The sequence below is a fragment of the Equus caballus genome, chromosome 27 (genome assembly GCF_041296265.1).
Source record: "Equus caballus isolate H_3958 breed thoroughbred chromosome 27, TB-T2T, whole genome shotgun sequence".
NCBI lineage: Eukaryota > Metazoa > Chordata > Mammalia > Perissodactyla > Equidae > Equus > Equus caballus.
In genome coordinates, this window is record NC_091710.1 from 41,610,536 (window position 1) to 41,732,431 (window position 121,896).

The window sequence follows — 121,896 nt, forward strand, 5'->3', positions numbered from 1 at the left end:
GGAGATTTCAACTCCCTTCTCATAACAATTGATAGAACAACTAGACAGAAAATCAGCAGGAATATGGAGGAACTCAACAATACCATCAACTAACAGGATCTAATTGACATTTATAGAGCATCCTACCCAACAATGACAGAATACACATTCTTTTCAAGTGATCATTTACCATATGCCAAGATAGATTGTATCATAGATCATAGGACAAACTAACACATTTAAAATAATTCAAATCATACAGAGAATGTTTTCTGACCATAATGCAATCAAACTAGAAATTAATAACAGAAAGATAACAGGAATTCTCCAAACACTTGAAAATTAAATGACACACTTCTAAATAATCCACAGGTTAAAAAGAAAGTCTCAAATGAAATAAAAAAAAAAAACAAATGGAACTGACTGAACTGTAATCTTTTAGGAAAAGAGAAACACAAAAGGAAATCTTCAGAATTTAGGACTAAGCAAAAAGTTCTTAGACTTCACACCGAAAGCACAACCCGTAAAAGAAAAAATTGACAAACTAGACTTCATCCAAATTAGACACTTTTGCTTTGCAAAAGACACTGTTAAGAGGATAAAATAATTAGTTACAGGATGGGAGAAAATGTTTGCAAATCAATATGTAACAAAGGAATGGCATCTAGAACAAATTAAGAACTCTCAAAACTTAGAAGTGAAAAACCAAAAATCCAATTTGAAAATGGGCAAAAAACGTGAAGAGATATTTTACTGAAGAGAATATTCAGATGGCAAATAGGCTTATGAAAAGAGGCTCCAAAAATTAGGCTTTAGGGAAATGCAAATTAAAATCACAACGAGATATCAATATAAACATATGGAATGAAAGAAAAAAAAAGATTACCACCAAATGCTAGCAAGGAAATAGAGAAACTGGACCACTCATACATTGCTGTTGGGAATGTAAAGTGATATAGTCACTCTGGAAAACAGTCTGGTAATTTCATTACACACACACACACATCCCCCTATCCTACAACTAAGCAGCTGTATCCTTAGGTATTCATCCTAGAGAGATGAAGACTCATGTTCACACATTAACCTGTACATGAATGTTTATAGAAACTTTATGTATAACAACCCCAAAATGGAAACTACCCAGATGTCCTTCAATAGGTGAATAGTTAAACAAACTGTGGGACATCTATATCATAGAATACTACTCAGCAATAAAAAGGAATGCACTATCGAAACACACAACAACCTGGATGAATCTCGAGAGAATTACCATGGATGAAAAAAGCCATCCCAAAAGGTCACATAGAGTATGATTTCATTATATAACATTGAAATGACAAAATGATAGAAATGGAGAATAGATTGCTGGTTGCGAGTGGTTAATTAGTAGGTGGGGGCAGGTGGGCAGTGGGTTGGGCTCTAAAAGGGCAACATGAGGGATCCTTGGGATGATGGAATGTTCTGTATCTTAACTGTACAATGTCAATATCCAGGTTGTAATATTGTATTACAATTTTGCAAGATGTTACCATTGGAAGAAACTGGGTAAAGAGTACATAGGATCTCTTTGCATCATTTCTTAAAACTGTATGTGAATCTATCACTATCTCAAAGCAAAAAGTTGCATCGAAACAAAACAAAACAAAAAGTAAATTTATGCTGAACATTTTTTCTCTTCACCATTTTCAAACTCTTCAGTTTATTCAGAGATCTTTTTAGAGTCACATCAAATAGCAATAGTAAATAAACAATGAGAGGTCTCTGAACACTTTGGACTTCATTGGAAAATATTAAAAAAAAAAAACTATTGACCTACTCTTCATTTCTTGATCATGATTTATCATGACTTATTTACCTTCGCAAGTTAATGTTACCACTTTTTGACTGATTTTTATAAGCCAATTTGCTGTGCTAAGCACTTTTTAATTTATATCAATCAAACTTAGAACAGCCCTCTGAGATAGATAATTACGCTTAATTTGCAAAGAAGAAATGATTCTTTCAGAGGAAAGTAATTGTCAACCCAAACCCAAGAAGTGATGGGCCAGAATGTGAACTCATGCTTTTCTCATTGCAATACGCTTTCCTCATAGCCACTACATCATGATGTTCCCTTTACCTGAAATGCTCCAGTTGTGCTCCTCTTGGAAAACTCCTATGCATTTTTTTGCCATCTAACACAATATAATTTCTTCTGGGTCTTTCTTGACTGTCAGGCAGAATTCATTACTCTCAGTTACTGTCCTGGATATTTTGTATATACATCTTTCAAAATACTTTTTGCACTCCTACAATTGCCTATCTGTCTCCTCTTGGAGACTCTGAGATTCTGTAGGACAGGTACCTGGTCTCTTTCATTTTATTGTATTCCTAATATCCAGAATAAATCAGATAGTGATTTTATAATATATAATATATAATATTTATAATTCAAATAAATCCAGAATACACTCAATAAAATCACGGTAAATATTTGTTATTTAAAAAAGTAGGGGTCAGCCTCATGGCTGAGTGGTTAAGTTCGCAAGCTCCACTTCGGAGGCCCAGGGTTTCGCTGGTTCGGATCCTGGGTGCAGACAAGGTACTGCTCATCAAGCCATGCTGAGGCGGCATCCCACATGCCGCAACTAGAAGGACCCACAACTAAAAATATACAACTATGTACCCGGGGCTTTGGGGAGAAAAAGGAAAAATAAAAATCTTTAAATAAATAAATAAATAAAAATTAAAAAATAAAAATAAAAAGTAAATGGTGAAAACTATTTTACAAATTAGATAGGACTGTATATGCATGAGGTATAAAATCAGAAGCATATGCATAAAGTATAAAATCAGAGAGAACACAGAATGAGTGTTAATTGGGCTGCATTGTTCAAGCAGAGTTCACCTCTCTAATGAAGCTGAAGAGTAATTTCCAGCTATGTTTCCAGCATTTAGAATGAAATGCAATTAAATATCTACTTGCCAACTCTATGTATTCTTGTGGGTGATGTTCCCAAAAATATTTGTTGGACACTCAACTTGGGTGTATTTAGTATGATGGTTTTGAGTGTATATATATATATATACATATATTAACATAAACCAAATTACCGATTAGTAGATAGAATCATATTATATCTGTATTCAAACATCATTTATAACCAAGACCATGAAGAAAGGGGACAAGTTGTACTCTTTAGTCTCACCTCCTTTGATGAGTCTAATGCAGCAAAAGTTTACCAGCCTAGGTGGCTGACATAGTAATGACTAGGGCACAGCTCTTCATTTCAAGGGTAGTGGGTGATAGAAACTCTTAGGAAAAAAGTTTGAGAGCAATGCTGAAGTGCTCACGTCCACATAAACAAAGGAGAACAGATGACTTGGAAAGGCTGCAGTATGATCACAAATAATATCATAGCTGGTCATTCCAAGGTCATGCCTGTCACATGCAGACCTCTCTGGAATTCAACAACCATTTACAAGGTTATTCTTTCAGCAAAAGTAAGCATATAAATAAATAAATAAGAAAATACAAGCATCACATGACTTTATATGGTGCTCGCATGTGGTAAGCACTCCCAAAAGGGTTGCTGTTGAATTAAAATATCCTCATTTCACCACTCTCTGACTGGTAGATGTGTGGAAAACTAGAAGGGTAGTGGCAGCATCAAGAGATGGCTTAATCACTGCTACCTCAAAGAAACATACTCTCTTGATAAAAAAGAATGCTTCCCAGCCACCTTCCATCAGGATCAGCATCCCTAATTTTATTTTATTTTATTTTTGGTAGAAATTTGGAGCCATGAATAACGCTAAGTGGCTTCTTAAGAGTGAACCTTGAAACATTTATTTTTGGCAGAATGTCAGACTGGATATTCTGAGGGACCCTTTCACTAGTAAACAAACACCTACATCCTGCATAAAACATCTTTCAGAGCCATAAATTTTACTCATATAAAACCAAAATTTCTCTTAGGACCAGATGCCAGTACAGCAGTCCAGAGCCAGCAGAGCTCACAGAAAGGTGAGTGGGACCCCCAGGACTACAATTCACCACAAAAGAGCTGAAGTGGTTTTAGGCCAGAAGTGCTCCCTGGCTCCAAGCAGAACAAAATGCATTTCCACTCTAAAGAAAAACATTTGAACCACTCAGGCTCTTCAACTGTTAAATTAAACCAGATACTTTTCCCATTAAAATGGTTGAATCTATAATCAAAGTTCTTTGCACACAGAGATGCTCAGAAATGCATCTAGTGAGAGATATCTAAAAATAATATGGAGAAAACTAAAAAACTGTATTGAAAGACAAGAAACAACACAACGGAAATGAAGGCATACTATGTTCATGGATAGGAAAACTCAATATCTTAAGCTCCAAGCAGTACACTCAACAGTATTCACTCTCCAAACTAATCTGGATTCAATCCAATCCAACCCAAATCCTACAGGTTCTATTTTTTCTTTTTTTGAGACACTTGACAATATGATTCTAAAATTAACATGGAGAAGCAAAATGAAAATAGACAAGACACTGATGAAGGAGAATTAGAGAATCGTTACCAGAGATGAAGATGTATTGTAAAGCAATGGTTAATTAAGACAGTGTGGTACTGGCACTAGAATCAACAAACTGAGAAGAGGAACTGACTAAAGAGCCAGAAATAGACTAAGACATATACCAAAAATTGAAATAAGAAAGTGATGATGCCATTGCAGATCACTGAGAAAAGAATCAAGTTTTCAAAAGATAATGCTGGGACAATTCACTATCCATGTAGGGAAAAATTTTAACGCTTTTATCTACCTTAAGCCAAAATAACAGCCTGATGGATGAAAGACTTAAATGTGAAACAAACAACAGGTTTTTTTGGAAGAAAAATTAGGAAAATCATTTTATAAACAATAGAGAAGGAGGGTTTTTAATATGACCTAAAAATACTAATCATAAAAGAAGAGATTGCTAACTATAATTATATCAAATTATTTACTTAAGTACATCAAAAGAACATTATAAAGAACATGAAAAGACAACACGTTAGCTGAGAGAAGATCCATACAATACATATAACCAACAGAAGACTGATATTCAAAACGGCTACCTATCAAAAAAGAAGAAAGAAAGATAAGGAAGAAAAAACCCAATCAAATAGAATAGTGGGCAAAAGACATGCAGTTATTTCAAAGAGAAGGAAGCCAAATTACAAATAACCACAAAAGATTTACCCTTATTTGATTTCAAGGAAATACGTCCTGAGATCTCAATGAAGTACCATTTTATAAACATTAGGTTGGAAAAAATAAAGGTCTGATCATTCAAATTATTATAATAACTTTGGAAACCAACATGGCAATATCTCATGAATTTGAATACTTGCCTAGGAGACAAGCCTAAGAATGCCATGGCATCATCGTTCACAACAGAAAAAAAGTTGTCTACAACAAGAATATCACCGATAGAAAAATCATAAATACATTGAGGTATTTTGCATAGTAGAATATGTTTTAGCAGAAAACGAATTAACTCCTGTTACATGAAATAATTTGAAAGAATCTTGGAAATATAATATTGAATGAAAAGAGCAATTTTCTGAAGACAGCATACAGCCTAGAAAAAAATTTTATGTAACTTAAAACAAAACCAAATGTAATGTTAGAGAAACTCATAATTTTGTGACAAATTTTTTTTTAAGTTTCTATAAGAGATAATGGTAAGCATTAAAAAAGAGAAAGTAACGGGGCTGGCCCTGTGGCTGAGTGGTTAAGTTCGCGCGCTCTGCTGCAGGCGGCCCAGTGCTTCGTTGGTTCGAATCCTGGGCGCGGACATGGCACTGCTCATCAAACCACGCTGAGGCAGCATCCCACATGCCACAACTAGAAGGACCCACAACGAAGAATACACAACTGTGTACCGGGGGGCTTTGGGGAGAAAAAGGAAAAATAAAATCTTTAAAAAAAAAAAAAGAGAAAGTAACACAATGAAAAAGACTCACACAGGTGGATTCAAAGTATTTGGGGGATATAGTTGACAGGTGTTCATTTTATTATTATACTTCATAATAGGTAACATATAGCTTCTATGTTCTTTTGTCTGTATCAAATATTACACATCTTTAAAGAGGGAGTATTAAGACATTATTTCTTTAGATAAACAAATACTTTGAAGCAAGTGTTTTTAATAAGCATTTACTGTAACACATTGTTCCCGATACCGAACCTGAAGTGAGTTTGCTCACCCGTTGCGCAGCAAGCCAATCTCTGATACCGGGAGTGGTGGAAGAAAGTAGGAATTTTATTTTTGCACAGTGCTAAGCAAGGAGAGAGGGCAGCTAACACTGAAATCCAAACTCCCCAAAAAGCTAAAAGGAAGGATTTTTATTTGGCGTTTTAGGTAGGGGAGGGGGAGCATATGGCCTTGCTGGTCGGGGCTTTTGCACCAGCCTGTCTTTGGCCTTGCAGAGAGGAGAGAGCCCATGACCTTGCTGATCAGCAGCTTCCCCACCAGCCTGTATCTCTTTGTGGGGAGGAGATAATCCAGGTGCTTGTCCTTGGCGGTGTCTGTCTTCATGGAGGATAGTGGATTCTGGAACCAGGAAGCCAGAGAGTAAGCAGGGAATGAGTGTTTTGGTTTTAACCTCATATATGCTGGGTTTAATGTGGGGAAACTGATATCAGGGTCAGTATCATTCCCAAGTAATAACAGCAGGTAGAAAAATGCCGAGATTAGGAGTCAGGAGGTATGTGTTAAAATCCATTTCATCCACAGACTAGCTCTGTGAATTTGAATGAGTCATAAAATTTCTCTGGGTCCCTGTTTCCTATCTATCTAAAGATTAAAATCCTGTCCTGCCAATTTCATAAACCTATTAAGAAAAGGTAATATAATAGTGACTTGAAAATTGTTTAGTGTGAGGGAGCTATTATGATGTTAGTAAGTAAATGTCATTGCCCACATATTAGAGTAAAATTTTGATTTACAGTATTGTAAACATAGAGGGAACAGCAAATGGGAGCGACTCCTGCACAGAGGAGCAGCTGGAAATGCTCACCCATAAAAAGATGAGGATTATGGATCTTTGAGGAGACACTTCAAAAAGAAACAAATAATGTGTATAATTTCACGATTCATCAATGACCTCTGTTGATTTCATTAGAGTCAACCTATAATTTCATTTTTATTAAAATGGATCTGAAATAGATATACATATATAGGCATCTATTTTACTAGAATATTTATGAGGTAGTAAAATTTTACCTCTATCACTATGACAATAGTTGTTGAATGACAGCCCACTCAAACTCAGCACAGGAATTCAACAGATAACATTAAACTTCTATCCTTACCAATAAATCCCTTAATAAGACATAATTGGTATTATAGCTCAAAACCCCGCTGCCTCAAAATGAGGTTAAAAAAATAAGCTAAATATCACCAGTTTTGTTGCAGTGAATAAGCTCAAATAACACTTTCCTCTTTCCCATTTTCAGTATTGAAGAAAAGTAAGTAAGAATTACTTCTAAAGTGCCCAGAAACACTTGAGCTTCAGCCCAAGTGCTCAATAACCAGAGGTGACAGAATCCATTTCCAGACTCTTCACTGTGGTAGGCGCAGCATGAAAACCTGACTCCTTCACATTAGATGAAATGAGAAGTGAAAAGAACACCTTGAAAAATGATAGTGGTGCTTACTTTTCAACTTCTAGACTGAAAGCAATGACACCAGCCTTTCCAAATAAATCTGAAGTATTTTTAAAAACAATCTAAGATAAATTGTCATCGTGGGTGATAAGAGAGAACATGCAATTAGTAGTGTGGTTTGTCACTTAAAGGCCATCAGCCAGGATAGGCTAGGTGACGCCACATTAACAATCAACCCTCACATCTCCATGGCTTACAACTAAGAGTGAGTACAACATCCCCAGTGAGTCTGGGCAACACTGCAGCCCACTGTCTCCCATGTAATTTCCAGTGTGATTACCAACCCAAGCTTCCATATTTAAACTATCCCAAGTACCCCTCAATGTCCTTTATGACTCATTTTAATCTTCATAGGAACTGAAGCAATTATTATCATCACCATTTCCATTTCACGGAAACTGAGTCACAAAGTGGTTTGGTACCTTGACCAAAATAATGCGGTTAGTAAGTGGTAGAGCTGGGATCTGAATTCAGCCAGGCTCTCGAACCCTCACACTTTATATCCTCTCACACTGATTCTCCAGCAAAATGACTGGCAGTAAGGATTCGAGGAGTGCTTCATGCACTGTGTTTCTTTATTCCAACATAATAATGCCACCTGTGCTTTCCTTCCTTGGCAAATGTCTTCCCAACACTCACCACCTACCCCAGGTTCTCAGAGGGTGCTCCCTCACCCAGCAGCACCAGCAGCACCTGGGAAGCTGTCAGAAATGCAAATTCTTCAACCCCACCCCGGACCTGCCCAGTCAGAAACTCCAGGCACAGGCCCAGTAATCTGGGTTTAACAAACCTTCCAGGAGAGTCTGACCACCGCTGGCATATCCAAGGACAACTCACTTGATCTGTCTGAGACTTGGTGTCTGTGTTAGCAGCGCATGTTAAATTAGATATCTCTAAATTCTTTCCACTGCTAACCATTGATTCTATGGCTGGAGTCTATTATTATACGTCTGACAAACAACAGGAATGTATGATGTTGACTATGGTAGATACTGTGTTGCAGGGCCCACACCCTCCTTCAAAACTGAGGCAGTAATGTCCCCCAGCCACTGTGATGACTGATGATGGCTCAGAGCTCAGTTTCTCTTTGGGAATTGTCCTCAGCAGAGGGATCAGGCCAAGTTGATGCCTCCTTCTTTGGACAGGAGTGGGCAATAGTCTAGATCTGTTGTTTTAATCTGGGACAACTCCGCTGTCCCCAGAGCGCATGACGGGACTGGCTGAGTCTCTGTTGCAAATGCATTCATTGCAGCCTGACTTCTCATTCACGAGTGTTGATCCCCAAATCTCCCACATGCCAATCTCTATATTAGAATGTTGTACCTCGGGAAACTAGCCCCGTGTCTAAAATTAAATATTATTTTTGTGTAGAACTGATACACTGGGAACTGGGGTGAGATGGGGAACTGGAGCCCATGAAACATAAGCTTTGTCAAGTCAATCTTCTTCTATAACTATGATAAATAGGATTTGTTTATGAATGGTTTCAATATTTTAGCTTCAGATAGATGCACAGTTTCGGATAGTTGCACAGAACATAGCTGAATTATGTACCAAAGTTTTTCTTCCTAGTCTCATCTCTCCTCTTTGTCTGTCCCCCGCTCCCAGCCCCGACAGGCTCACACTGTTGAAGCATGATGCTCTGATCCCTGACTCACTTTACCCAGACTTGAAGCTGTGGTTTACGTTGGACAGTGGCCCCGCAGAAAACTTTTCTTTCCTTCCTCCCAACATCCTAAACTGACTTCTCTGGGGTGCGTTCCTCAGGGTCCTGCTGGGGACTCTCCAGGTTGATCTCAGGGCTGGACCACTGCAATGCTAGAGCCTTGGGTACAGTGGGACGACCGCCACTAGCTGACTCTGAGACCTTCCTAGGTTTGTGTTATTATAAGTATCGAACATTCTTGGTTTGAAACGTATTTCCTAAGTGCCCCAGGGGGTACTCAGAGGGCCTCTGTTCCAAAGAACATGCACGGGCTGGAGCTTCCCTCCCTGCCTAACGGTTCCATCTTCATCTCATTTTGATGGCGGGCTTCCATGTGGAATTTTTCTAAAAGAGAGTTTTTGCTGACAAAAAAAATAAATTTGAGAGACTAGCTATGGTTCCAAGAGTTCTGTGATTCTGAGAGATGATAAATGGACGTCTATGCTATCCTCTCTAGAAATAACTTACATCTTAATCAGAAGTTTTGCATCCTCTAACTCCACCTCACCCCACGGAGGTTTTAGATGGGAGTCTTTCCCTATTTCTCCAATCTCACCCCTCAGCTCTTTCAGTGTCAGCTTAGCTAGCAGGCCCAAGATCTTTGAGCACTAGCAAAGCAGGGACATTTTTCTTTTTAAAGAATTTTGTATTTGATGATTTTAAAATGCATTGAAATAGTGACCGTGGGAAAAAACTAGAAAATTATAGGACTTTGTTACACTCATAGGATGCTGTTAAACTTATTTTATGTTTGTCAGTGTATTACTATGGAATGAATTGTGTCCCCCTAAAATTCATATGCTGAAGCCCTAATGAGGTGGCATTTGGTGATGGGGCCTTTGGGAGATAATTAGGTTTAGATGAGGTCATGAGAGCGGGGTCCCCGTGATGGGACTAGCATCCTTATAAGGAGAGAAAGAGAGACCAGAGCTTGCTCTCTCTCTGCCACGTGAGGATGCAGCAAGAATGTGGCTGCCTGCAAACCTGGAAGGGAGCGCTCGTCAGAAACCAACCATATTGGCACCTTGATCTTGGCATTCCCAACCTCCAGAACTCCAAGAAATAAATTTCTGTTGTTTTAGCCACTCAGTCTATGGTATTTGGTTATGGTGGCCTGAGCTGACATACACACATATGCGTGTGTGTGTGTGCATCTCAAAATTACATACCTATAATTTAATTATATACATTTAATATATAATTATATACATATAACATATATTATAGCCCTGGCTACCATGAATGCACTTAATCACATGCTTTCTCTAGGTCAAAAATAGCTTTACTTTGCAAGGCCCAGTTCATTACATTGCAAACATCTGCAGTCAAGGAAGACTAGTGCACATAGATAGGATGGCATAACATTCATTAAGTCTCTAGAGCTGTGCTGTTCAGTACGGTACCCACTGGACACATGGGGTTTTTTCAACTTAAATTTTAGTTAAACTTTATTAAACTTCAGTTCCTCACTTGCATTAGTCACATTTCATGTGCTCAATAGCCACATGAGGCCAACAACTGCTGCATCAGACAGCACAGCTAAACACTGTGCTAGAAATATGTCCATCACTGCTGAAAGTTCTATTGACAATGCCACTCTATGATAATTAAAGTGATATTGTCTGAGATAAGAATGGGAGGATAGTCCTGAGAAAGCTTTGGAGGGCATCATGGAGGAGGGGTTAGGTGAGCCAGGCATAAAATATAAGCAGGTGGATATGGCTGTAAGAAGGATTAGAGGCGGGAGGAATGGCAAATGCTGTCACAGAGATTGAAGCAGTGTGACACTTAAGGAACAAAAGGTTTGACTTCACTGGGGCATAAGAAACAACTGGATAAGAGTGGTGAGAGTGGGCACCCTTGTCTGATTCCTGTTCTCAGAGGGATGGCTTTCAGTTTTTCCCTGTTGAGTATGATGTTGGCTGTGGGTTGTCATATGTGGTCTTTATTATGTTGAGGTACTGTATTTCTTTACCCATTGTATTGAGAGTTTTTTTTAATCATAAATAGATGTTGTAGATGTTGGAGTTTATCAAATGCTTTCTCTACATCTATTGAGATAATCATGTGATTTTTATTCCTCATTTCGTGAATGTGGTGTATCATGTCAATTGACCTGTGGATATTGAACCATCCCTGCATCCTTGGAATAAACCCCACTCAATCATGGTGTATGATCTTTTTAATGTACTGTTGTATTTAATTTGCTAATATTTTGTTGAGGATTTTTGCATCTAAGATCATCAGCAATATTGGCCTGTGGTTTTCCTTTTTTGTGTTGTCCTTGTCTAGTTTTGGTATCAGGATAATGTTGGCCTCATAGAATGAGTTAGGAAGCGTCCCATCTTCTTCCATATTTTGGAATAGTTTAAGAAGGATAAGTGCTACATCTTCTTTTAATGTTTGGTAGAATTCACCAGAGAAGCCTCTGGTCATGGACTTTTATTTTTTTGGAGGTTTTTGATTACAGTTTCAATGTCTTATTTGAGTCTTCTCTCTTTTTTCCTAGTGAGTCTGACTAAGGGCTTGTCAATTTTGTTTATATTGCCAAAGAATCAGCTCTTAGTTTCATCGAACCTTTCTACTGTTTTTTTAGTCTCTATTTCATTTATTCCTCCTCTGATTTTTATGATTTCCCTCCCTCTACTAACTTCAAGCTTTGTTTGTTCTTACTTTTCTAGTTCTTTTAGGTGTAGTTTAAGATTACTTATTTGAGATTTTTCTTGTTTGTTGAGGTGGGTCTGTATTGCTATAAATTTCCTTCTTAGTACCACTTTTGCTGCATCCCCTAAGAGTTGGTATGTTGTGTTTTCATTTTCATTTGTCTCCAGGTATTTTTTTATTTCTCCCTAGATTTCTTCATTGATCCAATGGTTGTTCAGTAGCGTGTGATTTAGCTCCACATATTTGTGACTTTCACAGTTTTTTTTCTTGTAGTTGATTTCTAGTTTCATAGCATTGTGGTCAGAAAAGTTGCTTGATATGATTTCAATCTTCTTAAATTTATTGAGACTTGCCTTGTTTCCCAACATATGGTGTATCTTTGAGAATATTCCATGTGCACTTGAGAAGAATGTGTATTCTGCTGTTTTAGGATGGAATGTTCTATTTATATCTATTAAGTTCATCACGAGACTGGAGGTTTTGACCAGAACAATTAGGCAAGAAAAAGAAATAAAAGGTATCCAAACTGGAAAGGAAGAGGTAAAACTCTCACTGTTTGTGGATGACATGATTCTATATATGGAAAACCTTAGAGAATCCACCAGAAAACTATTAGAAATAATCAACAACTACAGCAAAATTTCAGGGTACAAAAATCAACATACAAAAGTCAGTTGCATTTCTATACTCTAATATGGAACTGGCAGACAGAGAAGTCAAGAATACAATCCCACTTACAATTGCAACAAAAGGAATAAAATAGGAGTAAATTTAACCAAGGAAGTGAAAGACTTATACACTGAAAACTATAAGATATTATTGAAAGAAATCAAAGAAGACATAAAAAAATGGAAAGATAGCCCATGCTCATGGATTGGAAAAATAAGCATAGTTAAAATGTCCATATTACCTAAAGCAACCTACAGATTCAATGCAAACCCAATCAGAATCCCAATGACATTCTTCACAGAAATAGAACAAGGAATCTTATAATTTATATGGAAAAACAAAAGACTTTGAATAGCCAAAGCAATCTTGACGGAAAAAAAACAAAGCTAGAGATATCACAATCCCCGTTTTCAAAATATACTACAAAGCTATAGTAATCAAAACAGGATGGTACTGGCAAAAAACAGACATACACATCAATGAAACAGAAGTAAAAGCCCAGAAATAAAACCACACATCTATGGGGAGCTAATCTTCAACAAAGGTGCCAAAAACATACAATAGAGAAAGGAAAGCCTCTTCAATAAATGGTGTTGGGAAAACTGGACAGCCGCATGAAAAAGAATGAAAGCAGACCATCATCTTACACCATACACAAAAATTAACTCAAAATAGATTAAAGACTTGAATGTGAGACCCGAAACCACAAAAATTCTAGAAGAAAATAGAGGCAGCACACTCTTTGACATTGATATTAGCAGCATCTTTTCGAATACCATGTCTACTCAGGCCAGGGAAACAAAAGAAAAAATAAACAAATGGCAGTACATCAGACAAAAGAGCTTCTGCAAGGCAAAGGAAACCATGAACAAGATGAAAAGACAACCCACCAACTGGGAAAAAATATTTGCAAATCATATATCTGACACGGGGTTAATTTCCAAAATATATAAAGAATTCATACAACTCAACAACAACAAAAAAACAACCTGATCAAAAAATGAGCAGAAGATACGAACAGACATTTTTCCAAAGATATACAGATGGCCAACAAGTACATTGAAATATCTTCAACATCGCTAATTATTAGGGAAATACAAATGAAAACTACAGTGAAAGGTCACCTTACACCCATTAGAATGGCAAAAATAACCAAAACAAAAAGTAGCAAATGTTGGAGAGGTTGAGGAGAAAAAGGAACACTCATCCACTGCTGGTGGGAATGCCAAGTGGTGCAGCCACTATGGAAAACAGTATGGAGATTTCTCAAAAAATTAAAAATAGAAATACCAGGGGCTGGTCTTGTAGCTGAGTGATTCAAGTTCTGCATGCTCTGCTTCAGTAGCCCAGGTTTGCAGGCTCAGATCACAGGCACAGACATACTCCAATCATCAGCCATACTGTGGAGACATCCCACATACAAAGTGGAGGAAGACCGGCACAGATGTTAGCTCAGGGCTAATCTTCCTCAAGCCAAAAACAAACAAACAAACAAAAAAAGGAGGAGGATTAGCAATCGATGTTAGCCCAGGGCAAATCTTCCTCACCAAAAAAAAAAAGAAAAAAGAAAAGAAATACCATATCATCTAGCTATCCCACTACTGGGTATTTATCTAAAAGACATGAAATCAACAATTCAGAAATTTATGCACCCCTTATGTTCATCACAGCATTATTCATAACAGCCAAGACACGAAAGCAGCCCAAGTACTCATCAACTGATGAGTGGATAAAGAAGATATGGTATATATATGCAATGAAATACTACTCAGGTGTAAAAAAGACAAAATTGTGCCGTTTGTGACAACATGGATGGACATTGAGGGCATTAGCTAAGTGAAATAAGCCAGACAGAGAAAGACAAACATGATATGATTTTACTCATATGTGGAAGATAAACAAACGCATGGATAAAGAGAACAGATTAGCGGTTACCAGAGCGGGGGGACGGTGAGGGCAAAAGGGATAAAGGGGCACATATGTATGGTGATGGATAAAAAACAGGCTATTGGTGGTAAAGACAATACAGTCTATATAGAAACTGATATATAGTAACATACACCTGAAATTTACACAATGTTATAAGCCAATATGACTTCAATAAAATAATTTTTAAAAAAGAAAATTCTAAATCTGTAGTTCAAGATCAATGCATAAAGTTGCTTTTCTGATTTAAGGGGAAAAAAGATGTTACTGGAGGCGATAGTGGGAGCAGGGGCTAAAGAGATGAGCAGGGAAGGAACTGTGAACACCTTATACATCATGCCAAGATACTTGGAAATGATCCTGAAGACCCATGGAGAATTATAATAAGAGGAAAAGTAAATCTGCATTTTGATGACCAAGGCAAAATGTGAAAAATGTGATAGAGACATGGTATTAGAAACCCAGAAACCGGTTGTGAGGCTGTTGCAATTTTCTAGGAGGGAGATAACAGTCCTTGTGTGATGGCTGGAGCAGTATTTAAGAAGATGGGGAAATGATTTGAAGAGATTTAGGGACACAGAAGTAATAAAAATTTACAAAGAATAAGATGTAAGGTTGAGGGAGAGAGAGGAGTTTTACTGACTGAGAACATATTTTCTCATTTCTCATTATGCTAATGGTGCTCAAAAGGCCTGATTATTTTCTGGACGCCATAAACAGACTGTAAAAGATCTTTGCATTTAATACTAAGGAGTTTGGAAATTATCCTGAAAGTCCATGAGGGTTTGCATTTTAAGTGATTTCTTTTTTTTTTTAAGATTTTAATTTTTCTTTTTGAAAGATTGGCCCTGAGCTAACATCTATTGCCAATCTTCCTCCTTTTTTTTTTTCGTCCCCAAAGCCCTGCAGTACCTAGTTGTATATTCTAGTTGTAGGTCCTTCTAGTTGTACTCTGTGGGATGCCGCCTCAGCCTGGTCTGATGAGCAGAGTGTAGCTCCATGCCCAGGACCCAAACTGGGGAAACCCTGGCCCACCGAAGTGGAACGCATGAACTTAACCACTTGGCCATGGGGCTGGCCCCTATTAAATGATTTCCACAGAAAATCTAAAATATCTGTTGACACAGCTTCCTAGTTGATGTTATAAACTCATCTAAAGAAAACAGGCAAGGAACTCATAAAACAGAAACTAGAATGGGGGTCCCCAGGAACTGGGGTGTGGGGGATTTGGGGAGATGTTGGTCAAAGGGTACAAACCTGTAGTTAGAAGATGAATAAGTTCTGGGGATCTAATGCACAGCATTGTGATTATAGTCAGCAATACTGTATTATAAACTTCAAAGTTGCTAAGAAACTAGATCTTAAATGTTCTCAGCACAAACAAGAAGTGATAATTGTGGTACATGATGGAGGTGTTAGCTAGTGCTTTGGTAATAAGCACGTCACAATATATATCAAATCAACTTGTTGTACACCTTAAACTTACACAATGATATATGTCAATTATATCTCGATAAAAAGAAAAAGAAAAAAATAAAGGAGGCAAGTATTTACTGAAAAGTACACCAATGTTTACAACAGTTAGTATAAAATATGCACTGATGTAGTCCAGGTACCTAGAACAGCCACACTAGAGGGGATCAATAAATATTTGTTGAATGAGTGATGAGAGAATGAATGGCGCACCTATATTCTAGTATCATCCTACAACCAAGCTAGATGCCCCTGGAAACACCAGGTAAACTTTCAGTGGATGTGGAGGGAAGCAATGTGATTCCACTTTGTCTTATAATTATCTGTGATTTTTTTTCATTCTCTTAGCCACTTTCTTACTAAATAATAATCTTTCTTAGGAATGGGAGTTGTACTTTCCTTCATTATCGTTTTCCTCCCAGAACTCAGCATTATGCTTTGCACATAATAGGTATCATATACGAGGAAAAATACATTGAAAATGAAAGAACAGACTAACAAATAGGGTAATTAAATATTGAAATACTTTATTTTTACTTCTGCATTGGACCAGTTATGGAGAAGAGGATGTGACTGATGACCCCCAAGGACTCCAGGCCATCTGGAGAGAGACCTGTGTGATTGCAGCCCCTGCCGGACCCACCAGCATCACTGGAGCATGAAAGGCACTGCCCCATACAGGGCAGGGCAGGGTGGGACGGGAGTGGCTAAATGGGAGAGCCTGGAGAATACTCCACAAAGGAAATCAAATGGAAAGGTATTACCCGTGCAAAGAAAGTTCCTCCTGTGCTCCTCCTACAGACCTCATCTGAGCTGGACAACCATTTTTTCCAATAGAAAAGAAGCTGGTTTTATTCCATCATAAACAATATTGATAATGTTCTGTTTTGATGAATCAAAAATGAGGGAGTGGGAAGAGGATCTTTGCCTCCACAGATCAGCTCCTCTGCACCAGCAGGTGAGCTCGGGGGTGGGGGGTGGGGGGAGATCCGCGAGGGCTGGCAGTTTCCTGGGGTGGCCAGGTGGAGGCTGGAAGCAAGGAGAGTATAAGCAGCTGAGATCACCAGGCTCTTGCCAGCCCAGAGTGAATGTCCCACACATTCCCTCCAGCTCTGAATAAAAGTTTGAATTATTTAGCTCAATATCATGTTGTATTTTGCAGCAAAATCTAGTCAACACTGGCTTTAAATTGGATTTTCTCACTCCTTTGTTGGGATGGGAATTCACAGCACAATCTCATCCTGATCGGGTCACTGGCACTGCCAAAAACCAGAGTCCCCATCTCTGGGAATTGGCCTCTCCTTTCATCTCCTCGAGGTGTGGGTCATTATATCATCCTGTGCAAGCAAAGGAATACAGCCTCTTTTCTATGATAAACATCCATTTCTGCTACAGACATTTATCGTAAGTTAGAGTGATGGAAAAGAGGTGAATGGTACTCAAATGAGGCCCAAAATGAGAAAGGAAAGCAGACTAATGGGTATGACCTAATCTCTAAAATCAAAGTAAAGAAATAATTGAGGATACAATTAATTAGTGGTAGACTGCTAAGAAAAAGAACTTATTTTTAGTTTATGATGTCACTCTGCAAAATAATAATACTTGTAACCATTTATTTTAATCATTTAGGTTATTTACTTTTCATGGTAGCCACAAGGTGAGTATTATTAGGAGGAGAGTCAGTATAGTATAGTGTAGGGATCAGCAAACTTTTCCAGTGAAGCTCTAGATCTAAATATTTTAGGCCTTGTGAGCCATAGCGCTCATAGGTCAACTCTGCCATTGTAGTGAAAGCAGCCATAGGCAATATGTAAATGAACGGTATGGTTGTATTCCAATAAAACTTTATTTACAAAACAGGAAGCAGGTGAGAACTGGCCCAGAAGACATCACATGATGACTCCTTGTGTAGTGGGAAAAAAAGCACAGATTCATGGGGCAGAGACTATAGATTTGATTTTTCTAGTCTACCTTTTACTAACTCTTCTCATTCTTAACCTCTATTTGCCTCAGTTTTCTCATTTATAAAATTAATATAATAATAGTACTTACCTCATACAGTAAGTGCCTAGTATATTGTTAGTACCATATCAGTACTTGATATTCTATTTTCAATTAGAAATGGACATACTGAGATTCAGAGAAGTTAATACAAATCTAATGAAATCTCTTTGTAATGTTGCTCCAGAATCTTAATTATCATATAGAACAGAATTTCCCCCAAAGATAATAAGTATATTGAAAGGAAAATAAACACACCATTTTTAAAACACTAGATGGTAACGTGTTGGAAATCCTTCTTCATATGCCATTGGAATTGGTAGCTGGGTAGTCAAAAGGTCTATTAAAATGGAAACCAACTGAAATGTTCCTTGCACATCACAAACATTTTAGAGAACAAACTAAACAAAAGAAGCAACTTTATTATTATTACTAAAAATTATTAAATAAAAACTAGAGCAGAAATAAATGAAAGAGAGAATACAGAAACAAAAATAATCAATGGAAACATACATCATTTCTTTGAAAATATTAATAAAATCAACAAAACTTTAGTGAGACTCAGAAGAAAAAAAAGAAAAAGAGGACTCAAATTACTAAAGTCACATGAAAGAGGGGCCATCACTACTGACTTAAAGACAAAGAAAAGATTGTAATGGAACACTATGAACAATTGTACACCAACAGACCGAGTAACTTAGAAGAAAAGGACGAACTCCTGGAAAGATTTAAAGTACTGAAATTGACTCGAGAAATGGATAATCTAAATAGACCTATCACAAATTAAGAAATTGAATTAGTAGTTTTAAAACTTTGACAAAACCCAAAGCAATCTACATATTTAACGCAATCCTTTTCAAAATCCCAATGGCACTTTTCACAGAAATAGAATAAACAAACAAAATTCATTTGGAACCACAGAAGACCGCGAATAGACAAAGCAACCTTGAGAAAGAAGAACAAAGCTGGAGGCGTCACACTTCCTAATTCAAACTACGTTACAAAGCTATAATCAAAACAGTATGGTATTGGCATAAAAACAGACACATAGATCAGTGGAACAGAATAGAGAGCCCAGAAATAAACTCACATATATGGTTAATTAATTTTTGACAAAGGAGTCAAGAATATACAATGGAGATAGGACACAGTCTTCAATAAATGATGTTGGGAAAACTGGACAACCACATGCAAAAGAATGAAACTGGACACCTATCTTACACCATACAAAAAAAAACTCAACATGGGTTAAAGACTTAAACATGAAACCTAAACCCATAAAACAGGGGCGATAAGCTCTTTGACAACAATCTTGGCAATGATCTTTTGGATTTGACATCAAAAGCAAAGGCAACAAAAGCAAAAATAAACAAATGGAACCATGTCAAACTAAAAATCTCGGCACAGCAAAGGAAACCATCAACAAAATGAAAAGACAATCTACTGAATGGAAGAAAATATTTTCAAATCGTATACCTGATAAAGGGGGGGTTAATATCCAAAACATATAAAGAACTCATACAACTCAATAGAAAAAAAACAAGTAATCCAATTAGAAAATGGACAAAGGATCGGAATAGACATTTTTCCACAGAAAACATACAAATGGCCAACAGGTATAAGAAAAGCTGCTCAATATCACTAATAATCAGGGAAACACAAATGAAAACCATAATGAGATATCACCTCACACCTGTTAGAATGGCTATTATCAAAAAGACAAGAAAGAACAAGTTGGTGAGGATGTGGAGAAAAGGGAACACTTATGCATTGTTGGCAGGAATGTAAATTGGTGCAGCCATTATGGCAAACATTATGGTGGTTCCTCAAGAAATTAAAAATAGGACTACTTTATAATCCAGCAATTCCACTTATGGATATTTATCCACAGGAATGAAGACACTAATTGAAAAAGATACCTGCACCCACATATTAATTGCAGCATTATTTACGGTAGCCAAGACATGGAAACAACCTAAATGTTCATTGATAGATGAATAGATAAAGAAAATGTGGAATTTTATTCAGCCATAAAAAAAGAAGATAATCCTGCCATTTGTGACAACATGGATTGACTTCAAGGGCATTACACTAAATAAAATATCAGACAGAGAAAGATAAATATTATATGATCTCACTTATATGTGGATTCTAGAAAAAGACCAAAAACACCCAAGAAAACCCCACTAAACTCATATAGAGAACAGACTGGTGGTTGCCAGAGGCAGGGGTGGGAGCATGGGTCAAATGGGTGAAGGTGATCAAAAGGTACACACTTCCAGTTATAAAATAAATAGATCGTAGGGGTGTAATGTACAGCATGGAGACCGTAGTTCATAACACTGTATTGTATATTTGAAAGTTGCTAAGAGAATAGATCTTAAAAATTCTCATTACAAGAAAAAACTTGTAACTATAAGTAGTGATGGATGTTAACTAGACCCATTGTGGTGATCATTTCACAATACATACATTTATCGAATCACTATGTTGTACACCTGAAACTAATATAATATTATATGTCAATTTTGTCTCAATTAAAAACTACCAGTTTGACAGTTCCTCAAAATTTCAAACATACTGTTACCATATGACCCATCAATTTCACTACCAGCTATATACCCAAGAGAAAGAAAAACATATGTCCACACAAAAACTTGTACATGAATATTCATAGCAGCATTTTTCATAATAGCCAGAAAGTGGAAATAATCCAAAAGTCCACCTACTGATGAATGGATAAATCAAATGTATATCTATGTATTGAAATACTATTTAGCCATAAAAAAAGAATGAAGTGCTGATACGTACCACAACACGGATAAAACTTGAAAACATTATGCTAAGTGCATGAAGCCAGACACAAAAGATTACATATTGCACGATTCTATTTATATGAAATGTACAGAATAAACAAATCTCTAGGCATTGAAAGCAGGTTAGTGATTTAGCAATAGACGAGGAGGAGGGCAGAGGCGGGATGGTAGATGGTTGCTAATAGGTATGAGCTTTCTTTTTGGGAATGACGAAAATGTTCTAAAATTAGATTGACGGTTGCACTACTCTGTGAATATACAAAAACCACTGAACTGTACATTTTGATTGAGTGTATTTTGGAGCATGTGAATTATATCTCAATAAGTGTGTTCTTTTTTTTAAAGGAGTGCATACTAGCACCGATGATTTATCAACATGTCTGTCCACTGATGTTAACTTGCATCACCTTGCTGGTTCTGACACTGTACAATTACCTTTCCATGAGAGGACGAATATCTCCATAAGTTACCTGGAATTCCTCTGTAAGGGAGATTTTTGTATTCACGCAATAATTTATCAGTCTGAACTCATGGATATTCGTATTTTTTACTTTAGGATGTAATCCAATACTACATTATTCATTTTGTTGCTCAAATTGTTCCAGCTTTAGTCATGAGAATTCTTTCAGATTGAGGCACACATAATTGTGAGTAAATTACTTCTTTATAATAACAGGTGAAACTGACCTGAAGATGGAAAAAAACAGAGCCTATTTCAGAAGCTTCCATTCAACTGAAGAGGACAGAACCTCATGTGTGCACTAGAAAGTGGCCTTTAAGCCATGAGCATTTTGTGGGTGGCGGAATCAGCCAGCGTGTTTTTGTAGTAGCTGTAGATTTCACCAGTCATGGACCTTAACCCACTTCTCTTGTCCTGCCTAAACTCTAACCTTTGTGTTTGACCTAATTCTCTTGTTTTCTCGAAAGGTGCAGGTGTTCCTTTGTCTAACACCTTGGGGCCTTCAGCTTACATGGTTTTCAGCTATGTTCCAGGAATAAGCTCTAAGCAACAACTGCCTTGGACCCAGTAGCTCTGACATGGACCGGACCGGTCCAGATCACAACCACAAGACACGCTTGCACAGGTAGGCAGAGAGCTATACTAAAGTAACCTGCCCTCATAAACATCATAAATCCCCCTTCTCTGGGAGGGGAGAGGCAGCCATTTTTAGGTCATGTGATGTATGTAGAAGCATGATTTCAAACCACACAAGTGCAAGCTTATGCTCACCTCTACATGCAATGATGGAACTTCCCCTTTGAACATTCATCCCCTACCCCAAATAAAGATACCCACCTCCCTGTGCTCGGGGGGCCATAGCTTTGTGAAATTGTTCTCTATGGTCTCCATTTTTCTATGCTGCATGCTGCAAATAAAAATTCTACTTTGTGAAACAACTACTTCTGGTGCAGTTTGATTTAACTCCCAAGAAGGGACCCACATTTGCTCTGGTAACATGGGGAGTGTGGGCAGTGAATCTGAACTTCAGTTAAGAGCTTCAACTCAAATGTTAGCTCATACAGCTAAGTCTACCATGCATATGACAGGTGTGAATGCCCCCAAATGCAATTGTCTGATTTTTCCAGAGTCATTTTGTTAACACCCAGGCACAGAATCTTATGTTTTCAGACACCTACCCGCCTCCCTTTTTTTCTCTCTCTACTCTACAGGAGATGACTCAGCACTAAAATAATCTAAAAAATCTAATGAGGGATCCAAACTGGGTCAAACCTCTTTCTAGAGCTATAGAGACTGTTGCAGATGATGAGCACAGCCTGGGCTGCTCGGAGGGCATTGTTCCATTCTACTTTGTTTCAAAGTACATTTCAGACCCACCCCAAGCTTTACAGCAACTTTTTAAAGAACTAACTAAATGTCAACCTTTGGTTGACCTTTAATAGAATCTCTTTTGGAGACTAGAAGAATCTGTTCAGCTGTTTGTTTACCATATTAACAGCAGTGCTTTCATTTATGACAGATGTCTGTTCCCAGGGAGATGTTTCAGGGCAATTATCTTCTATTGCGGAAAATTACACAGAAACTTGAATTTTCAGTAACAAGCATGGGAAAACAGAAAAACATTGTGAATTAAAACGTTATGTTGCTCTGGTTTTATAAATAGATGTTTATGATAAATCAATAAGAAGCAATGGGCTTTCTGCTGATTCATTTACCCATTCATGTTTGCATTCATTCAACAAATAGATATTGAAAATCAGCTATATTTTAGAAGCACGAGAATATGATAGAGATGGCTGACGGCAGGGTTTAACTTAGTGAGGATGGACGAGAAAGGCCTCTCAATAGACACAGCATTTGAGCTGAGACTTATGAAAACGAGAAAGATCTATTCAGTGAAGAGCTGAGAATGGCACCATCTAGGCAGAGAAAAAAGTGCAAAATGCCTAAGAAACTTGCATTGGTGGAGAATGTTGAATGAGTGTGATTAGTAATGAGGTTAGTGAGAGACACGGGAGCAGATAACTTACGGCGTGAAGAGTCTTAGGGTTAAGAGTCTGAATTTAGATAAAAATCAGAGACCTAGAAGGGTTTAATCTAGAAGTCTATAATCTACTTTCCGTATTGAAAAGTTTGGCTTACTTGCAGAGAATGAATTGTAAGAAAGCAAAAAGAGACAGCAAGGACATCTTCGAGGAGACGCTCACGTTAGTTCAGTCAGGATGGAGGTGATGGCGGCTTGGCATTACTTGGCAGCAGCAAGGACGAGAAGTGGGCATATGTAATGTGTATTGAGTTGGAAGCAAAGACCTTGCTGATCGATTAGATGTGGAAAGAATTTCAGGGCTCCTGATTTCAGGGAATTGCTATGCACCTTGTAAGATTATAATTTATTTACCCAAGAATACAGAAAATGCCAGAAGTGGAGTGGCCACACAGACTGTAGGTGATGTAGGATATCTTAGCCCATACTTCCTAGGTCCCCAGGAGGTAAATCGGCAGTTAGGGCCTCATTTTGCCCCCAAAGTATGTGGCACTTAAGTAACTGCCCAGCAGGCACCTCTTACCAGAAGGGCATCATCTGGCCTCACTTTCTCAAGGCACCTATTTTTTTTATTCCATAGAAGGTGATTCTAGCTTAACGGTGTACTGGCTGAACTGGAAAGGCATTTCAAGCCCATTCCCACAATGTTCAGGCAGAGCAGAGGTCTCTAAGCAGGCTTTATGGGAGCCAGACAAAGACGGATAGTATCTGCAGATTTTCGGGGGCTCTGCACAGCTTGATCTCCCACAACACCTGTATCTCTCTGGTTAGCAGGGTTGAATTATAATTTTGTTGTGGGGTGCTCAAACTAAGACTGGACTCCAGTAACTTCTGAAAACTTGAGGAGTATACCTTGAAAACAGGCTACGGGGAGGCTGAGAAGGGAATGACATTTCAAGACGTCAAGAATTTCTCTTCTCTAGAGTTAGTCTTCAGTTCACAGAATAACTGCGCCCTCTGATGGGCGCATGTGGGAGCCATGACGATTCATACTGAGCCCTTTCAAGAGTGGCACCTAGACCTCTCTTCCCAAGACTTTCTTTCCACCAGTTTTACTTAGTTTTTTTCAAGTCCCTAGCCAGCTGGCCAATTTATTAGACACTATCCACAGGTCAAGGCAGATTTGTACCTCAGGGCTTTCTTCTGTCCACAAGAAGTGGACAAACCAAATACTGATGGAAGTTCTGCCCCTAAGAGGCTTTCTATGTCATAGTCACAAAATAGCATAAGCTTCAGGCCCCCAAAATGTGGTTGCCCCTGTGGTTGGAAAATGCTTCAGCTGGTACCTGCACACTAGGGGCCAGGGAAACACACAGCCAGCAGGGAAATTTCTACGGAGGATCTTGATCCATGGAGTCTCGGAGTGTTTGTATCTATATTCACCTGCCTCTGTGTGTGAGTGTGTGTGTGTGTGTGTGTGTTTTGGGGAAGGTGTATTTTTCTTTTCTTTTTTTTTCCTGTTATCCCCAAGCCTTCAGAATTCAAAGGTTTTTGCTTGTTTGCTTGTTTTAAATATTGCAACATGATCTTAAGAATATTCTGAGTAATCCGAGAAGGGATTCTGTTCACGTGTCCAGCAAAGCAGGTGTGGAGGAGGGGCAGAGAGTGACTGGAAGGTTGGGGGGTGTCAAAAAGTGCAGAAGGGTGGGCAGTGACAGTTTAAAGGAAACAACAAAGACATGGCCAGAAGTAGTCCTGCGCCATGTGACTCAGCAAGATGGCAAGTGACAATAGGGATGCTTTGGGAACGCAGGGAAGCACTCCCTCTGCAGCCCCAGAGGTGTCTGGGAGTGCACCGTGGTACACACTGGCACACTGCGCACACTGTTGGGGGCTCGCAGTGGTTAGTCACTAAAGGCAAGTGAAGATTGCAAAGCTGGGGGACTCTGGAGCATACGGTTTAAAGGAGAAACTACTATCCAGGAACTAGATATTTACAACAATTATATTTGAAAAAGTAAACGAATCTGAATTAAAGCCATTGATCTGGTTGGATGTTTCCAGATATTATATATACATAGAATTTGTTTAAACACATTACAAATTAAGCGCATTCTGTGCAGATGCTATGGTTTAAGATGTAGCAAAAAGAGGTTTCATGGTGCCATCTAGTGGAAAAATGGAGAATTGTTGAAAATATTTACAAGCTGATTCCTTCCTTGTTTTTCCTGTAAAAACAATAACATTATACTGTTAAAATGGGAATAAAACTACCTTATCCTACCTGGTGGTAATGAGGAGTTTGAGGTGTGACAAGGAATAAAGCTAATGGAGCACACAGCACGCACTCCGTAACATGTAGATATGGCCATGGTCTTACTTGTATTCTTTTTCTAATTCTTGTTAATCAAAATGATATTGCTATTATTATGAACAATACTAATCGCTGAGTGTTGGCCTGCTTTAGTTTTACGTCTGTGATATCCACTCAACAAGCTGTTCACTTAACTCCAGAGTGTCCACTTTAAGTCTTTTTGGGTAGAAGTAAATTATAATGACATGAATGGCATCCTTAGGGTCATGCCCTCTGTGGAGTTATTTCAAAGGCTGCTCAAGAAGCCCCTCATTCATTTCGACATCTGCTCTTCCCCAACATTGTACTGGAAGCTGCTGGAGTTGAGAGGAAATAAGGAGGAGAACATATGGATCCTGACTCTAAGAACTGTGGTTTACCTTCAATGTCAATGCCATGCATGTGGACCGACTAACAACTGGATGGGAAATGCCTTTAAGTAATAAGTGTGGTGTCTTGGAAACTTGTTTCTTTCCAATACGGGTCTGGACTTCATTTCTGTGGATATGATCCCTAAAGTCTCTTTCTCCTCTAAGAGTGTGTGGGCCCCCAATAGTGCATGTGCCAAATATCACCTTTCACGGGTCTCATCAAGGTGCAATAGCACTTTGGTCAAGGCCAAAAGTCAAAAGGAGTAGGCTGGCTAGAACCAGAGCAACTTTGAACTTGCCATTCTGATGCTCCAGAGTAACAGAGATTGCTCTCTTTACATGCGTTTTAATGCGCTGAGTAGCAGGAGGGAAAAGCCTGGAACCATAGATATAAATGTATAAGGCCTGCAGTTCAGCTAAATTACAAGGATGAGCGGATTCAGCACCTGAGCCTCTAATTTAGCTGTACGCTACTTTTTTTTTAAAAGATTGGTACCCGAGCTAACTGTTGCCAATCTTTTTTCTTTCCTTCTTTCTGCTTTTTCGCCCCAAATCCCCCCAGTACATAGTTGTGTATTTTAGTTGTGGGCCCTTCTAGTTGTGGGACATGGGAGGCCACCTCAGCATGGCCTGATGAGCGATGCCATGTCCGCGCCCAGGATCCGAACCTGCGAATCCCTGGGCCACTGGAGCGGAGCACGGGAACTTAACCACTCGGCCACAGGCCAGCCCCAGCTACACACTATTTTTTTTTTTTTTTAAAGATTTTATTTCTTTCCTTTTTCTCCCCAAAGCCCCCCTGTACATAGTTGTATATTCTTCGTTGTGGGTCCTTCTAGTTGTGGCATGTGGGATGCTGCCTCAGCGTGGTTTGATGAGCAGTGCCATGTCCGCGCCCAGGATTCGAACCAACGAAACACTGGGCCGCCTGCAGCGGAGCGCGCGAACTTAACCACTCGGCCACGGGGCCAGCCCCCAGCTGCGCACTATTTTCATAGATTCCAGCACAGCCGTCCATATGCTGCTAAACCCATATATTGACTGTCGGGTGGACTGTTAAAGGCCACCCGTCATATCTCAGATTTCTCATTTCATTTCTCCTTTACAAATTAGAATCTGAATAAGGAAAAATTAACTTTCAGGTCTGAAAAATAGTCCCATCTTGAGGGCTGCCGTTTCACAAACACTTTGAAATAGATAGGATGCAGAAAAATCATTGTAAAATATCTTTATTAATCCTTCCCTCGACCCAGTGAAGTAATGATTTGAGGAATACATCCAGATCCACCGCTAGCCAGATATCGATTGTTCAATTATATAGATACTTCTGAGCAAGGAATTTTTGTCTTGATTTCTCTCGCGTGCTTCCCCATTCTCACAATGAGGATAATTGTTTTAAGCGGTGGCAGCAGAGACTTAACTGAAAAACCCTACCCTTCCGGTTGATCCTGTTCTCCATGTAATGACAATGGCTTGGTATTCTGCACACTTTGTTACGGTGTCTCCCAGCCAAGGCCATGAGTGTCGCCCCGAGTGTTCCTTTGACAATGTCCCAGCATTGGTATCATCCATAAATCCTCACAGGACATGGAAATTCCTGCCTCTGCACAGCACAGGGTCCTTTGAAAGCTTCTTGTGCTTACAAAGCATGCACACGTTCCTGGGGGTGTCAGGTGCAGTGGGACAAAAGATAAATGTTGGCCCCTCTTTAGGTAGAGCAAGTAAAACAAACGCAGACACACACGACTGTAATCTTCATCTGGGAATCCCACCGGGTACTGTTACATTTGTAATAAAATTACCTGATGCCGAGGACAAAAAGGAAGGAGCTCACTTATTGAAATTTATTTGGTGCCAGTCACTGTACGAGGCATTTTGAATAAAGTCCCTTCTCTACAATTTTGAATTCAATGGATAATGACAGTAAATGATATACTACATGAAGTATACACTTTACACAGTAGGTTGGCTCTTAACCCAGTATGACTGGCGCCCTTGTAAGAAGAGGGGACGAGACACAGGGGAGGGGGCGTGTGCAGATGGAGGCAGCGGTCAGAGTGAGGCTGCCACAAGCCAGGGACGCCTGAGGCCACCGGAAGCTGGCAGGGGCAGGGAAGGAGCCTCCAGTAGAAGCCTGCGAGAGACTGTGGCCCTTCTGACACCTTGATTTTAGGCTTCTAGCCTTCAGAACGGTGAGGGAATACATTTCTGTTGTTTCAAAACGCTCAGTTTGGGGTAATTTGCTATGGAAGCTCCAGAAAACCAAAACTGAATCTAAAGATGAGGAAGGATTGAAACCAGAGAGGCAGTGAAGTTGAAGAGAGTCATCAGTGTTTCAGCTATCAGAAATATTCATTTTGGGGGCCGGCCGGTGGCGGAGTGATTAAGTTCATGTGCTCCACTTCAATGGCCCAAGGTTTCACTGGTTGGGATCCCTGGCAAGGACCTAAGCACTGCTCATCAAGCCATGCTGTGGCAGGCATCCTACATACAAAATAGAAGAAGATGGGCACAGATGTTAGCTCAGGGCCAATCTTCCTCACGAAAAAAAAAAATATATATATATGTATATTCATTTTCATTCTCTCTTTCTCTCTCTCTCTCACACACACACACCCGTAGACAGAGGCACATTTCTAATTAAAAAATTGCTCTGAAGAGTTATCTTTAGTTTGTGAATGGCCTTGGAAATGGCAGAGATTTTCTCCCAAGAAGGAAGAAGAGAAGCTTGCACCACTCTGATTAATGAGTACTGTACACACAATGCGAGGGAAATGAGTGGGGTGTCGGGATAGAGCCCATGGACCGTGGCCAGGAAGCAGGCCCTGTGGCCCCCACCTCTTCCTGGCACCCAGAGAAACCCTCCCCTAACAGGTGGCTTCATCGACATCTTGTGAAAAGGCAAGCAGATAGAGGAAACTACTGAAACAATATACGACCGCCATTAACTGCTGCTGGAGCATCAGTGCCGTCGGCAAATTCTCTAAAAGTGACCTTTGGGACTTTAACCAGAATGTTGCAAATTTTCTCACACCAGGATAGGGAAAGGCCCATTCAGTCCCACACTGGTGTGGGATGAGGAAAAGTACATACCACAGAATATTAGAAGACAGTGTAGAAGCCAGAGGATGAAGGGAGAAGAGGGTCTGAACAGGACCAGATGGGGACACGCCTCTTCATCAAAATGGATCAGTTTCCCTGACTCTTTAATGGGGTAAGACAATAGCTAAGGCCATAAGTGGATCAAATACAATATAAAATGTATTATTTGTAAAGTCTTTCTTAAATAAATGCCTTAGTCATATATGACTCTCATTCCAAAGTTTGGGTTCACTCTTTAAAGTCTATGTTTATGGCAACCTACTGGTGCCCAAGGTGCCAGCCGTGAAAACCGCATTATGTGTGACCTCATTGTCGGCTGTTCAGAAAGAGACAGCTCTGTGGTGACTCATAAACAACCTTTCCTTGAATATTTAAAATCAAAATTATTCAAGAAAATACAGCTTTTCAAATTAGAATAAAAAAATAAGCTATGTTCCATAGAACAGTACAGTAGTAGGTGCCCAATAAAGGCAGGTTAAATTTAATTGAATCAGGGTATTAACAATACTTTGGGTCACTAAGTCCCAGTGCATCCCGAAGTTTCCATGGCAAGCAATAGAAGACCCAATTCGAACTGGTTTAAACACAAAAGGAGATTTATTGCTGTGAAACAGAGTTTGTTCAGGCCTCAGGTACTCTGTCTCCATGTCTCTGGGGGCCCTGGGCTGGCTTCTCAAGATTGCTGCCACCGCAACCAAGGTCAGTGCTTCCCGCCCCCAGTGGAGGGGAAAGAGAAAGCTATTCTCTTGACAATCAATCCAAAGTCTTAAACATGGTTCAGATTGACAGCTGAGCCAATCGCTGTGGCTGGGGCATGCCATGTGCCAGCTGCCTATACCTGCTCACCCATGATCTCATTCCCAGGGAAAGGAAGATAAGATTATGTCATTGGATGCACACAAATCAGGACCCACCCCTGGAACTGGAGATGAGGTCACTTCCGCCCCAAATTTACGTCTATAACACACAGGGAGAAAGGTAGGCACCCAGTAAGTTCAGCACACTGAGCTGCTATCCAGTTTGCACAATGTAAGTTCTAGAACTTTTTTTCACAAGAATTCTTACTATATTTTTAAGACTGCAAGGATCATACTCTATTTTTGTCTACATGGTAACTGCCAAATTACTATTTAATTAAAAATTAAGCAGTTAATAATTTGGTGACCTTACACATATGACGTTTAATGTCACTTATATTAAGAGAACTGCAAAATAAAACTACATTGAGATACCCTTTTCCACCTATTGGGCTGTCAAAAAATTCCTAAGTTTGATGTCATAATGTTACCCAAAGTGTGACCCTCTCTTACATTGCTAATGGGAGAGAATTGCTACAAATTTTTGAAGAGGAGTTTGACAATATTTATCAAAATTATGAAAGCATTGATCCTTGTTTTGTTTTCAGCAATTCTCCTTCTGGAATATATCCTACAAGTTTACCTGCATACATAAGAAAGAGTGAAAAACTGGAAACAACCTAAGTGTCCATCAGTAGGGGACTGGTTAAATACAACGTGGAATCTCTGTGATGGAATACCATCCTTCTGTAAAAACAGATCAAGGAAGCCCTCTCAATACCAATCAGAAATACTTTCAAGACAGAGCACTAAGTGAAAAAGAGAAAAATGCTGAAGGGTGTGTAGAGTGTGCCATCTTTTGGCATGGAGAATGGAATCTTATTGTATATTTTGTATCTTCTTATGGTGTTTTCATTTTTGAACCATGGGCATATATTAGCTATTCAAAAATTAAACATTATACAAAGCTAAATATTACAAAACTAAAATATGTGTTTTTCTCAAAAATTTCTTGGGAAAGACTTTATAGAAAGATTTTTTTAAAAAGGAATAACAAACGCTTATTCAGAAATAGATTAGTAACACATAGCCTCCTCTATCCCTTAATGCCTCTTCCTCTCCTTTTGAACAAAAGAGACACAGATGAGGAATGTAGAGGAAAGATCTTTTCTTATCAGGAATTACATCCTAATCTTTTTTTACGTGAAGTGTTGCATCCAGACTACTACGGTAATGAACAGACAATAAGACAAGAAAAATTATCATTGTTTGGTAATCTTAGTGGCACTCTACTTTTCAATTCCAGTGTTGTGTGAATCTACAAGCATTTTGGATCTGGCCCTTTTATGCCATTCCAGTCTTTTTTATTTTGGGAGTTTTTTGTTTGCTTTTGTTTTTGTTTTGTCCTCCTCAGAACAAATTCCTTTTGTCCCAATCTTTGAACCTGCCCCAAATGCTATTCTTCCTCTCCCTTTTCATAGAACCCTGTGCATCCCTCTCTTTTCCATTTTAAATGATATACTTTATACTTGTGTAATTATTTGATTTTTGCTGTTCATGCTGACTAGACTGGAAGCTTCATGAAGGAAGGGACATATCTATTTGCTCACATTGAAGCTGCACAGCTCAGTGTGCTCAAAAAATATTTTTCATCTTGGGTAAATTATATAGGTGTTGACACAAATTGAAAACTGGTGGAGACGATGCAAATTCTAAGTTATTACACTACACCAGAAACAACAACCAGGTAAATATTTGCACTGTAGGGAAAAGGAAAACTCCAGGACTTCAGAAACAGGGAGCTGCCTTGAAGATGCTTAAGACTCTCCTATAATCATCCATTTGTTCCCAAATTGTTTTCCTCTGTAGCATGGATGTACTTTATGTTGATTTCTGTCCAATACATTTATCTATAAATGTAGATTTTCAAACCCACACTGGCAGTGGCAGACTGTCCTAGAAAGGCTTTAGCTTGCTCTTTTCATCTCCATCAGCCTCCTCTACCCCAAAACCATGCCAAATAAACATACAATCTTTGCACAAATAGTTTTCTAGGCAAGTACATCTTTGAGATTCTAGTTCCCTGAAGGACCACGTCCAGATGAGTTGCTGCCTTTAATCTTCTCCCGTATAGAAATTCCGGAGTCCACATTCACACTCAGAGCTTGTATCTACTCAAACTAATCTGAAAAAAAATATTCAAAGTCGAAATGACAAGAATTCCTGATTATTCTGAAAACCTGTCATTGAATGCAGTCCCGTTCTTCTTTTCCTAGGAGATGTGTTCATACAGGCAGAGAGCAGATTCTCGCAAATTGGTGGTGACCGTCCTTGTCTCCGTTTTCTCCAGCTCCCATTTTTCATTTAGCAAATCTTTTTACGGTGGTTTCTTTCAGCAGTTCAACCTGATCCTTTGGTGCCACTGCTCGATTCTTCTCTGATGTATTTGGCTATATTTTAATCTTCAGAAGCATCACCTTATAGTGTTTCTTTGGCTCAGTAAAGGTGTGATCAAAAAGCAAGAGACTGGATGCTGAAAAGCAAACTATAAGGATCATGGAACAGCAGTTTTGAAAACAGTGGCTTGTTTTCTTTTGGCGTCTTGTTGCAAATGCCAAGCGCCTTCAACTTGGGTCTGTCTCAGTATTGTAACCTGTAGAGGAAAATGATGGCACAGTTGTCTTCTTCAGTGAAATCAAAACCCTCTCCCAGAGTAATCTGGTTGGTCCTTCAGGGAGACAGCTGACATCCGGGAACTCTTTCACGGTGCTTGGGTTTTCTCCAAAATCCAGTCCACATACTTGACCACGTTGGTGTAGACACCTGGCCGTTCCCTGTGAGCGCAGCCTTCACCCCAACTCGTGATGCCCACCAAGTGCCAGACCTCGTTGTGTTTACAGGACAGGGGGCCCCCTGAATCTCCCTAAGACGAGAGGAGAAAAGAAAAGGCACACAGATCAGTTCAGACGCTTCTCATCTTAAATACATTTTCCTCTGAGTGGTTTCGCTAAAATTCCGTCTTGGCCCTTTCATAAACTTCAGTTTGAAAACTAACACACTGTGTTCCTGCTCTTTGGCAGAAGACTGCTTTTTCAAATGCATTAAACATTCTAATTTAAATATATTCCGTTGGTTGAGAACACTCATACCTTACAAGCATCCTTCCCTCCTTCTTTATAGCCTGCACAGATCATCTTATCAGTAATTTTATGACTTCTGTATCTTCTCTGGCATTCTTCATTTGTCACCAAGGGTATCTCGGCTTTCTGGAGAGTATTTTGTATCTTGTCTGAAAAATTTTTTAGTTTGTTAATGGAATAACCATATATATAATAGAAATAGAAATAGATATTTAAATAGGAATATATGTATTTAAAATTAAAATCACACCTATATAAAAATCCAGGAAGAAAAAGTATTAGGTTTACCTCAGACCTTTTATAATTACAGAGTATAAAGAAGACATTATGCCCATTATTGTGAATACCATTTTGTTAATGTTATTTAAGTTCAAAATTAATTATAGCTCTAACTGGAATGGCTTCCTAGAGAAAATAATTGAATAACAGGCTAGGGCATTGACTGAAAAGTTCTAGGTTTCACATTAAACTTCATTAAAAATAATTAATCTTTAAAGAGATCGTCACATTTAAAATTTCCAATCAAACAGACACAATATTATCCTCATCTGGGTAATTTTTTCTTTCCATCTTTATCAATACACTTTCTGCAATTGAATAATGTTATTATTTTACTTACATTTTAGATGTATGACTTGACATAGCAAAAAAGGTTATGGTTAAACTGTGTTCTTTAGGATGAAGCATATAAAGAAACATCATCTTTTACCTCTTAATTTCCTGTACCCCCATCCAGTCACCCAGCAATCACTATATATTACGTTTGTATCTCCTTTGGAAGGTAGGCATATGGGTCGTTGAGAATCTAAATTGTAAAAACCATAATTTAGTTATCAGAAACGAAACATGTCTTCTTTCCTAGGAGACTCTCTTCTTTCACTTTGCATTATTTACTGTATTCTCTATTTATATTCGGTTTTGCCTCATTGTCAAACATTTTCATCCCTGATGTTCAGCATTATATGTTCAACAGATATACGTTCAACACATTCCCGGATGAGGGCACAAGAGCGAGACCAGCCGCAGCCTTTCCCACTAACTCCATCTCTCTAGCCAGGTCTGGGACCGTGTAAGAGTTGCTTAATTGCTGTGACCTGCAATCCTTTTGTCCCTAAAAGGGAGGTATAAATCCTCTTTAATATTCCAATGTGTTACAAAAATTATGTCATTCTGTTCATCTGATGAAGCCTGGAGAAAACTTGTCATTTCATCCAGAGCCCAAAATAGGGTTCAATAATCAGCAAAGAAAGTCAGTCTTAGATTGAAAGACTAGCTTTGCAAACCCTCCCCTTCCATGATATCAACCATGGAGCAATGGCCAGGGTCAGGCCGTGAATCTGGCAGTGTTAAACATTACGTCTAGGTCATCACTGTAGAAAACTTTCCATTTAAAATTCTACATACCCGTGTAATTCATTGTTGTTCCCAGTTTCAACAAGGCGATATCATACCCACTTTCTGCTATTTCATATTGATCGTGAATTATTATTTCTTGAACCGCAAAGAAAGATGTATCCTCTTTTATTTCTGATTGATTTAAAATGCCACTATAGACACGCAAAATTTTAGGTGACTCTACCCTAAGGAGTAAACAATAGAAGAAAAGAAATTTCCTTTACCAAATAATTCCTAAACATTAGAGCTAGACTGTTATTGAACTGGCTATACTAGCTAATATTTTCTGCCAGTGATGGACTTTTAGGTGGAAGAAGGTGATTTCATGCCAAGATTTTTCAGTCATATATTTCTCCTATATAGAAGAGCCTGGGCTAGCGTTTACCTTATAGTTAAACACAAAAATGAATAAATGCTCTATCCACTCTCCAACACATACACACACACTCACACACACACACACGAAGAGTTCTGGGTTTTAGTCTCAACTCTGCCATTGATTGGCCGTGACCCTGAGAAATTCACCTAGACTTTCTGGTACTCCATTTTCCCATATGTAAAAGGCAAAGGAGACTATTGACTTCAAATGTATCTTCGAGTTATAATGTGAGTATGCTGCATACTGATAAAAAATGTATATACACACAACAAAACTGTATCTGGAAACAACTCAGAGGATACTGAAGTGCAAAGAGGAAGTTTGGCCAACTAAAATTCCCTAGGGTACATATACTCTCCCCATGGAGCTTTGATGTTTGGCCAATATTAAAGTTGACCTAAGTAGGGAATACAATTTGAGGATGCGTAATGAACTCTTCCTTCTGTGTGTGGAAACGGTGAAAGAGAGAGAGAGAAAGGGAGAGACAGAATGGGAAATTAGATTCAGGGAATGAAAAATTCTCTTTGAGTTTAGTTCTGGACCCAATGCCCAGGACAATGCACAGAAGACGGTGTTCTCTCATAGGAAGTAACAAGAACTCCCCTGGGGATCTATATACATTTAAATGAGAAAGTGGAATTGTATGCAGTCAGCCATGTTCCTGCACCCGTTCGGATGCTAGTAGACCACGAGCGGCTCTTCCCTTTTTGTTTTTTTTCATTAAAGATAGAAAATTAATTTAGCCAATAGAATAATGTACATTTAAAAAATGTTACCAAAATACTAGTGATAGATTTAATCTATATGTGAGCATGGTGAACGAGCAAAAACAGTACTAGTACTGACTCGTCGAAACAATGAGCAGCTGTTAATATCCACTGGTTTCCAATGATGGAGCCTCCACACAGGTGTTTCTGGGTGGGTGAGATGATGTGCAAAGTTATCTGCCATGGCCACTCACCAGGAACAGACGCCCTTCCTCCAACAACTCTGGGCTTGATTTTGGTTGTACAAGCTGCAACAAAAGGATTGCAATGAGTAGCTTCCTAAATCTTCTTTTGCAATCAGTAGTTGTGTTCCTTCAGGCACAACGGGAAGAAAACCTTCCCTTGACTCAATCATTTCCCATGACCTTGACTGGAAGAAACTTTATAATCAAGTTGACAAAGCAAAACATGTACATGAAAATTGAATGAGTAAGTCACCTTGAAATCACATGCCCCCAAATAATGCCTCATCTGGTCCTAGGAGGCAGTCTTATCCCCCCTGGAACAATAACCCTGATGGTCCTTTTAAAGCAGGGGTTGTCAAGTGTGGCCCTCAGACCAACAGCAACAAGTGGAAATTGGTTAGAAATACAAACTGTTGAGCCCTTCCTCAGACCCAGTGAATGGGAACCTCTGGCTGTAGAGTCTAGCGATTTCAGTTGTAATCAGCCCTGCTAAAGGTTGAGAACCACTGTTATAAAGAAAAGTTGAGCGTCTTCCACTCAGTTTGTAGCCGTTGTCCAATTCTCCCCTATCCCCTCCCACTCAGACCAACCTTTGGTCCCAGTCCCTCCTGCTCCACCAGCATCCAAACCTGGCCTGCTCTTCTGTTTGTGAACTGCTTTTGCCCTTTGGTCTTGTTGACAGTGTGGGGTTCTTTGGCTCAAAGCTTGATGCTTTCCAAGGACTTTGATGCAGACTTACCCCTTTGTTTCTTTCTGTCTTGGCTGACCTGATGGGATAGTCCATTCTATCTCTACTTCCTGGAATGGCAAACACAAGAACCCACCCTCCTGGTTGGAAGCCTTGGCCAAATTTGCCCAAGTAGCCTAGCTAGAATGGGAGTGAGGTGTTCATAGACAACAGTATTCCAGAGAAGTGCTTCTCATATTTTAATGTGCATATGGATCACCTGGTTATTTTTTAAAATGCAGATTTTGATTCAGTCTGGGGCAGGGCCTGAAATTCTTTCTAGCAAACGCAGTGTAAGTGACCAAAAGTGAGGCCATCTTGTTACACTAAACGGCCGCAGTCCCTCCTCTGTGTGACTACCCGCTGCTCTGCAAGTACTCTAAAAAATTCACATGCTCTCCTGATTTATGGCCTCTGCTTATGTATGTACTCCCTGATAGCTTGATAAATTAAAACTTTGTTCTATGAGTTTCTCTCCAGAAACAGGCTGACCACAGGTGGTAAACACATCTACAAAGTATCCATCACAGCTGACACAAGAACCGAACAATAGAAAACCTTGAAGTCCGTCATGCCTGGAGGAAACGCCCTCCTAACTGTCCATTTTCCCTATATAACTACCTCAAGATTCTGTAATCTTCAGAAGATGGGGGTTTTTTGAGACATTAGTCTGTCATCTTCCCAATTATGCCGGCTAATCGAATTAAAACCTCCTTTCTTGATCTCTAATTTGTTGTGATTAATTGGCTCAGAGCATGGCAAGCAGAGCATTGCTTGGTATCACCAGGTGATGCCAATGTGCTATACCCAGATCACACTTAGGATAGCAATGCTCAGGGGATCAAGGAAGCTTCAGGTCCTTTGCTAGAGGAGGAGTGTGAAGTTACCAGAAGATTCACTGCTCAAAAGCCACGTCCTAGAGTCATTCACTAGTTTTGTAGATGTCAACAACCTCTCTAAGTCTTTCTTTCCTCAACGGGAAATGACTGTGTAACACTGAGGCAGATTCAAATAGAAGGAAAGGACAGGGAAAGGAGATTTGAAGGAAACACCAGCTGGTGGAAAGCTGAGGTAGGAACAAGCATGATGTATTTATGAAAACCTAGATATGCTGAGAAGAGAGCTCTTACTTTAGAGTGGATCAGATGGAGATTAGTTTTAGAGGATCCTTTTGAAGATTTTGACTCTTTTTTGGAATTACTGGGAAGCTCTTGTAATTGCAAGCTTGGAAGTGGCATAATGGCAAAGTTTAGGAAAATTAATAGGGAAGCAATAACTAAAATACGTTATGAACAACTCAATAATGAGTCATTGGTCTGGATGTTCATTTTATTTGGTTTCCCAGTTCAAACAAAATATTGAAAATATGTACGTCTAGCACTACGTTTTGTGTTAAGGCATGTTTCTTTTGACGGCAATTGCTCTGTATCTTAAGAAACTTAAATTATATTGTAGACCAATGACAGTGCAAGACATGATAAACATCTCAGTTAGATGTTTCCTTTCCTAGTGGGGTATTATTTCATCTAATATAGTACAGCCAAACCTAATTATCTAGTTTCATTTAATTCAGAAGCTTCACTAAAAAGGTAGAAGATTTCATTTTCCCTTATATTTTCTGCCTCAACTATCAATCTATACCTGATGTATTCTGCAATCTTTATAGAGTCTATAAATTCAACTGAGAAGAGCATAACGAAGGAAGGAGAGTGGAGAATGGATTCTGCAATTTAAGGCCTAAGTGCTGGTTCTTATTTTTTAAACTATGTCAACATCGTTAACAACAAAACTTGCTGTGTCCCTCTAATGCTTAGTAGAACTAAGACAGCAGAATTAGTGTAAACACTCGTTCTTGCCTAGGTAAATTTATTGTGAGAAAAACATAGAATGTATGAGACACAATTTAATTGATTGACGTTTTAAAGAAGATTGAACCACCCAAAGATTTCCATCAGAGCCCCCTCTAAACTCTAGGAAGGCATAGTTTCCTAGTTAGGATATTAGTATTGAACACAATATAATATTATAAGTTCTACAAAACAAGTTTTCACAAATTAAGGATTTCTTCAACTTCCCAGCAGAGCAAATAATTCTGACACAAAAAATTTTCATACTTCGAAACTATTACAAAGCATAATTACCACTTCTATTTTATTCATCAAATCTCAGTTGCATCTTAATTTATATTGCATTATAATGTCAGACATTAAGCAATAAAAGTCTAAAAACGTGCAGTTTTATGTAAATCAAGAAATACTAAAGTCATAACAGGGCATGATGGTAATTTAGGGAGGAGGGTGTGGAAAGTTCTTTCCTGTTGGGGATGCCATCCCTTAGACGATTCCACTCACCTGCAAACCATTTCTGGCTACTAAGCCCAGAAACTGGCCAGAGGTGAAAATACTACTGATCTGATTTTTATTGTAATTTTTAAGTTATTACAGGTCTTGTTTAATCTGGATAATCTACTTATTTCCACTGCACCACACTCATTGTTACAAAGTAATAAGGTTTTACCGTAATTTTTGTGGTATTCATAAGTATGTAGAACACTTGCAGGGAATCTGAAAGAATGAAGACCCCTGAGAAGTAGCTACTCGAGTATTTCTTGAATAGAGACATAATTGTCAAACACATGATGATTATTTATGTTTCAACTAAAGATCAAGTAATGGCCGATGGAAAGGAAATGAATAATTTGATTAACTAAGATGCTGGTTGATATTTCAGTTATAAAGGATGATAAGAAAGACAGTGGGCCTTGATAGCAAGACATAAAAGTGTTGGCTGAGCCTGAGTCTCACCATGAAATACCAGATGTATGAATGTGTAAAATTAAAATACATCTTCAGTTAATACTAGGCAATGCAGAGTTTAGTCAAGGCCCAATATTTACCTTTAAAACCTGATCATCCTGGGTGATAGGAGTGAAAATAACAGAAAATTGCATCAAAGTTCATTATTTCACTAATTTTGTCCCCTCTGTGGCTATTATTGGCTTTCTTGTCGTGACGTATTCAGCATAGAATAACTCCTTCAGATGTATTTTTTCAAGTAACATTAAACTCACCGTTATCCATTTTACACAACCGTAATGTATATCCAGAGATGCCTCCTCTCCCATAAAGAATTTTAGTTGGAGATCCATTTGAAGAAAGTTTTAAGTAACATTTACCCCTGCAGGTTGGAAACAAAATGGTATAAACATAATGCCCTTCAAAAGAGATGGGACAGGAGCATCTGTATAACCCTTTATGTCTTACTTCCCTCCGTTGCAAGATTCATGAGGCGGAGAATAGGTAAAAAACTGGCAGCGGCTGGTGTCGGTACACATTTTCTGGCAGGCTTCGTGCCCTTTCATATCAACAATGTCCAGTTCTTCTCCCAAGAAATCAGTGTCATGATAAAATGAAGGATGACAGAACACTACACAGCAAATCACATATCGGATATGAGACACAACACCTTAGAACTCATCAATCTCCTTGATCTCTTGATATTAATCAGAAGAAATGCTCTCATTGCTTACCTGGGACGCTGTGCCTGCAGCTCTGTAGGCTGAACCCAGACAGAGCTTTGTTCTTTTTAATGCGTGTACTTGGTAATCCACTCACAGATGTTTTAAGGAGACAAAGATTTCTAACAGTAAAAAAAGGGCAACATAAATAATATCATATAAAACATATCAAAGAAAAACAACATTTTTTACGGCACATACAGAAGTCAGCTCATGTTGGCATTTCATAGTGAAGATTTTCTCATTTTGAAAGTTCTCTTCATAAATCAGAGTCAGACCCAACGATCCATAGGTGGTAGACAAATTTTCAAAACTAAAGCACCTACCTCCATAAAAATTTTCTGAACTTGCTCTGTTGTCAGTGTTCCTAGCATCTTCCTTCTTTATTTCCTTCCTTTCAACACTCTCAGCCTATCTCAAAGATTCTAGAATTTTCATGCTACCTAGAAATCTGCTTTCCAGAATTGCAGCAGGCTTAGACAGGGACAAGTGAAACCCATCGCACGCCCCACAGCCGGGCAGCATCGTCCTGGCAGGAAGTAGTTTTTCCCAATGAGCACCAAATCACAGTCTAGAGTAGTGCTGTCCAACAGAATTTTCTGCAGTGATGGAAACATTCCATTGCCTATGCCTTCCAACACAATAGCCGCTAGCCACCTGCAGCTGTTAAGCACTTGAAATGTGGCCGATACAGCTGAGGAAATGAATATTCAGTTTTATTTAATTTTAATTAATTTAAATTTAAAAAGCCAAGTCTTTGCTTTTAGAATTTATGTTCTTCTCTCACTCTATATTGAGGATAAAATGTGTTACCCCTCCTATAGGTAGGGATTGGGAATCTTATAAAAGGAATAAAAAAGAAAAAGAGCAGTCCTTAACACAAAATAACACATCACAAAGGCATCTTTATAACTTTTCCAATTTATAATGCCTCAAGTCTCAATCTTTGAACTTTCTTTCTTCTCTGACTGCATTCAAACTTGTGATGATCTCACCAATTTCAGTGCCTTTAATGACCAGCTGCATGCTGGTGACACCCAGGCATAGATATGGTATGTAAATCTCTTCTTAATTCGAGACTTTTCTTTTCAATTGCCAATTCAACATTTCTCTCTGGATGTCTACTAGGCATCTCTTCCCTTATGAAATCTTCCACATCTCAGTCACTGGCATTTCCTTCCTTTCAATTCCTTGGGCCAAAAATCTTGGTACTATCCCCGACTCTTTCCTTCACAGCTGGTATCCAGTGGATCCGCAAATCTTATTGGCTCTACACTGACAATATATCCCAATCTGATTGCATCTCTATCACTTCCACTCTGGTCCAAGTAAGGCAGGGTTTTTATCTATTTAGTTCACTAATGATACCCCCAGTGTTTAGAACAGTGCCTCATTAGTAGGCACCAAATAAGTTATATTAAATTTGTTGAGTAAATGAAAGTAACAGATATATTTTCATGCGACAGACCTAGTGCTTCTGAAATTACAGCCTCAGTCGATGGAAAATCAGGCTTGCTGATGGACAAGGAGCTCAGGGCTTCCCTTGGCTGGATTGTTCTGGGGGACATTCTCCCAATAATGGGCAGCCAAGTCAAGCAAATGCCAAGGACCTTGAGAATTCTGATTCAGATAATATATACCATCCAGATTTCGAAGGAGACTGAATCTTAAGATTTTTTTTTTCCTAGTGAACCTTGTCAATGAGGGGCAGCAGCCCCAGCAAATGTCCCTTTTATGATCAGAGAAATTTCCCACACTTTATTAAGGTTTCCTGAGTTAATATCCATCCGTAGGGAAACAGGGTCTCAATTCTCAAACCTCACTCCACTATCACCCACAATTCTATTGATGTGGGTCTTCAGTTCAACTTCTTTCCACTTTGGATTTCATATATCACTGGTATTTCCAGCTCTTTCTGTTCCAGGTTCAATTATCATTTTTTTTGTTCAGGTTGTTTGGTTGGTTATTTTTTTTTGGTAAGGAAGACTGGCCCTGAGCTAACATCTGTTGCCAATCTTCCTCTATTTTTTATGTAGGACGCTGCCACAGCATGGCTGGATGAACCATGTATAAATCTGCACCCGGGATCTGAACCTGCAAACCCCAGGCCACCAAAGTGGAACATGTGAACTTTACCACTAGGCCACTGGGCAAGCCCCTAGGTTCAATTATCTTAAACCAGGCATTACACTAAGTTGCCTCTCAAAGACCATCTCTTCTCTTCCTTTCATTCAGAACCAGGCAACTCTCCCTTTGCTGAAGGGAGAGACCTCCTTAAGCGAAAGAAAACCAAGAGTCCTTGGTAACATTGCATTTGTGGTCTGTAGGTGGGGAATGGAAACAGAGAAGGGGGGAATTCTTCGCAACTTTTATCTATCCTATACAGACATTTAGATTAAACTTGTAGTTGCACGTAAGTTTTAATGATGGATTTTGATCAGTTTTAAAAGATAACACATTACTCTTAATCTTAACTCCTTACCTTTCGGACTCTTTAGGCCACTCTTGAGAAAAGAAGGTAAAAAACAAACAGTTGGGATGGTGAGTACAAATGCGGCGACAGACAAAGACATCTGGAGCCACGACACTGTCAATGTTACTGTCTGCAAACACCGTACTAGGGAAAATGTCCCTAATACAAGCTGGACAACAGAAGAAACAATGTTTAGGAAATCAATTCACAAACAGTAAGATCCCAGTCATGGTATTTGTAAATTCCATACAAAGAAGTTTATTGGGGGGTGAAGGAGGGATGAATAGGCAGGGCAAACAGGACTTTTAAGGCAATGAAAATACTCTGTATGGTATTACAATGACGGACACATGTCATTACACATTTGCCCAAACCCATAGAGCGTGCAACCCAAGAGTGAATCATAACGTAAACTACAGACTTTGGGTGATTATGATGTATCAACGTAAGTTCATCAGTTGTAACAAATGTCCCACTCCGGTGGGGGAGGTTGATAATGGGGGATGCTATGCATGTGTGGGGGCAGGGGGCATATGGGAAATCTCTGTACCTTCCCTTCAGTCTTGCTATGAACCTAAAACTACTCTCAAGAAATAAAGTCCTAATAATAAAAAATAAAAAGTTTGCTTACTCCAAGATCTTAAAAAAAAATTTTTGTAATTTAGAAAAACAGAAGTGATTATTTTAAACTTTTAATTCAAATACAAGCTCTAATTATGCAGGACACAATGGAATTTTTCACGCGAAGACAGTAAAAGACTGTTGGGTTCATTTCATCAGTGAGCATAATTGGTATGCTAAGGTAGGCCCATTGTACATATCATCAGCACCTATTATTTAATGGTTAAACTACCTCCTTAAGAAAATAATAGTTACCTAGATTAGAAAGGGCACAGGATTTCAGTGAAAAGCCAGACACCACTTCGCTGAGCTTCGTTATTCTGGTTGGTGTCCCTGTTTGGGTATACTTCAGTAGACAAATGTTACTGAATAAAAATAAAAATGGAAAAATACATTATTCTTCCAAAGACAAGTAGGAAAAAGCATAAGTTGATGAGAAATACCCATTGAGAGACTGCTTGGGCATGATAGCTAAGGAATTACTCTGACAAGAGTTGATCTGAGAGGCTAGATAGCTGGATTTGACTCTGCCAGGACCTCATGGTCCTGTGAATTTTGTAAGTTTATTTTTCATCAGTAAAATGACAGTTTAAGAGGGATGGTGACATGAGGAGTAGGGGTGCAGGAATTAATGACTTCTCAAGCCCCTCTCAATTTTAGCATTCTAACTTTTTTGTATTGCATAACAACGCCCAATCTCCTGGCTTCTTGTGCACATCGCATTAAGTCTTAGACATAAAATATTTAAAAAGATGTGGTTTGAGCTGAGCTAAAGACTAAAAAGCTTGAAAACTAAGCATAAAATTTTAATTATTGATTTGAGAGTTTGTTTTATCACGGTTGTTTTTGAAATAAATATTTGATGCTTTATTTTCTTTCCACTCATCTCCTTTCTGTGACTGTGGAGAGCAGAACATTAAAATCCAAAGTGAAAATCCAAATACTAGTCGTTTGAACTTATTTCTCTTTTTTCATTCCAGATAACTGTAGTTTACCATACAAATCTAGAATATCTCTAACAATTTCTAAATATAAAAGTTAATGATATTTTTCCCTAAAAAATTTTTTTTAAAGAGAACATGTTAACCATTGTAGATCAGATCATTTTTTAATTCTTATACAATAGATTTACCCCTGGAATATTTCAAAATCTGGTATGGGAGAGACTAAAACACTTCACATAAACTTCCGTTATTTTGTCTTAGGTAAGGAAAAATTTTGGGGAGATATCTGAGCAGGTTTTTCTTTTTGATCTAGAGTCAGATTGTAACATCATTTAGGCTGGGAACGGCACAGTCAGACCAATTGCATGTGTCTCAAAATAGCCAATTTAAAAATTTGGCACTTTTTAAATTAGCTAGGAGATGGGTTAAGCATATACATATTTTTTTATAACTGTCACTAAAAGACAAACTCCTTACCATAAATGATATGCATCCAAATTGGGCTTTAAATGCAATTTCCATCAAGAAAACTGTAAATATTTATTACAGAAATGTCTTGTAGGGGTTAAAAATAAACTTTGGCATCAAGTTGCTGAAAAAGACTTTAATGAACCTCCATTTTGTTCTCCATCAGATAGTCTAACGTCTTTGGGTTCAGTCTACAGCTCACTTACCGATGCTCTACACTTGGAAACCACCTCGTTGCATATGTAAAAAAGTGACAGTGCATGTCATTCGTGCATCTCTCCTGGCATTCCTGAGCATTCTTGGCAATAGAGCTATTATAGTTCAAGCCCTTCATGTCTACATCCACATAAATATTTTTGTTGCAAGCTGGAAATAAAAGTGGAAAATTTGGTTATCTTCCAGACTCCATGAGCAACTGCAAGAGTCCTACCTTAGCAACCATCCCTCCTGACTTACTTTTCCACTCTTTTACACGCTTTCCCTTGGAAGCCTTTTATTTTTATTTTAATCTGCTTAATTCCTACTCTCACGTGTAAGGAGTAAGAGAATGTCAATATCTTTCGTATACTGCAACAATAGTAGACCTGTAAATTCCTGTTTCAATTTCCTGGCCTGGCCTCTCTTGTCTCCTTACCTCCCCCGATTGATCGATTCGTTAATTAACCTACTCAAGTGCCTCTTTCACTATTAAGACAAGCATCATCTCAACTTTTAGAGATGCTTCCTTTGAGTTATCATGTTCAAGGACTTTCATATAAAACTTTAAGCTGAGAAAGAGAAAGGAAATAAATAAATGATGAGAAGTGATGTAGTAAGATATGTCCTTCTATGAGATAAATTTTAATGAACTACATGAAAAATGCTACTTCTGACTGTAAACTGAAAGAACTTCATTGAGACGATTTCCATATAGCAGGATTTTGTTTTATAGCCATAAAACTATATCTGATGTAACTATATGTATACATCACAATAACTAGTATCTATTAACTCTAGCAAGACATCTTACCACTTATTTGGTGCGAACATTGCTTGAAAGAATATCCAGAAATTGCTCCTGTCATATTCACCATTGGCAGTGTTTCTGTAACACTGTCTTTCAGGATACAAGTAAACCTGTTTTTGAAAAAATAACATTACTGGGTGGGAATTTATGTTTTAAAATTACAGGTCTTAAAAGTCAGAACACAGAAAATCAAAAAGAATGAAATGAACTACTATATCTTACGCCAAAACAAATATTTTCTTGGCAAGACTGTGAGTTTATTTTTCATCCCAACATCGCTATGTTTAAAAGATCACATATAATACTCCCTCCTAAAGGGAAATAGGACTGGGCAAACTATGGCTTATTGCTCACATGCAGCCCTCTGCCTGTTTTTGGTTAGCTCATGAGCTAAGAATTGTTTCTATATTTTTAAATGGTTACATAAGTACTCATATAACATCCTTGATTTTGCCTTTGGACCCATAAAGCCTAAAATATTTACTCTCTTCCTTGTTAAGAAAAAGTTTGCCAATCTCTGTTGTAGATTCTAGAGTAGTAAATTTTATAAGTTCAAGATACTACGTAAATATCTATAAATGCAGCAATAATACACAAAGATGTTGATAGCTTAATTGTATAGTAAAGCTTTATTATTAAATTTTCAAGCTTTTTATGGAAACAAAAGTGGTGGGTGGAATGTTCTTGAATTTTTTTAAAAATATGACTATAGAGACAAAACCACCACAGGCAATTTGTGAATCTTCACAAGATTCTGCTTAGTAGCTATAAATTACATTTGGGGACAATTGAGATGATCTAAAGGGATTCTTCAAAAATTTTGAAAGTCTCTTGTGTAGGATAACGTATGTTGAAATATGTAGGGGTGAAGCATTATGATGTTTTCAAATTATTTCAAATGGTTAAACACATACACATACAGTCAGGCGCCACATAACGACGTTTTGGTCAACGACAGACCACATATAGGATGGTGGTCCCATAAGATTAGCATCATGTGGCCTACGTGTTTCGTAGGCTAAACCAGTTAGGTTTGTGTAAGTACACACTATGATGTTCAAACAACAACGAAATCGCCTCACAACACATTTCTTAGAATGTATCCCTGTCATTAGGGGACGTGTGACTGTATATAGATACTCAAGGTACAAATGGCAAAAGTTCTTGGGGTTGACAGGGGATCATTGTATTATTCTTTCAAATTATCTTTAAAAACATTTAAATTTGTCTAATAAAATAGTTGAGGGAAAAACACCAGTGTAAATAATATCAACAATCAACCAAAAAGCAAAGATTAAGAGGCATAAAAGTAGCAAGAAATAAGAGATAAGTATACAATTAATAACAAGACCACAAGAGAGGAAGTCCTCACTGAGAGGCATGTCTGTTTCTCCCTGACCTGCCTACATACCATCTTTTTTCTGTAATATTTAATATTTCAATTGAAGGACAATATATTTTCCAATTGTTAACATTACATTTTATAAAACAGAGATGGAAATTGATTAGTAGGTAATCATCACACAGCATCTATTTCTTTTATGTAGAAATGCGAATATTTACCATTTGGTAGGATCTTCAGGTGATGATTCTGCTATAAAAGTGAAGAGCAAACACCTTGGGTGGTGCGTGCAGACAACTTGGCAGTGCTTGGCGCTTGGCGTGAAAACAGTAGTAATGTCTCCTCCTTGAAAGTAGATATCTTTGAACAGCTTAGTCACACATTCTGTGATGTAATGCACAGCACGCATTATTTTGGATTTTAGCAGGCATGTCTAACTAGGTAATAATCTCACAAAAGCGAGAGAAGTAGGTCTGCTTAACAGAAAATACGCGTGAACTTGCAAATCAGAGCAATCCATACTTCACTATTAGTTTATTGGATAAGCAGCCTCAAAGAGAAAAGAAAATCACAAAATGGCGCATGTACCTCGATGGCACTGCTTATGAGTGATTCTCTTGGAAATCACTGCTCTTGGAAAAACACTGCTTTGTGGGGAATTGAATCATTCCTCAGATCTTTATTGGCAAAAGAGGCTCTTTGGGATCCCATCCAAGTCCAGAACAGACTTCCTGCTTTTCCTTTTCGCCTTTGCTCCTTTGTCCAGACTCTATGTTCACATGAAACAAAGGCTTCACAGTGATCATTTTCCAGTAGCATTCAGTGGCCCTGGATGTGGTAATGTACATCACCTCATTATTTAAAATGGGCGGTTTAGTCACAGAAACTTTAGGATCTCAGAAAAATAACTGAATCTCCTTCACCTGAAACCATATATAAGTTAAAACTAAAAGCATGAAATCTTTTCTGTTTCTAAAAAGAGATATCTAATATTCCAGATTTGGCCATTATTTGGGTCATTATTATTTAGTCATTGAATAAAAGGCTGTAGTTTTTCATCTTGGTATATTCTCATTGAGAAGTACTACTATATAGCCTTTGATCCTCTTAATATTAAATATACATATATACAACAAAAAATACATATGCTTGTATATATATATAAATATGTATACATAACATAAATGAAAATACTTTGGGCAGAATAAAATACAACTCAAATATTTATTGTAGTAACCACCAGCATACCAATAAATGGGTGGGAACATATGTAGGTACAAAGCAGTCAAAACTGTCAGTAGAGGCTTATAGGATTTAGGTAGTCCGTGGAGTGGACGGTGGAAAATTTTACCTTTATTTTCACTAACCTCTAACGGAAATATGGCATTACCTTCTATTGTTAATGTAAGCAACCAACCACATTCACGTTTATAGTATCTGTGACGTGGTCTTTAAAAAATCACAGATTTAAAAAGAAAACTCTACAGGTGCAGATATCTCAAAATATCATTATCCCTCATTACTGGTTTGGTGGCAATTATTACTATTTAGCTTTAGGCCCACCACTAAATCTTGTTGCATAGTATGTTAATAAGAAGTGCACCTATTTTTATATCACTTTTTTTTCACATTTTAACTAACTATATTTCAATATGATTGATTTCCTTGGTAATTCCATGTATTTTTACATTATGCCTTTAAAAATATTCATCAGTTGGAGTCCAGAGTATTCACTAAACTGCCAAAGGGATTCATGGGAGAAGAGAGAGTCAAGGATCTTGCCAAAGACTAGCCTCAAAAATTCACCATATATGCCTACTAAGCTACCCAACTATCACCTCCATATGTCATGGGATTTTCTCCCAAATTGGCAGCTAACCGCCAAGAATGACTGAGAACATAAAAAACTGCCTCATCTCCCCAAGTTCTGTGTTGCTTCCAACAGACCGCATGGCAGCCTCCCATTGATGGAGAGTCTGTTCTCACCTCAAAATATTCCCTTTGCGAGGCAACGAAAGACCCTGAATAGCTAAAGCAATCCTGAGAAAAAAGAACAAAGCTGGAGGCATCACAATCTCTGACTTCAAAACATACTACAAAGCTATAGTAATCAAAACAGCACGATACTTGTACAAAAAAAAAAAAGACACACAGATCAATGGAACAGAAGTGAAAGCCTAGAAATAAAGCCACACAGCTACAGACAGTTAATCTTCAACAAAGGAGCCAAGAACATATACAATGGAGAAGGGAAAGTCTCTTCAATAAATGGTTTTGGGAAAACTGGACAGCCACATGCAAGAAAATGAAATTAGAAAATTATGTTACACCATGCACAAAAATTAACTCAAAGTGGATCAAAGACTTGAAGGTAAGACCTGAAACCATAAAACTCCTAAATGAAAATACAGGCAGTACACTCTTTGACATCAGTCTTAGAAGGATCTTTTCAAATACTATGTCTACTAGGTCAAGGAAAACAAAATAAAAAATAAAAAAGTGGGACTTTATCAGACAAAGAGCTTCTGCAAGGCAAAGGAAACCAGGAACAAAATGAAAAGAGAACACACCAACTGGGAGAAAATATTTGCAAATCATGTATCTGACAAGGGGTTAATCTCCAAAATATATAAAGAACTTACACAACTGAACGACAACAACAAAAAATGGGCAGAGTATATGAACAGATGTTTTTCCAAAGAAGATATACAGATAGCCAATAGGCACATGAAAAGATGTTCAGCATCACTAATCATCAAGAAATGCAAATCAAAACTACAATGAGATATCACCTTATGCTCATTAGAATGGCTATAACCACCAAGACAAAAGATAACACATGTTGGAGAGGGTGTGGAGAAAAGGGAACCCTCATACGCTGCTAGTGGGAATGCAAACTGGTGCAGCTACTATGGAAAACAGCATGGAGATGTCTCAAAAAATTAAAAGTAGAAATACCATACAACCCAGCTATCCCACTACTGAGTATCTATCTAGAGAACTTGAAATCAACAATTCAAGGAGACTTATGCACCCCTATGTTCATTGCAGCATTATTCACAATAGCCAAGACGTGGAAGCAACCCAAGTGCCCATGGACTGATGATTGGATAAAGAAGATGTGGTATATATACACAATGGAATACTACTCAGCCATAAAAAAGACACAATGACCCCATTTGCAACAACATGGATGGACCTTCAGGGTATTATGTTAAGCGAAATAAGCCACGCAGAGAAAGATAAACACTGTATATGTGCAAAATATATGTGCACTATATGTGCAAAATAAACAAACACATGGACAAAGAGAACAGAGGGGAAGGAGATTGAGGAATGGGCATAAGGGGTAAAGGGACACATTTATATGGTGATGGGCAAATAATAATGTACAACTGATGGGGCCACCCCATGGCTGGGTGGTTAAGTTCGCGCACTCCGCTCCAGCAGTCCAGGGTTTCGGCGGTTCGGATCCTGGACACGGACATAGCACCACTCATTAGGCCACGCTGAGGCAGCATCCCACATAGCACAACCAGAAGGACCCACAATTAGAATATACAACTATGTACTAGGGACTTTGGGGAGAAGAAGAAGAAAGAAAGTAAAAAAAGAGAAGATTGGCAGCAGATGTTAGCTCAGATGCCAATCTTTAAAAAAAAGAAAAAAGACCCCTAATTAAAAAAAAAAATCCAAATACAGCTTCTTAGCACCAGTAAAAACTGATTAATCTGTTCTCTGTAAACTAACAAATGCTTGTTTTTGTATTTGACTTTGTATTCCAGACTTCTTGCTAACGTAATTTATTGGCTCAAATAACTTACATGTTGGTTATTTTGGATTTTTCTAGGTACACAATCATATCATCTGTGAACCATAAAAGTTATTCAGGTATTTCCTTCTAGTCTTTTACTTTTTATTTCTTTTTCTTTCTTTACCTCACTGACTAGGACCTCCAATATCATGTTTAATGCAAGCAATGGTGGGAATTCTTGTCTTATTCTCAATATCTAGAGAAAATTTCCAATAATACTTCACTATTGAGTATTAGGTCTCTTGAAGATTTTTGCTTTGGATTTTTGTTTGTCTGTTTATTTTAAGATATTCTTTAACAGATTTTTGAGATATTCTTTAACAGATTCTTTAACAAGATTTTTGCTTTGGATTTTTGTTTGTCTGTTTATTTTAAGATATTCTTTAACAGATGAGGAAAGTTCCCTTCCATTTCCAGTTTGCTAAGAGTTTTTATCATGAATGAAATTTTTATCAAAAATTTTTTCTGCATTATTAATTTTTAAAATTATTTTATTTTTTATTGTAGTACATATACATCTCCAGAACTTTTTCATCTTCCCCAACTAAGTCTCTACCCATTAAACATAACTCCTGGTCTCTCTTGCCCCCAACCAGTGGCAACCACCATCCTACTTTCTATCTATGATATTGACTACTCTACGTACTTATATAAGGGAAATCATACAGTATTTGTTCTTTTGTGACTGGTTTATTTCGCTTAGCTTGATATCTTCAAAGTTAGTCCATGTCATAGTATGTGTCAGCATTTCCTTCCTTTCTAAGGCTAATACTTCACTTTACGTATATTCACATTTTGTTTATCCGTTCATCTGTTGATGGGCACTTGGGTTGCTTCCACCTTTTGGCTATTGCAAATAATGCTCTCATGAATATACCTGTTAGAGTCTTTTCTTTCATTTCTTTTGGGTGCATCTATTGATTTGTGAATGTTAAACTAACTTTTCACTCCTGGAAACCCAGTTTTGTGGCAATGTAATCATCTTTTTTATTTTTATTTTTTCTAACATACTGCTGGATTGTTTGCTAATATTTTATTTATGATGTTTGCATCTATGTTTATGAAGAAAAAAGGCCTGTGGCTTGTCATAATGTCATAATGTCAGGTTTTGGTATCAAGCTTACACTGACCCTATAAAATGGGTTGGAGAGTGTGACTGTGTTGAACTTGTCTAGTATATATTTGTTTTACATTAAATTAACTTCTGTAATTTTCTTTATCTTCCTTCTAGTTTATTTTTCATTTAATTTGCTATTCTCTTTCTGTCTTCTTGATCTGGATTCTTATACCATTAATTTTTACCTTTTCTGTATCCTGATGTATGCCTGTAAGTCTATATATTTTATCTCAGCACTGATTCGGCTACATACAAAAGCTTTGATATGTTGTATTTTCTTTTTTCTTTTTTTTTTTTTTTTGAGGAAGATTAGCCCTGAGCTAACTACTGCCAGTCCCCCTCTTTTTGCTGAGGAAGCCTGGCTCTGGGCTAACATCTGTGCCCATCTTCCTCTACTTTATATGTGGGATGCCTACCATAGCACGGTATGACAAGCAGTGCCATGTCCACACCCAGGATCCGAACCAGCGAACCCCAGGCCACCGAGAAGTGGAACATGCGAACTTAACTGCTGCGCCACCAGGCCAACCCCAATATGCTGTATTTTCATTATCATTCAGTTCAATATATTTTCTGGCTTTCATTGTGATCTCTTTTTGACTTATATTTATTTAAAAGGATGTTACTTAATTTTCAAACACTTGAGCATTTTCCAGTGGTCTTACTGTTATTTTTCAGCTTAATTCCACCGTGACTGGATAACATGCTTTGTATAATTTCAATCTTTTAAAATTTGTTGAGACTTGCTTAGGGCCTTGAATGTGCTCAATTTTTGTAAATGTTCCATATATACATGTAAAGATTATATATTCGGTCCTGGGTACAGTGTTTAAAATATGTCCATTGAGGGGCTGGCCTGGTGGCATAGTGATTAAGTTTGTGCACTCCACTTCAGCAGCCCAGGATCAGAGGTTCAGATCCTGGAAGCAGACCTACACACCACTCATCAAGCCATGCTGTGGCAGTGTCCCACATACAAAATAGAGGAAGATTGGCACAGATGTTAGCTCAGTTACAATCTTCCTCGAGCAAAAAGAGGAAGATTGGCAACAGATAATAGCTCAAGGCTAATCTTCTTCACCAAAAAAAAGAGAGAAAAGTCTGCTGAGTTATCACTGATCTTTTTTATCAAGAAAATAACAATACTATTTCAAAATGATGACAATGGAGGAATGCAATGAGCTGGATAACAGCCTTGTTACAAAGAAAAAAGAAATTATGAACTGTATAGTTTAACACATTAACTGGAATTTATTTTATTTTAAATCTCTTTACCTAGATTTGTCATTCTTCACATTTGCCAGAAAAATTTTACTGTGTATAAAACACTAGCAACAGTAGCAGAAATTAAGTGTAATACATCTAAGTTACTTTTTAAAGGAATGCTTAAGCTCTCATTTTAAATAAAAAACAAGCATAGGGGCTAAAAATACTTGTACTGATGTGTTCTTCTGAATATCGGTTAAGTAAGTTATAAACAAATGTGGTGGATGTGATGTAGAATGAAGAATTAAAATTAAATTATTGAAATGCATAAACTATGTGTGAATATTCACGTAACATTTTTCAGTCCAAAGTTGCTAGTGTCTGTGTGTGTCTGTGTGTGTTGCATTAAACTGACTGCTTTACAGAAAAGGGACTCTGTGAAGGGAGTCAAGACTTCTGCTTTTAAATATCATTTAAATATGTGATGAAGATATAGATACAAACAAATAGGGATATACATATAGACATAGATTCCCATTATTAAGAATAATGCCTTCACCTCAATTTCCTTTTCTGCTCTGAAAACACCTGGAGCCTTAAGCAAAAAATAAAACCATTTTATTTCCCTCCCTGGAGTGGATGGCGTGGGAATCGTTCTCCCACATGGGGGACTGTAACGTGATTTCTCTCTCTGGGCTTATGCTCTCTTTTTTTCTAAAGTACAAGTGAGAGAACCAAGCTATTTCCAGTCCATACTGAAGATAAAGCTCTACTTACCACCAGAAACTGAGGCAAATAAAATGAAATGTACCATTTGATATAATAAAATCATCCTACAAAAAGAAAAATGTGCATGTGTTTAGAACATAAAATGTGAATTTATAATTAGTTTACTGACAGCAGGGTTTACAAGAAATAAGGAGGGAGAGAAGTAGTTAATTCAATAGTGTTCACAGAGCTCCTATCCTAATGCTGGATTTTATCTTCCCCAAATCCTAGAACATTCCTCAGCGCGACTGTGTGTGTGGTGTCCAACACCTTCATAGTTCTGAAGAACCCAGGACTGACAGGAGAGAGTTTTCTTCCTCCCCTTTCTCTCCTCTGGCTCCAGCTTACTATTAATCAGGTATTTCTCATCTGACCCCTCCCACTCCCAGTATTTTTCCATTTTTGTCTTCTCTTGCAATTTATTTCCTTTCTTTCCATTTTTGAAGTCTCTGTATATCTATCAAAGAGCACTAAATGATTTTCTACTCGTGAAGTTTTCACCTTTTAAAATTCTTCTGAAAATATATTACTTGGTTGTCCTGGTTACCTGTAAATATACTTATCTCCATGAAGTATTAAACTGCTCTATGAAAAACCAACTATCAATGAGACAAACCAAGACTTCTGATTTTTTAATATTGCTCTTGAATATCTTTTTAATTTGTAAAATCCTTGTTATTGAGCACAGACTATTACTCTTCTTTCATTCTGCATCTCCTCTCAAATTGGCTACGGATATTAACTAAAAACTGCTAAAATGTTCACTCAGACAAATTTTAAAAACTAATCATTCTCTTTGTAAAACTTTTTAAACCCCCCCCCCCCGCCCCCACCTCCATGATGGAAAAAGGCACTTCGAGGAATAATTGCCTGAGAGAAATCTTAAATAATAATTTTTGAAATCATACCTGAAAACACCTTGTTTGCTGAAATTCTTAGTAAGAGTGTTTTTCTTCTTCCAAAATGGTCTTCATCCTCTAAGCGAGCTTGTGCAGGTAATGTTCCCTTAACTTTAATATTTACTTTTACTGGTTCCCAATGTTGTGTAACCTTGTCTCTTTGTACAGCATGTCTGTGAAAGTCCTTAAAACCTTTGCATGTCAAAAATATACCCTGGTAGAGTAGATTGCTTTGTCAATACATTAAATTTTTTCCTCTTATTTTACTATATATTCAAACAAGTGACTAGAGAACTTGAATCTGCCTGTGCACCTTAGCGCTTGGGCAAAGTCACATTTAGTGTGCTGTGAGTCAGAGCTGCTCTTAACCACACTCTCAAACATCAGCTGTTAACCATTAATTCCAGCCTAACTTCAGTCTCACAGTCTAAAAAGAAAACAAGGGACGTCTGATGAACTTACTTACTGACGCGCGGGATGACGGGAGGATGGAACTTTGGCCATTTGGGGCTGGGGTGGTGAGTGGAAAGTAAAGGGCGGACCGTAGGCGCTCTGCTGTGCTAGATTCACAGCTTCCCTTTGTACCTCTTCAGAGGTTCATGCCGATGTAGCTAGTTCTAAGGAGCCAAGCTCCTTTTTATCCCACTTGAACACTGAAAGTCTAAATTAAATTTTCGAAAAATTATAGGTCTTTCATAGCTTTCTTTAGATTTCGGTGAAACTGAGACACAAATGAGTTAGGAAGTGACACGTCCAGCTGTGGGATGGATGACAAGCAATCATAAAGCAAGACGTTAATTTCCTTTGTCCTGGAGGGCGCCCCCTAGTGTTGCAGTTCATACAGAGGAAAGCTTGTGAAATATTTTTCTGGATCTCACCTAATTAGATTGCTGTTATGAGCCTCCCCGTTGACCTTGAAGGGCTAAAAGTTCTAGGGAACGCATGATGATGGGTGTCCTCCGTTACCAGATCTATTCATTGGTTTACTAGTCCTGTAACTTGAGCAGAAACTAGCCTCCTACACTATAAACGGCTACCTGTGAGTCCTTGGCCAACTTGCTTTATCTCTCTGGGCATCAGGTTCCTCACTGATACCGTTAGACACTAACTAGCCCTAAGGATTTCTTCGTGGTCCCCTGGAAACCTAAAAGAAAGAAAAACTAAAAGAACACGCGGTATGTTTTAATGTGTCTAATTTAAATACATTTTAGAGAAAGATAATTTTATGGTTCAGAGAAGGACCCTAATTTTCCATAGAAAAGAAAAAATAAGATCTTTGTTTAAAAATGGAATCATAAGTTTAAAAAATATTCTGAAGACAAAAGGAGGAATAAAATTGCATTTGTCCCGCCACGAGATGTTGCTGAAGCTAGAGCTCCCAAGGGAAAGATTGTACTTGGTGGAGGGAGAATGTGCTAACATGAGTGTCATCATCCAAACCTAGAAAATGTCCCCAGTTTACTTGAGGATTTCACTATTTGGAGACAGTGGTGATAATCTTAATGTCTATCCTAATAATGTTGCCGTTATCTGAATAGTTTCTGAAGGTGTGGAATACTCAGTCTCTGGTGGCCAGATGCCTATGGAGAAAGATGATGGAAGATTAGGAACGCTGGACAGCCCTTTCAAATCTCACACAGAAAGGGAAATATGGGGAAAAAGAGAGACCTTACTGAAGGAGGCAGTGCATAAAAGTAAATTTGAGGCTTAGCCCGCTATAAACTAATTGAAGAATTTTTGAGAAGAGAGAAGCCAGCTTTTTGTTCCACAGAACAGAAAAGCAAGGGGGCTTTGAACTTAGAAAAGGTCTTTATGCAAAGTGCTAAGGAACTATTGTGACATTCTATCTGGAAGGCAGCTATTCAAATATTTTTATTTAATCTATTGCCAGTATCATAACCTATTTGGCATAAAGAGTCTTTAGTTGCTTTCTTGAGTTTTCCCATTAAAATCAAGCACATTCCAGTACACACAAAGCACATATTTATGATGAACTCCTTTTTATGAAGCTCAAAGGTAGAAGGGCAAATTTATGCCAAGACAGGGTTTCATGGAAAACTGATATGTGAAATTATATAAGGTCTTTACATCCCTGTATTGTTTCTCCATGAAACCCCATCTCTATCCTAAAGCCCCAATAAGAAGACTATAATGACAACTCTCTAACCCTATTGACAGAAACAGAAAGACTCCAACGAGAGAAATACTTTCTTGGGAAACCAAATAATATTTTCCCAAGTTTGGTTTAGCTAGCTAATGAAATCTCTAAAGCCTTTGAAATAATATGAGGATTCCAAAACATTGTTGTCTATTCAAATACAAGTAGAATAAGAGTCTTAACGGCATAGAAACTCTTTGAGATTAAACAGACCTTCCTTTCAAACTGATGGCATTCTAAAAACGCTTTTCAACTAATGCCATCACAGTTTAGAATTCTGATGTCAACTACTTCTGTCTTAAAGGTAAAGTTTTTTTTTTTCCCCAGTGAAATAAAATGCTTTTGAAACCTAATAAAAATGGAAAATTACTAGCCAAAAATCTCAGGAAGAATCCAGAATTTAGTCTACAGAGACCCAAGTGCAAGCCAGTAATTAGGAGCATTGGTGACCCAAAATCTTTCTGGGACAGGGAAAACCACATAGGCGTACTGGTGGTGGAGACCCCTTTCTCAGTCACAGCCACAGTCCACTGTCTCTTGGAAACTTCTCTCTCATCAAGGCTTGCTTTGAAAACGTGCACAGCCTCCCACGTCCTACAACCCCTTTCTTGCTGTTCCTGAAATATCTCCCTTTTCACAGTAAGGTGTTAATGCTGGCTTTAGATGAGAGTCTTTCGACCCTGGCATTATTTAGGCCAGATAATTTTTTGTTGTGGGGGCTGTCCTGTGCACTGTAGGATGTTTAACATCCCTGCTGTCTCCCCACTAGATGGCCGGCAGCACTCCTTCACCAAGGTACAACAACCCAAAATGTCTCTAGATGTTGCAAATGTCCCCTGGATGGGGATCAAGGGTAAAATTGTCTCCAGTTGAGAACCAGTGCCTTAGATGTCATCTTTTCTCCTTCTCATAATATGAGGCAACATGATATAGGCTATAATCTGGGCTATGAGTGCTAAATTTAGTCCCGGCTCTATCCTTGCCAGTGACCTCAAGCTAATCTTTTACCTCTTTGAGCCTCCATTGCCTCCACTTAAGAATAAAGATGTAGTCAGTATCAGGCATTTACTGAATGCCCATTTATAAGCCATATGAATAAAAGAGAGTCTCCTTTGTGGGCTGGCCCCGTGGCCAAGTTGTTAAGTTTGTGCGTTCTGCTTTGGCGGCCTGGGGTTCACCTGTTCAGATCCTGGGCGCAGACCTACATACTGCTCATCAAGCCATGCTGTGGCAGCATCCCACATAGAAGAACTAGGATGACTTTCAACTGGGATGCACAACTATGTACAGGGGGGCGAGGGGAGGAAGAATATTGGCAACAGATGTTAGCTTAGGGCCAATCTTCCTCACCAAAAAATAAAGAGAGAGAGAGAGAGAGAAAGTCTCCTTCAAAGTGGCTCACAGTTTAGTGAGCAGAGATAAATAATAATTAAAGTAAAACGTTTAATTGATATTAGGGGTTTCCCACACCTTGGCAATAAATGAGACAGATGTTGGAGCCCTTGGCTAACTCGAATCAGATGTGTAGACGTGCTGTGCATGCCACAGGAACATGAGCTGTGGTCACAGGGAAGAGCAGTGCCAGCTTCCAAGCTTGGTACTGCCACCAGCCTGTCTTGGATGCCGCTACGGGAGACCCCTGCCTCTTCCTCGTGACGGTGAAGTCATTCCAGCTCTTTCCTTATTAGCCTCTTACATGGTCCTCAGTCCTACGAGGCTCTCCCTGTGTGAAGGGCCCCTCAGTTCATTCCTCTACCCGAAGACATGGAGAGTAATAAAGAGACCATTCCAGTACCACTAGCTCCAGTTGGCGACTTTAAAATGACCATTCCATACCCCAGGGGAATTCCACATTTCAAAACTCTCTTCTCGGTTTTGCCCAAACCAGGTCATTTCCCGATCAACGAAAGCCCGAGGGTTACCCTGCAAACACTCCAAAGTCCTGTTCAAACACCCTTTCAAATTATCAACACTAAAAGCTGGAGATAAAAGATTTTCACTGCAAAACACTTTTTTCCTTTTAAATATAAAACAACACCCACACAGAACAAAGACCAATATCTTTATTGCATGCAAAAGTAAAAGTTGAAATTGTGTTTACTTTTAATCATTTCATGGAATCCAGCCAGATTTTACAAAATCTGGAGAATTTACTTCTGGAATAAACTCTTAACTCTTCAGTTTCCTATTGTGTGGTCTGTGAATAACCCAGGCCTCATGGTCTTCCTTCAGCTCACTCCATCTTTAGCCCCTTCTGCCACTCAGTGTGTCTTTGAATACGGAAGGAAAAACTCAATCTCTTTTAGAAACTTCTCTTTTCTGTTTTTCTACTTAATTTACACAATATTTTGTAAATGGTCACTTCTGTGTAAATGTTAAGTCAGCATGACTGAACCAAATCCAACCACCGGGTATCAGTTGTGAAAATCACCGTCAAGTTTGGAATTTGTGTCGTATAAGGATTTATATCATTCATTTCAGGGCTTCGTCCTACTGCCATGAATTTACAAGACTGGATTTTAGGAACTACTTTACACCTACCAACGCTCCTTGAATTACTACTGCAGAGCCCACCATGCACTGAAGCCCCTTGTCCCCCCAAGAAGCCTGTGGGATGAGCCACAATCAGACGACCTCAGCCCCAGAGGCCTCCGCTGCATGGCCAGCCTGGAGCCCTGCAGCTCCGCCAGGGCAACCGAGGTGGGAGGCCAAAATGAAGAGTCACACTGCTATTCCTCCAGGTTCAGGTAAGCCGTCTCTTTCTTGGAAATGTGAATGTTACATAGGTGTCTTCCCTTCCACTTGGCAGAACAAAACCCAAGCGTATTGGCTCTTCCCCCCAAGTGAGGCAGGCAGTAGGAAGTTTTAATGAGCATGCAAGTAAGGCACAGAGAAGAAATTATTCTCTCTGAGATATACCAAGTTCCAGAGGAAGAAGTAAGATTAGAATGATCCCATGCACAGGATCTGGAGTCACTTATCTTCCATCCTGTTTTACAATCAGAAGAGAACACTTTTTAATCACACTCTTTATTTCACAACAAACAATTGTGAAGATGTGCAGTTGCTATCTCCCATGATTAGCATCGTTACCGAAGGCTGACAGCATGCCTTTGCAAGACGTTGCCCTCAGCAGCTTTGGATGCATGATCTCATTCTACCCTTATGACAAGGATGCGAGGGACATACCACTCTCCACGTTTTTACAGATGAGGATCCCAAGGTTCAGTATTTGAATTGAACCCAGTTTGCAAAACTTAGGCTACCAACTGAGCTCTTCCCCACGTCTATACAGCTTCTTCATGCTCGTGACTTCAAAGACTGTCCATCCTGGCTCTGTGTTTTCTCTAAAATCCAGTCCCTGTATTCAGCAACTTTAGTGTAGACCCCTGGTTGTTCTCTGCGGGCACAGCCTTCACCCCAACTCGTGACGCCCACCAGGTGCCATATGCCGTTGTGTTTACAGACTAAAGGACCACCTGAATCCCCCTGTGTCAGAACGGGTGGAAAAACAAAATGATAGAAAGTTACAACAGATATGCCTTTAAAATTCTATAGTCACGCTACACACGCCATGCACACCACACACATACAATTTCTTATAGTTCTTCAGGTGTCTTGTGTTTAATTAGCTGTTGGATATGGTGAAACCGATTTAATTCAATAGCGTACGGTTGTATTTTTTGTTTATTCCAACAAAAAAATTTTGACATCATCATCCCCATGTCAAATAAATCTAATGCTCTTATATTTTAGTACAATTATTGTATGTACAATTGTCCCCCCTTAAATGTAGCATACCCCTGCACAGATTGTGACATATGTATCTAATATATATTCAATTTGTTAAAGGTTACTTGTAAAATTATCAGATCATTTGGCTTAAATTTTTTTTAAAACTATAATGAAATATACAATGGAAAATATGTTTCGAAATTAATTTTCTCAAGTAGCTAATTGTGTAGGTTTTTTCATAATTGAGTGCGTTACCTTACAGGCATCCTTTCCTCCTTCTTTATAGCCAGCACAGATCATCTGCTTGGTTATTTCATGATCTCTGTACCTTTTTTGACATTCTTCATTTGTTACCAAAGGAAGATTTGCCTTTTGCAGGGTATTTTGAATTTCACCTATGAGGTAACCAATATATAACTTCAGAAATAGGAAATACAATAAATATGGAAATAAGATTAAAGTCTTAAAGTAAATCAGAATGATGAACTTTTCAATAAGGTCAATTATTTGGATAAAAATAATAACAGTGAGAAGATAGAGATATACACACAAACACAGAGAAAGAGAGAGAGAGCCCTGTGTTGGCCCCTGGTGCGCTGTTAGGACAGCCCCAGCACCCCAGGCTAACCCGAGATTTTACTTCCATATTCTCTGCCATCCTCTCATCTCAATAGAAGTCTCTGAAAATCCCTCTTACTACCTGCAATCCAAAAGCCGGGAAGTTCTTACCTTTCAGTTTTTGTTTAATATATTTAAAATGATAATTTAAAAAAATACGAGTTTTTGAGGGAAAAACCCCCAAACCTCTGGCAACAGAGGAGTATTTTGTCCTTTGAGTGCATGCAAGTGGGTATTTTCCATAAAGAACAATTTATTTACAAATAGTTTAACTTCCACCAGTGTCCAGGTTCCCCTTGGATAGAGGTTAGGAGCTTTTTTTTATTTAGTTAAGGTTACTTTTAGTTTCTTCCTGCCTCAAGATACTAGGCCAAAATTCAAAAATTTTGAATTAGTTGAATAAAGGACTGAAACAGGAAAGATGGAGAGAGCTTGCAAGCTATCTCCTTTTGCAAAGAATTATGCAAATATGATTTCCTATAGTGTCAATAAAGAATGTAATTTTGGAAAGAATAGTCTATTTCCTGAAAATCTCAAGGGCACCTGAAATAGCTCAAGTATACATAAACAGGGGCTCTTCACAGAAAGAATTCACATGGTCTATAAACTTGGATAGGAGAAAAATGCATTTTTATTTTCACCAACCTCCAACTCAAGTCCAAGACTTCCTTTAATTGTGAATGTAGGCAAACACAGGACTTTTAGCCATACCTATGACTCTGCCATCAATATAAGTCACAGATATTTTCCAATCACCCTACAGTTGTGGCAGGTCACTGAAAATATCATTTGTGCTCATCACAAGTTCAAATTTATGGTACTTATTAGAACAACTTGCTACTTAATATATTAATAAAGAGCACATGGATTACTATATCATATCTTTTTAAAAGTGTTTTGATAACTGTACTGCAATTTCATTGGTTTCATTTATAATTCTATATGTTTCATTTAAACATTTAAAAGCATCTTTAGAGAAGTGCTTCACAGGCTTTATCAGACTGCAGGAAGGATGCATGAAAAAAAAAAGATTAAAAGCCTGCCATAAAGAGAAATGGTGTGCTGGCTTGTATTCCTGGTCATTAATACCAGGCGAGAACAATGGCATTGAGGGATGGGAACACTATTAATACTGAGGACACGAGGGGCTTGAGTGGGCTTGTTAGCCCTAGATGAGACCAATCCTTTATGTGAAGTCAAACGAATGACCTTTATTATAAAGTAAGATGCTTAAAAATTTACCTTACAAATGTTTCAAAGCCCAAGCAAAAATACATCTTCTCAAGAATCACTGAATAAAATATTTGAAAATGAATAGATTGGAAAGATCGGGAGTTTGGATATAATTTTAGACAGAGGCAAATTCAACTGATCCTCTCCACGTACTTTAACATATAAGACTTGCTTTAGGAATAATATTTAAAATGTCGTCTCTACCTTTTTCCTTTGTGTAGCCCCATCCAGTTACCCAACAGTTGGTATAAATTGTATTTGCATCATCTTTGAAAGGTAGGCAGATTGGTTTTTGGGATTCTGAAAGGTAATTTTTACATTAGAGTTTAGTTAGATAAAGGTGGGGATCTTGACTTTAAAAATCCATACTTTCCTTTTCCCATATTCTCTTTCTATAGAATAGCACCAAGAGGAATAACCCTTTTGCATTCTGCTCAACTTCTGAGGTCAATGATTCAACGAAATTCTTCACCATCAGAGTCATTTTCACTTGACATTTTTGGCGTTAAATTTTCTGGATTAAATTTTAATTTAATAGTAATAGCAGAGTATCTACACTGTTCCAGGCACTATTTTAAATGCTTTAACCTATTGACTTACTTAATTATTATAAGAAACCAATGAGCTGATTACTATACCCATTTTACAGATGAGAAAATTAAAGGTGCAAAGAGGTAAAAACTTTCTCGAGGTCACAGAATTGTTAATGGACACAGCAGGCATTCAGCAACTGTGCAGCATTGTCCTTCCAAAGGCACCACCTCCAACCACAGTTTGCTGTCTTCCCAGATCCTCCTTCTGATCAACGTCTTCTCTACTCAAGTCAGACTTGGAAATTTATATCTGGCCCCACTTGACCTCATGCATTCCTAACACAGTCTTGCATCACTTAATGACGGGGATACGTTCTGATAAATGCATCGTTAGGCAATTTCGTCTTTGTACGAGCATCATAGAGTGTATGGACGCAAACCTAGATGGTAGAACCTCCTACACATCTAGGCTGTATGGTACTAATCTTATGGGACCAGCGTGATACATGCAGTCCATCGTTGACCGAAATGTCATTATGTGGCGCATGACTGTATGCCAATGCCCAAAACAATGGTAATTCTGCTACTCTTGTCAAAAGAAGCCATGCTTTCCCGATGGCAAAGACATTTCCCATGTCTATTATTTCAATAATGTATATGCACTTGTATTCCTACCCAGAGGAACTAATTAACATTTCTTGGCCCTTAAGTAGAAGAGATTTTATGTCGAGTCACAGGTTTTATCTTCCTCGGCAATCCTCGCCTTTAGCCTAACCCCACCAACCAGAAAATAAAGACAATCTGCCCAGATTCTGCCCTCTTATTCAAGTTGATGTGAAAGCTTAAATGAATGCAATTCAGCTGTACAGCTTGTCCTTAAATATACTACGTACCAGTATAATTCAGAGGAACCTCAAGTTTTATTAAGGCAATATCATGACCATTTTCTGAGATTTTATAATTTGGGTGAATAATAATCTCTTTTATTTGTGAGAAAGGCGTTTCTTTTGTTATCTCTGACAGATGTAAAATGCCACCATAAATGCGCCAAACAGCCGACAAGCGGAGCCTAGGAGGGAAAAATAAATATCTATTTGAAACCAGAAAGACTGGCCTTTGATATTGGTCCTTTTTCCTTTCACTTTACCTTTCACAAAAGAACTGGGAAGAAAATACTACATGTGACATATTTTTGCTTACCTAATTTCTCCTGGCAATTTGTCATCACCAGCAGCAGCAGCACTGAATCTCTGAAGATTTAGTTAAAAACATTGAAAAGGTACATTTATGTAATTATTTGATGTTTACTGTAAGTAAAAATACAAGAATGTTACTGTCCCATTCTGAGAGAAACTGCGGGCAGGAAAGACTCTAGTAGTTTATCACGGGAAAATCTTGCTCATTTCACCAAACCTGAAAGCAATTACTTCCATGAAATTCAGAACTGTCGAGAAGTTAGAGTGATTTTACACAAGTCTCTCTAATGGGGCAAATTAGAGGGACTTCAGTGTTATTTAAAATACGTCTATATTTTGGGAAGTATGAAAATTTAAATTAACTCCTTAAAATATGAATATACACAAAGTAAATACAAAATTATAAGCTAAAATAAAGCCTCATTTTGTGTAAAGATCCAGAAATTCTTATCATCATTAAGTGAATGATGAGCAAGACAGACTTGCTCAGAGAAAACTCTAGTGGAAATAATGGAAATATCAGGTACAAAGTGGCTTTCTTTCAATTAGATCACAGTATTTCCAAGTATATTGTCTCTTGTAAACTCATAACACGGAGCCTTCAAGAATTAAAATTCTTGGGGCCAGCCCCGTGGCCGAGTGGTTAACTTTGCGTGCTCAGGGTTTGGTGGCCCAGGGTTTCTCCAGTTCGGATCCTGGGCACAGACCAAGCACTGCTCATCAAGCCACACTGAGGTGGCGTCCCACATAGCACAACCAGAGGCACGCACAACTAGAATATGCAACTATGTACTGGGGGGCTTTGGGGAGAAGAAGAAGGGGGAGGAGGAGGAGAAGATGGAGAAGCAGAAGAAGCAGAAGAAGCAGAAGGAGAAGAAGAAGAAAAAAAGAAGACTGGCAACAGATGTTAGCTCAGGTATGAATCTTTAAAAAAAAAAAAGAATGAAAATTCTTAACACAAATTGGTGCAGCCACTATGGAAAACAGCATGGAGGTTCTTCAAAAAATTAAAAATATAACTACCATATGATACAACAATCCCACTCTGGGTGTATATCTGAAAGAAACGAAATCACTGTCTCAAAGAGATGTCCGCACTTCCATGTTCACAGCAGCATTTTTTATAATAGCCAACACGTGGAAACTTAGGTTGTGTCAAGTGACAGATGACTGGAATAAAGAAGTTGTGGTATATGTGCGCGATGGAATATTATTAAACCATAAAAAAAGAAGGAAATCCTGCCATTTCTGACAACATGGATGGACCTCGAGGGTATTACACTAAGTAAAATAAGTCAGAAAAAAGCAAATACTGTATGATCTCATTTATGTGTGGAATCTAAAAAACCAAACTCAGAGAAACAGAACAGATTGGGGGCCATCCCCCAGGGTGGAGGTGATGGGGTGAGAAATGGATGAAGGTGGTCAAAGGGTACACACTTCTAGTTGTAAGACGAGTAAGTTCTGGGGATTTAATGTACAGCCTGGTGACTACAGTTAATACTGTGTTGTATATTTGAAAGTTGCTAAGAGAGTACATCTTAAAAGTTCTCACCACACTCACACAAAAATATTGCAAATATGTGAGGTGATGGATATATTAACTAAGCTTACTGTGGCAATCATTTCAGAATGTAAACATATATCACATCATTACACTGTGCACTTTAAACCTACACAATGTTGTATGTCAATTACATCTCAATGATGCTGGGAAAAAAAAAAGAAGAAAATTCTTGGTTCCAAATTGGGGTGCATTTAGTAAAAAGGGGATCTACTATTTCCCTTCACAGAGTCTTTCCTTCCAGATCAACAGCCTTCTCTTTAACAACGTCATCTGCAGCACAGCCTCTAACTGGAGCCCAGGCTGCCATGTGGCAACCAGGGAGGAGCCCTGCCCTGTCCAACTGTGCCACTGACTCTGTTATATTTCGAAAGCAGCATCCTCAGTCCTGGAACACAGTAGCCCAGGCTCTGCCCTTTCAGACAGGGGAGGAGGGGAATTTTAGGGAAAAAAGAATATTTTTTGGAAGTGATCAAGAGTCTTTTATGTTAGGGCTCTTAGTATCTCTTTTCCCTATTGACATGCTTTCTGCATTTTTACATTTCTTATTTAATCATAGCTTATATTTTTTGAGTAATTTTTTTTTCCCAAGGAAGATTAGCCCTGAGCTAACATCTGCTGCCAATCCTCCTCTTTTTTCTGAGGAAGCCTGGCCCTGAGCTAACATCTGTGCCCATCTTCCTCTGCCTTATATGTAGGACGCCTACCACAGCATGGCGTGCCAAGCAGTGCCATGTCCGCACCTGGGATCTGAACCAGTGAACCCCAGGCTGCAGAAAGGGAATGTGCGTGCTTAACCTCTGCGCCACTGGGTTGGCCCTTTTTTGAGTAATTTTTATGTTCCAGATATAGTGCTAAGCATTTTAAGCATGTCACTTAATCCTTCCAATAACCTTACAAATTAGATACTATGATTATTCACATTTTCCAGATAGGGAAATAAGGCTAGAAGAGATTTACAAATCGCCCAAGGCCATTCATTCCTTTAATAAGTGGGAGAGCTGTGCCTCAAACCCCTTTCTGCCTAACTACAAATTCTAAGTGTTCTAAAACCCTGCCATATGTACTATTTGCCTGATAAAGTAGAAATATTATATCAGATTATATTTATTGAAATATACATGGTAATTAACTATCACATTTCTGTTTTACTATTAATATTACCAGTGCATGTGTGAATCAAAAAGCTGCAGGTAAAATTTCTATGGGCCTGAAAGAGAAGTCTTTAAAGAATACTTTTGAGGAGTGCTGGATGGAGGTGGCAACAATTGGGAACAATTTTTTAGTTATTCTTTAAAGCAAGAGTGATATCCCCAGAGAGCATCAGTCCTGTCAACACAGCACACTCTGTTCTGACGGATCAGATCATTCAGTGCTCAGACCCTAGTTCAACATTCAGAATACCATCCCTGCTTTAAAATATCTTTTATTAAAAAAAATAACTTTCTATCAATAAACTGACTTGATGATTAAGAAATTGACTATAGATTCTTCAAAACAACAAGGTAAGATAAGACTCTGGCTAAGACATGTCCAAAACTTACCCATCAAAGCAATGGGCAGCAGTTAGGACCCACTGGTGTCCAATGATTGACCCTCCACACAGGTGGTTCTGAGTTGTCAGCATCGTTTGCAGGCTCACCTGCCAGGGCCATTCCCCCCAAGTAGAGTTGGTTCCTCCAACCACACGTAGGTTTGTTTTTGTTCCGCAGGCTAGAAAGAGAGTGTTGAAGGGAACGGTTGGAATTAGAGGTGAATCAGAGGCCTCTTCAGCCGAGAAAAGCAAAATCCGTAATTCCACTATCTGAGACTAAGCAAGCTATCAGAACAACACAGACATCTTTTTACAGTTTTATAGAAAAGCAAAGCGTACTCACCAGAGTTGTCCTCATTTTTACACAACCTCAAGGAGTAACCAGAGCTCGCTTGTCTCCCGTGTGTAATTCTAGTTGGGGAGCCATCCAAGGACAGTCGTGAGGAACACTTACACCTAGACAAAATGACCAGTGTAAAGATGAAAGCTTCACAGAGGAGCAAAGTTCATGAAATTGTCTTGCTAACTGTCTTGGAAAAATAAATTTGCACTAACTTCTCTCCTCTACAGTCTTCTGGGAGTAAAGAATACGTAAAAAACTGACAGCGAACCATCTTTGTACAAGTCTCCTGGCAGGCATTCGCTCCTTTAACGAAGGTCACGTTCAATTCTTCCCCTTGGAAATCAACTCCTGAGTAAATTTTGGAATGGCAAGGCTCTGTGCCAATTATAAACATAAAAAAATATAAAATGAAAACAGCAATACACCACGTTTACATCAGCTTCTGGTACATTGAGGATTATTTCATCACTATGGCTCGTTAGAAGACCATAAAATTTATATTTTAGGTAATATTACTATCAAATCACATTACCAGGCAAAGTTCGTTTGCAGGTTAAAAGACTGTATCCAGATATGGTGTTTTCCCGAGGGGTAGGGGAACTCGGTGTCCCACTTTGGGAAGTCTTAAGGAAACAAACATTTCTATTAAAAAAAGGGGAGAGAGAGAAAGAAAACTGCATTAAAGGCAAATACGAAAATACCACACAAAAAAAGCATCCTGAAAATTTTATTCTCCTGAGAAGTACATCAGAGTAAGAAGTAAATCCCAGACTACAGGACTCTCATAAATTACAGAGATTAAATGTAAATCAAGCCACATCTCCCACTGAAGAAAATTGATAGGCACAGATAACCTGAAAAGAGGAGAATGGTCAAGTTCCCCGTTGTAATTGAAAAAAAAAAAAAAAAAGAGTAAAGAACAAATTCTGGGGATTTATGCAGCTGATGCTATTTTGTAACCATATACCCTTCTCTTAGCTCCAGCTTGTTTATAAAGCAAAGGGTGAGTTATCTGAGGGTGAGGAGGTCCAATCAGAGTCTTGATCAGGAAAAACAGAGCTCCAGTTTCTGAGACAGAGGAATTAGAACCAACGAGCTTAAAGGATGTGCTGCCAGCGAGCGGTTCATACTTCAAGCTAACACAAAACACTAAGATCAGTAAGAAAGGCATCAGACCCTTCCTTTTCTATAGCTGTTGTTTCATGAGTTTGGTGGTAGGTTTAAGTAAGAGAAGGTAGGTAGAAAAATCTGCTAATCTCTTAACTAATCTGTACCTGGCAGAAAAGTACCCACTTAATCTGTGGGTTCAAGTGTTTTGACAGGAATGCACTAAACTTTTAAAAAACTCAAACGAGGAAGATCCAAGATGGCGCTGTGAGTAGTCCTCTTTGTCTCTCCCCCTTCAAGTCTACAATTATTTGGACACTTATCGCTTGACAAAGGATATCCAGACAGCATCTCAGGACGTCTGAGATACCCACGCGACTATACATTGGAAGGTGGATGGACTTTCCTCCGGGAGGATGTGGAAATAGGTGAAAACTCTCTGACCCCGACCGAGCAGCCTAGTACCCGCAAGCGGCTTTCTTCCAACGGACGCCCCCAGAGGATCTACACACATCTAGGGCAGGAGCGAGCACACAACAGAGGAGCGACGGTGGAAACAGGTGACCAGAACCCTACCTAAACCCCCCGCAATTACTCCTAAATGCAGAGGGAAACTTTGGAGTTGCACACCTGAACCCGCGGGGAGAGTCTCTCCCCGCCATTGGCGGGGAGACCCCGCCTGGTGTTCGCGGCGCCCGGAGGGTCCCAGAGAGAGTTGCTGAGGGTACGGAGGTCTCCAGCTGCTGTTGCCCGCCCCGTGGGAGTAGGGATTGCCGGAGATCTCGGAGAGGACCGGGGCTGGGGGAAGTTTCAAAGGCCGGCTCTGCGACCCGGAGGGGAAGCTCCGGAGTTCCGCCCGGGCAGCAGACAAAACTCTCTGTCTGCCATTAGCAGAGGGGCCACACCCAGCATTCACGGCTCCGGGAGAGGCCCAGAGAGAATCCCAGAGGGCGGGGCGACCCCCAGCTGCCATTGCCCGCCACTTGGGACTAGGGATAGCCGGAGATCTCGGAGAGGACTGGGGCTGGGGGGAGTTCCAGAGACCCAGCTCCGTAGTCTAGGGGGAAACCCTACAGGCTCACAGCAGCCTTAGGGAAAGCCTCTGCACAGCACCAGTAGAAGGCACCCAGCCAGCAGCCACAAGGCTGGAAGACCCCAGGGCAAAAGCAGCATAGCTAGGTGAACTAACCACAGACTGTAGAAGATGCCAATAGCTCTCCTGCGACCCATAGAGGACAAGTGAGATTTTGTGGGTGCCGACAGCAACGGAGCGACAAATATAAGTGATCCCACCCCTGGCCGCTGGAAAAGCCCATAACACCATTGCAGACCCCAAGGAGGGAGCACATCTAGGTGGGCTGCAACAGTAGGCACCAGCAGCCTGAAGCCCCCCTGTGACAGCCCCCACGGCAGAGGAGGGAATCCAAAGGACCACTGTGGCTACGAGGAAGGGCCCAGGCCCAGTTAGCAACTGCGGACAGGGTTCCTGGTTGGTGCAGTATAAACAGCTGCTCCCCCACCACAGCAGCTGAAACAAGTGAAAGGAGCAACTAAACTCTATCTCCATGCGGAGGCACAAATCAACAACATCAAGCAATATGAAAAAATACGTTAAATCTCCAGAACAGAAAGAAAGTAACAAATACACGGAAAACAATCCCAAAGAAAATGAGATATATAACCTAAATGATGATGACTTCAAAACAGCCATCATTAAAATACTCAATGAGTTAAGAGAGAATTCTGACCGACAACTCAACGAGTTCAGGAGCTATGTCACAAAAGAGTTTGATATGATAAAGAAGAACCAAACAGAAATATTGGAAATGAAGAACACAATAGAGGAGATTAAGAAAAATCTAGATGCTCTGAACAGTAGGGCCGATAATATGGAGGAAAGAATTAGCAATTTGGAAGATGGCAATATAGAATTGCTGCAGGCAGAGGAGGAGAGAGAAGCAAGACTAAAAAGAAATGAAGAAACTCTCCGAGAATTATCAGACACAATTAGGAGATGCAACGTAAAGATTATAGGTATACCAGAGGGAGAAGAGAAGGAGAAAGGGGCAGAAAGCCTATTCAAAGAAATAATGGCTAAGAACTTCCCAAATCTGGTGAGAGAGATGGATCTTCAGGTGACAGAAGCCAATAGATCTCCAAACTTCATCAATGCAAGAAGACCAACTCCACAGCATATAGTAGTGAAGCTAGCAAAAGTCAACGACAAGGAGAAAATACTAAGGACAGCCAGGCAAAAGAAACTAACCTACAAAGGAACCCCCATCAGGCTATCAGCAGATTTCTCAGCAGAAACTTTACAGGCTAGAAGAGAGTGGAATGATATATTCAAAAATCTGAAGGACAAAAATCTACAGCTGAGAATTCTCTACCCAGCGAAAATATCCTTCAAATACGATGGAGAAATAAAAACTTTCCCAGATAAACAAAAATTAAGGGAGTTCATTGCCACAAAACCTCCTCTTCAGGAAATCCTCAGGAAAACCCTCATTCCTGAAAAATCCAAAAAAGGAAAGGGGCTACAAAACCAAGAGCAGAGGAGATAAGTAGAAGGACAACAACAGAGAGTAGCAGCTCTTCATCAGAACAGATTAAACCATGGGACGAGAAACAAAGGAAATTGAAGAAAACCGGAAAACAAGACACAAAATGGTAGTGGTAGGCCCCCACATCTCAATAATCACTCTAAATGTAAATGGATTGAACTCTCCAATCAAAAGACACAGAGTGGCAGGATGGATCAAAGAACAAGATCCAACAATATGCTGCCTCCAGGAAACACACCTCAGCCCCAAAGACAAACACAGACTCAGAGTGAAGGGATGGAGAACAATACTCCAAGCTAATAATGAACAAAAGAAAGCAGGGTTCACTATACTAATATCAGACAAGGTAGATTTCAAAGCAAAACAGATAAAGAAAGATAAAGAGGGACAGTATATAATGATAAAAGGGACTCTCCACCAAGAAGACATAACACTTATAAATATATACGCACCCAACACAGGAGCACCAAAATTTGTAAAGCAACTCTTAATAGAACTAAAAGAAGACATCAACAACAATACAATAATAGTAGGGGACGTCAACACACCATTAACACCAATGGACAGAACATCCAGACAGAAAATCAACAAGGAAATAATAGAATTAAATGAAAAATTAGACCAGATGGACTTAATAGATATATATAGAACACTTCATCCAAAAACAGCAGGTTACACATTCTTCTCAAGTGCACATGGAACATTCTCAAGGATTGACCATATTTTGGGAACCAAAGCAAACATCAATAAATACAAGAGAGTTGAAATAATATCAAGCATCTTTTCTGATCATAATGCTATGAAGCTAGAAATCAACTACAAGAAAAAAGCAGAGAAAGGTGCAAAAATGTGGAGACTAAACAACACGCTTCTCAACAAACAATGGATCATTGAAGAAATTAAAGAAGAAATCAAATGAGGGAAATTCATCACAATACAGGCTCACCTCACTAAACAAGAAAAAGCTCACATAAGCAACCTCAAACGACACCTATCAGAACTAGAAAAAGAAGAACAAACAAAGCCCAGAGTCAGTAGAAGGAGGGAAATAATAAAAATAAGAGCAGAAATAAACGATATTGAAACAAAAAAGACAATAGAAAGGATCAATGAAACAAAGAGTTGGTTCTTTGAAAGAATTAACAAAATTGACAAACCCCTAGCCAGACTCACCAAGAAAAGAAGAGAGAAATCGCAAATTAATAAAATTAGGGATGACAGAGGAGAAATCACAACAGATACCAAAGAAATACAAGAGATCATAAGAGAATACTATGAAAAACTATATGGCAACAAATTGAACAACCTGGAAGAAATGGACAAATTCCTAGACTTCTACAATCTCCCCAAACTGAATCAGGAAGAAATGGAGAATCTGAATAGGCCAATCACAAGTAAGGAAATAGAAACGGTAATCAAAAACCTCCCCAAAAATAAGAGTCCAGGACCAGACGGCTTCTCTGGAGAATTCTACCAAACATTCAAAGAAGACTTAATACCTATTCTCCTCAAACTGTTCCAGAAAATTGAGAAAGATGGAGAACTCCCTAACACATTCTATGAAGCCAACATCACTCTGATCCCCAAACCTGACAAGGACGACACAAAGAAGGAGAACTACAGGCCGATATCACTGATGAACATAGATGCAAAAATCCTCAACAAAATTTTGGCAAACTGAATACAGCAATACATCAAAAAGATTATACACCATGATCAAGTGGGATTTATACCAGGGACACAGGGATGGTTCAACATCCGCAAGTCAATCAACGTGATACACTACATCAACAAAATGAAAAACAAAAACCACATGATCATCTCAATAGATGCAGAGAAAGCATTCGACAAGATCCAACACCCATTTATGATAAAAACCCTCAGTAAAATGGGTATAGAAGGAAAGTACCTCAACATAATAAAGGCCATATATGATAGACCCACAGCCAACATCATACTCAATGGACAAAAACTGAAAGCCATCCCTCTGAGGACAGGAACAAGACAAGGGTGCCCACTTTCACCAATCCTATTCAACATAGTACTGGAGGTGCTGGCCAGAGCAATTCGGCAGGAAAAAGAAATAAAAGGAATCCAAATAGGTAATGAAGAAGTAAAACTCTCGCTGTTTGCAGACGACATGATCTTATATATAGAAAACCCCAAAGAATCCACAGAAAAACTATTAGAAATAATCAACAACGACAGCAAAGTAGCAGGGTATAAAATTAACGTGCATAAATCAGTAGCATTTCTATACACTAACAATGAACTAACAGAAAAAGAACTCAAGAACTCAATCCCATTCACAATCACAACGAAAAGAATAAAATACCTTGGGATAAACTTAACCAAGGAAGTGAAGGATCTATACAATGAAAACTACAAGACTTTCTTGAAAGAAATTGATGATGACATAAAGAGATGGAAAGACATTCCATGCACATGGATTGGAAGAATAAACATAGTTAAAATGTCCATACTACCTAAAGCAATATGCAGATTCAATGCTATCCCAATCAGAATCCCAAGAACATTCTTCACAGAAATTGAACAAACAATCCTAAAAATCCTATGGGGCAACAAAAGACCGTGAATTGCTAAAGCAATCCTGAGCAAAAACAAAGCCGGTGGAATCACAATCCCCGATTTCAAAACATACTACAAAGCTACAGTGATCAAAACAGCATGGTACTGGTACAAAAACAGGTCCATAGATCAATGGAACAGAATTGAAAGCCCAGAGATAAAACCACACATCTGTGGACAGCTAATCTTCGACAAAGGAGCAGAGGGCCTACAATGGAGAAAAGAAAGTCTCTTCAACAAATGGTGCTGGGAAAACTGGACAGCCACATGCAAAAGATTGAAAATTGACCATTCTTTTTCACCACACACCAAAATAAACTCAAAATGGATCAAAGACCTAAAGATTAGGCCTGAGACAATAAGTCTTTTGGAAGAGAATATAGGCAGTGCACTCTTTGACATCAGTTTCAAAAGAATCTTTTCGGACACTGTAACTCCTCAGTTGAGGGAAACAATAGAAAGAATAAACAAATGGGACTTCATCAGACTAAAGAGCTTCTTCAAAGCAAGGGAAAACAGGATTGAAACAAAAAAACAGCTCACTAATTGGGAAAAAATATTTACAAGCCACTTATCCAACAAAGGGTTAATCTCCATAATATGCAAAGAACTCACACTGGTTAGCAACAAAAAAACAAACAACCCGATCAAAAAATGGGCAGAGGACATGAACAGACATTTCTCAAAAGAAGATATGAATATGGCCAATAGACACATGAAAAGATGTTCATCATCGCTAATCATCAGGGAAATGCAAATCAAAACTACACTAAGATATCACCTTACACCAGTTAGATTGGCAAAAACATCCAAAACCAAGAGTGACAAATGTTGGAGAGGATGTGGAGAAAAAGGAACCCTCATACACTGTTGGTGGGAATGCAAACTGGTACAGCCACTATGGCAAACAGTATGGAGATTTCTCAAAAAGCTAACAATAGAAATACCCTATGACCCAGCCATCCCATTACTGGGTATCTATCCTAAGAACCTGATATCAGAAATCTCAAGAGTCCGTTGCACCACTATGTTCATCGCAGCACTATTTACAATAGCCAAGACGTGGAACCAGCCTACATGTCCAGAAACTGATGATTGGAGAAAGAAGATGTGGTATATATACACAATGGAATACTACTCAGCCATAAAAAAAGACAAAATTGGCCCATTCACAACAACGTGGATGGACCTCGAGGGTATTATGTTAAGCGAAATAAGCCAGTCAGAGAAAGACGAACTCTATATGACTCCACTCATAGGTGGAAGTTAGTATATTGATAAGGAGATCTGATCGGTGGTTACCAGGGAAAAGGGGGGGTTGGGGGAGGGCACAGAGGGGGAAGTGGTGTACCCACAACATGACTAACAAAAATGTACAACTGAAATCTCACAAGGTTGTAATCTATCATAACATTAATTAAAAAAAAAAAAAAAAACCTCAAACGATAAAATTAAAGTCTGGACGATAAAATTTAAGTCTTGACAGGACAGCAGCACACGTTACACATTTGTACTGACCTTTGTGATTCTATATTCCATGCATTTGTGTAGAACGTGAAGAAGAGGCAGTTGGGATTATAGGTGCAAATGGTTTGACACACAAAAGCATCCGGAGTGGTAACTCTGGCCACATCCACGTCTGAGAACGCGAGATGTTGGAACATGTCCATGTGGCAACCTGTGAACTCACAGAGCGAAGTTGTTCCTCAGTAAATGACATGATGTGAAATGTGCCTGTAATTTGTCATCATAACTAATAATAATAAGAAGAAATTATGACTATTTTTCATAACACTCAACATCCTAGGTGAAAAAACTGTCTGTTAAAATATCCCCAAACTTGTTGTTTGCCATTTAGAAGAGGGAAAAATTGATCTAACTTTGATAAAAGACAGGTTTATATGTCAGAGAAATAAAATAGGTCAATCTATGCCCCTACCTCCCCTTGCCAATGAGTGCAAAATGTTTAGGTTCTCCAGCATGTGTTCATATTCTGTTTACATTACCTTGACCCTGAATGCCAGGTCTGAGGAACACGAAGTTTTGTGTTAATGTTTTTCTGAATATTATGAAAAAGATTTTAATGAAAAGAATTTTAAAAAGTATCAAGTAGCTGACAAAAATGCCATGTGCCCACTGAAATTAGAATAGGAGAAAATCCACGTTCATCCTCCTTATATAATCATGTTTCATAATTCCATTTTTATTTGTGTTTATATTGTTTCCTGAGGTTACTCAATTTGATAACACATGAATTCTATTAAAATTATGGAAGCTTAAGGAATAGCGATAGCAATTATGGGAAGGACAAAAAGAATCCTAATTTAAATGAACGTCGCTGGATCAAGAGAGAGGACCCACTATAACATAATATTTCATATGGGCAGTCTAGGAAATTAGGACACAAGTAATTAAACCTTTTTTAAAAAACATAGACTCTTGAAACTGGAAGAGAACTTAGGGGTCATCCATGCCAACCTACAACTACATCCTCTCAAGGACATCCCTGACAAGTTGCTCAACTTCTACTTAGACATTTACAGTGATAAAGAGCTTGCTACCTCATGACAGGGCCTAATTCTTTTCTGGACCATTCTAGGCATTAGGAATTTTTTTCTTATTTTCTTCATAGTAGCCTCTACCTGGATCTGCCTTATGTAACCACACAGATTAGTCAAATCCCTTTCCCAACGACAGACCTTAAAAAACCAAAAAGGAAGAGAGTCCTCCTGACTCTTTTTCAGGTTAAACGTCTTTAACTTGCCCCTTTAACCATTTTTTATTTTACGTTAAGTCTACGTATCTTTCCATCCTGGTTACCATCTTTTGCAATAAATGTTCCAACTCTCCATTGCTCCATTCAAAATGTGGAACGCAACGTTTCAGCCACAGTGTGACCTGTCCAGATGACAAAAGGACAGGAGCCACCTTGTTCTGAGACCATTTTCTTTTTTAAAGCTAGTTTGTTTGTTTTGTTTTGTTTATCAAAAGCACCACAGGATGTTTGTAGGAATGGCAGAAGCCCCGAAAATCCTTTCCTCAGTAAAAGAAATGAGAGCACTGGCAAAATTGCCAAATTCAACGTTTTCAGAACTCTAGAAATTAACCAGAGGTTAATTACAGTCCAGGAAATGTTAATTCAAGAAAAACAACTGAATCTCAGTAAGAATAGTGAGTTTCGTGGCATTTTACCTTGCCCTATTCCCATCCCCCTCTCCCAGCTCCAGGAAAGCTTCGAAAACAGCCCCGCAATCATGGTGACAACCAGCAGTCTTTGAGGAGCAGCCTCTAGAGGGGGCAGAATGGGGTTGAGCTACGCCAAAGCCCCATTCCCAGTTAGTGGTCATTATTTGATCTGTCTGGAAGTTCTCAGGAAAATCCCACTCACAAGGACTGAGTTTACCTGACATGACTCAGAACTTTCTCAATGTTAACGGCCTTTTCCTTGGAAGTGTTTGTCAAAAAAAAAAAAACATTGTGGCAATTGTGTAACATGGCAGCTGCCTAAGGCAGCAATAACAGTGGGGAAAGAGCAAACCAATAAAAATCTTACATGGAAAGCCAAGAGAAAGAGATTTCCATGGTGGGGGCGGGGGGAACGTGTGAATCTCTGAATTCCTGGGAATCTAGAAGGTCATGTGCATGTATGGGTTGTGTATGTGACCAGGGCTGTGTACATGCCCATGAAAGATCTGAGAAAACCTTAAGCTCTCACTGCTGGCTGACACCAAGCTCTGTGAGTTCTGTGTTAGCAGAAAGTAAAGGTCAAGGCGAAGTTGTAAGATGCCTACCGAAACACTGAAAGCATGCCCTAACACTCACAAAAACCCCTTGTCAAAGGCTGGGAGAGTTATTGGTTCCAGGCGTTGAAGGAAATTTCTGTCCAGTCATTGGCTAACTACTAAGAAAACCACACAGAGACATCAGTGGCCACATACAACATAGCCTAAATGCTTTACAGAACGAGCTCAGGAAAGCCACCAAACAAACAGCAACAGTGACAAAAAGCAGTAACAAGAGCAAAGTCTGGGGAAGGAGGGCATCTGATTTCCAGAATTGCCACGTGCTATTATTTCAGAGGTCTAATTTTTTTTACTTAAAATTGTAAGCCATGCAAAGAAACAACAAAGGATGACTCATACACAGAAAAAAGGCAGTCAGTATAAACCACTGCTGAGGAAGCACTAACGTTGGATTTACTAGCCAAAAAAGACTTGAAGTCAGCTATTCTAAATATGTGCAAAGAACTAAAGGAAACCATGTCTACAGAACTGAAGAGAAGTGCGGAAATGACGTCTCGCCAAATGGAGAACGTGAAGAAAGAGAGAGGAAATATGTTTAAAAATCAAGCATGAATATGAAAAATTAAATAATCAGTAAATTTGAACCAATAAATCTGGTACACACCATGGGGAGTGTGCTGGGAGAGAGAGGGAACAAACAGGAAAAGAGATGCATTGTTGCCGACTCTCCAGTCATCCACAGAGGGGTCCTAGCCCAGCTTCTAGAAGCCACCTGCAAGGACCTTTTCTCCATCTCCAAAGCCAGCAGTGTAACATCTTCAAATCTCACTCGCTCTCTGACTAACGCTTCTGTCTTCCTTTTTCTTTTAAGGACGCTTGTGGCTACACTGAGACCATTCACATAATCCAGAATAATCTCCCATCTCGAAATCCTTAACAATCACATCTACAAAGCCCCTTTTGCTGTGTAAGGTAAGGTGTTCACAGGTTCCAGAAATTATGATGTGGAGATCATTGGAGATTCTTATTCTGCCTACTACCCTCACATAGTGAAATAGGAGGCATGTAATTACCAATTTGTGAGAGTGCACAGGGCTTCAGTGAGAATCCAGATGCCACATTAGCCAGCACCTTTATACTGGTGGGTGTTCCTCCTGGACTGTGTTTTAATAGACAGTTGTTCCTGAATGTGAAGAAAAGAGGTTACTTTGCTTCCTAAACTGCAAGGTGCATGCAGCTGTCCCTTTCCCGTTGAAATGATCCATGGTCAGTGGAAAATAAACAAAGCAATCAGAACAATGACTTTCACAATGAGTGGGTTAGGAGTTTGTATTACTAACCAAATAGACATCTTTCCCCTCTGCAGAGGGATGGTTAGGGCAAGAATGAGGTGGGAGACATTATTCTACTAAGCCCTCAATTCACAAGCATAGCCTGCCTGTGGTCCAAATGGAAATTATTCTCTTCAAGAAAAATGACACCAAAATTGAGTAAGTAAGGAGAGGTGTTAGGTTTAAATGCCCTGATTGGTTTTCAGTACGACAAAAAGGAAAAGAGATCATAAAGAACACAATTAAATCCTAAAAGTACCATCAGAATGAACACATAAATTTTACTCACCGGTGCTCCACACTGGCGAATGTTTGCGTGGCATATGTGAAAAATTGGCAGTGAATGCTATCAGTGCACCTTTTTTGGCATTCTTCAACACTATTAACCTTAGATACATTAAAATTGACTCCTCTCATATCAATTCCTTTATAAATGTCTTGGTGGCAAGCTGTACAAATAAAACAGTAGGACAAATTCAGTCAGTTTCCCTTCCAGAAGTACATCATCAATTTGAGCAGGACAGTTTTGAAGGACAATATTTTGATTGGGGCAACTTCCCTGTTTATTAGGGGATATAGAAGTTTTATTACATTACTAAATTATCAAACTCTGCTTGAAATAAATACATTCCAATATGTTTCAGGGCACTAGCATGGAAAAGGGATTATTTTGTTTCCAAAACTGCAAGGCGCCTGGGGCCCGCCCAGTGTCATAGTGGTTAGGTTTGCACACAGTTTTGCCAGCCAAGGTTCATGGGTTTGGATCCCTGGTATGGACCTACGCACTGCTCATCAAGCCATGCTGCGGCGGCATCCCACATACAAGAAATGGAAGATTGGCACAGATGTTAGCTCAGTGACAATCTTCTTCAAGCAAAAAAGAGGAAGATTGGCAACAGATGTAGCTCAGGGACAGTATTCCTCACCAAAAGAAAAAAGAAAAAAAACCCTGCAAGGTGTGTGCAGCAGTACAGGTAATATTTCACACTGAAATTATCAATGAGCCATGGAAGATAAGGCATTAATGAGGACCCTGATGGTGAGCGCCAGGGATTTGCATTATTAAACAAGCTGACGCCCTTTCGACCTCTTGCCTTGACTGAAGGAGCTTCTCATCTCCTTGCTTATTTCTCAGCTGTCAACTACACCTGTCTGATTGCGAATTGCATCTGTAAGACCAGTCATTGACAACTGTGTGTCAAATCATTACCATAAAATGTAGAGTTTTTGTGGAGGAAGCCATTTCCACTCTTGCTTTAAATTTTTATTAAATTCCACTTAAGCACCATTTTAATTGAAATTTATCTTATATTAAAAAAATATAGATAATTCTTCTAACAGACAGTGAACCAAATTTATGAGTTAGGCTCTTTCTTAAAGACTCCAGTTTGTTAGTTAGTCCCTTGGCTAAGGAAACCAGCAGTATAAACCATAATCTATTGTATGTAATTTTCCACTCCTAAGAGGTATAGTTGAAGGAGTTGTAAAACTAAATTTAATGATGAGGATGACAGAAAATATACCAACTAGTAGGAAAACAATATATTGAGATGGGCAGGGCAGTGGATTATTCACTGTGGTTCATGCTCACAGGAGTTTGCAGATCATAGAAATGGAATCTCTTTCCCATTCTGCAACACGTGAGAAAAAGAAACAGACTGAAAATCAGGCTGGGATACTTACAAACTAAAACTTTTCTTTCTGGTTAGTTAAAAGCTATAAACCTACCTCTAAATGTTTTAAACCAAAATTTGTCCTGAGTCAAGAGACTTTACATGCCTCGGAGCAATATTTCACTTTAATGTAAGATATTTGGGGAAAGTTGGAAGAGAACATTAAAGCAAGCTCTGTGAGTAGACCAAGTTTTGGGGGGAAAAATAACTAGGCATATTGAGAAAGGCACAATATTATTTTTTCTTTAAATTTTACTATGATGCCACAATTGAAAATAATGCTTAATTGAGTAATTTACACTAAATTGTATTAAGATATAAATTTGATCTTATAAAATAGGAAATATACTCCTTCCCTAGTAAACTGCATGTCAGCTAAGCCAGGCCCCCATGTTTATAACCAAGGACCAGTTGCTATACAAACTGCAGGCACAAAGTGTGTGTGTATTGTGTGGTGGTGTTAATGGGAAAGGAAAGGATTAAAAATTTTAAAAACACCTGAAATTTGAACCTACAAAATTAACTGTATATAGTAAAGGTGAAATAGCCAAGATGTACAGTCACAACACGGTTATTGAAGGTTCCGACAACCCATCAGTTGAGAGAATCTTTTCAGTACTTTTTGCTTTCCTATCAGTCATGTTAGAGAAATAGTTCATTCGCCTTAAATTTATTAGGATAAGGTTGGAAATTGTTTCCCAAGACATTAATACCAATAAGCATCAGAATTAAGTTTCCTGACCTCCTAGTCCTCACATTTTTTCTAAGTATTATTGTTAGTAAGATTTACAGAGCCCAGTCCTTCGATATGGCAGGTTAACAGGGTTTCTGAACCTCAGACTACTGACATTTGGGACTAGGAAATCTTTGTCGTGGGGACTTCCCTGTGCCTTGTGGAACGTTTAGCAGCATCTCTGACCTCTATCCACTCAATGCCAGTAGCATCCCCCCAAGTTGTGACAATCAAAAATGTCTCCAGACAACGCCAAATGCCCCCTAGTGGAAGGACAAAACCACCCCTGTTTGAGAACCACTGAGAAAGAACCACTCGTGTACAAATTACCTTCATGTGAAACAGAGAGAGAGAGCTCTGTGTGCTCTTTAAGATTCGTGTCTGGAATCAAGGGGACGCTACTGTTTAGATGTGTATTACCCTGCTGAAAATCTTACCTGTAGTGCTAACCTCATAAATCAAAGGCTCGTTAAGCATGTGTTGAACTGAATGTTGCCCCATCTCTGCTATCTTTCTGAACACTCCCTTCCAAAAGTCCACAGCAGTACAGACTTTGAGCAGAAGCTTTTCTAAGGTGGACCCATCATTCATTCAAATTTAGCTAAGAAATCCACACCTTACCGCTTATTTGATGACCACATTGCTTTAAGGAATGTCCAGAAATTGCACTTCTCCGTGACACTCTCGGTAGCGTTCCTGTAACACTGTCTTTCAAAAAGCAACCAAACCTGCATTCGAAAGTAGCTTCACTTAGGAAGTCAAATAATAAACACACATGGAGAAAATGTATAGTGTTTTTTATACACTAATGACTATAGGCAGGAATAAGGAAAATAGTACAGCTTCCCTGACACTTGCTGGAAAGAACGTTCTTAGAGTCTATTCCATAATATCTAACAGTCTTTGTGATACCTAACTTCAGCACTGTTTTCCTTTACATTCACATTTTTAAGTACAGGAGGTCAACCACATTAAAGAGTTAGTGATTTCTCTTGTGTTCCTAAACTTTTGGGGAAACTACGTTCCTACCTGGTGATTGTTTTTATAAATACTTTCATTTACTTGAGAAATTAAATCAGTCATGAGAGTTGGATCTATATATGATGTCCATCTCTTTCACTAACTCTTTCTAGTCCACACCTAATGGAAGACTTCTTTCTGTCTTTCATGTCAACTTTAATCGCAATTTCATTATTCACAAGGATCCTAGAGCCTGACTCAACTCTTTATTTTAAAAGTTGGTGCCTCTCACATACAGTCTGGGTTTTCTGTACAAGTTTATCATGTAGAATCAAGGGGTAATCGTCTAACTCCTAGTTTTTAAATTCAAATAGAGTGAAGATAAGACAAAAGAATTACGGATATAGAAATGGAACAATGAAGAAACATTCATTCTGGATATTGATCAAAATTAAAGAAAATGAATCTATGGCTGTACTTAGGCAACTTTATGAGATAATAAGATTTTTAATTGCCAACTCTTTTTCCAGTGCTCCTACTTTTCCAAATTGCCAGTTACTAACATATATTCACAGACACACAAACACACACACACACACACACCATGCAAATCATAGGTGCTCCAATCGGCTCCCTCTGGGCACCATTCACACCTGCCTTCTTTCAAGGTCATAAGCTCTGGATCTTACTCGATTACATTCTCAACAAAATGCTTGCCTTCTGTTATACTTTCTTAGGACTGTGCTGTCCACAAATGTGATCATGAGTCAGACAGCAAGTATGTTTCCTTGTTCAGGTGAAATAGTCACCCGTTTTTAGACTCTTTCTTGAGACAATCTCTTAACCCAATGATTCTCAAGTGTTTTCCTTGAGGCCTTGGATAGAAAATAACTAGCTTCTACTACTTTAAGTGAATGCAGCAATTGTTTAAAATGCAGATTTCCAGGCCCAAGAGTCATTGGTTCAGTAGGTCTGGGCTTCAGCCTAAGAACCTGCTTATGCTAAGAACCACTCCAGGTGATTCTGATGAAGCTGGTCCTTGAACCCCATTTGCAAAACAAGCCTGTGATATGCTACACTTTTTTGCACACGACTAATTCCAGTTTGAAAAATGATTAATTGCTCCAATAACGAAATGTCAACTTTTACCTTTTGTCTATGTCATTGGCTGAATTTTCAGGAAGAAAACTAAACAGCAAACACCTAGGATGGAACGTACACATCATCTGACAGTGTTGGGCGCTTGGGGTGTACATGGCGGTTACATCCCCACCTCTGAAGAAGATATTTTTATACAGTTGAGTCAGGCATCCTGTGATGTCATCGTTGAAAAAAATAACATTAATTTGGAATGAATGTAAATAATAATTGTAATAGAAATATATGTGTTCTGAACCTTTTTGTTTCCTCCAAGGAATATCCAAAGATCTTTATCACATGACTTTAATTGTAGAGGCAGAATGACACATATTAAGGTGACTATTTGAAGAATATATGATGTTAAAGTCATCTTATGGGTACTTCTATATAAAAAACCTTGGTTGGGCCAGCCCCAGTGGCCTAGTGGTTAAGTTCAGTGCCTTCCACTTGGGCAGCCTGGGTTCTCTTCCTGGGTTGGGACCTACACCACTCGTCTCTTGCAGCCTTGCTGTGGTGGCGGTTCACATATGAAAAAAGAGGAACATTGGCAGTGGATGTTGGCTCAGGGCAAATCTTCCTCAGCAAAACACAAACAAGAAACACTTGGTTGATTTTTATTAAATCACACAATAATTTGTACATAAATTATTCCCCCCCAAATGCAATCCTAGCTTGGTTTCTCCTTGTCACCTAACATGCAATGAAAATATCATGCCTTAAAAATAATGATGTATGGGGACTGGCCTGGTGGCACAGAGGTTAAGTTCACACATACCTCTTCAGCGGCCCAGGGTCCACTGGTTCAGAGCCTGGGTATGGACATGGCACCACTTGGCACACTATGCTGTGGTAGGCATCCCACATTTAAAGTAGAGGAAAATGGGCATGGATGTTAGCTCAGGGCCAGTCTTCCTCAGCAAAAAGAGGAGGATTGGCAGCAGATGTTAGCTCAGGGCTGATCTTCCTCAAAAAAAAAATAATAATAATGATGTATGATCTCTTTTTCATAATGAACACCCCCACTGGATTCTCACAACAGCTCTGTAAGGGAAGCTAGAGACAGTCTTTATCATAAGCATCTGACTTTTTTTTATTTTAGGAAACAAGTTAAGTAACTGAGTCCCAGGGCAATACAGACTTGCCCAAGACCCACATGGCTAATGAATGTCCTGGAACATAAACCCAGCTCTTCTGACTCCCCTTTTTGTTCCCTTTTCTAGCGTGCAACGTTAAATGTTGTTCCTCATCTCAGTTTAATTCAAGCAAACTAACAGTTATTGGCATGTATTACTTTAGGAATGAGTGCAGAGAAGAAAGTATTTGCTCAATTTCTACAAGCTCATCTTTTAGACAGCTTAAGCAAATGCACGCACGTGCCATATTGAAGATACATTTTCAATTATGTATTTGCTGTTTGGAATTGTTCACAGCTCTAAAGTACCCTGCATCCCACACATTATTAGAGTATTACATGTTACCTTTACTCTTATACTGAATTTGAGTTTACCTTGAAAGATCCACTCCAAAGTGTGCTTAATAAGCTTTTCCAACTCAGGTAACATATTCGCTTTAGTCGGTCATCTGTCCATTAACCACAGGATATTCCAGTGACAACCTTGCCCATCCCCTAGGGCAGTAGCCACCCTTCAATTTTAATAACATCTATTTTTGTATTGCCTTTAAGGAGATGGGCTGCGTAGCCGCATGTATTTCATTAAGCACTGAAGATTAAAATTTCCTCTGCACCATCCCACCCCCTGGGGATTCTGGCTCTTAGCCCTATTATGAGGACTCAGTCCAGCAAGTTCAGCTCTTCTCCACTCAGACGTGTGGCTAAGATGACTAGCCCTTGGGTAAGGTTTATATTTGGAAAGAGCAGAGATCTCTTCATGTGGAAGCTTCTGGGAATACAAGTTGCCAAGTGTACAGGTCTACATTTCGTAAACACATGTAACACTGAGTAACTGACCCCATGATGAGGCTAGCTGCAAAATGCCCTGTGTTTTAGACATTTGGTGTTTATGGCTGATTCATAATTATCAAGCAACTATCCTTCCCATCCCAACACACAAACTAGGGCACAAACAATGGCTGGTGCTAGTCTGGGAGTTCCCATTCTGCAGGAGAAACTTTGTGAATTGCTGTGTGACTCAGCCAATGAAAGGGAGCAACTAAAAGTACACCAACTTTGGAGAAGACTGGAAAGAAAGTTCTAACAGGTGTTCTTGCTTATTCTCTTAAGTTGGTGATGATGATGATGATGATGATGATAGGCTTGTTTGTATTGTATTCTAGAGTGCATGGAAAACACTGTAACATGAGTTATTCCATAACATGAAATATTATGTTATATTATGTCACACCGACCCCTGCGTCCATGGACCTTGGGCAAGTTATTCAGGCTTGTTAAAAAAATCATATAATCAATAAGGAGAGGAAAATGACTCTCATTTTTTTAAATTGGCAAAGGATATGAAAAGGTAATTTCCAAAAGAAATATAAGCAACTAATAAATATACAAAAAATGATAAGAATCATAAATATAGGCGAGTTAAAATTTAAAATTATTTAAGTTACCAGTGTTGATGTACTGATTTTGGTTGAAAATGATAAAAAAAAGACCTAGTTCAAAGTGACTTGAGTACAAATGACATGTATTGGTTCACAGCCAAAGAGCCCTTGTTGGATCCAACTTCAGGAATAACTGGACACAGCACTCAGCTGATCCCATCAAGACACAAACGTTTTCTTCAAACATTTGCTCTGTTCCATGGTGTTGCGTTTGCTCTTCAGTTCCACATAGTGGGAAGATAGTGCCAGAAACTCAGGTCTCAGCATTCTGTCATAGTTCAAATCCAAGTGAAAAAAAAAACGAGTCTTATTTCTGGAAGTGTAAGCAAAAGTCTTATTGCAAAGCTTTGGCTTTGATCAGGGCAATGGAGCCAGCAGGATGTGTGCCTCACCTACTGGTTCAGGCCTGACTGGGTCACAACCGCATGGACCAAAACTGGGAGGCAGTGGTTTCCCAGAAATAAATTGAGACATTGTTTCCAGAAAGGTCAATATATGCCAGGCCACAAAACAATACCTGATGGTTAGAGTTGGCCTAAGTCGGGTAAATGATCACTCTCACCCACTGGTAGAAAAAGTCAACTTGAGAATAACCTTTCTGGCAGATAATGGTCATGATGCATTTCATAAAACCTTAAAAAATATTCACATCTTTGTATCTAATATTTTTATTTCCAATATTTATTCCACAGAAATAATTGAATATGTGTGTAAGAATGTGCAAGCAAAAATACCATGAACAGAGGAGAATACTAAGCTCCAAAAAATATGATATATATTTATTTGCATGAAGAGATTGCTTTAAATAGAAAACATGTTAAAAAAGTATCTGTAATTAATAACATCTTTGTTAAATGTGTAAATGTGTGTAGAAAAATATCTGAATTACTAAATGAAAGATTTTTAACAGTGGCCATTTCTGTACTATAGGACTACAGAAAATATGTAGTTTCTCATTTTCCACTTATTTGTACCTCTAATATTTCTAGCATGATCATGAATTTTTTTTTTTTTTTTGGCCAAAAAATAAAATTGAAATGGCTATGGTCCACAGCATCTCTGGCTTGTACTCCTCAGTATTCAGTGGATTTGTAAATGGTAATGATTATGGCTCAGAAGAGCAATTAAGAATGAGGGGCCACATGGAAGGGAGTTGTGGTTTAGGGAAAAAAAAGGCTTCTTCCTGAAGAAATTATATCTGTTTAAAATGTAACCCTTACCCAAGAAGTGTTTCTCCTAGCCATGCATCTGAGAGGTAGGTAAGCAATATTAAGCCAACATGGACTCAGAACCCACTCATAATGACGACACAGAGAAAACTCCACTCTACAAAGATTAATGAAAAAAAGTGTCCAGGATCATCCGTATTCTCTGAAAATTTGATGGAAAAGATAGAGAGAGAAATAAGGTCAAAACTTGGTGTTGAAACAAGAACTGTTCAAAGAGATGGTTTACTAAATTAAATTGAAATCTGGTACTTTCATTTCTGAAATGGTTCCCTGTGGCCTAAAAGAATAAAAATATGTACCCTGTACTTCTTACAATACTTGGGTTAGACCCAGACAATATAAAATGCCTAGCACTCTTTTACATATTCAGATAAAGCTGATTTTTAAAACATGTTTATAGGGGGCCAGCCCAGTGGTGCAGTGGTTGAGTTCGCACATTCCACTTCAGCTGCCCGGGGTTCACCGTTCAGATCCCAGGTGTGGACCTATGCACTGCTTGGCAAGCCATGCTGTGGCAGGCCTCCCACATATAAAGTAGAGGAAGATGCGGACGGATGTTAGCTCAGGGTTCCTCAGCAAAAAGAGGAGGATTGACAGCAGATGTTAGCTCAGGGCTAATCTTCCTCCCCCCCCAAAAAAAAAGTTTATGAAAAAAATGAGTGCTGATTGTTTCAGGATCTGCCTTGTAGATAGTCATTTCCAAACACAAGTTTCTGTTGACACATGCCGGAAGGCATTCTCCCCTCCCCACGATTGTCTTAGAGAGATACATCCGAGAAGTGGTAGTTGCCTCCCAACATTAAAAGGATGTGTAACTTATTAGGGCCTGCCTCCTTCCCAATGCTGTGTGTTCGATAGCCTTCTCCAGGGGTAGCATGTCTTGCTTAATTCTCTCCCACACACCCTTAACTTTATGTTTTGTAGATAAGCCACTCACCGCAGGAAACTGTAGCAAATAAGCAAATGAAATAAGCTGCTTGCCTGAATGAAATCATCCTAAAAGAGAAAGCAATGCATGCAAAACTCTGACGGTTATAGATCATATTTAGCACGAACTTTAATTTAAGGTGATAGAGATTTTCTTATAAAAGTCTGACTTGAAAAATCTAAGCACACAATTAGCAATACAAAGAACAAGGGTTTCCTGTACATTTTGTGCCCAGGGACTTGGCACAAGCTGTAAATTGAGATCTCTAAAGTACTATCACGTTTATTGTTCATTTGCCACCTGTGCTGTTGGTAATTATGGAAACAGAATTGGTCGAGAGGAATTAAACAGTTGGGAAACCTCTAGATTTGAGCAAAAGAAAATTATTGTAAATAATGCCAGTGACATCGGTCCAGAATCCCTAAGTAAAAAAAAAGCTTTGAAAATATTCAAGCCTATTTTTCATTTTTAAATCAGTCAACATTCTCTTTGCTTTGAAAATATCTTACACTTAAATATTTCCACATATAAGAACATCAGTTTTTTCTATACTCTCTCAATATGCAAGCAATTAGAACATAAACTAATAGCTTCTTTGTAAAGTAAAAACTATAATTTTTTAAAAAATACGTTATTTGGAATCAATCGGAATAATAGAAATTGTCTACCTGAGAGCACAATTGTTTCCGTGGTTCTGGACAAGAGGGTCTCTGGCCACTTAAAAATGGACGGTCTTCAAGCTTTCCCAATGCAGCCCCGCAGGCAGTGTTTGTTTGACTCTGATATTGACTTTGGTTTTCTGCCAACAGTTTCAACTTTTTGTCCTGTCAACATATTCTATGAACATCCCATCCCTGTGTTCAGCTATTTAATATATTAACTATTTCATGTTAGGGCCACACAAGTCATGCACAGGTTTCCCTCTTTTTAAAGGTTCATAATATTCCCGGTTATTTAGGGTCATGCAGCTTAAATCTCATCTCACTGGACTTTTTCCATTATAATCACCTAGATGCACAACTGAATAAAGGGTGGGTGTGGATAGCTTGTCTTGGCAGCATCTTCTGGTGAATGGTATCTATGCCCTCCTATACCATAGGCAAAGAATCTTGTAACATTGAAATTTTAAGTATGGAAGGGAGTTGATTGATGTTTAGGTCCTCCTCCCACCCAATTCAGGAAATATGATACAGCAGGGGTTGACAAGCACAGTTCACAGACAAAATCTGGCCCAGCGCCTGTTTTTGTAAAGTTTTACCAGAATACAGCCATGCCCATTCATTCATGTATTATCTATGCTTGTTTTCACCTACAACTACAGACATTAAGTAGTTGTGACAGAGACACTATGGCCTGCAAAGCTGAGAAGATTTACCATCTGGCCCTTTTCAGACACAGTAGGCTGAAATCTGCTATATAGCGCTCCTGGCACAGATAGTTCGAATGGAAAGAAACATGCTGATTTTCCTGGGAGCGTGTTCCAGTTGAGGGTGTTCCATTTTATTTTTAAGAAAAAGCCTTCCTATATGTTGAAATATGCCTCCTTGCAACTTCTATCCTTCAATCCTAGATTAATTTACTAGATCCACACAAAATAATTTATTCTCTTTTGTTTGAGCTCTTTCAAATATTTAGAGACCATAATCACTTGCCCACTAAATCTCCTTTGTTTTCTCACTATTCTTCAAAATGGCGGTACACTGTTCTGGCTAGGGAATTAGATTTTTAGGGAGTTGATTTTTAAATAAAGATTTAATGCATATTATTGCACTGCAGAACCGTGTTTATTAAAAATGTAGGATAACGTCAATAAAATATTTTCTGGCTGTAATGAAGTAACATATTTCAAATACGCATGCTGTACTGCCTTTTAGATTCAGAGCATCAACTGGCACCCCAGCAATCAATAAAAGGCAGTCCTGTGCCCTGTGAGGTACATGAAATATTAAATTTTGGATCTCATCTGCTACCAGCCTCAACAGGAGAAAAGATGGCTGGGATGAAAGGATCCTGCCTCCAAATCATGGCAGAAACCCTCAGAGATTGTTTCCCTAAAAGGTGAGATTACAGATTTTAACCTATTTAAATATACTTCTGTGTTTTGTTTGGATTTTTCTTACAGCGAAACCATAAGTTACGTTTCAGTAAGACAATAAAGCTAAAAATTTCCTTGTGGATTCAGAAGAACTAACTCAGAATGAAACTGAAAAGAGGCAGTAATAGACAGATTTCTAAAGTGTTCCCCAAGATTTCCCACTCTAATCCAGGGGACTGAACAAAATGAGATACCATGTCTTTCTGTGACTAGGTTATGTTACCTGACAAAGCAGTTTTGCAGGTGTAATTAAGGTTACTAAGTCAACTTTGAGCTAATCAAAATGGAGATTATCCCGGTGGATCTGGTTTCATCACACGGGCCCCTTAAAAACAGAGTTTTCTTCTGCTGTTACATAAGAAATCAGAGATATTCAAAGTGTGAGAGGGATTTCACAGGAGGCTCTCCACTGCTGGCTTTAAGATGGATGGGGCCTGGGACAAGAACCTGACAGTGGTCTCTGGGGCAGAGAGAAGTCTCTGGACAGGAGCCAGAAAGAAAATGGAGAATTCAGTCCTACAGCCACAAGGAACCAACAACTTCCAACCAACTGAATGCACTTAGAAGAGGATTCTTCCCCAGAACCTCCACACCTTGATTTTGGGCTTGCGAGATACTAGACAGAGAACCTAGCTCAGCCCACCTACTGACCTACAGAACTGTGAAATAATAAATTAGTGTTGTTTTAAACTGCTAAGATTGTAGTAATTTGTTAGGCAGCAAAAAAACGCTAATATGGAAGGTTATCTTTACCTGAAGTGACAGCGTCCTGGAGAGAGGGGGTTTGGTGCTGGACTGTTTTGAGGTGAGGGAATGAAGAATAGTTCCCTAATGGAGCTTGAGAGCTTGGATGGGAGGAGGTGCCAGAGGCAGAGAGGTGGTCTGCCTTGGGAGCTTTAAGAGAACCTGTGGTTTTCAAAAAAAGAAAAAGGCCCTGATTCTCTGGTGAAGCTGCTGTGTGGCCAGGACATGGGCCCACAGGAAAGAAACAGATGAGCAAAAGCTTTATTGTGCCGCCCATGAAGAAAAGAATGTCATGGCTATTGTCAAGACTTGGAAGCAACCTAGGTGTCTATCAAGGTGATACCGACCCTGATATCAGTTTCCCTACATTAAACCTGGTATATGTGGGGTTAAAACGAAAACACTCATTCCCTGCTTGCTCTCTGGCTTCCTGGCTCCAGAATCCACTATCCTCCATGGAGACAGACACCGCCAAGGACAAGCACCTGTATTTATTATCTCCTCCCTGCAAAGAGATACAGGCTGGTAGGAAAGCCGCTGACCAGCAAGGTCATGGGCTCCCTCCTCTCTGCAAGTGTCTCAAGGCCAAAGACAGGCTGGTGGGAAAGCTCCAACCAGCAAGGCCATATGCTCCCCCTCCCCTACCTAAAACTCCAAGTAAAAAACCCTTCTTTTTAGCTTTTTGGGGAGTTTGGGATTTCAGCGTTAGCTGCCCTCTCTCCTTGCTCAGTGCTGTGTAATAATAAAATTCCTACTTTCTTCCACTACACCTGGTGTCAGAGATTGGCTTGCTGTGCAACGGGTGAGTGAACTCACTTCAGGTTCAATATCAAAGGGACAAATGGCTAAGAAGATGTGGTATATATACACAATGGAATACTACCCAGCCATAAGAAATGATGAAATCCGGCCATTCGTGACAACATGGATGGACCTTGATGGTATTATGCTAAGTGAAATAAGTCAGAGGGAGAAGGTCAAATACCATATGATCTCACTCATAAGTAGAAGATAAAAACAACGACAAGCAAACACATGGCAACAGAGATTGGATTGGTGGTTACCATAGGGGAGGGGGGGGGGAAGGAGGGCAAAAGGGGTGATAAGGCAGATGTGTGTGGAGATGGATTGTAATTAGTTTTTGGGTGGTGAACATGATGAAATCTACACAGAAATTGAAATATACTATGATGTACACCTGAAAGTTACATAATGTTATAAACCAATGTTACTGCAATAAAAAAATTAATTCATTAAAATTAATTTTAAAAAAAGAAAAGAATGTCAGTTCACTGAGAAAGGTCTTTGGTGGTGCCTTTTTGACTCATGAATGATTTCTGTTGTTTGTGTCTCTAGATCATTAAATGTCCCTAAGAAGGGTAACACTTTAGGCTGTGCTCTTCCCAATGCACCTCAGTGAGAATCACAGAATTATATCTATAATCCCACTAAAATTAGGTTATCTATATTTTTTCAAACTGATATGCATTCTTAGAATAAAAGTAGCACCCATATTGAAAATATAATTTATTTTTCTTCAGATACCTCTTTCAAGCAGGTGTAGGACAGGTAATAGACACAAACAGGTACTTGATCATCCTCTTATTTAAAAAAAAAAAAATCAACATTTGCCTTTTGTTACTACAGATCATGATATAATTTCTCAATTCCAACTCTTGACATGGTTGAAGTGAACTTCCAATTAAACCATGAATAACCAATGATTCTGGTGCTAAGTGAAAATCTTAGGCCAAAAGGTAACATTAAGCAACGTTTTGTTTTAAATTTAATTTCAAATTTAGTGTAGGGTCACTTAAAAAAAAACAGGCACAGTTTAAATGTAAGTGCATAAAATTGAGAAATAATACTGATTTCCATGAATAAAACGTTAATTGTCCAAAGTCATCTGAGAACAAGATTTTCTACATATCTCCACTTTCTAGATAACAAGATTATCCACGTGACAGGAATTTTTTCAGTTGTATCATACGCTTCTTTGACTTTTTCTTCTCAACTTAGGGCCTGGGTTGTCTACACTGGGGCTCTTTGGGACAGTAAAGTGGGTTACCTACTGACCCTGCCCTAAATGCCTCAGCCTGTAGTGTTTTCCAAATGGCTTTGGTTTTGTAACCTCTTCCTTTGATAGCCACTGAAGAATATATATTCCATCCTCTTCATTTGTTGCTTCTATCTGTTATTGCCTTGGGAAAATTGAAGGAACAATCTTATTAAAATTATCAAAAGAATTTTTTAACGTCACTGAGTGAGGGAGTAGAGAAATTGTGGATGGAATTAAAATTCAGGACAGTGTGTCAGTTATCAGCTTGGTAGGTATGCTCTAGAGGATTAAATTTACTGGGTTACTGAGTATAAATGAACGACTTCTCTTTTCCTTTAATGATGGAATAATTCTAGAAGAAATACACCAAAGTCAGAGGCAGAGCATCTGTGTTCTAATGACACAGCTAGTGATAGACCCGAGCTCCATAAAGCAATAGCATACTATAACAGAAGTCTATCATATTGGGAGGGGAGACATTAGAGTATAGACCGCTAATTATTTCCAGCCCTGTCACCCCCTAGTGGCACGACTTTGGACAGAAATTTGCCTTCTCATTGATCTCATTCCCTTACTTCTAACAAAAGGGAGTATAACTAGATAAGCTCCAGGGTCGCTCCAGCTCCAAAAGTCTATGAGGCACCGTGAGGGACTGGACATTGCCAAGAGGAGTCTCGCCCCATAATTCATGACATATAAAGGCAACTGTGATGCTGTGAGGAATAAAACGAAGACCACAAGTACACAGTCAAAAGGGAAACAGACAGAACCTGAGTCAACTCATAAGCGACCCACTCTAGGGGATAAAATCTGAAAAGCACCATAATAATTACTCTCATAACTGATGGAACTGATGTAATTTTAAAAACTTAACCTCCTTAAGTCTAAGTCCTTAATTACACTCTTCAAATTAGGTCTATATGGATATATGCATATATATGTTCTTGAGTCAACAAGAATACCTTACAAAAATTCTGGAACCTCAATTAAATCATATCCTTCCGGTTTGTTGATTGACATTGAATTGGCCTGTGGATTCCACTTTTGAGAACTTGTTAGACGTTTATTTGGGTGCTGTCATCAGTTGACTGTACTTTTGGGACCAGGGGTAAGATCTATGGTGGTGATGAAAATATAAAAACTCTCTCCTTGGTAGACTTGATCCCAAGGTAAGTGGTGACAAGAGAAAATTAGGTCTAAGGATTAAGAGTGTTGAACTCATGATCTCTAAATTACAAATTCGAAGTTTCCCTTAAAGAAAGACCTCCTTCATGATAAGGGCACGGTCCAATAATATAGCTAGGATTCCTCTGTGTTTCTCCTCTTCAACTTGATCCAGATGCCATTACTTGGACGAAGAATCAGCTCTCCTGCCAGGCCAAGTTCTTCTCTTTTCTGGTTGGATTCTACCCAAAAATGCCTCAGGATGCAGGAAAGAATGATCTTTTCTTCCATCACAGCAAATTTCTGACCTTCAAATTAATGCAAATACCATCAATTTAATTATAGATGTATCTCAAAAGTGAGAAAGAACAGGTTCTATTAGAGGAAGCAAGCAATTTTGTATTTTTACAGTAGGTCCTGGAAGAATCAGAATCACTTGGGATGCTTGTTAAAAATGAAGATTCTTGGAGCCAGGCCCTGTGGCCTAGTGGTTAAGTTCTGCATGCTCCACTTCGGTGGCCTGGGTTTGGTTCCTGGGACCAGACCTATACCACCTGTTGGTGGCCATGCTGTGGCAGCAACATACAAAATAGAGGGAGATTGGCAAAGATGTTAGTTCAAGGTGAATCTTCCTCAGCAAAAAAAAGAAGAAGAAGAAGATTCTAGAGTGCACTTCCCCACTCCCACACAATGCATCTGAATGGCTGGGGTGGGCCAAGAATCTGTATTTTATCCGTACTCTAGATGAATCCTGGGCTCCTTGAAGCATGAGAATCACTACTCTGGATTGCTTTCTTATTGGGCCTTTAATTTAATGTGCTATAGAGTCACTAAATATGCTTCAGATTCATTCATTTAAATGTGACGTCATTTTACTAATGCCTGCATTTACCTAAATCATAAAATGCTAAAGATTCTAAAGTCAACAGTGTTTATAATGCATGGTGGTGTGCATTCATTTTGTTTGAATACTTCAGCTGGCCACATGGTAAGCATGCTTTGTTTTAGTTTTGCAAAATGCAATATGTAAAAGCAACAAACACAGAAATTAGGTTAAATATAACTAATCATTATAAATAAGTTTTCTACTATATAAAATATATTCTACTTTAATCCAAAATCTGTAACATTTTTAAACTCTACCAGAAACTGATTATGCCTTATGCGATGGGTTCAGCTGTGTGTCCCAAAATTCATATGTCAAATCCTAAACTCCGGTACCTCAAAACGTGACTGTATTTGGAGACAGAGCCTCTAAAGAGGTGATTAAATTAAAATGTGCTCATGCGGATGGGCCCTAATCTAATCTGACTGGTGTCCTCATAAAAAGAAGAGATTAGGACACAGAGACACACGGAGGAAAGACCATGTGAGATACAGGGAGAAGATGACCATCCAGAAGCCAAGGAGAGAGGCCCCAGGAGAAACCAACTCTGCCAACACCTTGATCGCGGACTTCCAGCCTCCAGAACTGTGAGAAAACAAATTTCTGCTGTTTAAGCCACCCCGTCTGTAGTACTTTGTTAACACACTTTGTGACGGTCATATGTGAAACAAAAATGTATAGTGGAGGAAATTATATAATAGAGAGTAGAGGAAAATGGAAACCAGTTTTTCAAATGACGGTTGCGTATGGGACACTACATCTTAAAGAAATTATTGTGAGAAACCCACTCCCATTTGACCCTGAAAGGTCAAACCAATTCTGATGGATACAAACCTATACAGTTTCTGGGTCCAGCAGAGAAGGGCACATAGGCGTATGGATGGCGTCCTTGCGAATTCTCGGGAAAGAACCGTTCTGGCTTGAATTCCTCAGGATTTGGGAAGTATCTTGAATCTCTATGCAGAGCATAGGAAACGATGATGGCTTGGGATCCTTTCACAATTTTGTAACCCGCTGTCAGGAAGGAGTCAAGATGCCATGTGAACGGAGCAAGACAGACACTCAAAAATCCATTCTCTCTATTCTTCTTAATATGGAATTTTATAGAATTCTTACCGACTTCACAATCTTCATTAAGATTACGGGCAAATAAGGGAACAGAAGGAAAAAGGCGAAGGGTCTCCTTCATAACACATTCCAGATATTTAAGTTTCTTCAGGTCTTCCAAGGTGGCAGGACGATCAGATTTCCCTGATTAAAGTAAATGTGTGAGGTGATAATGAAGGAACCATTTGGGCTTGGGGAGTGGGACATCAAAGAGGAATACACTAATCAAAACACTGAATGTTAAATACCTAAGCTAAAGTAGAATTTCTAATAATATACACCATCAAAATAAAATGAGACCATACGCTAAGGAAAAGAAAGCAGCTACAAAAGGTCACAGAGTGGATGCTTCCATTTATAGGAAGTACTCAGAACAGATAAATCCCTAGAGACAGAAAGTAAATTAGGGGTTGCCAGGGGCTGGGGAAAGAGGGAATGGGGAGTGGTTGCTTAATGGTACAAGGTTTCTTTTTGGAGTGAAAATATTTTGGAATTGGATAGAGGTAACAGTGGCACAATGTTGTGAATGTACTAAATTGTATAATTTGAAGTGGTGAATTTTGAATTCCTAGAGCTTCTTCCAGACGTGCAAGATACTCTTGGGTCAGATTCTTGGGCTTTCCCCACAGCATGGCCCCCCAATGCCCTTCGCTCCCACCTCAAGCAAAGAAACCAACGCCGCCTCTTGCCTGCAGGCCGGAGGGGACATCCACCTCTCTGGACTTGCCAAAGGGAGAAAAAGAACGGCAAGAAGTAGCAGGAAACAATGATGAAATACAAAATGAAACAGACAGACTTACTGAACAGGCCAGTGAGGAGATTTTGAAAGTAGAACAGAAATATAACAAACTCCATCAACCATTTTTTCACAAGAGGTCAGAATTAATTGCCAAAATCCCATATTATGGCGTAACAACCTTTGTCAGCCACCCGCAAGTCTGCACTGCTTGGGGAGGAGGATGAAGAGGTGGTGCATTATTCGACCACAGTTGAAGCGACAGAATTTGAAGGTGTAAAATCGGGTTACAGAATAGATTTTCATCTTGATGAAAATGTTCACTTCAAAAAATAAAGTTCTCTCCCAAGAATTTTATCTGAATGAGAGTGACGGTCCATCTTCAAAGCCCACTGAAATCAAAAGGAAATCTGAAAAGGATCTGATGGAATATTCAAGTCAAATGCAGAAGAAAGCCAACAGGAAGTAGCAGCAGGGGGCACCAGAGAGCTTCTCTCCCCGGTTTACTGACCCTTCTGATGTAGGTGCAGATGCTTTAGGAGAGGTCATCAAAGATGGTATTTGGCCAAATTCACTACGGTACTACTTGGTTCCTGACATGTAGAGAAGGAATAAAGGCAAGGCGAAGATAATGGTGCTGAGGCTGAAGAAGAAAAATTGGAAGATGTTGATGACAAGGGGGAGGAGGATGAAGAGGAAGAAGAGAATGAGGGGAGGGAAGAGAGCAGCATAAGGAGAAAATGACTAATGTCTTCCAGGCTTTGGGAGCAAGTTGTAGTCTTTTTTTCCCCCTCTTGTGCTCAGTTACCCTGTCCTTGAAGTCTCTTTTCTCTCCTTTACACCACAGTTCTCAACTTATTTGGGGGGGCAATACCTTCAGCAAAATACAGTGGGAAACAGATCTCTGCATCTTTCCGTTCCAAACTCATTTTTATCCCTTCCTGTCTCAACAAAAACTTTATGGGATGAACACCACCATGCTCCCCGGGAAGAAAGAAAAATCTTCTGATCCCTTAGCTCTGCTGGAGGCTGGGAGGTGCTTGGTCCCTGAGTAGTAGCACTGAGAATTCTAGTTTTTTTCTTCTTTCCCTCAATACTGGGCTCAGAGATTATACTGTGTCTCTATGTGAATATGGACAGTTAGCATTCACCAATATACATTTGTCCACTTTCTTTTGTTAAAAATTTTTTTAGTTAAAAAAAAGTTTTATAGAAGGTCAGCGAAAGGTGGGTTTGAGATGTTTGGGTGGGTTAAGTGGGCATTTTGACAACATGGCTTGTCCTACGGCATATTTAATTGTCATGTTTAATGGACCTCCTTGCAGTTTAAGCAACACTCTTAAAATAAAATTCTCTCCTAATGATGACTTGAGCCCAGCCACTCAATATTGGGAGGTAGAAAAAAAAAGTGAGGCACAATTAGCAGAAAACAGGAGAAGCAATAAAATAAAAATTACAGTAATAATTACTAATTATGCGAGATCAAAAAGCATTTGTGAGACCAGCAACGAACTAGAAATGGTAGAGGATACGAAAAGGTGGATGCATTCCAGAGCAACCTGTGAGCTTTTAGAAGACCGAATTTACCCACCAGAGGCAATATGACATTAAAATTGATACAGAAAAAATAAAAAGACTACAGAAACGGAGCCAAGAAGTTCAGATTGTCTCCTTCTACAAAATAGTCTTCCCTCTTGATGTGAAATTTAAGTTCTCATACAATATGGACACGAAACTTCTTTTCCAATGTCATCTCTTAATACATTCTACCAAATGTTCTGATTTCTAGCTGTCCCTCATTATTCACTATTGCCCTCCAAACTTTTCCACTTCTGTGCCATTGTTCATCCGCTTCCATCCTTGTAGAATGCTCTTCCTCTCCTCCTTTTTTCCTTTATTTTTCCTTCCCCACTTCTTTACTCTCTGAAATGGCATCAGATACCACTTCATTGGTTGGCTGACCCAACCTTTCTCCTTTTCTCCTTCCAGCTTTAGGGAGCCATGTGACATGTGATTAAACAAAGGGTGGCACAATGCATAGCCCCTTTGTGGTAGGCTGATAATAGCCCCCAAATATATCGGGTCCTAATTCCTGGAAACTGTGAATGTTACCTTTTTTGGAAAAAAGATATCTTTACAGATTTGATTAAGTTAGTGGTCTTAAAATGGGGAGATTATCCTGAATTATCCAGGAAGGTTCTGAATGCCATCACAAATGTCTTCATAAGAGAGAGGCAGAGGGAGATCTGACACACACACAGGAGGTGGTGTGAAGACAGAGGCAGAGACTTGAGTGATGTGGCCATAAGCCAAGGAATGCTGGTAGCCACCATAAGTGGCCAGAAACAAATTCTCCCCTAGGGCTTCCAGAAGGAGTACAGCCCTGCCAACACATTGATTTAGCTCAGTGATATGATTTTGGACTTCTGGTTTCCAGAGCTGTAAGAGAATAAATTTATGTTGGTTTAGACCACCCAGTTTGTAGAATTTATTGCAGCAGCCACAGAAAACTAATGCATCTTTCATTGCACCACGCCCCCCCCCCCCCCCATTTCTCCTTGCCTTAAAGATAAACATGAGACTTGGAAGAACAATCAAGAAAACAAAGGCCATGCTGGTAAAGATGACAGAGAGGAAAAAGAGCAAGCCTGGGACTCTGATGGCATCCCTACTGGCATCAGCCTAGGACTCCTTACCTGCCAATTGCTGGTTGTATGATAGAAATTTGCATCCTATCAGCTTAACCCATCTTTTCTCTCATTTGTGGCCAGATGCAATCCTAAATTAAAAGCTTTCTTTGACCTCTCTAACTAGCATCATCTGCTCCTCTCTGCTCCCAACTATCTTCTCCATAGCACTCAAGCACACAGCCCCAATGACTCACTGCTTTACATACAATGTCTGTTCCATCTATTAACCGGGAAAATCCTTGAGGACAGTAACATTCATCTGTGCATCCCCGGCATCTAGCCCAGCGCGGTCCATGCCAGGCGATTAGCAAACACTTGTAAGTGAACAGATGAGGTCTTGTGTAATGGAAAGGAGACCAGTACTGGAAGGGAGCCAATTTGGGAGACTTTCTGCTTATTACAGTATATATATATATTTTTTTAGAAGTGGTAATCAATTTATTAAAATTGTTGATTTAAGCCTCTGCAATGGTGACTTCAACCTTGACTCCTGGCTCAGTACTGATGGAAGTGACCTGTTTAACAATCTCAGAAGGACTGTGCAAGTCAACTACCATCCAACACCGTACACATATGCCCTGTCACCTCTTTTGCCCTCCTCCCACCCTCTTTCCCTCTGGGAACCACCAATCTAATCTCTGTCTCTATGTGTTTGTTCGTTGTTTTTGTTGTAGTTTTTATCTTTTGTTTATCAGTGAGATCATACCATATTTGACTTTCTCCATCAGGCTTATTTCACTTAGCATAATACTCTCAAGATTACAGTATCTTTAGAACAGTCCTATACACATCCTTAAGGAGCAAGAATGACATCTGCTTCTATGGACTTGGGACCCACAGTGTAACTAGCAAGGGGCCCAAACATACCAAACACTTCCTCCAGCTCACTGTCCACTTTTTTCTGGACTTCTGGATAGCAGCCCAATAGATATAAGGACCAGTTTATTGCAGCTGCTGTGGTGTCATGGCCCTGCAAATGTAAGAACAACAATAGCTTGGAAAGCACGGCTTTACAAAGATTAGTAATGGTAACTCTATTATGAATTATTCCTGGATTTGACAGCTGCAATGTAACTCAGGAACATAAGAAATTAATTCCGTACAGCATCTCATCTTGGTGAGAAACAAACAAACAAGCAAAACAACCCTTCAAAGTGGAGGTTCATGTTTAGAGAGACGATTCAATGCCATATGGAGCTGCACACTTGGGGAGAAGTGGCTGGGCTGTGCTCATGAGAGGGCATGCCAAGGGAACAAGGCGTGCTGGACCACTTCTAAGGGAAAGAGTCTGACTTTTGAGAGCCAATGACCAGATCTGTACTTCTCTACCTTGTAAGGCAGCCTTTGCCTGTCAATACTGGACACCACGGGTATACGTGTGGTTCTGAGTAATATTCTCCACAACAAGAAGTTGACAAATAGCCTCACTGAATACTTGCTGAGTTTTCAGCAAAATACTAAGTACTTTGCAGCAACCAATGATCTCCTCTATGGAAGATCTTACTTTTTCCTATGTGACACAAAAGATTATTGTCATTTTTCATTCTTGGAGCAGAAATCTCCCAGCTGTTTTGTAAAACAGTGCTTAAGTTGAACTGTTTGAGGCTTACTCTGCAATTTTTTAAAATAGCGATTTTACGAGTCTCTGATATTGGTGTGTCATTGCACTTTCTCGCACTTGCAATTCCTTTACAGAGACTCCTCTGAACTCCGGACAAGGTCTGCTCCATTTCACTCAGCTGTTTACTAAAGTCACAGAAGGAAGTGCTCTTGGTCAATAATTGTTAATAGCTTTTCTTGAATTTATGGGTGGAAACCCGATTCAAATGTGTAAAAAAAGTCTGCTGAACTTCCTGTTTCATTTTGTCTGCTACCCGAAGAAAGCAGGATGAAGCAAAACGTGAAGCAGAGTTGACAGAAGTTCACTAGTGGAATAGGGCACAAGCAAAAACGTTAATATCTAACGGCTGCCATGGGGGACATGAAAGGCATGGAGGTAATAGCCTGCATCCACCTTAGGGAGGAGGTCACGATACTGTAATTATATGTGGCACACCTCCTATTTGATGCAAAGCAGAAAAAAATTAGAATTTCAAAGAATGTTGGAGCTGGAAGAAAGAGATCACTAGTCTGATCGTTTTCCTGAAAGTGAGAGGTTACTGGTGGGAGATGGATGTGTGTGTGCGTGTCCACATGTATGTGTATGCAGGAGAGTGCATACATGTGTGTGTGCGTATGGATGCATGCATGTATGGGTGCATGTGTGTCTTTGTGTGTATGCCCACATGTATGTGTGGGTGTATGTAGGAGGGTGCATGCAAGTGTGTGTGCATGTGTGTGCATGGATGCATGTACGTATGTGTGTAGCTGCATGTATGAGAGTGCATATATGTATATGTGTGTTTGTGTGTGTGTGCAGGGGTGTGCATGGATGCATGTACGTATGTGTGTAGCTGTATGTATGAGAGTGCATATATGTATATGCATGTTTGTGTGTGTGTGCATGTGTGTGCATGGATGCATGTACGTATGTGTGTAGCTGTATGTATGAGAGTGCATATATGTATATGCGTGTTTGTGTGTGTGTGCATGTGTGTGCATGGATGCATGTACGTATGTGTGTAGCTGTATGTATGAGAGTGCATATATGTATATGCGTGTTTGTGTGTGTGTGCAGGGGTGTGCATGGATGCATGTACATATGTGTGTAGCTGTATGTATGAGAGTGCATATATGTATATGCGTGTTTGTGTGTGTGTGCAGGGGTGTGTGCAGGGGTGCATGCAAAGTGGAGCTGTGAGACGGTCTCTCCACTTCAATATCAAATAAAAATAGCCAATATCTGCTGCATGCTTCTTATATGCCAGGTACAATTCACCGTGCACTTTAAAAAATCCTTAATCTAATCCTCATAACTATTCTTGCTATGCTGTGAGGACACTGAAGCTCAGAAAGGCTAGTGAGGTCCCCGAGGTCACACTTCTAGCATAAGTTAGAGCCGGGATTGGGCCTCAGAGCCCACACACTTAACACCTCTCCACTTTTTAGCTAATTAGGTGTCCATTTTCTGCATAAAATTTCTTTTCAATATGGTACTCTGCTTATAAAAGAACTTTAAAACCACTGATCTCGTCCACCTCTCTATTTGACACGTACGGAAATTGTGATCGGGATCTGGGGTGACTGGAAGCATCTCACGTGGCTAGTCAGCACAGAGGAAAACGGGAACTCAGGTCTACAGCCCCTGAACACACCTTGCTGTCTGCTGGGGTGCAGAGGCCTCCTGCCCGGGAGGGCGCACGGGCACTGGCGCTGTATCCACAGGGCTGTGGGCAGGGCAGCAAAACCAAGGTCGAGCCTGCAGGGAGCCATCGAAAACAACTGATGCCTTGCCCCTTCCTCCACTTCCAAAATATGGCCATATGATGCTTTTTAAAACCACTTCTTTATCTTTATTTGGCAATCTGCATATTGAGATATTTCCTCTTTGTAATATTTAATGTAGTTAGAATCATCTTTGTAAAAACTGCATCTTTTTTATTATTGTTTGAAGACCAGAAATCTCCTTAGCATCACAAACTGGTTAAGCTCTCTACCAAAAGGCTCTTATTAACTTCTTTAGCTTAAAGCAGCCCACAGCAGTAGCTGAGCGCTCATTTGCTAAGAGCGAATGCAGGAGGAGGCGGTAAAGCAACAGACTTGTGGGTTTCGGAGATTAAAAGGAAGTGTGAAGCAATACGAGAACTGAGAGCTATTTCTGGCTGCTTTTCTGTTTGGAAAAGTCTGACGGGCTTTAGGCTTTCTAGAGAACAAAATGTGTCTACTGCTCTACCCACCAAAAGCTTTTTCAGAAGAAGGAAGTTGATCTGGTACTTTATCAGGTTCTTAAATTTTGTAATTTCCAATGACAATATAACGACTCTTCCTCAGTTATACTAAGCGACTTTAAAATTTGGTTAAACTTTTAAAAATCTTTAAAATGCTAAAGATTCTAAAAACTAGCAGCCAGCCCCATGACTTGGTTGTTAAGTTCGGCTCACTCTGCTTCAGTGGCCTGGGTTTGGTTCCTGGGGGTGGAGGGGACCTACATCACTTGTCCGCAGCCCACAAACAAAAGAGAGGAAGACTGGCACAGACATTAACTCAGGGACCTCAAGCAAAAAGAGGAAGATTGGCAACAGATGTTAGCTCTGGGCCAATCTTCCTCAGCAAAAAAAAGAAAAAGAAAAATTAGATAAAAACTGACTAGATTTTGTTGGACAATACCTGAAACTAACATGACAATATAAAATACCTCAAACATGAAGGTGTCAACTTCTTGTCGAATATCTTCATGACTTAGCTTGTTCCCTTCATCATCAGTCACATTTAACAGCAAGTCAAGAAAAGCCCTGCGTTTATTTTTGGAGGGGGCAGAACCCCCATCATCACTTCTACTACGTTCTTCATCTTTCTTCATTTCACTGGCCCGCTCAACAATGACCTGTATGATTTAAACAATCACGTGCTTTTGTTTAGAATTTGATATAGCCTAATAATACATTTTCCTAGAACAATATACTGGCTTCTTTAACTTATTTTTTCTAAACCTTTCCTGTTCTTACTGTCTCAACAATAACTTGGGCTCTTGTGAAAATACAGTAAAGCTTTCTGTTAACATTTTATGGCAATTTTTTGCTAAGACTTGGGAAAACAAATTTAATGTCGGACAAATTTAGAATTTTCAAGTACTATTTTTGCAGTCTCTCCAACATGGGAATAGAGTAATCTACTAGCTAGTACTCCAGAGACTGAATGGGCTAATGAGAAAGTTTAGATGGTGAAGCAAGCGCAATCATTATATAATAGACTAATTATACATGGCTCTAATACATGCTGTGTTGGAGAAAAGAAATAGCAAGCTGATTAGTCAGTTTACCCTGTATGTTCCTTCTACCTAGAATGTTCTTTCTTCAGGTGCCAGCAAAGCTGCCTCCCTCCATTCTTTCGGGTCTCTGCTAATTGTCACACTATTAGAAAGACCTTCCTGGATCACTGCCACCCTAGTCCCTAGCCCTCACTACCTTCCTAACCCCACTTTATTTTCTCCCATTTCACTTACTACCTGATACTATAGTATACTTGCTATTTAGTGTCTTTCTCCTCCAACTCGAAGGTACCATCCATGTGCAGCAAATTTGTCTTCATTCATTGATATATTTCCAACCTCTAGGACAATGCCTTGCATTTTGAGAATGCTCATTAGGTATGTGTTGAATGAGCAAAAGAATTAAAGCCTATAAACCTGATTTGGTTACACATTTCAACTTTCTTCCCCTATCAGGCAGTTGGCCAAAGCTGCTACTACATGGTTTGAACGAACAGATCCCAAGTTATTTCGGGCCAAATACCATGTCTTCTGTTATTCTTGGTGGAACCCCTGGTGCCTGACACTGAGTATACAATTTGCAATATTTATTAAGTGAATAATATTCTCTATCCAGTTTGGAATTCATTAATTATTGATATTGACATTAACACATGAAGTTTGAGGAAAAATGTAATTATATCCATAAAATACAAACTATTGGCCATTCTCCTACTGACAGCTGGTTAACCATTCCACAGCGGCCAACTCGGTCCAACATCTCAGTCATCTAACTTCACTGACGTGTCAAATGCTTCATCTGCTGGTGGTAGGATGGACCTCAGGGTAAGGAGCTAATTCCCACATATTTTAAACCAAAATTTACAGCAAAGAGAGAATATATTTAAATAGGCACGTTTATCAGTACATTTAAATGTATATTTCAATTAAATCCTGCTGTTTCATAAACACATCTTTAACACACAATGACATCCTATACCCAAAACAACATCATCTCTTTGCTTTTTTTGAATTGGAAATAAAATGGTAATATCTAGTTATTTTAATCTTTTCCGAGTTGAGATATTGCTATAAATGCCCTTTGCTTTTGAAAACTACTACCTAATCCATACATTTTCCAGAAGATTCTTATAACACAGATCCTTGCCCATTTATTCTTTTAACATAGCACTCTGCTTGTTAATAAACGTTCATAATTCATATTACATTTTGTAATTTTTTTATAGACAACTTCCCCTAGTAGCCTTACTTCTTTTAGGTTAAGGAACATGCATGTCTTACTCATTTCTATATTTCTAACACTTGGTACAGTATACCTCTAACAAGTGTTTAATAAATATTTGGTGAATACATAATTTAAATGTAATCATGCTATCTACTTTTTCCCATTATTCAATTCAACTTTTATTTTATGAGACATAAACTCTATGGTCCTACACTGGGTATGTTAAGAAAATATGAAAACCATGGACTTATAAAAGTTCTGGAAATGGAGAGTGGTGATGGTTGCACAACATTCTGAATGCACTTAATGTCACCAAATTGTACACTTAAAATGGCTATAGTGGCAAATTTCATGTTATATATATTTCACCACAATAGAAAAAAAAAAATCAAGGACTCACATTGTTGGTAAAATTATGTAGGATCTTCAGGAGCCTTCTGTGTTCCCGTCCTTCTTTAAACATAAGGAAGAAAATGTCAAGCCAGAGCCAGGGCATCTTCATTCTTCGATGTATCATATCACTCATCCTATAAATAGGATAAAAACGCATCCGCTGATTTCTTGGAAATGTGTGTTTCTCGAGCACCTGTTTGGTGCCTGGTCTCAGTGAGGGTAATTTGTGGGAAGGTCGATGATTCATCCTACAGGCTACAAAGAGTTCCATGCTTTATGCTAACAAGGAATGTGTGGGCTATTACACCTCCAACGAAGCTTAACAACGTCATGGGCTCTTTAGAAGAAGGAAGGATCTGTTATAAATCATCCTTACTAGATGGCCATCTGCTGTCTGCTTCTGTTTCTCCAAGGAGGGCCGAAATCTACCTCTTGTCAGTGTCCACTCATTTGCTCGATCACTCCTCTGGAGGGACAGAGAACAAGGGCTGCCGTCTTCTAAAGAAAAGCGCTCATTAAAAGCCCATCTGTCACACAGCTGTGCTGAGCACCTCTCTCATCATTTCCGGTGATGGAGCAGAAAGACATTCAGATAATCTTCCCCTTCATGATGCTTAGATGCCAGTTCTTCAGAGGCCTTACCTGGCCGCTCAATCTGTAGGGCATATTCCTGTTTTCCTCTCTCATATCAACTTGGTCTTCTCTTTCTAAGCAATTATTATAATTTATAAGTTGATATTGATTTGTTTCAATGCCTATTTCCCATGCTATTCTGGCTATCCTGTCTGTTTTGTGTCCTACTACATAATAAATCAGAATCTTGTACAACTATGGCAGATTATAGATGTTCAATAAATACTTACTAAAATGAAGTGAAATGAGCCGTGGACTTAAAGATAGCTATATCAAATCAAATCCTGGCTCTGCTTCTTAATAGCTGAACAATCACAAGCAATTTTTTATTTTTTTGAGGAAGACTAACCATGAGCTAACATCCACCACCAGTCTCCCTCTCTTTGCTGAGGAAGATTGGCCCTGAACTAACATCTGTGCTCATCTTCCTCTATTTTACATGTGGGAGGCCTGCCACAGCATAGCTTGATAAGTAGTGGGTAGGTTTGCTGGCCCCTGAACAACCACAAGCAATTTTTAAAGTAAAATTGATTATTTCAATTAAAAAACAATACATACTCAGTGCAGAAAATGGGAAAGGAGAATGACTAACAACCAAAACAAAACACGGTAACAAAGAGAAGCACAGACACAAAACAATAATAACCACAGCTAATATTTTGGTATACTATCTTCTAGTTTTTTCTTTCTATGAATAATTTTTTATATCTGGTGGTTATACTAAAAAAATTGTTTCTAATTTTCTTTTATCACTTATCACAACATAATCTCTCGATATATTATAAAATAATCATTATAAATTCTGCATAATCTGGGTGTGCCATTATTTACACAACCATTCCTCTACTGTTAAAATATGCTAAATGATTGGGTTAATTTTTAGTATAATGTTTCATTTTGAAACAATGAAAAGATACAACACAGACAGAAATTATTAGCAATAATTTTTTAAAGTCCTAATCAATAACAATTTAAAAATAATTGAAAGGACTCTGTTTACCTGTAGACTGCACGGACATACTCAGAATCATTATTTCTCTGAGCACCAATATTCTTCCCCATAGCTGTTTCTGTAAAATATGGGTGAGAAGCGGCCATTCAATTCATGCATGTATCTTGTCTTTATTTTCCAGTGGCAGACAATTGAAAAAAGACATAAGTTTCTATATATTTTAGAATTGTTCTTTCCCCCTTTTCCTTCTTCTCTAGTACCTTCCGCTTCCTACTCCCTATTCCTGCTCTTTCTTCCTTCTGACCTTCCTTGCATTGTTGACTCTGTGACTGCTCTATTCAAAGCCCTAAGAGTGGCTGCTACTTCTCAGGTGGCTAATTTAGCACTAGGATCACCCTGAAGAATCCAATATCTTTTCCATTCCCTCATTTGCCTTCTCAGGGGAATGCTATTTTCTACTCGGGCCATTGAATCTTTACACCACAACTTTAGAAACAAATCAAGGAGACTTACCACAGATTATATCTAAGGCACAAAGAGTGATGTACAAAAAGCAGTTAAATGCTTCTTGGTTAACATGTTTTTCAAGCTTATTAACCAATATATTTGCTTGTTCATTCATGACATCTAAGAAATCTTCCAGATTTGTAAAATGGAAAGTGGGTGTTAACATTTTTCTCCTAGAGCGCCATTTGTTTCCAGTACTAGAAATACAATACATGGTTACAAATGAAAAACAAGCAGCATCCAAAACAAATAAGGTATAAATATAGTCAAGTCAACAAAACTCTCCTGAAATAGCTTAATCTATAGATTCTCAAAGCTTAGACCAGAATGACAAAGAAAGGTCCAAATACAGTTACAGAATGTGGATATTTCAGATATTGCTTTATGTTACTGATGCTTAAAAGAATATTCATAAAAATTGAAAAAATTAAAAATTTTTCTGAATTTCTGAGTTTCTAGGAACAAGAATTTTTTTCTCTCCCCTCTATCAATGTCTTAGTCCTCAAATGATCCACATGCTCTGTGATCCTACTTTGATCTCTGCTCTCTTTGAATTCTCCGAAGTCCCCACAAGGGTCCTCCCATTCTCTTGCTAGGCCCTCTCTTAGAGGATGGAGTCATAGTTCTGGATGCCAGCTCAGGGGTTGAGGTTACTGCGCTCCACATACTTCTCTGGAGCTGACTGCCTTTTTCACTGGATTTTCAATTTCCCTGCTCCAAACTCTCTGCTGCTTTATTTCATTCAACCCTCAGGATCTCCTAATTCTTCTTGGAACACTGGTGACCCTTGTTATTGAGTACGGTGGCTGGAGATTAAACTCTGCACTCCCGTCTGTCTGAGGCCCACTGTTCACCCAACCTTTCCATCCAGCTTCTCTCCTGCATCTTGATGGCTCACTCTTGCTACAGGAAGACTACCTGGTGTCAATTCCTGACGTACCAAGTTAACTACAGAAGCAAGTGTTTCTATGAGACAGCTTTACCAATTTATACCAACATACCTTGTAAGAAGTCCTAGGCCAAGCCAGGGTTTTAGGAACTTGTACATATAGGATTTGTCAATTTGCCTTGAACTAGTTAAAATTACCTTAGAAAGAGAAAAAAATATTTGAGAGATAGACATCAAAATAATCTCAATTATGAGACTACCTGGCTAGAACACAACTACCTTCTAAAGTAACATTTCATAACCATTACTTCTCTGCGATTCATTCCTGTGCCTCAAAGAAATTCCATTAGACTTTAGAATATATAACTGTCATTCAATCTTGGGAACTAAATGGAGTTGAGAGAAAGGAAGATGTCTAAGACGATTCTGTGGTTCCTGCCATGAACTAGAAACAAAGTGGAGGCATTTATTGAGGGCAGGGGGAGGGGAGAGAGGAGGAAGGTGAATCCAAGGATGACCACGTCTAGGGAGATGAAAATCACAAGTTTATTATGTTTTCTTGGACGGATTTAAGTTGCCAAGGTCTGAAAGCAGGTGGAAAGCTCAGGATAAAGGCTTAAGCTAGAGGTACACATTTGAGTGGCTCCAGCATATAAGCAACATTGGAAGCCATGGGTGGGATCCGGTCACCTGGAGTCAAAATGAAGGAGAAAGGATGAGCACTTAGGACTGAGCACAAAATGCTCCCCAGGAGTCTTGCTTGAGTACCCTACTCTGGATGGATCTCTACCCACATAGACCAAACCCACTTATCCGAAGACAGCCGTGGCTGAAATCCTACGCCTAGTCCCCTCACTACTACCCTGAACCAGGTTTCTAGAGTGTGTTACATGAGAAACTCCAACATTTTCACCATAGTAACTAAAAGACATATCCCAGCGCTATGCCCTGGGAACTGTTTTAATTTTGTTCCATGAAGTGAAACTATGTTTATCCCATTTTCACGCCCTGATGCAAATCCTTTTCTCACCAAACCACAAGATAATTTCGCCAGTGTCACAATAATAAGTAAAAAGTATGCAATCCTTCTGAGGAGTAATTTCAATAGCATGGATTAACATTAGCTGCCCTATCAATATCAGATGAGTATTCTCTTTCAGGAAAACTAACTTGGAATAATAAGTATATAATGGATAAAGCACCTTGAGGGAAACACTCATATTTTATTGGTCTTATATTTTTGGAATCTTAGTGCCTGGTAGACAGCATGTGCTCACCTTGTGGAATAATCTATTGATGGTTGTAGAAAACAATATCCTTTTACAGACTTTCCAAATAATGGAATAAATATATTGGGACCTGATAACAAATGGGTACAGACATCCGGAGACTGCTCCTCTCCCAGGATTTGAACAACACCTGGAAAGCACTAAAGGGCACCTACACAGCCTAAAATATTTAATGGAACGCTCAACATACTGAATTCAATTAAACACAAGGACGCATTTACGATATTTACTCTGATGTGATTCTCACCCCACCAAACATACAGTGCAATATTGATCGTGCTTGCCACACACTCACCTCCACATTTTCTGCATTATAAAAGATCACGACCGGCACAGGGCCAAGCCAGAGTTTCAGCAGAGGCAGGTGTCGGTTTTCCTCAGTGTAATAAATTAGCTGCTGAAAAAAATCTGAGAGAGAATATTTAATTTTAAATTCAATCAAGACAAACATTTCATAGTAAGTTTCTTGCTGTGTCTTGGGGGTTTTATTTATTTGTTTCTTAACTTTTTGGGCAAGTCACTTAATACCTCCTGGGTCTCCCATATCTTGAAGGTAAACCACATGGTCACTATGAAATGATTTAATGACTGAATTACAAGGATAATTTAAAATCATTGTGAGTGAGAGAACATATACGAAAACAACCTGGTTAAGTGTGAAATGCCAAACTTCCAGGATGCTTGTGAGAGGGGATGCATGCGGCCAGCCTTATCATGTGCATTTTCCAAGAACCCTGAGGCTGCTAGGCTTCTCCAGGCCTTGCCTCAGGCTGCCTCTCCAGCCCTGGGAAACGCTTCCCTTCCTCTCTCTATAAACTCTCCTGTCCTTCACCTTGTGAAAGCTCGCAGAGCCTTTCCAGAACCTCTTCTCTTTCCAGGAAACTCTCTTCCTACTGCTTTTTGTCTACTAACACTTACTTGTTCTTCAACTGTCATCTTAAATGGGATTTCCCTGAGAAGTCTTCTCTGATACTCCGAACCAGATTTCTGCTAATATGACCTCTCAGGTCAGCCCCCTGTCCTTGGCTGTCCTTGGCACCCAAATCCCACTTTCTAAATGCTGTTCTCCAATAAAATGAACCAATGACCCTCGGAGAAGGGACTGATATCAGAGCTGAGGCAGGAAAAATACAAGATGAGTGGAATATATGGAGGTGCCAGAAAATAAGGAAGTGCTCAAAAAACGATGGGGTCATGTTGAAAAGTCAAAAGGTAACTTGAAAGAGCTCCTAATAGCCCAAACTGGAACAATTTGAGCAACAGAATAAATAATGATAGTATTGGATTGTGACACATGGAATAAAATTAAATGCACATGAGTTTGTGCTAATATACATACATAAATGCTAAGGGACCACTCTTCTTTTTTTTTTTTTTTTTTGAGGAAGATTAGCCCTGAGCTAACATCTGCCGCCAATCCTCCTCTTTTTGCAGAGGAAGACTGGCCCTGAGCTAACATTCGTGCCCATCTTCCTCTATTTCATATGTGAGATGCCTGCCACAGCATGGCTTGCCAAGTGGTGCATGGGTCTACACCAGGATCTGAACTGGCGAACCCCTGGTCACATAAGCTGAACGTGTGAACTTAACCGCTGCACCACCAGGCGGGCCCCGGGACAATTCTTTTTCATAGAAGAATTCTAAGTAACGTATGTGGAAGAAATGAAGGAAATACAAAATTCCCATTAGGTAAACATAGTAACAATTGTTGCAGGCAAGATCCACCAATGGATGTAAAAATCAGTGGGTGCTGAAAGTTTGAGGAGAAACAGGGTATTTGCATAGTCACAAAGTATCACTAATTATTTACATTTATGATATTTATCTATAATATTTATAAATTACAAAGGGAAAAATAGTAACTTTAGAGTGAAATAACCTGGCATACACCACTTTAACCAAGCAATCAAGGTTAACAACACCAATAACAACATATTGTCATCATGTACACCGTGATATGATGAACTCTGAAGGACGCGACATCACTTCTTTGATATTCTTTTTTTTAATTGAGAAATAATTGTCGTATAATATTCTATTAGCTTCAGGCGTACAGCACAATGATTCGACATTTGTATATACTGTGAAATGATCGCCACAGTTTAAGTCTATTTAATATCCATCACCACACAAAGTTACAATTTTTTTCCTTGGGATAAGAACTTTTAAGATCTACTCTCTAAGTGACTGTCAAGTATAAAGTTCAACATTATTAACCACGGTCACCATGCTGTACATTACATCCCCAGGACTTATTTATTTTATAACTGGAAGTTTGTATCTTTTGATCTTCTTCGCCCATTTTGTCCACCTTCCACCCCCTGCCTCTGGCAACCACCGATCTGTTCTCTCTATCTATGAGTTTGGGTTTTTGTTTTTGCTGTTGTTTTAGATTACACATATAAGGGAGCTATCCAGTATTGGTCTATCTCTGACTTATTTCACTTAGCATGGTGCCCTCAAGGTTAATCCACGTTGCAGCAAATGGCAGGATTTCCTTCTTTTTTACGGCCAAATAAGATTCCATTATGTATATACACACCACAACGTCTTTACCCATTCACCCATCAGTGGACACTTAGGTTGCTTCCATGTCTGGTCTATTATAAATAATGCTACAATGAACATGGGAGTACATATATATATATATCTTTTTGAGTTAGTGTTTTCATTTCCTTACAATAGATAACCAGAAGGGGAATTGTTGGATTTTTTTTTTATTGAGGTCATAGTAGTTTACAACATTGTGAAATTTCAGTTGTACATTATTATTTGTCAGTCACCATATAAATGTGCCCCTTTACCCCTTATGCCCACCCCCAACCCCCTTCCCCTCTGGTAACCACTAAACTGTTCTCTTTGTCTACATGTTTGTTTATCTTCCATATATGACTGAAATCATACCATGTTTGTCTTTCTCTGTCCGGCTTATTTAGTTTAACATAATACCCTCAAGGTCCATCCATGTTGTTGCAAATGGGATGATTTTGTCTTTTTTATAGCTGAGTAGTATTCCATTGTATATATATATACCACATCTTCTTTATCCAATCATCAGTTGATGAGCACTTGGGTTGCTTCCATGTCTTGGCTATCATGAATAATGCCGCAATGAACAAAGGGATGTGTAAGTCTCTGAATTATTGATTTCAAGTTCTTTGGATAAATACCCAGTAGTGGGATAGCTGGGTCATATGGTAGCTCTATTTTTAATTTTTTTTAGGAACTTCCAAACTGTTTGCCATAGTGGCTGCACCAATTTTCATTACCACCAACAGTATACAAGGGTTCTGTTTTCTCCACATCCTCACCAACATTTGTTATCTCTTGTCTCTTTCATAATACCCATTCTAACAGATGTGAGGTGATATCTCACCGTGGGCTTGATTTGCATTTCCCTGATGATTAGTAATGTGGAGCACCTTTTGATCTGTCTGTTAGCCATCTGTATGGCTTGTTTGGAGAAATGTCTATTCAGATTCTCTGCCCATTTTTCAATCAGATTATTTGCTTTCTGTTATTGAGTTGTATGAGTTCTTTACACATTTTGGATATTAATCCCTTATCAGATATATGATTTGCAAATATTTTCTCCCATTCAGTAGGTTGCCTTTTCATTTTGTTGATGTTTTCCTTTGCTGTGCAGAAGCTTTTTAGTTTGACGTAGTCCCATTTGTTTATTTTTGCTTTTGTTGTCTTTGCTTATGGTGTCAAATCCAAAAAATTATCATGTAGACCAATGTCAAGGAGCTTACCAGCTATATGTTTTCTTCTTGGAGTTTTATGGTTTCAAGTGTTATATTCAAGTTTTTAGTCCATTTTGAGTTAATTTTTGTGTACAGTGTGAGATAGTGGTCCAGTTTTCCCAACACCATTTATTGAACACTCTATCCTTTCCCCATTATATATTCTTGACTCTTTAGTGGTAAATTAATTGACCATATTTGCATGGGTTTATTTCTGGGCTCTCTATTCTGTTCCATTGATCTATGTGTCTTTTTTAATGCTAATACCATATTGTTTTCATTATTATAACTCTGTAAGAGAGTTCGAAATCAGGAAGTGTGATGCCTCCAGCTTTGTTCTTCTTTCTCAAGATTGCTTTAGCTATTTGGGGTCTTTTGTGGTTCTATACAAATTTTAGGATTGTTTGTTCTATTTTTGTGAAAATGCCATTGGAATTTTGGTAGAGATTGCATTAAATCTGTAGACTTCTTCAGGTAGTTTGGACATTTTAACAATATCAATTCCCCCAATCCATGAGCATGGAGTATCTTTCCATTTATTTGTGTCTTCTTCAGTTTATTTCATCAATGTCTTATAGTTTTCAGTGTACAAGTCTTTAACCACCTTGGTTAAATTTATTCCTAGGTATTTCATTCTTTTTGATGCAATTGTAAATGGGATTATTTTCTTAATTTCTCTTTATGATAGTTCATTATTAATGTATAGAAATGCAACTGATTTTTGTATATTGATTTTGTATCTTGCAACTTTACTGAATGTTTTTTGGTTCTAACAGTTTTTGGGTTGAGTCTAAAAGGTTTTCTATATGTAATATCCTGGCATCTGCAAATGCTGACAGTTTTGCTTCTTTCTTTTTTCTGAGGAAGATTCACCCTGAGCTAACATCTGTTGCCAAACTTCCTCTTTTTGCTTGAGGAAGATTTGCCCTGAGCTGAAAACTGTACCAATCTTCCTCTACTTTGTATAGGGGTCACCGCCATAGCACAGCTGCCAACAAGTGGTATAGGTCCACGCCCAGGAACTGAACCCAGGTTCCCAAAGTGGAGTGTGCTGAACTTAACAAGTAAGCCATGGGGTCAACCTTTACTTCTTCCTTTCTGATAATGGATGCCTTTTATTTCTTTTTCTTGCCTAAATGCTCTGGCTAAGATTTCCAATATTATGTTGACTAAAAGTAGTCAGAGTAGGCACCCTTGTCTTGTTCCTGATCTTAGAGGAAAAGCTTTCAACATCACTTCTATGGTACTCTTCCCAAAATTCATAACGTCAACCTAATTATGAGAAAACAATAGGCAAATCCAAACTGAGAGACATTCTACAAAATACCTGACCAGGACGCAGCAAAAGTGTCAAGGTCACGGATTAGGAAAGTCTAATGTCAGAGAACACAACACAGGAAACCTAGCAACTAAATGCCCTGTGAGATCTTGGGCTGAGTCCCGGAACAGAAAAAGGACATTACTGGGAAGAGTCATGAAATTCAAATAAAGGCTGCAGTTTCGTTAATAATGTTGTACAAATGCTAATTTTCTAGTTTTGATAATTCTACTAATTGTCTAAGATGTCACCATTAGAGGAAGCTGGGTAGAGAGCATATGTGAGCTCTCTGTACTATCTTCACAACTTTCCTGAAGGTCTCAAATTATTTCAAAATAAACAAAATTTTAAAACGAAAAGGGGAGGGGCTGGCCCCGTGGCCGAGTGGTTAAGTTCACGCGCTCCGCTGCAGGTGGCCCACTGTTTCGTTGGTTTGAATCCTGGGCGCGGACATGGCACTGCTCATCAAACCACGCTGAGGCAGCGTCCCACATGCCACAACTAGAAGGACCCACAACGAAAAATATACAACTATGTACTGGGGAGCTTTGGGGAGAAAAAGGAAAAAAATAAAATCTTCAAAAAAAAAGAAAAGGGGAGTTTTATTTTTCTGAAGTGGAGAATAAGAAGTAAGCTGGAGGAAGATTGAAAAAAAGTTTTCTTAGTGGGAGAGGAACATATACACACAAATATACAAATAATTGGCTTGTGTCTCTATTTTCTTTAATATCTGGAAGAAGTTTATACATTAAGAGTCCAGGTGGGAGACCTGGGCTTGGAAATGCGACAAAAATGTGGAAGAGCTGTCATAACAAATTTAAGAAAGCATCATTGAGCTAAAAAGAATTACTGAGCAGCATTGAAAACAATGTAAGGAATAGACAATCCCTACATTGGGAATTTTGTAGTCAATCAAATCAGTTTCCTACTATATGTCTAGTAATGAGAATGAATATGATAGAAGTACCTTAATTCTCCCTGGAAATACAACACGCTCACACATGCATTCCGCATGCAAGGAGTGTGCGCCTCCAAAGGACCCACCCCTACGCTCAAGGAACTTCTAATCCTGGGAGATAGTCACTTCTATAGTAATCACAATACCAGAGAGAATGAAATGGGCACTAAAATCAAAATTAAAATCTGAGGAGTTATTGATTCTCATTGAGAGGACTGGAGAAATTTCATGAAAGAGATGGCATTTGAGCATCAAAGAATGAGTTGGATTTTTAATGGCGGGAAAAGGGAAGTGGGTTGGGAGAAGAGTATGTAAAGCAAGCATAGAAACAGCAGAGCAGAAGCAGGGAGGTCTGAAAGTTCCCTGCAGGTTCATCCAAAGCCAAGGATGGGGGGTGATAACATTGGGAGATGAGACTGGACCATTGGAGAGCCATGGAAGTTTGACTTTCTTTTATAGGCTCTAGGGAGTAACTGAAAGCTTCTAAAGAGGACTAGCATGACTGGAGTTGTATTTTGGGACAATGACACTAATGTGTGCGAGATTTGTGAATAACTTGAGTACGCTGGGACCACAAGAAGCTTTGGGGGTGGGACAAAAGGCTGGGATTTGATGCAGCCAGAGTTAGGGGCAACAACCTTGCCTTCTGGCTGGCCCTTTTGTTGGGCGCAGGAAAATGGTGACCATCAATCCCAACTATAGCAGCAAAGTACTGAGGAAAACTTGGGAGTCAACACTTTCTGCCCTGATACTCATGAGACCTGACTTGACAATTCCAACCCCACTGCGAGGCGACTAATATGGTATTTGAGATTTTGACAGGGCTGTTTTGACAGGGGAATTTGGGCACCAGGGACAAATTGACATGGCACACACACAAAAAAAACTTAAATCTTTCAGCTCTTTCTCAATGCCAATAAATGTGCACATGCTCAGCTCATCCCTGCTCCTCATCCATCCCTAACCTTCACCCACCCCTGGGCTTCAGGGCAAGCTGCTCAAAGGGCAGTGGGAAAGGGGCCAAAGCTCAGGGATGTTCATTGCATATAATACTAAATAAACAGCAATGATTTTTTAAAAAGTGTTTGCACATGTGGACCCATCACAACCTAATAATAATTATCCGTAAAGAGCTAATGTTCATTATGTCATATGTGTTTGCTGTGGCAGGTTATTATGTGTCAGATCTAGTGCTCAGGGTTTTAAATGCATCATATCTTCTATCATTGGTTAGATCAGAAGCATTCTTATTACTGCCATTAAACAGTTTAGGAAATTGTGCACAATTAAGTAACTTGCCCAATATCACAGAGCTAGTAAATGGTGGAAACCGGCTTTGTACCCAAGGCAGTAAGACCCCGGAATGTGCCATCTTAACCATTACACCATCCTGCTTCACAAGGTCTCCCAGTCAAAACCGTTGTCAAAATTGCTGGGAAAAGAGCTAAGTCAAATCAACAGTGTCAAACTATTGTTCTTACTGCTAATATATTGCTGGCCTTGGTCTGGTCTGGCAGAGGAGACAGGGAAGTCTAAATCTGTGGTTTGAAGGTACCAGGTCCAATATCAGGGAGCAGCTGGGGACAGCGGGTGTTGACATAATGGACTGGAAAAGCAAGAGATTAGAGTTCCAGAGGCTAGTCGGAAGTCAACTGCAATACTCCAGTGAGATTACTGAGGCCAGAATTTGGACAGTAGCTGCAAAATGAAAGGCACAGTCTCTTATGTAACAGATAAGGTCACTGAGAACAGGGAATGTATCTTAGAATATCCCCAGTTTTGCTAAGCTCAATGCTGGGCACAAAGCAGGCCTCCACTAAATGCTTCACTGACAAAGAATTTATTCTAACCAAATTCAAGACAATGATCTACAAACAGCATGCGTTAAATTTAATCTACTCTATGATATAGTTACTTTTACAAGTAAAGGGTAAAAACCTCTAACTTAGAGAGTTTTAAACACCTTCTCAAAGTGAAACAACTTGGAAGCAAAGCTGGAAATTGAGCAAGGGTTTGCCCGATGCCAAAATCCAGTACTTGTTGATGCATTAAAAAGTCCCCTTGTAGGGCCAGCCAGGTGGCCCAGCGGTTAAATTCACATGTTCCACTTCTCAGTGGCCCGCGGTTCCGCTTGGCAAAAGCCATGCTGTTGCAGGCATCCCATGTATAAAGTTAAGGAAGATGGGCATGGATGTTAGCTCAGGGCCAGTCTTCCTCAGTAAAAGGAGGAGGTTTGGCAGTAGTTAGCTCAGGGCTAATCTTCCTCAAAAAAAAAAAGTCCCCTTGTAAAAGACAGTATAGTCATTCTCTTCACTCAAAAAATAACTCAGGGGCTGGCCAGGTGGCACAGGAGTTAAGTGCTTCGGCGGCCCGGGGTTCGCTGGTTCAGATCCTGGGTGTGGACATGGCACTACTTGGCAAGCCATGCTGTGGTAGGCGTCCCATGTATAAAGTAGAGGAAGATGGGCACAGATGTTAGCTCAGGGCCAGTCTTCCTCAGCAAAAAGAGGAGGATTGGCAGTAGTTAGCTCAGGGCTAATTTTCTTCTTCTTCAAAAAAGTAACTCAAAGGGGAATTACTTTAAATACTTCAATCAACTCACAGTTTGTTTTAAAACAGGTCTTACTCTAAGATTTTAATTCTTAGAAAAACTCCCCAAGAGAATATGAGATTTCTTAAGTATACTGTTTCTTGTTGGGGAGTGAGGGGGTCTATATTTCTCCACAATCATTTTCTTTAATATTTATAAAGCTTAAGGTAGAAGGGGGAGGTTAGCTCTGCTTTTAATATTAACCAAGATGATTTTTACAAATGTGGTTTTTGTATATCTAAATGTGTTGTTGGATCACTTGTAACAGCCACATTAATGTTTAGTTGGTGAAAAGTTTACTTGAATTTCTTCTGCCAGAAAACATTTTCAATATTGTGGTAAATGCTCTCCCAAGAGACCTCACTGTATTCCTGTGAAGTTGAAACGATATTATTTTTATTTGGGGAAACAGAAGTGGGAAAGAAACAACCCTTCGAGTTTTGTAGTTAGTGTTCAGCCTATAAGACTACTATTAACAATTAATCTCAGGGGTATTGGGTTCTCGTCCTGGGCTCATCTTAAAATATGTCATTTTGGTCGAATCTTTTCAGCTTTGGGTATCACAACTTATACAGCCATGAAAATGAAATGCTAAAATCTAATTCAACCTCCCTTGTCCCGGACTGTAAATATCAGGTACTTTTGAGAGCTTTCTAACCTAAAGAGATGTTTGGGGTATTTTTCCCATCAACGAAACACAATACAAATCTATCTCTTCAAAAAGCTCATTTCAATAAAAAGCATTCACTCTAATGACTTTTGAAACTTGCAGTATGAATTTGCTGAAGGCTCTGCCATCATAGTTTACTGTATTTATGTAACCTCCTTAAAAGGGCTAAAATATGAAGGTCAAGGAGCGAAGTTGTGGACAAGTCTCCTGATGTCTGGGGCGGGGAGGGACTTCAAATGAACCTCTGGTCCCTTATTTTCCAGAGAGAGAGAGAGAGACAGAGGAGGGTGATTCTAAGTTTTAACATATTTACCCTGTTCCAGGGAAGTTTCTGCCCGTAAAGCTTTCACAGCCAAGACCCAAGAAAAGACGGGCAGTGTTTTGAGATGGAGCAGCTACAAGGTGGGAAAAGGAGAAAAAGCAAAAAGACAGGAGTTTAGAAATACTGCATGCCATGCTCTACATAAGGAAAAAGCTCCTATGGAACGGAGGGCACTAGCAATTTTGTCAGGGGTCCTAGGGAAAACTGGATAGACTTGGGAATCCATTCTCCAGAGGTGATAGAGGCTTCTCTCTCCTAACAGCCAGCGCCTAAGTGACTGTGTTCCCTGCCGATAAGAAGGCGGGCTGTGCGGGCCGGACCCCGGGCTCAGGCTCCGGGGCAGCTCCTGGGCGCTCGCGCCTCCTGCCAGACGGGCCGCGCGGGCCACCAGCCCTTGGTGGGGAGGCGGCCGGCCCAGGTGCGGTCCCTTACCTCTCGCGTCCGGCTTCAGCTTCAGCGCGTGGCCCACGAAAGGGTAGGCGCCGGGTAACGTCGGGACGGCCCTCATCTGCTGCCATGTCCACGCGTAGCTCGCCACCATCCGCAGGACTTTCAGGATTAGGGTGGCGCCGGCCAGGGAGACGGCGCTCAACGCGCCCCAGAGTAGCAGCTCCTGCCCGATGTGCACCGGCCACAGCGCCATCATCGCGCCAGCGGTCCGCTCCGCACAGGGACTGAGGCTGCCAGGACTGGGGCGGGGTGCTTGGGACCGCCGGCCTGCTGCAGCTCCTGGAGGTCAAGTGCGCTGCGCCCGGGAGGAGTTCCGGCCCGCAGGGATGCGGGCGCGTCCGCGGGTGGGAAAGGTGGCGCCGGGCCCGCTCACTTCTTCCTCCTCCGGCCAGGGGTAGGCACAGGCCTGGCCGGGGTGAAGCGGGGACCCCAAGATGGGGACTTCCGGCTGCAGGGGCCGCCCGAGCCCTCGGGACTAGGTTGGAGCCTCCCAGGCTGGGAGGAAAACACCAAGGAGGGGTTGTCACTGTGCAGAGCAAAAGCCTACGTCATGCACACGGGCCTCTTTGTTTGGTTCAAGTAGAAAACGAAAGACCAGAAAACAGCTTCAGGGCTCCACAGAGTGTGCGGAATGTAAATGAAGGCACTTGAGTGGGCAGGAAAAAGGAGGTGAAATTTAAGTTTCGCGCTGGAGAGGCTCCCTGGGGCCAGGGTGGGCTGAGCTTGGGGTTATGGGACCCCACTGCTGGGCATGGGAGACTTCCGGCTAGAGTCAGAGGTATGTTTTAAATTGAAATAAAGAGGCATCTGGTTTGAAATTCAACCTTTGGAGCTTACATTTTCTCAGCTGGGCATCTAACCTCGTTTCCTTGCGCAACCGGCAGTGTTCCAAGCTGCTAGGACCGGCTGCCTCCCGGGAGGTAGATTGCATCCCGGCTTCTGCATCAGGATCCTTCTGAGCAGCTGCCTGCTTTGATCTAGGATAGACTTGGGGGCACCACTTAACAGTTTGCATCGGGTGACTGAGACACGGGAGAGCTGAGTTAGGTGGTGGTGATCCAAATGTTTTCCAAAATGTCCTCAGGACCTGGAAAAGCCAGCACCTAAGAGAAAAAGATAGGGGCGCGTAGGAGAGGATGAAGGCCAAGGTCTCTGCAAGCGGAGGAGGTGAGGGATGCTGGGAGACGGGTTTGTTAAGGAGACAGTGGTTATGGAGCACTCTCAGAAGGGAAGGAAGACAAACCACTGAGCCCGCGGAAGGACAACGGAAGGACAGTTCTCAGCAAGGGCTGTGTTCCCGGACTACCAGTTTCTCTCTTTTCTCCAGGCAGCCGGTACCCCAATCCTGACTCAGGTTCCCCTGTCTACACTTGATCCTT

The 121,896-nt window shown here is 39.3% G+C and overlaps 3 protein-coding genes and 1 pseudogene across 17 annotated transcripts; 1 reads left to right on the top strand and 3 right to left on the bottom strand.

The window, feature by feature from the left end:
• Positions 1–27,291: 27,291 nt before the first annotated feature.
• F11 (coagulation factor XI) lies at positions 27,292–55,549 on the bottom strand. 3 transcript variants are annotated; one of them, XM_070253252.1, is made up of 15 exons: positions 54,755–55,549; positions 53,856–53,911; positions 47,163–47,325; positions 45,603–45,709; positions 44,800–44,959; positions 43,437–43,546; positions 42,570–42,729; positions 40,100–40,209; positions 39,834–39,996; positions 39,641–39,747; positions 35,853–35,906; positions 34,522–34,692; positions 33,827–33,922; positions 33,127–33,266; positions 27,292–32,900 (listed from the first exon to the last, which is right to left on the bottom strand). In XM_070253252.1, the coding sequence occupies exons 2-15, from the start codon at positions 53,908–53,910 to the stop codon at positions 32,739–32,741; spliced, it is 1,758 nt and encodes a 585-aa protein (XP_070109353.1). In that variant the 5' UTR covers position 53,911; positions 54,755–55,549; the 3' UTR covers positions 27,292–32,738. The 3 variants fall into 3 exon arrangements, with proteins under 3 accessions (XP_070109353.1, XP_070109352.1, XP_023486293.2); XM_070253251.1 differs by having other exon boundaries at positions 34,522–34,697; positions 35,738–35,906; XM_023630525.2 differs by lacking the exon at positions 53,856–53,911 and having other exon boundaries at positions 34,522–34,697; positions 35,738–35,906; positions 54,755–55,174.
• Positions 55,550–58,948: 3,399 nt separating this feature from the next.
• On the bottom strand, positions 58,949–89,068 carry KLKB1 (kallikrein B1). 12 transcript variants are annotated; one of them, XM_070253258.1, is made up of 17 exons: positions 88,896–88,985; positions 88,237–88,295; positions 84,275–84,343; positions 83,756–84,072; positions 83,509–83,634; positions 82,021–82,127; positions 79,283–79,442; positions 78,736–78,845; positions 75,438–75,597; positions 68,192–68,301; positions 67,872–68,034; positions 67,660–67,772; positions 67,327–67,495; positions 63,916–64,091; positions 62,694–62,789; positions 60,894–61,033; positions 58,949–60,392 (listed from the first exon to the last, which is right to left on the bottom strand). In XM_070253258.1, exons 5-17 carry the CDS (start codon positions 83,613–83,615, stop codon positions 60,204–60,206), a joined length of 1,800 nt encoding a protein of 599 aa, XP_070109359.1. In that variant the 5' UTR covers positions 83,616–83,634; positions 83,756–84,072; positions 84,275–84,343; positions 88,237–88,295; positions 88,896–88,985; the 3' UTR covers positions 58,949–60,203. The 12 variants fall into 12 exon arrangements, with proteins under 12 accessions (XP_070109359.1, XP_070109358.1, XP_070109360.1 ...); XM_070253257.1 differs by having other exon boundaries at positions 84,275–84,459; positions 88,896–88,956; XM_070253259.1 differs by having other exon boundaries at positions 83,756–84,007; positions 84,275–84,459; positions 88,896–88,942.
• Positions 89,069–92,578: 3,510 nt separating this feature from the next.
• On the bottom strand, positions 92,579–121,671 carry CYP4V2 (cytochrome P450 family 4 subfamily V member 2). 2 transcript variants are annotated; one of them, XM_023630723.2, is made up of 11 exons: positions 120,500–121,671; positions 110,759–110,871; positions 109,287–109,372; positions 108,292–108,482; positions 107,827–107,896; positions 106,201–106,327; positions 104,003–104,191; positions 100,576–100,678; positions 96,292–96,426; positions 96,010–96,189; positions 92,579–94,597 (listed from the first exon to the last, which is right to left on the bottom strand). In XM_023630723.2, the coding sequence occupies exons 1-11, from the start codon at positions 120,711–120,713 to the stop codon at positions 94,425–94,427; spliced, it is 1,581 nt and encodes a 526-aa protein (XP_023486491.1). In that variant the 5' UTR covers positions 120,714–121,671; the 3' UTR covers positions 92,579–94,424. The 2 variants fall into 2 exon arrangements, with proteins under 2 accessions (XP_023486491.1, XP_023486492.1); XM_023630724.2 differs by lacking the exon at positions 104,003–104,191 and having other exon boundaries at positions 120,500–121,028.
• LOC102147591 (protein SET-like) lies at positions 96,913–97,762 on the top strand (annotated as a pseudogene).
• Positions 121,672–121,896: the final 225 nt, after the last annotated feature.

Excerpts from the sequence above, each read along its gene's own strand:
- F11 (XM_070253251.1), bottom strand. The coding sequence starts at position 53,910 with ATGATTTTATTATATCAAATGGTACATTTCATTTTATTTGCCTCAGTT. Across the intron at positions 43,547-44,799 it reads TTTCCAAGTGTAGAGCATCG|TAACATTTGTCTACTGAAGT; the intron begins GTAAGTGAGCTG and ends ATTTTTATTCAG. Across the intron at positions 33,923-34,521 it reads AACAACAATGAATTACACGG|ATTCTCAACGACCCATATGC; the intron begins GTATGTAGAATT and ends TTTACAATTTAG.
- KLKB1 (XM_001490306.6), bottom strand. The coding sequence starts at position 88,294 with ATGATTTCATTCAGGCAAGCAGCTTATTTCATTTGCTTATTTGCTACA. Across the intron at positions 79,443-82,020 it reads ATGTGGTCATCAAATAAGCG|CTTGCCACCAAGACATTTAT; the intron begins GTAAGGTGTGGA and ends TTATTTGTACAG. Across the intron at positions 67,773-67,871 it reads GAAGACTGTAGAGGAGAGAA|GTGTAAGTGTTCCTCACGAC; the intron begins GTTAGTGCAAAT and ends CATTTTGTCTAG.
- CYP4V2 (XM_023630723.2), bottom strand. The coding sequence starts at position 120,713 with ATGATGGCGCTGTGGCCGGTGCACATCGGGCAGGAGCTGCTACTCTGG. Across the intron at positions 110,872-120,499 it reads GCTGAAGCCGGACGCGAGAG|ATTTTTTTCAGCAGCTAATT; the intron begins GTAAGGGACCGC and ends ATTCTCTCTCAG. Across the intron at positions 107,897-108,291 it reads TGCCTTAGATATAATCTGTG|AAACAGCTATGGGGAAGAAT; the intron begins GTAAGTCTCCTT and ends CATATTTTACAG.